Raw genomic sequence first — 144,179 nt, 5'->3', positions numbered from 1 at the left:
TAATCATGCTCCCAGGATCATGGCAAGCAAGATGAACGAGTATTAAAAGTTATAGGCAGAAAAATAAATAAAATTTTAAAAAGTTATAGGCAGAGAATGCTAACATAAAGGACTATGGGGACTCTCGCTCAGTTATCTATTGCTTACACGTAACCATAAAGACTTTCTCCCATGTAATAAAAGAAGAAACATGCCTAAGAACCCTTAGGAGTGCTGACGATTTGGGGAGACAAGTCTGTGAACCTCAGAACTAGTAAACAGAGGCAAAAACAAACTTCTCACCAAATGTTACATTAAATTGTACAATAGCAAAGATAAAAACAGAATATTTAAATTAAAAGTTTTCAAGGAATGAGAGTGATTTCCAGGAAGGTCTTGCACTTTTCTCTTCCTTACCCACCCTCAAATACCACATATACTAGACACTCATAGTTCTGAGATCCCTCTTCTCAGTGCATTTGTAATTGGCCCACAAAAGCAGTTATTTTTCTACACATGCCCAGCTCCTGAAACACTGTTACACATAGTCACACATTTCATCTCTCAAAGCTGTGAGAAGACAGTATATCTCTCCCTTAAGATTATTATTGGGATGAATGCTTGCTCTCTGACTAGTTGGAAACAAATAGCGCAAGGATTCCCAAGGTGAACTACAGAGGAGACAAAGTCTTTCCCCAGCCAAGTGCTTTCTGCACTATTTCAGGAGAATTCTGACTCACTGTCGCGGCTCTGAGTGATCTGATTCTCGCCAAGCTGTGGGGAACAGCTGCCCAAATTGCATGTAATTCTAACATCGGGTAAAAATAGATGCTGACATTCACAGAACTGTCTTCTTGTTTGGACTATAACTTGGCCAAATATTCCAAAACAAGACTGGATGGGCCCGTGATGCGTGCCTGTCATCCCAGTACTTGGGAAATAGAGGCAGGAGGGTCAGTTGCTCAAGGCCGTCCTCTTCCACCAAGTGGTTTCAAGGGCAGCCTATGCCACATGAGCTCTCCTGTCCAATTCATAACAAGTAGAACAACTGTGAAACTGATTTCTGCTTTTTTGTTTCTTAGTCACTTATGAAGGTAATGTTGGCATTATCAAATCATTGGGACAGCAAGAAGAAGAAGAAGAAGGATAATTTGCTATATGTGCTTGAGGTCATGATTTTAAAGTACCACAATTCTCAAGCATCCCTCATACTGTAGAAACTGAAGCTTAGAAGGGTTAATTTTATTTTATTTTCTCAGTGACTAACATTAGTCCAGCACATATATTTACATTTCCCCTAACAAGAAAAGCCAAAATCAAAGAAAATTATTCCAAACAATTTGTCACTGGTTTTGACATTTATAGCCATAAGCTACAGTATATAGGTGATTTGTTCATTACACTCTACATGACTGTTGAGAAGACCATCATGTGCATGCTCACATATATGATGCTCATGCTCGGTGGTCATACACTAAGTGTTACAACGTGATGGGCAACAAGGAAAATTGCTCCAACCCAAAATGTTTACATGGAAATGCACGAATGTCCTGGAAGTGATTCTCCAATGTTAATAATACATCTCAGTACTGTAGTATTATTACACATAATATAATAGTATAGATACAGTAATCTATATCACAGCATGAGATACCACTAATCTCACATACATTAGACTATACTTTGACCAAATTATAAACAATTCATTGTTAATATATTGAAAGACTCCATTATTGAAGACATCAAATACACATTGACTGCACAACATACAGAAAACAATTTTCAAACAACCCAGAAACTTCCTTCCTCCTGGATGGATCCTTTCATAGTGCTAGAAGGTACTGTGGAGGCTACTGGAGAGAAAATACACCAGTGATTTTATGCAGTGGTGGTCCAGGCATGTTGCAATATGGACATTCAAGGCAAAAATGAGCCTACTGGCGATAGTGGCAAGACTGTGGGAGTATGGTCTGGTGCTTTGTATTTATTAATGTTTGCCCCTCGAGATTCTTTTTTGTCTCTTATTTTTATTAATTTATTCACTTTAAATTTAAATTGTTATCCCCTTACTTGTCTCCTCCCATTCCTCCCTCCCCCCTCTTTCACCCTATTACCCTCCCCTACATCGTGACAGAACAGGCTCCTCCCCCACCATATGGTCACAGCCTATCAAGTCTCATCTTGATAGCCTGTCTATTCTTTCTCTGATTGCCACCAAGCCTCCTCACCACTGGGAAGTGGTCAAATATGGGGCACTAGAGGTCACGTCAGAGTCAGTCCCCGCTGTCCACACAACTGTGGATGATGTCCTGACCATTTGGCTAGATCTGAGTAGTGGTTCAATGTTTACTACATGTATTGTCCTTGGTTGGTGCAGTAGTTTGAGCAGACACACTAGGTCCAGATCTGCCCATCATGGTCTTCTTGTAGGTTTCTAGGACCCTCTGGATCCTTCTGTTTCCCCGTTCTCCCACACTTCTCTCACCTAGAGTCCCAGGAGGAGGTCCCTGCATCTATCCCAATGTCCTGGTAAGTAGAGACTTTCATGGGACATTCCTTTTGGGCTAGGGCCCAATTATAATTGAGTATATACCCTGTGAGTCTTTCTGCTTCTGGGTTAAGTCACTCAGTATGGTCATTTCTAGTTCCATCCGTTTGTCCACAAATTTCAGGAGTTCTTTGTTTTTAATAGTAGTGTTCCATAGTGTAAGTGTACCATTGTTTCTTTATCCATTCTTCAACTGAGGGACATTTAGGTTGTTTCCATGTTCTGGCTATTATGAATAAGGCTGCTATGAACATGGGTGAGCATATGACCTTGTTGTGTGGTGGAGCATCTTCTGGGTATATTCCAAGGAGTGGAATAGCTGGGTCTTGAGGTAGCCCTATTCCCAGTTTTCCAAGAAAGCGTGAGGTTGATTTCCAAAATAATTGTACAAGTTCACAGTCCCACCAGCAATGAAGGAGTGTTCCCCTTTCACCACAACCTCAGCAGCATGTGCTATCACTTGAGTTTTTTATCTTATCCATTCTGATGGGTATAAGATGGAATCTCAGAGTCGTTTTATTTACATTTATCTGATGACTAAGGACGTTGAGCATTTCTTTAAATGTTTCTCAGCCATTCGATATTCCTCTGTTGAGAATTCTCTGTTTAGTTTTGAGCCCCATTTCTTAATTGGGCTATTTGGTTTGGTGGTGTTTAATTTCTTGAGCTCTTTATATATTTTGAATATTAGACCTTTGTCAGATGTAAAGTTGGTGAAGATCTTTTCCCAGTCACTTTGTTCTGTTGTTCTTTTGACAGTGTCTTCTGCCTTACAGAATTTTCTTGGCCTCATGAGGTCCCATTTTTTAATTGTTGACCTTAGAGCCTAGGCTGCTGGAGTTCTGTTCAGGAAGTTGTCTCCTGTGCCAATGAGTCCCAAGCACTTCCCTACTTTTTCTTCTAACAGATGTAGTGTCTCTGGTTTCAGTTATGCCCCTCGAGATTCTTAACTGTGGACTGTCATATACCCCAAGTATTGCTGTTTAACCTGCTCTCTCTGTTTGACTAATAAAGAAAGCAGGTTCATGGACAGGGCTGGAGGGAGGCAGATGTGGCAATAGTTCACAGGCTTGGGCAGAGAATCAGATCTTGGGAAGGAAGAGCAGACAGGTACCAGAGGAGAAGGAAGAGGATCACCATGGATAGGAAGCAGCCACATGCGCTTAGAGGAGGAACTCTGAAGTTCCACGTGGAAAAATATGGCGGAGATGAACAACCTGAGCAAGTATTTGGGGATTATGGATGGGAGGTAGCCTAAAGAGAAATTATTAGAAGCAGAGGGCATGGGATGGAGGCTGGGAGCTAATGGAAGTTAGCGTAGGTGGTAATATCTGCCATGCCCCAGGTGATAAGGCTTATCTAAAATATACCCCGTGTCTATGTCTTTTTTGATTATGAAAGAGGGTTAAATAATACCACTATAATAATTATAAGCCTAATAATAAATGTTTGTTAGGCCATATCATTAAACCAACAACAACAAAACTGTTATGGGAGTATCAAATTCTGATTGAATTCAAGGTCTGCTTCACAGGAGAGAATTTTGTATCTGGCGTTATAATACTGACCAAAAGCCCACAGCTGGCAGGTTATAGGTCCTAGGGTTGAATTTGCTCTTGTTACTTTGTTAAATAGTCATGCTGTCAAAATTGTCTTCTAAGTATTTATGATTCTTCCAATAAACCTGGGCTGTTTTGAAACACATGTAGAGGACTTTTTATTGTACTAATTCAGTCAGGATCAAATTTTTGGATGAAGAAGTAATATAGACCTTTTTATCCACACATATGCACGCACACACATACGTGTGTGGATGCATATATGTATATATATATCTGCATCTGTATGTATGTATGTATGTATGTATGTATGTGTATATGTATACATTTCTATTAGTATAGCATATATGTTATAATTCTACTGTGACATCAATCAAGTAGTTGATTGGCCTCATTACACCCTTGAACATGAATAGTTCACATTGAATAGTTGAAGGGTAGCCCTTGCACCACCTGTTTGGGGACAGTACTAACTTCTGGCACCTTCAGTGAGGTCATTGGGATTTGAAAGTTAGGCTGACATTCGTCATCTCAAGGAGATAATGGCAGTATGTGAATTTAAATGAATCTTAGAAAAATAAGCTCCTAGATGTCAGAGCTTTCCTTTGTACTTACTACTCTACTAAGAGCAGGAACTAAGCATCATCCTACTCTCCTCTTTTAAGTTATTCTTTACATTGCAAATACTGAAATTGGTTACTCAAAAATTTGATGCCTTCCTCTCTGCTCTGTATTTAAAATCTGGGTACTTACTTCAAGTAACAAATTTACTTTAGCGTATTGCCATGTCTTGAAAATTTTCATATTAATTTGTACATATATATTTATGGATTTCGAAATCTAGATTCCCTGAACGTGTACCATGAACAATTATTTATAAGATGCATTTTTAAAATGATACTAGATAGGATTTTAGCTAATGGTGTTTTTGCTGAAGTTATCTTTTTTTATTTATGAGAATATTTCCTCTTTCATTTTTGTTTTTTATTATATTTCTTTTTACATATACTTTTAATTTATTACACATAAATAAAATAAATGACATATAGCAGGAATAACCACAAACAATCAGGAATTATATAAATGTTACATAGATAGTGATATGGCTATCTGTATTTGGCAACCTTGAAGTAAATATCTTTCCTATCTTGGTGAATCTAAAATTCTGAATGAAAATAAATATTTATCATATCTCATCTCTATTAACTTAAAACAAAAAGACCAGAGAGTTTAGTATTACAATTGAGTTTAGTTGTTTAGCAGTTAAAGATGAATTTAGAATAGATAGAAGATTTTCTCTTTCAAATGGTCCCATTTAGCACTCCCAGTCTCCTTCAATTTCATGTCTCTCTTTTAAAAATAATTATTATTGCATGTACATATGAATATGTATATACTTATATATTCCTATGTAAACTTGTTCAGTCCATATAATATTTCTTGTATGTGATTTTCAAGTCTGCCAAATTGGCACTGATAAACTAATTAGTGATCCCTTCCCTGGGAAGGACCACCTTTCCTCACTTGCCTGTAGTTCCTTGTGTAAGTAAGGTTGAGGCCTTGTGTGCTCTCCCCTGTCCGCTTTGGCATGCCCATCTCTGTTATCATACTGGCGAGACTTAATGTTTGCTGTGTCATATTTTAAATAGACTGTTTCTCCTCAAGTGCTGCGATTCTGTCCTTCATACTCTCCGAGGCTGAGGCAGAGGCTCCTTTCGTGGGGAGGCCCTCTAGCTCCCTCTCTTTTTCTGTTATACTGTAAATATCTTAACCCACAGGTTTCTGTGTCTTTTCAGATGCTGTCCTTGCTTTGATTCCAACTATACTGTTGTCATCACCTTATCAGTTTCTTTTGATGTAGCTTTCTAACCATTTAGAAAGATTCCTCAGTACATGTCATGCTCTCATAGTCCAGGGTTCACATGTGCATTCCTTGGGGCAAAGCCTTTAGTCATCCCAGCAGAGCCATAGGCATTTTGTTCATGTAGAACAGGTAAAGTGACATAGAGCATATTAATAACTAATTCTCTCTCTCTCTCTCTCTCTCTCTCTCTCTCTCTCTCTCTCTCTCTCTGTCTCTCTCTCTCTCTCTCTCTCTCAAAAATACCTATTCATGGTTACCAATCATCTGTAACACCAGTTTCAGAGCATCCAATGCTCTCTTCACAGGCACACAAGGCACACAGATGTACATCCTGTCAAAACACATAAAATAAGTCACAAAATAAATATTTCATTTATAAAAAATTAATACACATAAAATATAAATGAGTAAATGAATCTTCAAAAAAATCTATTGAATTCTTAAATGATTCTTTAGTCCAGATTGGATCCACAGTAGCCACATCCGACCAAGACTCAGGTAGACAATTACTCTTCCTTCCTCTCCTCCTACCCAATCTTTCCAGTCTCATCAACATCCATAGAGTGGCTTGCTCTTATTAGGCAGTACTCCCTTACTACCTCCAGTCTTTCTGGATCCAGCCCTCCCAACACTTCCCACCCTTTTTGTCAGTCACAGAATCCTAGAAACACTATCTAGGATAGGACTTAGGCAGGCAAATCACACTCTACTTTCTGGTCTCAATTACTACCTCTCCATTCTCACCCTCAGGCCAGTAACAACCTACTTACAGGAGTCCCTCCACCCACCTCAACTCCATTTGCTGGTCACTCCAACTCCTGTTTCAAACCCAGAGGCCTCCTAGCATATTCATTCCTGGATCTCCAGATAATTACTTGCTTTATTGCAACCTACTTACAAGATTTCCTCTTTACACACAACTCCAACTCCCTGTGGACTCCATTTCTAGGCATGAACAGAACCCCTTAGGGCTGTTCTGAATCCCCTCTTAGTCTTTCTTCCTAGCCCACCTCTATCTTTACCACCCACAGACCTGCACAAGCACTCCTTACCAGGCAACACACAGATACCACACTTTTCTAAGATTCAGAGCATGCAAGAAAAAGCGAGGTACAAGACACCCATCCAACAATACAATACAAGACCAGATATTGACACCCAGAATCATTTCAATCATGCAAACGCCAGATGCATGCATACCAGTGCAAAAACAGAAACATTAACCATCAAGAACAGTGTGGCTTGCCAGTTACCTCATACTTTCCCTCAGTATCTGCTAATATTTGAGGGCAGTACAATGACTTTTTTGACTTAACATGAATGTGACACTGATATATTAAAAACTGTGACCCTTTAAGGGGATCAAGGTTTAAGAAAGAACAGATAATAGGCTAACAGCAAAGAGACATAGCTTCAATTAACACCTCTCAGACTTTCACATTCCTAAGTACATTAAGAAGTTCAAGGGCAGACTGACACAGAGGGAAGAGAGGAAAGCAAAAGATTAAAAGCTAAAATTTAATGGAGCCCTAATACTTTGCTGTCCCATAATCTTCTATTAGGATAATTTATAAAAATGCAAAGGATTACAAAATCATGTTTAGTTAGTAAAGTTATACATATATTTTGGGAGGTTTGGTTTCTTGAGATGAGACCTTACTATGCCAGCCTTGAGAAGCCTGGAACTCAATATGTAAACCAGATTGGCCCCAATGCCATAGATTTCCTTCTGCCTCTGCCTCACGACTGCTGGGGCTAAAGGAATGTGCTAACTATACTCACCAGTAAAATATATTTTAAACTATGATATATACATATCTATATATTTATTTACTAAGCATTACTATTTAAAGATATAGAGACTGCTAAATGACTGCTATACGTTTTATAGCAGTAGTAAGTATAAAATAATATTAGGACATCTGCAACATCTATAGCACAGAAGAATCTATGACTTCATGGTAGACAAAGATGGAGGTTCTACTGTTTTTTGTTATGAAGGCTTTTAAGCTGGTATTTATGTTAAAATATGTGATGGTTTTAAACTAAAATGTCAGGAAAATACAGATATGATTTGTCTTTATGTTATGGCTTGAATCTAAATACCTGCCCTGCCTTTAGCTATGTTCTAATGGCTTACAAGTTCCTAGCCTTTTTGGTTACTCACTGAACTAGGAGACCTTTGACCTCAAATAGAAATCACATGAAACCAATTCGTCAATGATTTCATGATTTAATTGGCTATTGGGAGGTAATAAAACATTGGGAGTTGGAACCTACTTGAAAATATTGGGTCCTAAGAGCATGACCTTGAGACATTCTGGCACATTCTTTCTCTGTTTTCATTTTGGATATATAAGTCGAGAAGCCTCTTTTCTGCCAAGCATGTTCCTGAAATTCTACTCTGTCTCACTTCATGGCCAAAGCAATAGTGGCATTTTTGTTTTGTAAGTTAGAGCCTCTAAAATAGAAAGGCAAAATAATCATTCCTGCCTTAAAACATCCATCCTCCATGGGTATTTTGTCATAGTGACACAAAGGTGATCAGCATTTTATAATGCCACATCCTCAGAATTCTATGTATTGTCACTCAGGAAGGTAAAAAAATAAACTTAAGGGAATTGGTAGTGTTATTAATGAGATTTGTTCTATAGAATATTGAGAACAGATAGAGTGATTCAGTTTCAGAAAGTTTAATATTGGCAAAATAATCTAGGCTACAAATTATAACAATAGTAATATTGACTTCTTATAAAATAAACAACAGGAATATGACATGCCAAGAGTTTCTATTTTGATGTATATTAAAAACCTAAACCTGTCATTTATTTTCCCCATGACAATGATGTTATTACATTGTACCAATAATTGAGATTCTAGATAACTTAATAGCTTGTAAATAAATTGGGAGAGTCGTAGAAAGTAGGGTTTACTAACAGAACTAAATATGCCAAAGAGTTAAATGTCATGACTGTTGGTGATTTGGAGCTACAATGTATTCAAATGTTAGTTGGTTGCCCTCCAAGATCCTTACTGTCCTACAAGCATTTGCTCACATATCCAAAAAATCTTGTGTGAACCTTACCTTGCACATTATCCCGGATTGGATAATAAAGTTGCCTACAGCCTAGATAGGACAGAAGAGAGGGAGTCAGAGAGAGGTTCATGGGTTTGTACGGTTGCAGAAGAATCATGAGGGGAGAGGAAGGAGGAAGAAAACACCAGGTCACCATGTGTTAGTGTAACCAGGAGCACATGGCCAAGAGCAGCTTCCTCTGAGGACTGGCCTGATGGAGCAGAAGTAACCCAAGCTGAACATGTGCAAGTATTTATGGAGATTTTGGATGAGAAGCAGACGAGATAGCTTAGAGGGTTGAGATCTGCCCAGCCCTGGTGTTGTAAGGCTTATTATAAATCTAGGAAGTTTTTGTGGCTTTATTTATGAAATAGCAGGTTAAGGAATAACTGCCACTGTATTAATAACCAACATTAATTAACATTAATAGAATAATTACTCCTTTTAAAAACAGGTCTTAATTATATGACTCAATATTAAATACTTGAAGGCAATTAAAATCCAAGTGTCAAATGCAGGTATACTGTATACAGGCACAACACTCTCCTAAATGTAGCTTCTGGGGACTAGGGTGGTGCTTGCCTTTGAGGCTGCAGACACTGCTTGGCACCCATCAGGACTACAATGCTCAGGAAAGCCTAGCTCTTCCTTGGCTGTTAAGAGAGACACAGGTTAAAGTTCTCCTAAGAGAAGCTTGGTTCCAAAGAAAAAAACTTACCCTAAATATTGTATACATGGGAAGTACTGCAAGCCAGCTGGTAGAAGGCATGACCCCCTAGGCCAACACTTCCCAAAGCTATGGCTGCTCTAGGAAGCTAGCAAGCATGGCTCATGCTGAAACCCACTGGGGTCTGCGGGTAGCATAACCCAGTCTGGGACCAATGAATCCACAGCCTGGTGCCTGGTGAGAGGCTTCATCTCACCCAAGCAAGGACATTTGGACCCAAGATTGTCTGCAGACAGGAGCCCCCAGATAGCAGCAGTCCATGTCTCTTCAGCAAAAGGGACTGGGGGAATCCCATCAAAAAATAAAGTTTGAATATCATGCTGTTCCAGCTAATGGCCAATCCCTGAAGACAGGAGGTTCTCAGGAGGCACAAGCTCAGCCTGGCACAGAAGTACACATTGGCCAGTACAGGCAGTGAAATACATTCCAGCCTAAGATAGGTCCCAAAACACAAAAGCTACATTTCCTATGTTTAAAAAGTGGAACTGCCCATTCATTGTGGAAGAAGGGTGGGACAAGTATAGTCACAGCATGGAATGTAGAAACCAAGACCCAAACCTCTAAGCAAGTATAATTTGCTTAAAGTTGTGCTTGAGCACTAAAGGAACAGATAGGTTCCTTGTGAGTTCTAGACCAACCTAATCTGCAGAACAAATCCAGGACAGCAATGGTTACACATGGAAACCCTGTCTCAATAAAATTAATAGATGTTTATCTCTAAGAAGAGAGTATTTAGACTCCATGCAGTCTTGTTTTAATTTATCAAAGTGAAAACGGTAATATGTTCAATGATAATATTATTCATCCTCTTCTAGAGAAGCCAAAATGTAACAACCCTAGATAAAAACTGAACTGCTGAATTAGATCATCATATAAAGGTCCTAATTCCAAAATGGATGACAGAAAACATGTTGCACTGGAGAGGAGAAGATGCTCTTTTCTCAATAGAAAACAAAAAGCTATGTATTCCATCCAAATTCTTAGAAATCAGATTTGACTCCTGAATATTTTAATTCCACTGAAATGTTAATATTGACCTCAATGATTACATTTACAACCCCTAATGATTCTGTATAAGTGATAATAATAATAGAACCCATTGACAAATTTCCAAATCTTAAGAAGGATGAATGATGTTTGAGTGCATCTGTCAAGGGGTTGGGACCCTCAGTCCCACATGAGGCAATATAACTTTGTAAAAAGTTGTAGTAACTTTTTAAGAGCCGGGGCATGGTGGATATTATATGTCTAACCCTTCCTCTTCATTATAGCGTCTTGTGTTCCTATAGTATCTCTCTCACACTTCTGCCATGTTGGATTCTATTATGATATAGAGAAACCTTCATCAGAGCTGGCTCAATGTTGTGTGGAATATCATCTTCTAAAATTTTCATACCTCATTTTAATTTAAGTAATTTGCCTTAAGCATTTTATTATATTAATGGGAAATTGATCACTAAAGAACACTGGTACCAAGAGTGAGGGAAGTACAATAATTAAATTAAAAATGTGGGAGAGGTTTTTGCAACAAACTGATGGGTAGACTTAGGGGTGTTGAAAAGGTAAGCTGGGAAAAATAAATCTTTATATGTACATGGAAAAATAGAATTGATTTTGGTGAGTACTCATAAGTTACACTAGGAAATTAGTCTCTGGTATAACTGAGGATATTACTTGGTATCCTGATAGAGATCAGTCACCCTTGTTATGCTTTGGGAAATATCTTACTGTTCTATGTCTGTACTCTCAGCCTATGGATACTAAACTTCAAAGCTGTGACCTAGGGTGTTCTGTAGAAGATATCTTTAAACAGCAAATCATGGGGCTTTGGCCTTCGTATCACTGCGCAGTTATATTTTGAATGACAGTAAGATTCAAAAGTCAGAGGAAACCACAGAAAATATGCAGTCTGGGCAGGGAAAGACAAATCTTGTAAGTCTGTGGAAGAGGCAGCACTGGCTAATGTGTTGAACATGCATGAAAGGGACCCATCTGAAAGACAGGGAGACAAAGACAAAGGTCTTTAGAGGAATCTCATAAAATGTTGTGGCTGTCCTTATAGACCTAAGGACCAGAAGTTCAGATATATTTTGCGCAACCCTGAGTTTCCTGCACAGGTTTGTCAAACAGGGCTGTCTGGGGATGCTGAAAGCCACTATGTAACAGTCATGGCTTAATTGGGTCTAGACACTCCTTGTTCTGTGGACAGACTCTGGTGTCCTTTTAGCACTTGTTTTACCATGTATACAATTTCAGAGCTGCAGAATCATGCTGGTTCTAGTGAGATCTAGAAGGAAGGCACGGAAAATAAGGCAGACATTTTCTGTAGTCAGAACCTTCCAGTGTTGGGGTATACTTTTTTGTGTACTGGGTGAATGTTGTATTTGTGTATTCAGTTGTTGATGATTAAACAAACAGAGACCTGATTAATTCCCAGCAAACCATATGATGGCTAGCAGTCATCTATAATATGATCTGGTGCCTGCTCCTGGCTATCAGGCAGGATGCTGTATACATAATAAATAAATAAATAAATTTAAAGAAAAAATTATATCACTCCATGTGTCCGTATTGTCAACACTGACTGCTCCCTCTACCATTTTTTAGAATGTCTTTTCTTGTGTCTTCACTGTAGTTGTGAGAAAGAAAGATAGCTTTGATAACTAGTTCTTCTGCCTATATTTGATTGGCCACAGCCTTTAGCTCCTCTGTCCCTGAGGTATGTTTCTTGCACCTTCTGCTTTCTTCTTGTACTCATGGCTTTTCTACATATTGCTTCCCCTATAATTATGTATCTCCGAGCTCACAGGTATTGAAGATTGGTTCCCAGCTGTTGGCACTATTTGGGGGTGCATGGAAACTCTAGGGGTGAACACTGTGGGAGAGAAAAGTCAATAGTTCATGTACTCTTGGACTCCTTTCCTCCTTTCTATTGTTGCTTTCTACTGTTTGCCTTGAGATTGGCAAATCTGTTCTACCATAATCTCTTCTCCATGTCAGATATTTCATGATTGTCTGCCTCACCAAAGGCTGAAAACCGATAAGGCCAAGCAATCTTAGACCCAACGCTTTAAAATCAAGAAACAAAGTAATTTTATTTTATTTTAAATTATTTATCTCAATGATTTTGTCACAGCAACAAATGCTGACTGATACTTTTACTTGATAAATAAATGTACTTAATGCTTGAACTCTGCTGCTCCTTCATGTCATCACTCTCTTCTCCCTGCTCATCTGAAAGCTGCCTACACTCACCAACCTTAGAATCACATCACTGTCTCAAATGCTAGCTTCCTTGCCTAGCATTTCTGAAACTCCTCTTACAAATGACCCCTTGGCCTGAAGATCTCCAAGGTCATTGTTAAATTTTCAATTCTTTCCATCCTTAGACTCCAAGACTTCAAGGAGACTTGATATTATGGTTTGTATTACTCTGTAAGGACACTTTTTCCTACCTTCATTTAATCTCTCTCTCTCTCTCTCTCTCTCTCTCTCTCTCTCTCTCTCTCTCTCTCTCTCTCTCTCTCTCTCTCTCTCTCTCTCTCTCCTCTCCTCAGCTTTTGTATCTATTTCCTGTATCTTTAGCAATCCTGTCTACCTGGCCCCTCAACCCTCGCTCTACTACAATTCCCCATGTTGCACATATCTATATGCCCAGCAGATTTCTTAGCACTGTTAACTGGCCCCTCCTCCGCAAGAAGAAAATTACCAGGACCCAAGAAAATCTCAAATTGTCCTTTGGAGCTTCCTCCTTCTTTGAACCTTTTTGTGTCTTTCAATGGCACCCTCTCCTCTCTTTCGCTCAAGAGCAAAGCTTTATCAAGTATGGCTTCTGGACTAGGGGTCATGTTCCAATTGCAGGTAAGGTTGGTCACTGGTTGCCATTTTTTAAGTTTTCCTTCCATTCTAGTGTTTATCCTCACTCACGGCTTGCTTGGCTGTGAGCCTCTGTGGTCAAATTCACTGCAAACAGCCGTTTGGTACTGCAATCTGACCAGCTCTCTCTGCAAGAGCATTCCATCACCTATTGGAACATATACCAGCTCTACTGAAGTCCTTCACAACGTGCCTTTACTTTTCAAGTCATCTTCTGATCCGAACATACAAAGGGACATTAGAAGTCCAGTTGTGCACAGCCACAAACAGGCCCTGTCATCTCTCTCTTTTCTGATATTATTAATGCTTCATCTGTTCTCAGGAATCTTTGCTTTCTTTTCTCCTCCCCTGACATCATGTCAAGATTGTACTTATCCTGGAAGACCACCTGTTCAAATTTCACCTCCTTCAGATGTCTCTTTTCTAATCCTCTCAACCATCTTCAAACCTTTTTATGATGGCAATTAGTGTATTCTGGCTTGTATTTCAGATACAATGCTCCAACTATACACTTCATAATCTTCTTGAGTGATGCCTTTTCTATTTGCACCTGGGGACTTCAACAAAGAACCTTGAACACAGAAGTTATTCAGTAAATGTTTGATGAACTTACCCAGCCTTTATAATATTTACTGAAGTTGTGACTCTATGTGGACCTTAATTTTAGAAAACGTTAACAAAACTGTGATGTTTTATCTTTGGTATTACTGGGAACATTTTCAGTATATTTCAAATCATTTTAAGAATTCAAAGATTAAATATAATCAATAAAATAAATTTATGAATGCTACCAAATATATGGATACATGCATAGTAGTAACAGTATATGATATAAAAAGTTTAGATGTGAGAAAATAATCTTACTTTACAGAAAAAAACTGAACCTTTTCTTTCTCAGAGTTTTTGGGTATTACTAAAGGAGAGTTAGATATAAAAATAAGAAATTCAGAGATGCTATTCATGCTTCTATTTTTTATAGACCTTTTATTAGCTTAGAAAGCCAATGTCAGGAAAGACTGGGCTGGGATTTTAAAATTTTATCACTACTTTTAAATGTATTCCCTAACTGAACTTTCAAAAAGTTTCTTGTGGCTAGAATCAAAATTCTATGTTTCATTCAAAAGTTCTGAAAGATCTAGGATGTTGAAATTTTATAAGAGCACGAAAATGAATAACGGATGGGAAACAGCATAGTTAATAGTTATAATTTATTGAAGAGTGTTTTTAATAACTTATTTGCAATGTAGAGATTCTGTATGTGTAGCTGAGCTTGATTGACAGATGAGTCCTGTAGACATTGCTAAAAATGCTCATACTCCATTTGCAGTCATGACACTGTCTGAAAATCTAAGCAAAAATCTGAATGACACTGAAGAATCTGTTATAGAATTGGTTGTTGAAAATCTATTAGATCAGCTCACTCATCTGAGAACTTACATCTGTGTAAACGTAAAGCCCAGAGTTCTACAATTAGACCGAACACAGTAAAATATATTTGGCAACTTTGTCTATCAGCCTGTGGACACAAACCAATCTATTTTCTTCCGGCTTTTTTTTTTTTTTTGAGAAAACAGCCACATTTCAAAGATATTCTGGTTTTCTCACATTACAGAATCTCAGAAAGCTTCAGTTACATTTAGTGTCTGATTTCCCATCCTTGTTAGCATGCATTACCCAAAGATTTCTAGTGTAGCTTCATTCACTTTAAGAAAGATTTTATTTACATTCAGAATTTTAGATGCACCAAGATAGGAAAAATGTTTTCTTCAAAGCTGTCAAGTACAAGTAGCCAAAACACTAAGAAAGTAACATTTATATAATTCCTGATTGTGTCATGGTTCTTCTTGTTATAGGTAACTTATTGTATATATGTGTAATAATATAAATGTATATGTATAAAGTGTTTTAAAAATAATATAAATGTATATGTAAAAATGTTTAAAAATAAATAAACTTGGCTCACAAATGCAAAAAACAAAAGAAAGATTTTTAACTGTGTCACATTACTTTCACTTTTGAGAATATTTCAAAAAAAATACTAGAATTTTTTCAAGGTTCATTCTGTTCTTTCATATTTTGATATATTCGTGTATTCACTGCACATACTTTCTTAGAAACTTCATTCTCATTTTGAAAAGTGAGACCATAATGTATTTTGTATTTTGTGCTCTTTCCTTCTGGAATCACAAGGTCCAAAATAATTCCAAAGGTTCTCAAATGTGTTTACAGATGCATTATTGAATGGTAATAGTATTTATTGTCTTTTCCCCAAAAAATAAGATTCTTAAATTCTCCAATGTTTGTTTTTTTTTTAATTGACCTTGAAAATCAAAGTAAACATGTTAAGTAATTGCTGAGTCCCTCTCCTCTTCCACACAGACTGTTTAGTTATTCAGGCTTCCAGAACTGTATAAAATGCACTGTATAGAGAGCTGAAGAACAGAACATTCTATGAGTAATGATCCAAAAATAATTTCTTTCTTGGAGAGAGAATGGAAGAGCTCATTGTAAATGGCCTGATTTTTTTAAAGAGTCAGTAGAGAACTTGATCTGACTCTCGGTTTCAAAGCATGCCCTGAAGCACAAACACAAAGGCAGCGTAGACAGAAGAAGAGGAGCTGTCTCACCTGGCCTGAGGGAAGCTGCAAAGAGTGAAATTCTAGTTCAGGTCGCATGGAGGCTATGGTGACTGTAGAAAGCTATTTTCTATACCTTTAAGAGTCACAAAAGTTATAAAGATCTCCATAATTCCCTTATTACCCAAGGTTTGGACACTTTTTTACTTCATTTTAATTAAAATCGTGTGTGCATTATGGGTAAGATGGGACAAATATAAGAAAAAGTTTCCTTTGTTTTTCTAATCTTATCAACTCTAAATGTGATTTCCGTGCCTACACTGTATAGATTCTTAACACACACACACACACACACACACACACACACACACACACACACACACACAATTCACTTCCTGGTACTTTCCATGAAAACCACAGGACAAAGTATGAGAGAAGTCAGCAATAGTATTTGAGATTCCTGAACAAACAGGAAGGGTGCGCCTGGCTCAAGCAATCACATTCTCTAAGTCTCACTCCAGGGCAGACAGCAGGTATGAGGCAGGGGACTTCATAACATATTTTCCAGCACAGGTTGGACATATGAGCCTGTATTAAGGCCACGAAACTGACATTAAAGAAAGAGTGTTGTGGGCACTCATCCTTGCTGATCCTCTTAGTGCAGCAAACTTGTATTTCAACACAATCTCCATTAGCCAGGACTCTTCACATTTGATCTTTGTGCATCTTACCTGGTGATGATGATGATACGCTCTCTGTCTGAAAGGAAAATAAACACCCCTGTCAATGTCTCTATGAAGGGATTAAGAAGGTAATTACATGGAAGGATGGGGCAAGAAGATGGATTCTGTCATCTCATTCTGTGGGTGAGAAGTACAAAGGCTAAGTCAGGCATTCAAAGTTGAGCAAGGGCCCTTCACAGAACTGACATTCCTTGAAGAACCAATTATTTACTTGAGTAAGCCTAAAAGAAAAAGTGTAATCTCACACAACACTTCGAAAAGAAATACACAACAGGAAATGTTCCGGAAATATTCTGAAAACTTGAATATGACAGTTAGTATAACAGAAATCATTAAGTTTTCAGATTTTATACTACTTCTACAACACGAGGGGCTCCACTTCCAGTCATAATTTTCCCAGTTATATACCTGCCATCAGCCATTAGTAGTCATGATATATTATTCACAGTATAAACTCTGATTTCCATGAGCAGTAAAGGCACCTGTTCTCTCTATCTAGTCACATACGTACATACATGCATGCACACATGCACACACACGCGTGCGCACGCACACACACACACACACACACACACACACACACACACACACGAGAGAGAGAGAGAGAGAGAGAGAGAGAGAGAGAGAGAGAGAGAGAATACTTATTTTTAGAAGAATAGCAGATGTATTATTTACAAAACAATCAACATCTGAAACATCTGCTTCCATGGTGATCATTTATAAAAGAAGTTACGGCTTAATGAATTTAGACAGTTTGAGAACCAAAGGAAGCCATTTTTTTTTTTACTTTTAGTCAACAACACTCTAACTGAATTGTTTCCCTATAAATCACCCCGTAAAATAACAAGGGAAAGATTGCTATTCAGTAACGTGCAATAGAATATGCCTTAGAGGAGTTAAGATGAACACTTCTGAAGCTGTGGGCTGCTCTGTAGATGGTCCACTCTAGGGCAATTTTCATGTACACACAGTTACACTGCCTATTGAGACTTGAAGACATTGGCGCAGCCTCAGTTTATCATCTTAAAACACAAGTTATTCTTGGTTTAAGTGAAAGGACAGAGAAGTGAGTAGGGCCATGAGAAAAGACACAGGTCTGTGCTCATTAGAAAGGAAAGACCACTATTACCAATGGCATATGACACTGGGACGCAAAACGTAATGAAGGATGTAGGGCAATACAACAGTGAAAATGCTGTACAAAAATTAAATGGTGTTTGGGAGTGAGATTGTGTCAGTACTCAGAGAAATGAGTCGGAAGATGAGCAGATGGTAGAGTTGAAGAGTCAGAAGCGGAGCTTGGCTTATTTCAAGAGTGCCATTGTGGCAGGAGAAAGATAAGTAAAAAGGAGAGAGGACCATAGTTGAAAACTAATTCAACTGGGAGTAAGTAACAGAAAACAATGCAGAGGGGATTAAGCCTTAAATGAGTAAACATGGTGAGTCACAGTTAAGTGGAATTTGATCGCACCAAAATTTCCTGAGCTGAACTGAAGTGAAGGCTAAGATAGTACTTGCTCATAGACAAAAATAATGGTAAAATTACAGATGTTAGGATTTGCTCCAGTGGGGGGAATTTCCCTCTTTTAGTACATGTATATTTCATTGCTTAACATAAACCACACACCTCAAGATCTAGGAATTCAAAAGCCAATGCAGCAGTTTGGGTGCTTTAGGCAGTGGGTGCATGAACAACACAGTGGAGTGTTCATGAAAGGATTTACCAAGTGGTGCAGGGCATAGTGTTAATGGGGAAGGGGAGGTATAGCTCTACAGAGAAGGGGAAACATACAATCCCTGGAAGAAGTGACTTGTGTTCTAAAGGGGAAGGAGCTGGAACCTGCCTAGAGTATGGTAAAGTGGTCTGTGAGTCCCTAGACATTCCCACTCTAACCCTCAATATACTATAGGATTATTTTTTAACACAGTAAGCGTTCTTGGGCTCCCATCATGGGAGCTATGATAAGGAAATTCAAAATGATCTTTAAGAAAAAGGTTTTCCATTGACCATGAGAAAACTGAGAGGGGACTCAACTCCAACAGAACAATCCCTGCTGCTTGAAAGCTGTTGGAGAAGAACAAGAAGAGAAGTGTAGATTCAAAACTGGTAAATTCACTTTGAGAAGGCACCAGAAGGGGACAAGTGTGAACAAGACTGAGAATGGAAATGCAGGTAGCATCCCATGCCCTCAAACCCACAAGCCACAAGGAGGGACCCCAATCCAAGCTCCCACAAGACAGGTGTCATTCACAGCAATCCGAGAGTGATAAACCGCTGCTCTATCTCCATCTACAGTTAGTCAGTCACTAAATGGTGAGGTATTGGTGCACATACCTTGAGGAGTTATGTCTTAACAAAATGGTTTATTTCCTAAAACAACAAAAAATTGAAATTTTGATAATGACTCATTTTGAAATAATCTAAACAGCCCTAACATGCCAGTCTAGTCTAGCATGTCAGACTAGTCAAGATGGGTTTGCATGCCTGCATCCTCGTAAGTAGAGGTCAGGAATTAGAATTTTCAGGCAATTTAGCTTATACACACTGTTGTACTCTTAAAATACATTTGAATAATTTAATTTTAGTTGAAGCTGATTATAAATAAATTTACATCAAATGAAATCTGATGCACATGGAACTCTTACAAGTGTGAATAAATGTGTTTTATGAAAACTTGTAAAGTGATTATCCAGTAAATTATCCTGTTTCAACTTAAAGAGAAGCTGTTGTGTAAAGAGAGTTCACATATGTAAGGGAGTCTGCTCAGGTGGTACAGTGCCCACTGAAGAAGCATGAGAAATTGGGTTCAAGCATCTACACCTGTGAAAAAGGCAGTGGCAACTGAGTATAACATCCAACTCATGGAAAGTCAAACTCGGAGGATACCTGGGCCTCCCAGGCCAGCCAGTCCAAAAGCATCAGTGAGTTCCAGGTTCAAGGCAAAAAATAAGGTTCATAGTGGTTGAAAAAGACATGGGATATTAACTTCTGGTGTCCACACATATGCATGTACAACCATGTGCAAATACACAAATGAACTCATATATGCATATGTACACAGGAATTAGTATTTATTAATTTTCATAGAAATTAAATTTAACATATTATATTTTAGACATACTAGTCTTAAAATTGTATTGTTTAAAATATAATAAATATAAACTTTATATTAAATGGGCTTACAAGGATTTTTCTCAAAACTAACAAGTGGCTTTAAAATATCTTCTATCGGGGAGGGGAAGAGGATGAAAGAGGGAGGGAGGGGAAATGGGAAGATACAAGTGATGGGATAACAAATGAGATGTTATCTGAGTAAATTACTTAAATAAAAATTTAAAAATATACCTTCTATCAGTGTTGGTGAGAATGTAAACTGATGTTGCCATTATGAAAATCAGTATGGAGATTCCTCAAACAGCTAAAAAGAGAACTTACATATGATCTGGCTACACCATTCCAGAGTGGATTTCCAAAGATTTCCATATCCTACTACAGAAATACTTAGTCATCCATCAGCAATGGATTGTCCCTACCATTTAATGAGCATGTGCTTGCTGGAGAGTAAGTGTTCAATAAATGTTCATTTAATTGATGGATCGGCAATTTGACTCACTGTTCCATTCAGTCCTATGGCAGTATCATGGCTGAGGGAGGTGAGGGAGGCAGGTACATGTGCATCTGGAAAAACATAGTTCCAGCAGCAGGAATCCCATGGACTTGATATTAGCACATCTATATCATGTCTGAGGAGCAAATAAAACTAGAGTTTATAGGTGAGGGAAACAGAGGAACCAGAGTAAAAGGTGAGATCAAGGAGGTTTTGAAAGACGGGGCTGTGGAAGATGACATAGAAGTTGTGGTAGGAGCTTTGTCTTTAGTTTGAATACATAGACAATTTTGAACAAAAGGTTGAAGTAATGCTACCTAAGCTGGAAAAGATTTCTATCCATATATTCAAGTGACAAAAGTTTCAATCTTTTAGGTAAAGGCTCTGGCTACTTAGGACAGAGAGATTAATGCAAGGCTCTGCATCTACTTCCAAATGCAAAATGGGAGATAGAGGAGGAAGGAGTCAGAGACAGACAGACAAACAGAGAGAGACACACACACACAGAAAGTTGATGAATTAGATGTGAACTATAGTAGAAAGAGTGCAGCCAAAAGTGACCTCAAGGGTTTATGGACTGAGAAAATGGAAGGATGAATTTGCATGATTATAGAAGGAGCTGGTTTATAAAAGCATTTTAAGATTTAGAGATGCTCATGAAATATATTAAGCACACAAACGAGAACTTCAAAGAGTGATCCAATGAGGTCATCCACCACTCTTCTCTTTTCCCCCAGACTTCAACTCATATGTCCCAACACAATACTCTCACCACACTCTTGATAAAAGTGGAAATCACTCAGTAAAAGCCTCCATTTGATTCCACATTATAAGCAATATTTACATAGATACATTCAAAATAAATTATCACCATCTCTTCGCTGTAAGGAAAGGATTTTCCCGTCACAATCTGGTTGCCTGAGTTTGTGAGTCAAACACTTTTCTGAGAGCCAAAATACCAAATGAAACCATCTTTACTAACTGGCAGCACAGATCAATGCCTAACATAGATATGAAGATTTATGCTGTTTCAGTGAGTGCCAGAAGAGGGGCTTGGCACACTTTCCATGTCAACGAGGATTACTGGCTCGTCCTTTAGTATTTATCCTTGATTTGCTTTGTAGAAGCCAGTGCAGGAAAAGTTCTCAATGTCACTGATCTATGGTGACAGTGTTGTAGACTGCCTCGTAATCCAGATGTTGAGGCCCAGACTTCTGTCTGAATCATACAACCTTATACTAGACTCAGAGTATTTGCAGAAGTTGGCCTGATGCCCATACTTTGGTGACAGCTAGTTTAAATGTAATACCCTTGTTTTAATTGGAGACTGATTAAGGGTTGCAAATGCCTGTATTCCTATAGTAACATACTTCTCTGACTTGTCTGTGTTTTTGGTCTTGCTATTCAGAGCTCTGCAAGACAGCCAGTGGTCAGCCTGAATTGTAACCTGTTCGAATCTAAGTCTTTGATTTTTGCCACTAGAAGGCTTTAAATACAAAGCAGATCATCACCTCACTAAAGTTCACTTAAGCTTGCCTTGTTTGTCCCCTGCTTGCAGGAGAAACTCCAACCTCCGTTCCATTGTACACAATTCCCTTTATTGTCTGACAACTAGTCCTATTGCTATCAGAGGATAGCCAGGCTCAGGGGATGGATTTTCTTAGTATGCTCTAAACTCTTGTGAGCCAGAATAAAGAATTGCTCAGAGGTGTATGGAAAGCACAGCAGGGACAGTTTGTTAGGAGATAGTCTGCTTCCAGAGAAAAGAAAGCTGGCTGGAGGAGGGGAAAAAAGAGTAGTAGCTCAAGCATCCCCATGTACAAAATGTGGGTGCATTTATGTCATGCAGTGTGGGCTCTGGGGTTAATTTGCTTAAATGAACTTTTTTATACATACAGTCTTACATGTAGTAAGACAAGTTCATGTATCCTGTGACTCATTAGCATCTATAATCTCCAGCCAGGCCTCTGTCCTTTAGTATTATATAATTGCCAAGTATTTCAGTGACTACTCCTTATTCCAGAGTTCAGGTTTGGTTTTGATAGCCCATGCCTCTGACACCTGTTAGTCACACCACTGATTTAGGAAGAAGCATCTATTCGCCATATTAGATGTATTGTAACAACTTCCGACTTTGAACTCTATAAAGTCCAAATTCAGTTCCTATATCTTATGATGTAAAGTAGTGTAGAAATATGTGGTCAGCAGACATCAAGTATATGACTTTGCATAGCAAGTTAGACGTAGATAATGGCATGGCGTAGAGTTTATAAGCAAGAGCTAAAGATGTAGGGTCTTGGTTTTGAACTTGGAAACCAAGTAACATTTTTGCATAGATTAGTGAAAGGAAGCTGAAAGGCACAGAGAGGGATGATGGAGAATCAGGAAGTTATTGTTCCCAGATGATCCAATTTCAAGTTTGCCTTACTGAGTTAGTGAACTAGTAGACAGCTGTATGTAGGCTTACATTTTTCAAAACCTACTTTAGTTAGGGTTCGTAAACACTTCAACCTCACTTCTATCCCACCAACCAGAGGAAGGGAAGAAAGAACGTCTCTATAAATATCAAAGTGGTTCTGCTTTTATTCTTTGAAATTTGTTGAAATGTTGATTGAATATACATTAGAAATAAGCAGTAAATTGCAATTTCACTAGGATTTTTATTTTCAACATTGTATTTGAAACAACTTAGTTGTTTATGCTTCTATATCTTTAAAAATTAATTATACTACAACATTCTATTAAAACTATGCAGATTAAATATTAATCATGTTTTTTATTGTTTTTAACAACCAAGACACACTCGAACAAGCAAGAGTATAAAATATACATTAGTATTAAATTATGTGACTAAACTGTGAGAAGTAATTTTGGGTCATCATTCCTTTAATTTACATCTATTTACAACCAACAAGAATGCTTTGGCTGTGCCATTCTTTGTAAGTGTATAACTCAATCTTCAGAGTAATGCCAATCCTGTAGAATGCCTAATGTGTTTATATAGCAACCAAAAAATTTTCAAATGGCCTTAAGTATTACAGTAATACATAGTTGATTGTTCAGCATTAAGAAGTTATTGCAGGTCACTTAGAATGAGTCAAAACATACTGCATGTGAAATGTGAATCCAAGTAGAGGGATTTCCACTTGTCTAGAAAAGAAACTGGAATCAAAAGTGGATTAAGGATTTTCATGTATTGCCCTCAAGTCTTTTTAAAATTCCATTAAACAACTAACAACACAACACAAGAGCCTAAATATGAACAGAACAAGAATGACACCAGCTAACATGCCAAGTGCACAGGAAGAAGCTCATAAAGCCCCAAGCCTACACAAAGAACTACAGGCAATTGAGTAAAGTTGTGAATGAGAGACGTGGTCCTCCCCAAGGAAGAGCACAGGATTGACTGCCTAGTGTGCTAAATGGCCAACCCTGAAACCATATAAACATGTAATAATACATGGACTTGACATGTTATACCAACGAACACGTGTATATGCAAATATATGTGGGCAATAACAATTGATGGACTAAAAAGATCGCAGAGTTGAGTCAGAGCAAGGAGGCATACATATATGGAATGACTTGGAGGGAGGAAAGGAACAAATGATATTAAAGTACAATCTCAAATTAAAAACTAAAGGGGGCAAGACAACAACCACAGAGATATACCATCTTAACAAATGGCTAAGAGCATGTAGTATTTAGTCCCTTAATAGATTTTATTTACAGTTTGTGTATGTCAGAAACAGATGAACACATTATTTTTTTTTACAATGTCAAAACTTACTGAATGACAATATGTTCTCAGAATAAAATGATTTGAATGTCAGCATACTGCCAGCTAGTCCCTCTTTCCATGATAGCCCTGGCTAATGCAAGAATAGGCAATAGACTCTCTCTCTCTCTCTCTCTCTCTCTCTCTCTCTCTCTCTCTCTCTTTCTTTAACTTATTTTCTTCATTAATTTATTTGTTCATTGTACTTTTATTCTAATTTAATTGATAAAATTAACTCTCAAATTACATATTACAGATCTTTATTAACTCTCCTCCACCCTGTGTGTGTGTGTGTACATGTGTGTGTATGTATGCATGTATGTGTGTGTGTGTACTATATAATGGCTACAAAGAAGTAAAAAGTGAAGAGGCTTCAGAGACAGGCAAGTGGATAGAAATACAAATGGAATCTCCTGGGAGAAAGATAAAAAACTCTGAAGCTGCTGTTGTGAGTCAGGCTGCTGCTGGTCACAACTTGGAGCAGAGCAGCAGACTTCAGTCTTTAGAAGTGAAACATTGAGGCCACTTGAGTGACTAACCAGACCGCTGGATGGCAAGTCTGTCTGGGTGAGCAGGGAGATGGGCAGACAGGAACTCAAGCAGATTATGTCAATAATGGGTACTCAGTCAAGCTGAAGTCTATGGGGCAGATTCAATTTGTCTATATATAAATCCCTGTCACACACACCCAATGGTTAAGTTACAAGTCAGAGGGTTCATAAGAAACTGTCACAGTGTCCACTGTGGGTTCCAGGTGAGAAAATTGTATTGGTTCACGATCTGGTGAATGTTATACATTCCTGTACCTAGTTTTCTCTGTATGATTTTATTACATCTCTTTGTTCCTATTGTCTCAATTCATACAGATAAATTATAAGGGTGCATTCTTCCTGTTTCCAGGAATAAATCGAACATCAGTTTGTGCTGTGTGGGTGGTGCCAGATGGATGGTGCTAATAATGTGTCTACTGAAGCAGGCAAAGGAGTCAAAAAGTCAAGATGTTAAAAGCTGCTTGTAAAAATGAAGTGTTCAGAGCAAGGCATCTTGGTTTTATGTCCTATAGAGTACTTAGGCCTAGGTACAACCTTATCTTAGCACAAAGCCAGGAACAGAGGAAGAAGTCTAACTTCCTCCCCAGTGGCTATCTTACAATTATAGAAAGCTACAACTTAGTGTATGGAACATATCTAAATTAAGTTATGAGAGAGGCTAAGGTTGGCGTTGTGTAGCAGTTTCCTCTGAGATTTGAAACATTCCATCCTTCTGGAGTGTCCTTTAAGCAGGGAGGTAAATAACTCAAAATAGTTACAGGAAGTCCCTGAAACTGACCAAGTTCACTTAGGTCCATCCTTCTGAGAGTAAAACTCCAAAGAAGACTCTCAGACAGCCCAAGCTGCAAAGAATCTCAGAATAAAAGAAACCTACGAAGAAGGCTCTGAGACCAGACCAACTGCCAGCAAGGAGCAGAAACCTGCTGTGCTGCTGGGAAGTTACAGACCAACTGAGGCACCTGGAGAGGACACACTCGTGCCTGTTGAGATGCCTAAAGGCTGTGCAATGTGGTCCAGATTCCAAGGTTTGTGAACTGGGGAAGGCTTTGATGAGGGAGCTATCTTTGAGTCGTCTATGCTCCTGTAAGTAACCACAATAAGGTTCATCAAGTTGAACTTCAGTGGCATCCATATTTTGATCTGTTTGAGGTCTGTACATGGGGTAAGTAGATGTCTCCCTGGGAAAAGTTTTGTTGCACAACAGTTGGTTTTGGGGGAGAGGAAGAGATAAGTGTGCTTGAGAAAAAGAACTGCTGAGTTCATTGACCCACACCTAAGTGATTTTTTCACACCAAAGCAGATAGTACAGGAGAATCGAAAGGAGAATTTCAGCTCACCAGTCAAGTTTAAGAGTTTCTAAAGGAAATAGTGGGTATTGGGCCACAAGGAATCAGGCTTTGTTAGCATATAATCTTTGTCACCTGACAAAGGTAAGAGAGAGGGGCAAGTGCAACTTGGGCTATGTGATCTAGGTTGCTTCTTTTCTGGTAGGAGAATGGTGCTTCAGCAGTGTGTTAACCAGACAATGTGATCATGCTTAAGATGTTCCTGGCCCGGCATGGTACTGTGAGGGGTGGAGTATTGCCCCATGTTTTCTGACACCTTCTTTGTGTAGAATCTGAAAGGAGAATGCTTTAACACTTATAGCCTTTTGTTTATGTTAAAGCAGAACAGGGAAATGAAATGGGAGATAGCACATGAAGAGGTTAATGGGCAGTCTGATTTACATTCAGAATGTTAGATAGGACCAAGATAGGAAAGATGTTCTCTTCAAGGCTGCCAAATACAAATAGCCAAAAACACTAAGAATGTAACATTTATATAATTCCTGATTGTTCTATGGTTCTTCTTGCTGAGGACTTTTATCTTCTTGCTTAATTGAGTACAATTGGGTTAGGGGTTCTCCCAATCATGGTAAGTAGGCAAGTGGTGGTCTTTGGGTCAGATCACAGATCTATGATCTTTGGCCATAGACCACATATTGTAGAATCTTTAGACGTTTGAGTTTTTTCATTCTGGGAAAAATTAAGGTAAGTAGCAATGGGGAAGCAGAGGAATGGGTTTAGTTTTACAATGAAGCTTAGTTGTTTAGGGTTAAGATGTTTTTAGGTCTAAATAGATACTTTAAGTTGATAATGATGAGATATGGTAGATATTGATTTACATTCAGAATTTTAGACACATCAAGATAGGAAAGATGTTTTCTTCATGGTTGCCAATACAAATAGCCAAAACACTATGAATGTAACATTTATATAATTCCTGATTGTTTCGTGGTTCTTCTTGCTGTAGGTAGATTATTGTATGTAGGTGTAATAATATAAATGTATATGTAATAAAAAAGAAAAATGCTTAAGGATACTACAGGCACCAACAGAGAAGGTAGTGTTTGTAGAATTCAAATATTTTATTGCTTTAGCTTCCTGAATGACATTTTGGATTCTTAATCTATTGTAATGTACATATATTAGAAAGGGTTATATGCAAAGGCATTGGAGTAAAGAAATTTTTAAAAACAGAATTGTTATAGGAAACTTCAAGGTTAATCTTAAGTTTAATGTTAAGTTTATCAGAGTTTCTCCCCCCCCCCCCCCCGGGAAAATAGACTGGCAAAGAATAGAAGACAAAATATTTTCCATTTGTGGCAGGGTCCCCTTTATTCTGTATACTGAAAAGAAATACTGTAGTTGTAACAAAGGTTACATACATGAACAACAGTCAGCTAGGGAGAAGGATCTCTCCATTTGTGATAGACTGAGTGAACCACATATTTAGTCAGTGTTTCATCCTTTTTTCTGGACCAATAGCTATTAACCAGGAGAGGGCAGAAGATTAGCTTTGCATGTTCTCTGGAAGCAGGGGCTCCTTGAAGCCCACCCTAAGCTGGTGTCATATGTATATATCTCCAGTCTTGAGTGGGTATTCTGAGCCAGCAAGGGCAAGTGAGAGTTAAGGGAAATCGCTTCATAGGCTAGTCATAAGCCATCTTCTTTTTCGTAAACATTTGTCATAACTTAGGGAATAAAAGAGTTAAATAGAAGAACATTAGGGTACTGGTGACACTAAGAGGTAAATTACATTGAGTGGTAGCACACAAGAAAAATAATGATTACACCACAAAGAAAATGATCTCTTGAGCATAGATCTAGTATAAGTAGGAATATTCTATAAAGAGCATGGCCCAGAACATGGGGTCTCTGCAAGCATCCTAGTCAGTCACCACTTGGCTGTTTGATTGGGGTTTCTTCTGAAGAGGAATTTCAGATCTCTCACTGGCACACAGAGGTGCATTACCTGAGGCAAGATGCTGGACTTTTCTTACACAGGAACTCTCATCATACGGATATTAGACAACACACAGAGGTATGTAATAAGTTGGCTAGCTAATGGGTCAAGGTAGGTTTTGGTCAAGATAGACGAAGATAGACCTCACTGAGGTCCACTCCTTTGACAGATGCAGGATAGAAACCTTTTGCCTTTTCTTCTGTGGAGATCAGCTTGACATTAGGACTCTTGAGAAGTTAGAGCCCATGTGGCTATTAAGCTAATTTTACAAGTGAAGCAAAGCTTATCTTCTGATTGTTATGGTCCAATTAAATCCAATATAATTCAAACACCAGATCAATGCAGATGACAAAACTTCATTGCAATCAAGCTGCTATTGATCAATAAGGGCTGCAGAACAGACTCAGGAGCTGAACTGCAACCATGAGTCAGAATATCATAGAACATTTAAGCTTCCAAAACACAAACATTTGCCAAGTTATTGATACATTTTCCACCAATAAGGATAGGAGTTGGTCCCTGAACCTGGTAACATGAACTTGTTTGACCCTGCCAGCAAGATACAGAAGTTGTCCTTGAGATGGATGGATTTAAGGTAAATGGATTCCAGCAACTGTCTCCTTACAAGCTGTCCCTGAGATGGCTGGACTCAGACAACTGCTTCATTACAATAGAAGCTGTTCAGCTATCGAGAAGTCCCCAGCTCCCCTAGAGCCTGCAACATTGAATTTAGTTTCCACCTATGATTAAATGGAGTCTGAAAAGAAAATGGCAGTACTTAGAACAAGTTTTTTTTCTTATTTCCAACATGATGACCAAAGAGAAGAGCACAAACACCTCTACTTCCTATCTCACCAGAGTTTGGTGTGAGATCACACTTATATTGGCCAGCTATAGATATCAAGCCATTTCATCAGAAATGGCTGCAACTATATAGTCACTGAGAAGCAATTCCTATGTCCTACTCCTCTGAGCTACTGACAGTGTGACTTTTTGCTTCTATGAATCGGCCTATTTTAGATATGTCATCTAAATAGGGTCATGTTCTAAGGCCATACCACCCAGAATATATCTCACCTCTTTAAGTAGGATCATATGGAAAGGACAACCTTGCTTGACTCCATTCTAGGCCTGTCTTCCATTTAATACAGAGGCCTTCAGTTATTGGAAAAACCATAAAAGCCACCAGAACAATGGTACCATCCATTAGTCCATGTCAGAGAGATGTTCTTAGTCCCAAAATAGTTTACTGTTGTTTCCTATCCTGCTGACTCCACCCATTGATAACTCCCTGGTCCTTATCACATCCTTCTGACTTCAGCCTTGTTAAAAATAATGAGCCCATCTAGTACTGACCAATCTAGATAAAACTACCTACCTCCTTCCTACACATAACTCTCTACTTATAGTCTTTGTTTTTAAAAGACTGTAACAATCTTGCTCTGGGTCTCAGTTTCAACTCCCAACCTTGGAGCTGCATCTCTGGCCACCAGAACCTACTGCCTGTGCAATAAACTTTTTGTTCCATTATAGGGTGTCCTTGGTGTTTCTTTTGCATGACCCTAGACCCAATAATACAGTGTTCATTCTTCTGTTAATGTCTTATAGCTATTAGCATAATCATCTCAAGATTCATCTATGTTAGAGACTATCATAAAAGTTTTTTTTCTTTCCTTTTTCTCTTTTTTCTTTCTTTCTTTTTTTCTGAACAACCCAATGTAAACAGAAGCTATGACTTTTTAATCCATTCAATCTTTTATGCAGTTTTAGTTACTATCTCTTGGCTATTGTACCGAATCTTCAATGATCATGAACAAGCAGATGACATTAGAAAATCTGTTTTCAGCTGTTTGGGGTAAACAGAATTGAAAATGTGAGACCTATTGTGGTTCCACCTTTGATGTCCTCTGGAAGCTCTGAGTTGTTTTCCCAGTTTCTTTATCTCTTTACTTACAGCAGTGTGCACACTTGTCAAAATGACTTCTGGGTTTTGTTTAGCTAGCATCCATCCTGGTGGATATGAGGTAGTAGTATCTCACTGTGGGTTTTAAGGCTAAACAGAATTATTGGACACATTTTGGCCAGAGTAAAAGAAAGGAGCTTCTCTACTCTGGAGTCCACTTGAAATATCTTGATAATTGAGGGTCAAGAATTCTAGCACAACTAACAGCATTTGTCTGAGAGTTTCTAAAAATGAGACAATATTTCTTTTTATAGAAAACATTCAAATACTAATGGACCTTGCTTAATGCCTAAGCTTGTAAGACCTTCAAGTATGACCTTACTCCTTTTCCAGGTATTTTTAGAAGTCTCAAAAACGAAACTTAAGCTTGGTCCACAGTAAAGTATCTTCACTTCCCCCACATCCTCGTGATATAGGGCTTTACCTTACCAGCTGTAATCCTACCCAATCTTGGGAACAAGCCTATGATTTCATTTAGGGTTTCATAGCAACCCTTGGAAGATAATAGCTTGAAAACCCACAAATGCTATGTTTGACTGTTTTAAGACCATGATCCAAGACTTTCCTTTGAGAATTCCACACTTAGTTTTGAGTAAGCTTTGCTTTTTCCTCAAGCACTTTCATTTTTATTAATTCTAATGTTTAACATCTGAATTAGATATTCTTTCACTAACCTCCCACACACACACACACACTTCTTCACATTGGTTCACTTGGCAGCTCTCTCTTACATCAGGTTTTAACTGGATGGAGATCTCCAAAATATTACAGGAACTCTTCAGACGTTGAGTAGCAGAGTAGACTGGGTCTCTACAGCACCACCATAGAGAATTTGATTTTAATATCTCTAAAACTAGGTGAGGTTGTTTTTATAAAAGACACTTGCCATATTGTTTATCTTTCTTTGTAAAAAGAAAAACCCGCTTCATATCCTTTGCCTATTTTGTAGGGAAAGCAGAAGTTACTGTGTTTTAGATCTTCTTTATGAATTTTAAATGTTGTCACATTTATGTCACAGGTTCTCTATTTCCTGTCCTATGCTTCATCCTGGGAAACAGAGCATACTGTTATACTGTCTGTCTTTTAGGATTGACACCAGGAAGATTTACATTAGGGCTCACAAGCCCTCCATGGGAGAAGTAAGCCTAGCCTGCTCACCTTGCAACTGATGGTTCTTGCAAAAGGTACAAGATGGTCCTATCCAACACCTGCTCCAATGCCAGGAATCATTAACACTAGGTACTTGATATGAAACCTCCTTCCAACCCCCTAAAATCCCAGGAGAGTCAGAAGCACCATATTCTTGGAGATGTGAAGGCTCTTTCCTTTAGGCCCATCTGTCTGCCCTGCTCTACACAGCAAGTATCTGTTCCAGTGCCCCCTCCCCCACTTTCTGAGATGCTTTCTTAAGGAAGTTCCTTTTGAGACTGAAAGGCTTTTCTAGACCCTACTTACAAAGCTCTTTCGAAGGGTAACCTTGTATCAGAGTCATGGCTGGCTTGCAAATATTTGCTCCTATCCTATAGTTGATTACGTGTGTGTGTGTGTGTGTGTGTGTGTGTGTGTGTGTGTGTGTGTGTGTTACCTCTGTTTATTGTTTCCTTCTCTGCTCAGAGTTTCGTTGTTTGACTTAGTTCCCATTTCTCCAGCTTCACTTTTCCTTCCCATGCTTTGGGTGTCACTCACATGAAGTAAGATTTATTAGCCTGTAACTGTGTGGTTTTACTTCTAAAAGTTTTTAGTAGGACCTTTAGCATTTTCTTCAGAAAAGGTCATATTATCTATAAAGAATGATGAATTTATTATTTTCCCAATTTAGATATATTTTGTTACTTAGGTCAAGCAGCTCTAAAACCATGTAGAATAGGAATGGAAAGAAAATAGATCCAGGAAAAGCAGTCCTACTTGGACATGGTATCTGGTCATTTTAGCATGATGGAAAAATTTAGTGGAAGTATTTAGTAGAGAATGTTTACAAATATTCATTATGGATGTTGGTCTATACTTTTCCGGTAATTGGTTTTAATATCAAGGCAATAGCGGTCTCATAAGATGAGTGTTGGAGGAATCCTTTTCGGTTTTTGATATGATTTTGCTCTTTATTATTAGTATTGCTCTTTTGTAAACCATCTTGTCTCCTTTGACTGAGAAGTTCTCTGGTAATGGATCCAACAGCATATGTTAGTCTATTAAAATCCTCTGTTGCTTTATGAATCAGAGCTCGTCACATGTATATATTTCCTCTAAGCCATTAAAGTCTTTGTCATATAATTTATCCTAGGAGTCTCATACTATCTTTTAATTGTACAACATGAGTTATAATGTTTCTTTTTTTGGATTTCGATTACTTGTCTTCTTTCCTACATAGTTTAGGTGTTTTTGAATGCATTATCTGTACCAGAAAGCAACTCTGTTTCATTAATAATTTCTCTTAGTTCTTTATTTCATTTGTTTCTTTTCTGATTTCTTCTGTCTAATTGGAGCACTATTTGTTTTTATTATTCTGCTTCCTTGAGACTTAAAGTTGTGACATTTTTATAGAATTGTTCTTCTTGTAAATGTCCATCATAGTATCACTTTTGCTATACCCTATATGCTTTGCAATGCCCTATTTCGTTTTCATTTCTAAGACAATGCCCAATTCATCTTTCATTCATATTCTATGCAAGCATGTGTTACTTAATTTCCACCTTATTTTGGGTACTATTCCCTGTTCACTATATTGTAGTAAATGATATTTTTTTATCTGCTTTCAATCTTCCAGGGCTGGTTCTGTGATGTAAAAAATTGATAATTCTCTGTGCTTGCAGAGAAGGACCTGTTTTTGCTGCTGACTGATGCAATGTTCATTTGGTCTATAGTATTATAAATGTCCCCACTTGCATTGTTTGGTGGAAGTTCTGTTCATTGTTGAAATGAAGGCATTGCTGTGCAGCTACTTCTGCTAACTAAAGCATTTCTTCCTAGATACAGAATGGAGGGATGGTGCCGTGTTTAAGAGTTCATTTGTCTGTTGTATGATTTATAAGTACATTTTAAAATCAAAAGCGTATCTTCCCCCTCCACATATTTGGTGTTCCTGTTTTGGATTCTGTATTCTATAGCTTTTTTAGGTACTCTAGGTTTTTTGTTTGAGTGATGTATTCATTTGTTTTTTAAAGCAATTATTAGGAGGATTCACTTGCTATTGATATTTTGTTGGTGTCTTGTAGTTGCACTATAGCTATTTTGTCTCTCTTTTCTTCCCACAATCTTCTTCTGTGTTCACTGAATTTGGCACAATGGCATACTTCTGTTTCAATCTTAATAATTTTGTTTCTCTTTTCTTTCACACGTGTTCTCTCTCTCTCTCTCTCTCTCTCTCTCTCTCTCTCTCTCTCTCTCTCTCTCTCTGTGTGTGTGTGTGTGTGTGTGTGTGTGTTCTGTACATAGCATTTTCAGAAAACAACTTATTGTTCTGAAAACCTATTTTAAGTTGAGAATTACTTCAGTTGTTTACCAAAAACTCAACACTCTTGTGCTTTTAAGTCACACTTTCACAATGACTCATAAAATACCTTTAATATTGTATATCTATTAGCATACAGTATAAAACATTACAGAAGTAAGTATTTGTACTATTATATTTAATTTTTATCTATATTATCTACTTTCTGTACCAATACAAAAAGTAATTATGAGATAGCTCTAGTAGTGGAGCATCCTTGATTTGTCTGTATATCTTAACTGGAGATCTCTTCTTTCTTGTTCCTTTTTCCTCCTCCAACCTGAAAGCCTCCTATTACCATCCATCTAAGCTCAGCCACAGTGTCACAGTTTCTTTCTATCCTAGAGCATCTTTATCTTTTCATTTTTAATAAAAATATCTTTAAATCTTGATCATATACATGGGAAAGTTTCTTTAGTATTTTCTAGAAATACTCTGAATTTTTAGCGTCTACTAGTTTTACAAAACTTTTTTTTCCTATTGGTTGTAATTTCTTAAATGATAACAAAAAGCATAGTTGCATTTCATGATATATTTGGTATTTTCAATCAATTTATCATTTTACTGTTTTCATCCCAAACAAAATAATCATTTACTTATATATGATAGAATATTGTGTTATACAATAACACCTGCTTTCAATTTTAGCTCCTCTCTCTTTATACTGTGTCCAAGTGCTCACAGAAAGCTACTATACAAGTTCACAACAGGTGGCGCAGGTGTTAGAATAGAGCATCCAGTTTATATAAGAGAGTATATTACACTAAAAAATATATTTTCTGTTCATCTTAAATTCAAAATATCTTGATGTTATTTCCTTTGCTTTTATTATATAGTATCCTACCATTGTAAGCTACTGTTGTTACTTAACTCTGGTGGGAATTAGTATAAGCTGTAAAAATGACTAAGCCCTTTCTTCATAAGGATGTGAAATGTTCTCACCAGAAAAAAAAGAAAAGATTTATTACAAGGAAGAAACCACTGAAAATGTGCAGTGTGCCAGACACAGTTTCTAACTTTTAAGGGCAATTTAGCACATAATCCCTTCAACCATTTTGTCTTTAAGAGAGAAAACTTGAGGCTTAGTAAAGATAATTTACTAAAGCCACATCTCAAGGAAGCTAGAAAACAGACACTCTAAACAAGGCTGACATTTCCCAGAGCCTGTGAGCTTGCTCAAAGTACTGTTTTTGGTGAATAAAAGTTCAGTGTCATTGAAAACTACAGTCAAACTGTCACATGTCCAGGCATCCATCTGTCTGGTGACTTTCTTTCTTTTCTTTCTTTATCTATCTATCATCTATCTACCCATTCACCCATCCATTTATCCATGTGTATATGTTTCTGTCTATCCATCCATTTCCCAAGTATCAACACAAATGTGGCATATCTTATGCAATACAGCTTAATTTAAATGTCAGCAAGTAACATGTCTGTGCCATTACTGGTATACATTGAAAGTATACTAAGTAAGAACAGACCCTATTGTCTCTTCTATACAATAAAATGTACAGTGTTCTCAGAGAAAAATCAGCTGTAGCTGTGGACCACAGATCTAAACTATAAACATCTCTTTTAACAGAAGAACATATTATTTCTGAGCTTGGAACTTCTTAGGAGAAGTATAAATTTATATAATATTCAGAGGTGTCACAAACTGTGATGAAATGAGTTTGCGTGTGACTGTTCTTTAGTGTGAAACAATCCTTACTCTTCACCAAAAATAGTTTGTTTCATAATCTGTGGCAACTTAGATTTTAGGTACCAATATGAATAAACCAAAAACGAACATTCAAACTATTTTGATAGAACAAGTAATAATTATAAAAATAATGTATATTTTACTGCTCAAACAATATGAATAATTTTAATTTATGAAAAGCTTACCTCTAAAATATTGATTTTTTTGGACCAGATAAGATCCTGTATAGTACCATAAGTAAAAATGGTTATATATCTGACTTTACAAATTATTATTTCTTTGAGAATTAAAAGAGGTGTTTGTTGTTAATGATTGAACAACTGGCAAAGTTATGATTTTTCTCAGACAGGCCATATTTACCATCTAGTCACCTCTATCATAAGATTTCATGGGAGTCTTGTTAGTGTCTATGATTATCACTACACATTTTTCTTATGAGAAGGAAAATAGGAACTTCTGATAGAATCATTAGATGGCTTTTTGTCACCTTAATATCTGATATAATCAACTAAAAAGAGAGACAGTTTTGGACCAAGGATTTGGCTCAGATGGTACATGTTCTTACCACCCAACTGGAAAACCTGAGTTCAGTCCCTGGGCCTAAATGGTCTTAGGAGAGAACTGACTCACACAAGTTTTTCTCTGACTTCCACATGCACATGTATCTACCTCCTAACACATATGAGTGCAAATAATAACAATGATAATAATAATAAAACATTAAATATAATAGTTTTTCATTTGTGGTTTTATTATTTGGAATTAAACTGGAAACTGAAGTCTTTCTTGTTTACTAAGATTTTTATTTTCTTTTTCCAGAGCAAGAAATATTTATTTATTCCCTATAATTGAAAATAGATTTTTTTCTCATATGATATATTCTGACTACATTTTCCCATCCTTTTACTCCTACCAGCTATGCTCTACTTCCCTTTCCATCTGTGTCCACTCCTTTTCTATCTCTAATTAGAAAAGGACAGGCATCTAAGAGATAACAACAAAACAAAACAAAATATAATAAGATAAAACCAAAGCTATCACATGAAAGTTGGAAAGGGCAAAGCAAAAGATAGAAAATAGCCCAAGAGAAGGCACAAGAGTCACAGAACCATACTCAGGAGTCCTGTAAAAATACTAAAGGGAAAGCTATAATATATATGCAGAGAACCTGGTACGGACCTGTGAAAGCCCTGTGCTTGCTGCTTCAGTCTCTGTGACTTCATATGAGCTCTGCTCAGTTGATTTAGGGGCCCTGTTCTCCTCATCACTTTCTTCCCTTCTAGCTCTTCTTTCTGCCTTTTCTCGTAAGGTGCTCCCTGAGCTCTGAAAGAAAGGGATTTGATGGAGACATACCACTTATAGCTGTGTGTTCAAACTTCTCTCTCTCTCTCTCTCTCTCTCTCTCTCTCTCTCTCTCTCTCTCTCTCTCTCTCTCTCTCTCTCTCTCTCTCTCCCCCTCTGCCCCCCAGTGATGTCTGGCTGTGGTTCTCTATATTTGTTCCAATCTGCTGCAGGAGGAAGCTTCTCTGATAGTGGCCGAAGCAGCTGCTGATCTATGAGTAAAGCAAAACACCAATGATTACATTTATCATTACCTTTTTGAAAGATCAGTATAATTGGGTATAATCATTTTTCTCTGGACTATCTTGTCTCTAGTTCTTGGTAACCCAAGCAATGCCGAGTACGGGTTTTATCTCATAGAGAGGGCAATAAGTCAAAGCAGAGTTTGGTTACTCTCACAAGCTTTGTTCCACAATTACCCTAGCAGAACTTTCAGGCAGGACAGCATTGTAGATCAAAGGGTTTGTGGCTCGGTTGGCGTTTAGATTTCTCTTCTGGTAGCCTACAGAGTACCTTTCCATACCAAAGACACAGACCAGAAGTGAAGGTTCTGTGTGGACACCAGCTCGACTTCTCCATGTTCCGGGGAGTTATATATGGTTTGTCTTCAGCAATGGCATCTCAGCTATCAGTTTGTAGAGGGCAACTTATTGTCTTTAGCAACAGCCTGGATTGTTTGGGGATTTTCACGGGATCCCTTCAGCTATCAAGTTCATTGGGTATAACCAATCCCAGTGCTAGAAGCTTCATTTGGTGCCAAGAGATGGTTAGTTGGGACTCTGTCTTCCCATTATTTGGAAACTTCATTAGGATTTCCTTCATATATTTGAGGGTTCCACTTTACTAGGTTTCTAATCACCTGTAGACATAGTTGTTTTTGCTGCTTTATTTCGGTTCTTATATCTATCACCCTTCTCCACCCCAATTCCTTCCAACACCCCAACACCAGGTAAGAGAGATATAATGTTAGTGGGGAGAGAGGGTGTTGAGATCTTTTTAGACTACGTCCTGCTGATTAGAGCATTGAGTTCCTTGGGGCAAGTCCAATTTTTGTCTCATCATGATATCCCCAATTTTTTCTTGTCTCTTTGTTCACAACCCATTGACAAAATACAACAACAATAACCAGGAGCAGCAGAGGGAAGCATCAACCATCTTTTTTTTTTTAAATTGGAGCACCCCCCCCCTCTCTGGAATCTGGCACTTATTCTTTCTAAAGAGTCCCCAGAATTAGACTATCTTCAGCTGGCCAAAATCTTGCCCCTGCCAGAGCATAAATGAGGCAAATCATCTGCTGCCATGGACAATCTAAAACTGCCCCCTTTCCCACACCTGAGATTAAAACAAAAACGTGTTTACACAACATATCTGGGCTACTAAGCACATAGGCCTTCTGACACTGTAGGAACTGCTGTGCATAGAACCACTTTCACCTTACCAGCACTGTGTAGTGAGGGTGTGCTTAACAGCATACATAGGTCTTTACTCAATTGGTCTCTTTGTGTATATCTCTAATTCTGACAAGACACAGAGAAGCTAAATAATACCACCAAAATTTGTGTTGACAGGCAAAATTTGTTCTTTTTTTTTTTTTTTTTGCCAATTCATTAAAAATACTGTATTTAAATTCTCATATCCAACTGCTTCTGTTTTGTTCATGGTATTTTTGTTCTATGTGCTAAGGATGGAACGCACAGACTCACTAATGCTAAGCACTTGCTCTGCCACAGAACTGCACACCCCAACCCCTGTTTCCCTTTTTACTGGACTTCATTACTTACTCACTTTAAACTTCAGCCTTTTCTGCTACTCCTTCCAGGTTTCACGCTGAGTGCTTCCTGCCTTTCTTTCCAATACCTCACTCAGCCCCTAATTAACCCTCTTTTATTTCTCTTCTCTAGGTTTCGGAATTATCTCGGAAGGCTACAAGCAGGGAGCTCCCTGAAGACTGGGGGGTTCGTGTTCTCTGTTTGCTGCTGAATCTACATGGCTGAACACTGTCTCCCCATTGAGTGCCCTGGGTACATCCTTGAGCACAGAAATGGAACTGACTGTAAGAGAGAAAGGAGAGATAGATAGGGGAGGGAGGAGGAGAGAAGAAGGAAGCAAAATCCCCGGATTATATAGTGAAGAGCCTCTGAGAGAAGGGAAGCCCCGCCCCTGGGCTAGGGATCAGGGAAGAGGGCAGGGTATGCCAACCATGCCCTGCAGCAGGTAGGGACTAACACTAATTTGTGAATAAAGTTAGAGGGGAGCACTTTGTGTCAGCTGAATGCTTTATAAAGTAGTGGAATAGTTAGGACACATGCATTACAATATTAAGAGTGATATAGATGAATGAAGCCAGGGCGTCACTCAGTGGTAGAGTATGGTGTTAAACAATTGGAAGCCTGGGTTTCACAGTCATTGCTATAAACAACCCCAAAAGATATAAAGTAGGGAGCTTATTTTTTTTTACTTAATGTTTTGACAGTGTCTCAATATGTTTGAGCCCTCAGCTGGCCTCAAACTCAAATCCTCTTGCTTTGCTTTTCCAAGAGCTGGGATCACAGCAATGAGCCAGCAACATTGGCGAGAAAATATGTTTTTAAAAACACACCTGTCAGCGTAAAACTGTCATATCCAAAATTTTTTTGCAATATGAAATGTAAGCTTTATTTTATTGAGCACTTTACTTTCAGAGCAACAACTTACAAAGGGTCAGTACCTAGTATTGTTTGCTTGGATGGCTCCTTAGGAACAGCACCTCTCTCTCTCTCTCTCTCTCTCTCTCTCTCTCTCTCTCTCTCTCTCTCTCTCTCTCAGCTCTAATTTCAGCCCTTCCTTTCTTTGCTGTACCATGTGGATTGTAGAGAGGCTCCACACCCATCACCAGCCTGCATTTCTCTTCCCCTTAGTCCTCAGAAGCCTTTAATTAGCAGCTTACTCTAATTATTACACTCCATCTACTTGCCCTGCTAATTCCCTGTGTCCCCACTCCTACATCTTTGTGCTAGGTCTTTTTCTTCTCAGACTATGATTAGATATCCTCAAATTATAAAAAAAAATGAGTTATTTCTATTATCCTTGCATGAAAGAGCAGTACAAGGTGATCACAAAGCCAAGTGATTCTCCACATGCAGAAAATTATAACGTAGGTTGCTTAAACCCCTAAAAAGGTTTTAGCAAGAAAAAGTACTGTTCTATCCCCAATGTTATATCCTATAATTCCTTCTTGGTCTCTGAATCTCAGACATATAAGTATTAATAAAAATTACACTGTTGAATGTTCTCTGTATAAAATATTTAAAACTGAAATAAAAATATTCTGTAAAAGTGTCCATGGACAACTTCTTCAAGAGCTTCCATTTTTCTTGGCTCAGTTAAAGATACCCATGAAGAATGTGTTTAAAGTTGGAGTCCCCACAATGTAGATTGCTTTATTGCTACATTGTTAAGTGATGGACAATATGGCATCAAAAAATCGCTGATATAGTGACCATATATTAAAGGTGCATAAACAAAAGGTGGATTTGTACATATGTCTGTATTCTTTTTCCACATCGAATGGAAAGTGGCATGCATAATTTCTTTAGCAGATTTAATATCTTCATTTAATATCAACAATATAGCAAAACTAAGTTTGCAAATGCTTGCTACATTTTTATTCATATTTAAGCAGCAGCTCCAAATACATGAAAACACTCATGGTGACAATCGCACCAGTTTTGATAGACTTAGCTGTCTAGCTTGGTCTGTCCGTTTTCTTCTCACTTTCATCACCAAAGCTGAAGTTCATCAGGTCTGAAATGACAGCTGTCCAGAGGGATTTGATCCAGATCAGCTTGACCAAATGTTCTTTGTCTACGTTATAAAAAAAGCAGAGCTTTTCACCAAAGGCGAGAAGTGCATTCCTTATTCTTTCTTTGATCTCCAAAATAGGAATTCTTGAGTGGAAAGGTGAGAAGACAGATCTTAAGACTTTTCTTAATGCTCTAATCTAAAAATAAGCAAACAAATTTTCTGTGAAAAATTGGAAATTCCTAGCAACAAAACTCCTAAGTAAGTGGACTATGATTTTTAAATCTTTTAATAGTAATAATAATGGTAATAAAAATGAAGATTATGATGATGATGATGTCTTCTCCTTGAAAAAGCTGTACATGTCTGAGTCCTAACTAAAGTATATTTATTTACTTCGAGTCTGAATGCTGTTTTTATCTTAGTAGCAAATACGCTGTGTGAAACTATCTGGTATACCACTAAAACTGATGCTTTGTTTATTTTCTCTGCTATCTTTTTCTTCTGCTTGTTTCATTTATGATCAAACTGTTTTCTTCACCACATCCCTTTCCTTTCTTCTCTGTGGCATTCGGCTTTAAGAATTGAACTCATCCCTCAGTTGGTCTGTGTTTTGCCCTATAATCTGTTAACTCTTATTTTTTTAGTTAATGTTTATAAAAAATATTTATTTGAGCACATTAAAGTGTATTTCTGTGTGCTTTCTTCTTTAGGGACATATCAAATTAATATGAATTAAATTTTCAAATATGCTCTGCACTTCTCAGCTCAATGTTATACTTTTTTTCTAGAATTAGGAAAGTCATACTGCAACTTCTTAGGCCAAGGCAAGTTGATATCCATGGGAGACTTCCCATTCTCTGAGGAGAAAGGGAGGAGGAGTGGGAGAGGAGAGAAGAGAGGGAGTAGGAGGAAAGGAAGGAGGAGCAGTTCCAATTGGGATGTAGTTAATTAATTAATAATTAATGTGAACCAAAAGGTATAAAAATATAATAAAAACTACCGTGCCAAGCCCTATGCAAGATATCATATAGGTTCCCTAAAATAATGCTTTCAGGGTTTAGAATTCCAGCCTCAGTCCTCTTCAAGAGTCACTTTCCTCTTAACCTTGAATCCATTTTTTCAGCTCCTGAAAGAATTAGGACTTTGTATGTATGTGTTCCCCAGCACGAGTTTATCCTTACCATGCCCATGCAAGTATCGTGGTAGGCCATGTGGAGACAGATCCACCGGAAATTAAATTACAGGGGATTGTGGGTTCTGGGAATAGACTCTGGGTCCTTTGCAAGAGAAAGATGCTTTTTAACCTCAGAGCCATCTCTCCAGTCTCTCAAACATCCCACAAGAGGGCAGAGACACAATTTAACCGGTGAATTTCACTGCAGTTTGTGAGTTGCTTTAGACCCTAGAATGCGGGCAAAAGAATTTGAAAGTTCTCAGATGAGGCTTTGTGGATGGCACATGACATCTGAGCACAGCTGAGGACTCTGGTGGCCACCACAGGAGGAGGCATTTTTTTTTTAGCATGGCTCCTGCATTGAGACATGTGCAGCTTATGTGGAAATCTATGTTTTGCCTACCTAATGTTACAGACATATGCCAGTTAACCTATAAAACCAATAACATAAATACTTTTGTAGTAAGTCTTTGGGTCTGGGATATATAGTTATGCTGTTCCATTGTAGTAGTTAGTAAGTGAGTTCATATTGGATTTTATATTAGTTTGCCAGATTAAAAGAGCTTTTCCCTTCATCTCAGAGATTTCTGAGTCACAATCATAAAATTTATGGCTGATAAAGAGAGAATATGCATCAATAAAATTAAAAGGCTGCCAAACCAATTGCTGCTATGAGCCAGACTCAAAAATAGAGTCCAGGGAATAAAGATGAAAAAGGAGAGAGAGTATTTTATCTGCTGAGGGATGGCACTAGGCTCAAGCTGGGCCTGAAATAGTTGGCTAACAACCTTAAATATGCTCTTGTACTTTTGTGCCTCTCAGGTTCTTTGACAGAAAACAAGAGTAATGTTTATTTGTGATGGTTGTTATGGAGTGAATTAGTTACTCTTCCAATTGATGTGACAGGTCACCTGACGCAGAGAGTACTTGGAGGAGGGAAAGGTATACTTTGGACCACGGTTCAATGGTAAAGTCCATTCATTACAGTAGGGAAAGTATGGTGACAAAATTGGGGGCTACTACTTTGCATCAGCCTCAGAAAGCAGACAGTGAATAGAAACCGAGGCCAGGTTCCAGCTGCAAAACCACAGGGTCCACCTCAGAGTCTTATTTCTTCTAGCAAGGCTTTGCCTCCCAGGGAGCTCATGATCTTTTTACATAGCATCACCAGCAGGAGTTCAAACACATGAGGCCGTGTAGATGGACTGGCTGGGTGGTGTAACTCTTTTCTTGGAAAGGAAAGAGGAAGGGGGAGAAGGAGGAGAAGAAGAGAAAGGAAGAAAGAGGTGAGTGTGCAAGGAGATGGGTGTGAATAAGTAGGAGGGTGGAGAGGGTGGCCATGGGAGGGGCTAGGGGAAAAATATTAAATATGACCGATACATTGTAAAAATAAACAAAGAAGAAAACTCAGAGAGTGTGATGTCTGGGTTTGCGTGGTAACATTTGTGGTGTTGATGAGCCCGAAGCAAATTAAAAGTGGGTGATGTTGACAAAGTCTGGAATTTCGTTCAGAAGCACAGCCAGTGTCGCATGGTGGAATAGGGAGACAAGTGTACGCCTGGCCCACATCTCCACAGTCTGCTTGGGCAGAAGAAAGGTCGGGCTGCTGGATTCTCTTTCATGCATGCCAACAACAACAAAGTCACCATCCAGGGAGAGGACACCCCGATGGAGGATTTGGAGAATCCCAAAAGTACATCCCTGGAACAAATAATAGCTTCACTGGAATGAAGAAGAAGGAAGAAAGGGCAGACCCAATGGGAATAGGGCTTCCTCAAGACCCAGCTATTCCACTCCTTGGAATATACCCAGAAGATGCTCCAGCACACAGCAAGAAAATTTGCTCAACCATGTTCATAGCAGCCTTATTCATAATAGCCAGAACATGGAAACAGCCTAAGTGTCCCTCAATAGAAGAATGGATAAAGAAACTGTGGTACATATACACTATGGAATACTATTCAGCTATTAAAAACAAGGAATTCCCGAAATTTGTGGATAAATGGATTGAGCTAGAAATGATCATAATGAGTGAGTTAACCCAGAAGCAGAAAGACTCAAATGGTATATACTCACTTATATCTGCATACTAGCCCAAGGGGCATGTCCCACGAAAGCCTTCACTTACCAGGAAACTGAGACAGAGGGGAGGACATTCTAGTGGGACTCTAGATGAGACAAGCATGGGAGAATGGCAAAGTAGAAGGATCCAGAGGGTCCTAGAAGCCTACTAGTAGAACATTATGATAGGCAGATTTGGGCACAGGGGTCCCGCTCAAACTAAGGCACCAGCCAAGGACAATACAGGCAGTAAACCTTAAACCCCTACCCAGATCTAGACAATGGACAGAGCACTCTCCACAGGAGAGTGGAGAGTGGGATATGACTTTCTCACATACTCTGGTGCCTCACTTTTGGCCATGTCCACTGGAGGGGGAGACCTGGTGGCACTCAGAGGAAGGACAGCAGGTTTCCAAGAAGAGACTTGATACCCTATGAACATATACAGGGGGAGGTAATCCCCCTCAGTAACAGTCATAGGGGAGGGGAATAAGGGGGAAATGGGAGGGAGGGAAGAATTGGAGGATGCAAGGGATGGGATAACCATTGAGATGTAACAAGAATAAATTAATAAGGAGGAAAAAAAAAGAAGGTTACTAATGAGGAATTCTTCTGCTTTGTTTATTATAAACAAATGTCTCATGGCTTTTGATGTGTACCACAATTCAGTTCATGTACCAAAATTCAGGTCATGAGTGGCTAAGGATGTTTTTGTTGGACAGCCCTAGTTTGAGTAAATTACACATGGAGTAAGGTGGGTATGATCATATTTTAAATGACAATTCCAGTTGTATAAATATTACCATTGCCCCCCCCTCTCTTAAGACAGGATTTGGATTTAGTAATGCTCTACTTTCCACAAAGATGGGGGATAGGGTCACCTCAGAGGCTATTGAGTGGATTTATACTTAGATTTATAAAGCTAGGCGTGTTGATATGTTTAAACAGTGGGGAAATTCTGCCACTGACTCAGAACCAAGCCTGTGTTTCACATTGTATTCACTGGTTTGTTGCAGGCAATAGTTAAATGTGAGGAAGCAACCATCTATTCCTCAGGATGGGAATTTATACTTAGAATTCCCTATGTCAAGGGATGCTGCCTTTACTACTGAAAGGCATTTAGTGTGGTTTACGTATAGTATCAAATAAAGCGTATTTAACAAAACAAACAAAAACACATTAAGAGAACTGGAGAGAATTATATGACTATCTCAAGACATGCAGTAAAAGCATTTGACAAAACATAATTCATGGTACTTTTGTCACCGTCAGAATAAAGACACTTTCTTCATCTTTTAAAAAATATTTTACTTTAATTTTAATAATTTATTCAGATTACAACTAAATTGTTATCCTATCACTTGTATCTTCCCATTCCTCCCTCCTCTTGCTTTCACCCTATTCCCCTCCCCTAGGTCTATGACCAAGAGGGACCTCCTCTCCTACTATATGGTCATAGGCTGTCAAGTCTCATCTTGGCATACTGCTTATTCTTTCTTTGAGTGTCACCAGACCTCCCCACCAAAGGGAGGTGGTCAAATATGGAGCACCGGAGTTCATGTCAAAGTTACTCCCCACTCTCCACATAACTGTGGAGAATGTCCTGTCCATTGGGTAGATCAGAGTAGGGGTTAGATGTTTACTATTGTATTGTCCTTGGTTAGTGCAATAGTTTGAGCAGAACCCCTCTGGGCCACGATCCACCCATCACAATGTTCTTCTTGTAGGTTTCTAGGACCCTCTGGGTTCTTCTGTTTCCCCACTGCCTATATTTCTCTTCATCTTTTAAATGGTAGTAAAAGAGATCTGTATATGACAATACTTTCAGTTGAAATTATTTATGTTTTCTGCCTAAAACTAGAAAACAGCAAGAGTATTTGTTCTTGCAATACATAAAATATATGATGAGATAGAAAACTGAAAGGAGGCATATTTAAAGAACCAAACTTTACTGAACAGTTTTGTTAAGTACATCATGGTACATCTTTTCATATCACTAAAGAGTCAAAATGTAAAGAAAAACATTATAAAATGTTAGTGAGGCTAAGAAACAACTATTTCCATTTGACGCAAAACCCATTGTTGAAAGGGCAGAAAAGTTACGTCTAAAAACCTCTCATACAGCCAGGAACGATGGAGATACCTGCTTCTGAGCCTGAGACAATGGGAACATAGGGGTACGTAGTCTCTAATAATAAAAACAAAAGAGTCTCAAAATCACACACATGAGTTTCTAGCATGCTTACTCATGACAATCCAAAGTAGAAACACCCAGATGTCCGTTAATAGGTACAAAATTTCACCAATATTATATTGGGCAAAATAAAAGTGACCCAAAATAGGCTATTTATAGCAGTAGTTTAAGGGGGAGGATAACACCTGGAAAAGTACAAAACACACACCAAAAAATAAATAAATAAAAACAAATAAACAAACAAAGAAGGAAGCAGAAATAAGCAAAGGAGTCACCAGTGTATGGTGCAAATATGACCTAGGACCAAGTTCCTACCAGCCAAATGAGAATTGTGTAGCAAATATTGGTAATAGTGCAACAGGCCTTTGAGTACAAATGCCTCAGCCCTCTAACACCAGTGGTATATTAACTGCTAAGAAAACAGACTAGGAAGAACATTCCCTTAAGGTGCTTAGTCATTTACTAGGGATTTCCAAAAATAGGGTGGCTTTAGCCCAAAGGCTGAGATAGGCCACGAAGAGCTCTCAACTGGTAGTTGGCAGCTAACTACATTCCTGTGGTCAGCAGAGACCTTTCTGGAAGGGGTATTTAAGCAGTACATCTTCATGATTTTCATGAAATCACATAAATTTCAAAACCACCTTATGGTATGAGATGTTATGATGGTGATTATCTTTGGAAAAGAGAAAAATGCTAGTGGTTAAGAAGAGCTGAGAGAGCAGCATCTATGGTGTCAGTAATATTCCAGATCTTAGGTCAAGTACAGAAAAGTAGGGTGTTTGTTTTAGGATAGTCCATCAGACCATGCAAGTAATTCGTATATTTATGTATATGGTGACTTATCTAAAAGAAGGATTTCAGAAATTTCAATAGTGAGAATACAAACCTCATTAAAAAATGAGCTAATGGTGTAATAACCTAGAATACTAGATAAGTGATAAATGATGGATAGATATATACATACATACATATATAAATACATAGATAATGAAGTTTGACAGACAAAACATTGCTTACAGTATTACAAGTAAAGATAAGTTTACCTATGATCATAATATCATGATACTTATTAATAAAATGTAAGATTAAAAGGCTAATTAACTAGGTCTGATGTTTACTAAAATGAGTCCTTTAATCATTTCAAAATAAAGATATAATACATATATTAACTGCAAGATACATATTATCAGAACCTTCCACGAGTGCTATAACCTTGATAATTCTGAACTCTGTGTGTTTTTGACTCCCTTGTACCCATATGTGTGATGAAGTTTAAATTATAAATTAGTCTCAATAAGAAGTAAATAATGTTACCAGTGAAGATTCTAATAATATACATGTACAATTATATCTCTATATAGGTACATGTATGGAGAGATAATTTTACTATTCTGACCTTCTTAATGGTATGATATGATATGATTCAGTAACTATGTGATAAGATGTGAAGTGTTATTCCAGTTTGTAGGTATGGAAAGTTTATTGGTATATAGTCTTCACCATCATGGAAATAAAGCTTTAACTCAGAAAGATATAATGCTAAAATTATCATAAAACAGGAATTTTATATTAGGAATAAGAGGATGCAGAAGCTGAGAAAACAAAGATACTGTGTGATTTAATAGCAAAAAAATGACAGAGATGTTTCCTTGCATGCATGAGTTCACAAGGAGAGACAAAGAGAGGACTCTTTAGGAAAGGGGAAAATATAATAAGGGGCAGGGAGGACTGACAGAAGTCCTGTCATCTTAGAATTGTTGAAGATGGTGTGTGCCTTTCCCTAAATCCTAATCATGTTTTGATTCTTTACTAAGATATGGGATACTTTTGCCAACAATCTTAAAAAGTAGAATGTTTGTAGAGGAATATTAGTTCAGAATATGCCTGTTCTTGCAAGAGATCAAATCTAAAGATCTTCTAGCTCTATGTGATCCAGCTGACAAGACAGCACATCGAAAGATCTAGGTCTGTGTGATCCAGCTAGAATACAAACATGTCTTTAAGCCAGGAGATAGAGGCAAACAGATCTGAGTTCAAGGCCAGCACAGTATAGAGCAAATATCAGGTAAAGAAAAGCTTAGGTTCAGGCATGGTGGTACATACCTTTAATTTCAAATGAAGGTAAAGTTAGTTTTTAGAAGGAAGCATTCATGTTTGAAAGTGATGTCTAATTGAGTGGCAGAAAAGGTGACGAATCAGAGAATAGTTGACAGAATAGGATATGCCCAACTCTAAGGAGAAGAGAGAGGAAAGCGAAGCTACTTAAGAGGCAGTTTACAGAGAGGAAGCAGTTTTACCAGGACAGGAACAGAGAGATAGGTTGCAGAGAGAAAACTCAGGTGAAGACAGTATGAGTCAGCACCAAAATAGAAAAAATGTTTTCTTCAAGGCTGCCAAATATGAAAAGCCAAAACACTAAGATTATAACATTTATATGATTCCTGATTGTGTCATTATTCTTCTTGCTGTAGATAGTGTATTGTATATATGTGTAATAATATAAATGTATATGTAAAAAATTTAAAAATTAATAAAAAAAGATAAGAGGGCTGACCTAGCAAGCACTTGTGCCCAAAAATGTATAAAGAAAATTCCATCCACAAAATGTATTGTTTTCTGTATCCCACCATATTCAATATTCAATTTTATAATAAATTACCTTTTACACTTGAAAAAAAAAAAAGAATTGTTGAAGATTGTAAGTCAGCATCATTTCCCACAGGGAGTTAAGAGTGATGAGGAAAGGAGAGTATGTCTGAGGCTCTCAAGCTGCAGATCTATTGTAAAGCTCTGAAGTAGATGAGGGTCATTTATCCAGTACAACATAATTATTTAACACAGGAAGCAATCCTGACATGAAAGCAATGCATAATGGTGTGAAAACTGTGGAAAAAGACAGGAACTGAAGAACAACAACTCTCAAAAAGAAGTAGATGTAAAATATGATCCAATAAGTCTATTACTGTTACATATTTATAGAAAGTGAAATTGTATGGTTAAAGAGACACCTACACTTCCATGCTTATTACATATGCAGCATATAAAAGAAATCAATTTGGCATCTTAATCTGGTGAATGGAAAAATGAGAATGTGGTATGGACACAAAATCAAATTAATTTGACATAAAAAAAATTGAAGTTGTAATTTGTGACAACATGAAAGGAGGTCATCATGTTAAAAGAAATGAGCTATGTACAGAAAAACAACTAGCCCAAATTCTCACTCATCTAGAGAATTAAAATAATTGATTCAATAGAAGTTAAGAGAAAATGGTGCTTCCTGGAGGCTACGGCACAAGGCTAGTGTGCTGCGGAATAAGAGGGAGGTTATGGATAACAATTATGTGTAATATATGTCAAATTGTAAATGAAAGGATTTTAAAGTCTTAATACAAGCAAACATTACGTATTTTTCAGGAAATAATGTCTGATTGAAATATTAATATTCATATGTATTGGATTACTGTATGTCATCCAAAAATTTTTTACAATATTTTTTGTTGTAGTAAAAATAAATCTTAATAAAACCCAAAAGAATAAACCAAATATGGAAAAGTGCTTCTTCAATGATGATGAAGAGTTAAAAAGTAGATAAAGGACATATGAGTAGCCCATTGAACTAACTCAAAATACAAAAGAGAAGGGAGATTGCGGAAGACAGCAGTGAGCAGCACTGTGCCCTGTACAGAAGCCACCAGGTGAGTCATGAGAAAGAAACTGGGCTCAGTAGGTGGTGGTCTCACCTTGTTGGGTCTGTAGGTGATGGTCTCACCTTGTTGGGTCTATAGGTGGTGGTCTCACTTTGTTGGGTCTGTAGGTAGTGGTCTCACCTTGTTGGGTCTGTAGGTGGTGGTCTCACCTTGTTGGGTCTGTAGGTGGTGGTCTCACCTTGTTGGGTCTGTAGGTAGTGGTCTCACCTTGTTGGGTCTATAGGTGGTGGTCTCACTTTGTTGGGTCTGTAGGTAGTGGTCTCACCTTGTTGGGTCTGTAGGTGGTGGTCTCACCTTGTTGGGTCTGTAGGTGGTGGTCTCACCTTGTTGGGTCTGTAGGTGGTGGTCTCACCTTGTTGGGTCTGTAGGTGGTGGTCTCACCTTGTTGGGTCTGTAGGTGGTGGTCTCACTTTGTTGGGTCTGTAGGTAGTGGTCTCACCTTGTTGGGTCTGTAGGTGGTGGTCTCACCTTGTTGGATCTGTAGGTGGTGGTCTAACCTTGTTGGGTCTGTAGGTGGTGGTCTCACCTTGTTGGGTCTGTAGGTGGTGGTCTCACCTTGTTGGGTCTGTAGGTGGTGGTCTCACTTTGTTGGGTCTGTAGGTAGTAGTCTCACCTTGTTGGGTCTGTAGGTGGTGGTCTCACCTTGTTGGGTCTGTAGGTGGTGGTCTCACCTTGTTGGGTCTGTAGGTGGTGGTCTCACCTTGTTGGGTCTGTAGGTGGTGGTCTCACTTTGTTGGGTCTGTAGGTGGTGGTCTCATCTTGTTGGGTCTGTAGGTGGTGGTCTCACCTTGTTGGATCTGTAGGTGGTGGTCTCATCTTGTTGGGTCTTATACCATGCCCTACTATAAAGAATTTGGCCTCTATATCTTGTCATGTTCTTACAGTTTTATTGCTCTGGAACTTCCATAAAAGCAGGCCATCTCCCAGCAGCTCTGGGCTCTTTTCTGAAGGAAGTTTTCTGAAAATAATGGCCCCTCTCCAGCTCCCATCAGCTTTCCTACCCTTTTCTGCAGCCTAGATCATTTACATATAATTTGACAATTCTCATGTTTAGTAATTAATACAGTGATATATTAGTCTCAACAGCTATGTTTGAAACTATGATGTGGTGGAAAAAAGAACGTAAATATGTTAACTTTGAAATCTTCAAGGGCAAATGATGCTGGAATTATTATTCGAACTCATTCTCAAAACAAATGAAGAAATAAAAATCTCTTTCACTATGACCTCTTTAATCCTAGCAAGAATGGAATGAGAGGACAACTTGAGGAAATTGTTTTAAAGTGTTCAGCTATAACCTTCTGAGCTTCAAATTGAATTGAATCCTTTGTAGACAGCCTTGGATTTTTCAAAGGATCTACCAAGAGCATGAGTTTGGAGAATTTGCAACTAAATAGTTCATGACTAATTCCAAAACAATCAAGTTGTTCTCCAAAGAAAATCAAGGAAGGTGAGCTGGGCTGAGCACTTTCAAGTGTGATGAAGCTCATTATAGCTTCTTTAGAAGGCCAGCCTGGTGTATGTAGTGTTGCTGATTTGGCATAGAGTGGCAGAGAAGTGGTCAGTACAGATATGGGCAAATGAAGTTCATTGCTTAAGCTTGTTTCTGTAAGACTCATGAGTGCCAGAGAGAGTCCATTTCTACTCTAGTTCATAACTCACTGTGATTTCAAAATCTGTGTATATTTTGTGGTTAAGATTATCTAGAAAGTTCAAGCCAAATAAGGCTAATAAAAATGAAATACTCTCTATCAGGAGAAAGGCACTTGAGCATATCTGAATAATCAGGGACTTTAAATTGTGCACTGAGTTGTAGCAGCATTTGACATCCTGAGTAATATAAATGTCAGTATTTATTTTTCATTAATGATTCTTATCTGTGGATAGTTAGGAGAGGAATCTTTGTGTATGTTAGTTTTATAATATAGCCTAAAAAGCAAATCAACCTAAAAGGAGGAAAGTTTTATATTGGTTCACAGTTTCAAAGGATTCAGTCTGTAGATAGTCAAAGCCTTGCTTTGGGACTTGTGGCAAGGCGGCACACTGTGGAGGTTAACACATGAAAGACAAAACTAGTCAACTCATGGTAGCAAGAAGTTACTGAGAGACAAAGAGGTCTAGAGTCCCAACAGTTTCTCCTTGGGCACATTGTAATGATCACCCTTCCTTTCTCAAGGTGTTGAGTAACAACTGTTCCCGGGGAACTGCTACACACACATCTACTCACTCCAGATAAGAAACCCATTATAGACCAAGGTATGGATGCTACCAAAGTCCAGTATGGTGAACCAATGAGTATTATTGAGGTTCCTTACAGGAATATGGGTGAGAGGTTACTAAATGACTCAAAGGCAGTGCATTACTAAAGCCCACCCCACCATGGGTGACTTTTCACAAATTTGGGAACTATATAGACTCTAGGAAGCTCAACAGGTGCCTTTCCAGGTGCCTCAGTTGCTCTTCTAGGCAACTTGCCTGCTTTCTTCTTCAAAGAAGTTGGTCTAGTCTCAGAGTCTTCCTTGCAGCTTTGCCTGTCAGAGTCTTCTTTGTAGCTATGCTCTCTTCCATCTGCAAGAGACTCTCAGTTTATATTACTTATTCTGGCAGGTGGAGAGTGGCAGTGAGGAGGGGGGACAACTGATGACTCTGGTCAGTTTCAGGGACTTCCTGGAGCTCTTATGAGTTGTTTTTCTTGCTGCTTACTTGGATGGTTGCTTCAATCTTGGATGAAACTGTTAGGTGATACATGGCTTTGATGATAAAAGGTTCCACAATCTCTCAATAGTGCTAGAGTCTGATGACAGGGCCTTTAAAGCACAGATTTTTGGGGGTACTTACTGTAATGATAGTACTAGCTTACATGAAATTCTGCACCAGAAATTATACACCTAAGTATAACAACAATCACAGACAACACCTAAGTTTGTCTCATCTTGTATGTTTCTTGTTTTTTGAACTTGCCCTTAGCCAGCTATGGCTGCTCATGTCTGTAGTCTCAACTCTTAAGGCAGCCTATGCTACATGAGACAAATTATGTCTCAAAACAAAACAAAATACAATATGAGAGAAATCTTTCCAAGTTCTCTAGAGTCTTAACTCCTATGGCAGCCTATGCTACATGAGACAAATTCTATCTCAAAAAACAAAACAAAATACAATATGAGAGAAATCTTTCCAAGTTCTCTAGAGTTTGAAGGTGACAAATCTGAAGGAGAGATAAGCCTTAGGAATGTTGAACAAAATAACCAATAGACTGGAAGTCACATGATGGCTGGTGGTTTTCCAACATTCTTTAGTCCACTCTGTCTTTATATAGATGTTCTTTCCAAGTTCTAGCTAGATCAATAGCTTTTTAATTCTGTGTTCACCGGGTTCACCTTGGATGCTTGTTTAAAATTCAACATTTTGTACAATGTCCAAAGGTTTAATTTTTGTAATTCTGCTAAAAAATAAAGGGTTTTTCATATAGTATATTCTGAACATGGTTCCCCCTCCTTTGTGTCCTCCCAGATCCTCCACACCTTCCACCCAACCAACTTCCAGCCTTTTTTCTATCTCTCTATAGAAACAAGCAGGCCAGTAGGAAAACAAGCAAACCATAATAAAACAAGGAACATAGACTGCGTTGGTGGTGGGGGGCCAGGAGCAAGAGAAACACACACACACACACACACACACACACACACACACACACACACACACACACCACAAGTGCCATGAAGCACAAAATTGGAAACTATGTCAGATAAGTAAGAAACAAGGTTTTTTTTTAAGTGCTCAAGTAAAGCATGAGACAAACTATTTTCAAAAATACCACTGTGTCCATGTTCTATTAGTCATCTACTGCTGGACACTGGGCCTCCCTAAGTGTGCTTTATGTATCAGATGAAAAACTCCACTGGAGAAAACTAATGTTTTTTTTCTGTTGCAATGGTTGTCAATTAGAGTTAGATTCTTGAGGATGAAGGCTCATCTTCATTTTCCCTGTCAGTTATTGAGACCCCTTTTGGCTGGACTTTTTTTAGTGTCTGTTCAGGCTGTTCACAGTCTCTGTGAGATCATACCTGTGTTAGTCCCCTTGTATCTGGAAGGCACAGTTTTCTTGGTGGCTTCCATATCCACTGTTTGTTAAAATTATTTGTCTCTTCTTTCATGTAGTTCCCTAAGGGGAAGGTTGTGATGAAGATGTCTTTTTAAAATGTATCATAATTTATTTAGAATACATCCTGATTGCTATCCCCTCACTTGTATCTTTGCATTTCTACCCTCCCTCCCTCTTCTGCCCTATTCTCCTCCCTTAAACCTCTGACACAAGGGGACATCCTTTCCAACTATGTGACCACAATTTATCAGGTCTCATTCAGATAGCCTGCTTCCCCTTCCTCTGTGTGTCCCTGGGCCTCTCGACAAAGGGAAGTCATCAAATTGGGGGTGCCAGAATTCATGTCAGAAATACTTGCCACTGTCCCCACAACTGTAGAGAATGAGCTGTCCATTGGCTATATCTGAATAGAGGTCTAGGTTTACTGCATAGATTGTCCTTAATTGGTGCATCAGTTTGTGGAGGCCACACTGGTCCAGATCCACTGGCCTTTATGGTCCTCTGTGGCACTCCTAAACTTTCTGGATCCTTCCATTCCCCCATTCTCCCATACCACTCTCACCTGGAATCCAGCATTGAGTCCCAGCATCTGTCCCAATCCCCCGCTGGGTGGAGTCTCTTAGAGGACATCTATATTGGGCTAGTATCCATTTATAAGTGAGTATATACCATGTGTGTCTTTCTGCATCTGGGCTAAATTTGTACAACCAGTTTGGAAATCAATCTGGTGCTTTCTCAGAAAATTGGGAATAGTGATACCTCAAAACCCAGCTATACCATTCCTAGGCATATACCCGAAAGATGCTCCACCATATAACGAGGACATTTGCTCAACTATGTTCATAGCACCTTTATTCATAATAGCCAGAATTTGGAAACAACCTACAAGTCCCTCAAATGAAAAATTGATAAAGAAACTGTGGTACATTTACACAATGGAACACTACTCACTATTAAAAACAAGAAAAGCGTGAAATTTGCAGACAAATGGACGGAACTAGAAGTGAAGAAGATATCTCATCTAGAAATGTCTATGCAAAGGTCTCTCGCTCTGCAAGTTGCTCAGCTATGGATCATTGTGTCCGTTTCCATCTCCTCCAGGACAAAGATCCTCTGATGCTGGATGAATGAGGTATTGATCTATGGGTATAGCAGAATGCCATTAGGAGTATTCTATTGCTATGTTACTTTAACAGGAAAACAGTATTTACTTTTCTCCTAGGTCCATGTCCTATCCAGTATCAGGTTTTTGACAACCTGAGCCATATAAGCATGGGTTCCATCTCATGGAATGGGATTTACATAAAATTAGATAGTGGTTGGATAGCCACTATAATAATAATTTATTATTATAAATCAATATGATAAAATGGATTGTATGTAAGTGCTGAAAATATTTTCCTGACAAGGGTGAAGGATAGAAATGTTTGTTCATTCTGCTGCTTAGTTTATTAATCAGTGGCCTTAGCCACACGTCCCCTAGACCCTCAGTGCTTCCCATGTGCCTTTACAATCTTCCTGTAACATTTATCAATTGGTAGTGTTTCCTCTGCTGGTTAAAAAAGAAAAAAAAGTTCTACTGGACTATTTCAACCCTGACACTGGCTAGATTTCTCTCTCTCTCTCCTTTCAGATTCCTTCTCTGTTCTAAACAATGAGGTAACCAGGAAGAATGAGAGATGTTGTTATCAATGATGCCAGGGACTGAATTAATGATAAGGGTAAACTCTGAGGTTAAGTCAGTAATTTTCTTCATGCCTAGGGCTTTGGGGATTGATATTTTACATAATTAATTTTGTCTGTGACTGAATCATAGAATGCAAATTTTAAACAAGCAAAATCCACACTAAATTCCTAATAAAACAAATGAAAGGGCAACTGAAAACATTATAGACTGCTGGTATTTTATTTTACCAAGTGGTATATCAACCCTCTGGCTTTGATTCAGCCTTTTAAAAAATGCCACATAAGGAGCCATAGGCTTCAGGCCAAGCCAGACAGTTTGAAGAAAGGCTATGTCAACAAGGCTATGCTTCTTCCTCCTGACTAAGCAGCTCAATAGAAAGCATGATGAATACCATGATGGGGAAAGAGCATTGTCTTAGTAATGGAATTTCTTCCATAACCAATGATACTGCTGAATAATTCCAGTGGAATGACTGTGGTAATGTACACTGGCTTACTATAAAGAGACAAAGAATGGCCAAGGCTACCACTGGCCTCTGTCATTCCTACTGAGTGATACAGGACAACATTACAAATAGGGCAAGAGACAGAGAAGGGAAAAATAAATTGTATGATGAAGAGACCTTAAAACACCTGCCATCTCTTTCTATGTCCTCTTACATATATACCTATTAATGTTTGTGGGTGCTGTGACTTACCAATACTCTTTAAATATAAGACATTCACTTTCTAGATTATTATTACTTATAACCTTAACAGCAGCTACCATCAAGTTGTGTGCATCCATATTGTGTGATTTAATATCTAAGTATTCAAGATAGGGAGAATATATATATGTACATATTAGATTAAGAAGAATGTTTTTTATAATCACATAAATGTTCAATCATGGACGTATTGAACTTTTTAATGGTCTTTTTTTAAATATAAGTTGCTTATTACAGATATTTTTATAAAAATGTGTTTCTCAGTTTCTCTCTTTACCTGCCCTTCACATAATTATTGATTCAGACTCCATTACATTATTTTAACAAGTGTCATAGCATAAGAAATGAGCAGCTTTTACACTATTCTTAACCCTCTAAGCTAATGTGATTTCCTCCCAGCATACATCCCAGAGATACTTGCACTTTATAGTTTTCCTGCTCTGGCACTTCTCTCCTGATGTTTCCTGGACCTCTCTGGTGGCTGAATCCCCTGGCTGAATCTCCTACGTCCTCATATAACTCCTCCCCTGGCTGGCAGGAAGTCCAGCCCTATTTTCTCCCTTGCACGACGATTGGCTGTAATTTGCTTTTTTGACATATCAGGGGACAATTGGGAAGGAGAGTTTATACAACATTGAGACAGGAGACCCTCAGAACAAGGATTAAACCAGATATGGGGGAGGGTGCAGGAGGGGAGGGGAGGGAGCACGGAAATCAACATTTGAATTACACAATAAATTTATGCCTACAGCTGCTTTTAACATTGTTACCTTTCAGGAATAGGTCCTGAAAGATTCTTATGACAAATTGGTTTAGGCCAACAATATGTCCTCCTGTTCCTTTACATCCCTCTTCTTTCTCTTTCCTTTTCTCCTTGCCCTTTCTCCTCTTTTCTCCTTTCCCCTTCCCTTCCCTCTCTTTTTTCCCCTTTCGCTTCCCTATCCCACTTCCCACCCTGCCTCCTTTCAGTCTTTCATCTTACCTTTCCTGAGACAGAGTTCTGATCCAGCTCTGTGGTCTTGGCTGAGCTGGAACTCCCTATGGAAACCAACCTGCTTCAGATGTACAGTGATTTTCCTCCTGAGCCTGAGTGGAGGATCACAGCACACCCGGCCTCTTTCTTTGCTTCATTAGATTGCCCTTTGGAATGGAAACCGATATTTACTTTGAGAATGAGTACGCTGAACATCATAGCCTACAAAAAGTACTAGTGAAATTAACTGTTTTATGACTTGTGAATTATTTCTGTCTTCCACTAGTCCCACTCACGAAGAGATGTCAGAGGAAAACATGCTGTACAACCCACCGTGATCACCACCAGAAATAATAGGTGGCAGTACTAAAGTAAAAAAAAAAAAAGGATCATTTACTTATCACTCTGTCATTTCATTCCTTAATTTTCCATAATAAATTCTGAAAACTTGAGTGAGAGATTTGGATTGGCACAGGCATGGGCCCCACTTGATGGTGTACATGGTACTTCTCTCTCTCTCTCAGGACATAAGATGTTGAATATTATAGATACATTTTAATACTTCCAGTTTATACTCCTAAGATAGTAGAAGATATAAGATGAATTTAGTCCAGTGTAATTTTAACAGGAAAACACAGGAAAAAGGACAAAAGCAAAAAGAACAAACTTGTATTTAAGTGAGGATACCACAAAGGGAAGAGTGCCTTGGTTTGTGCTTGGAGTGATTAAAAAGGTCCTTGAAGAATATATACTTTCTGTTAATGGTCAGGTCTGTCTTCCAGTGGCTTATTTTCTAGAAGCTAAAGCAGGTGTGGTCTGTCACTGCCAAAGTCTTCCAGAAGTTCATACCTGCCCCAGGCTTCGGGTTTCAGGGCTCTTTAGTGAGACTAAAGCATGCAGTCCAATAACTCTCCTATCATGTGGACACAGAAAAGACTTGCTAACAGAGCCTTTTCTGAAAACAATGCCTCAAATTTAATTTGGAGAAACTAAATTTGCGAGTTGAAGGATACTGGTATGATTCTTTTTTCTTAAGAAAACTGTCTTCTTGACACAAATTTTTGAGAAAATAGGGGTTAAAGTTTACACATATGCACAAACTGAGTGCTTTTAAATTTTTCAAGTGTCAGTGCAGGCCAGGGATTAAATGTGGTGCTTTTTAAAACTCAGAGTTATTGTTGTTATAGTAAGGAGGAGAGAGGCAGGAGGTCAGAAGGGGAGTAAAATTTTGCTATTTGAAATGCAACATTTTGCCATGAACTCTAAAAGTAAATAAATAAATAAATAAATAAATAAATAAATAAAAGTAGGTCAAAGGGGGGAAAGCCTCAACGGCTCCATATTCCAAATCAGGAATCTCACCTCAGGTCAGATGCCGTTTTTTGAAAATGAGTGACTTTATGAAAGAACCCACATAATGGCCTTATTTTCTTTTTTAAAAATACACAGTATGCCACACGGGTACATTTGTGCTGTGCTTGGGCTGGCTGCGTGGCCAGTTCACCTGAAGGTGCTGTGTTCAGGATAGCAAAGAGGTAACTGGAGCAGATCATTTTGCTGACCCTGACTGCTATAAATGGCTACATGAAACGAGGGGAGGAAGATCAACACAGCTCAGGTTTTGAAGTGAAACTTTATCTCATTTCTGGCACCATGAATACTAACCCGATCTTTATCTATCTAAGAAAAAACATTCCTGTATGAGCAGCCGGCATAGCTTCTGACGATTTCCACATACCTCTCTGCAGCTATGAAAAGCCCCATTGTATGAAATCTTGGGATAAACAGGATATTTAAAGCCTGTTGGTGTGATCAGGTTCATCTGTAAATTGCACTTTTGTTTTAGAATCTCTGAAGAATAGTTTAACGCTCTTCACATTTATTTGATTTTTCCACCCTAAGGCAGACAGACAAAAAGCCATGAACCAAGGGGAAAGGAGAAAAGCATATTATTAGAATACACTTGTCTATTGTTGTAGATGAAGGAGTGTGAGCCGAGGGTCTACCATTCCGGTTTGCAACTCCTTCTTGCTATCAGTGAGGCAAGAATTGTTAGCTGTGTGTTTTACCAAAGACACCTAACATCACATGTGCTCTCACTGATCAAAAGACCTGCAAATTATTTTTCCTGTACTTATGCTATGCCTGAGGCTGGGGATTTCCAGTTTTGATAATCTTGAGTTCTACAAAAAATACACTAAGATCACACTTAACTGTAGAATAGAAATGAAGGAAGGAACGAAGGAAGGAAGGAAGGAAGGAATGAAGGAAGGAACGAAGGAAGGAATGAAGGAAGGAACGAAGGAAGGAATGAAGGAAGGAATGAAGGAAGGAATGAAGGAAGGAACGAAGGAAGGAATGAAGGAAGGAAGGGAGAAGGAAGGAAGGAGAGAGAGGGGTGGAGGGAGGAAGAGAGAATTAGGGATGGAGGGAGAACAAAAAGAAAGAAAAAAATCAAGAAAAAAAAAGGGAAGGAAGGCAAGAAGGAAAGAGACAAAGAAACAAACAAACAAGACATAGAAGAATAGAATAGAATATGCTTAGTGCCAGGGAGTGGAAGTTGATGGATGAATGAAGATTGAATGAGATACTGGAAAAGAATTCATGCCCTAGGCCCCAAGATGCGTAACTTCTTAGGCTCACTAAACAGCTCCACTTCAGATTGATAGTTACATATACACACAAATTTTCTGAGAATAAATCTTATGTGTTCTTATCACCTCTACAAAGGCAGGCTGTACAGGTGATGAATGTTCTAGTAGACTTTACTGTGGTGATAATTTCCACCATATAAAAGTATATCAAACACCTTTTATACCATAATAGATACAGTTTATGTCATCTTTACTTAATTTTTATTAATTTTTTTTAATTTTTTACATGTACATTTATATTATTATAAATATGTACAATAAACTACCAACAGCAAGAAGAACCATGAAAGAATCAGGAATTATATAAATGTTACATTGTTAGTGTTTTGGCTATTTGTATTTGGCAGCCTTGAAAAAAACATCTTTCTTACCTTGGTGCATCTAAAATTCTGAATGTAAATGTGTATCTATTATATCTCCATATTATCAACTTAAAACGTCTGTCTAGACCTAAAACATTTTAACCCCTAAACAACTAAGCTTAATTGTAAAACTAAGCTACCTGGTCTTCAACCCCATCAGAGGTTGAGAAGGAATAAAATTAATTACCTGAGTATACAGGTGGTGTAGGTTAGCAGCTTCCCAAGTGAGAAGATAACAGAGACTATTTGCTTCCTGAGCAGACACCCAAACTCTCTATAATGTTGGAGCATCATCTTCTGCCTTCAGGCCCACTATATCTGACAGACATATTTGTGAGGCAGGAATTATTGAGGGCTTGCTTGCCCTGTCTTGGCAGAGTTTGGCCATCGACTCTGTGTGCATCCAAGCTTGCCCTTTTTTAGGCAGAATTCTGTCTGTGGTAGGAACGAGGACTTTTTGTCCAGTGGCTATTTTGCCACATTTGAAGCCATCTATATAAGGAGGTTCTTTGATGCTCAGCATCCTCTTGGCTGTTGGCTGGGTGTTGTCAATAGTTAACCTGTCTCATTGTCAGTGAATCTTTAAAATAATAAAAAACATTTTAAATGCCATATTCTGCATGTATCTGAAGACCTTATCTATTTTACCTTATCTTTCTATAGAATCTTATCTACCTGTTACACCTAAGATGTATACTCTTGTGATGAAAATAGACTAGTAATTGATATGACCATGATTTGATCAACAATTAACTTGTATAACTTACTTATCCTATACAGCCTGTAATAGCACTTTCAAAGTATTGGAAGTAAACCATGTATTATAATTGAAGTATATGGGTACAATAATATATATATATATATATACTTATTGTGTATATGTGAAGAATAATCTTAAATTTTAATTTAAATGCCCCTTTGTGTCTATAAATACTTCTTATGTTAATCTGTCACAACTTAATATAAATATAGCATTAGTATTTTTGTAAATGTCCTTATATGATTAATTTTCTATCCTTTTACTTTCAACTAGAAGTATGTTATGAGCTTACATGTATATATGTGTAGATAGACTACAATTGATTTGTTTTGAAGTTGAACTTCATCCCAAAAAAATTAGTGACACATAGTGACACAGTTGGCTTTAACTTGATATTTTAAAATGACAAGTAAAGAATTCTGATCAAAGAGTAACAAAAGTATAATGAGCATGCCTAAGTGACTCGGGCATAGATCTTTAACAGGAATTTTTAAGGTAAAAGTAGGGGTTGAGATATTACAATCAAGGAAACACACAAACAGTGTTTGCTTGCTAGAACTAGACCAGGTATGACCATGGCAGTGACACTGTTTGTATGCATACTTATATGTATTATATCTATATAATGAGCAATATGTGGCTGGTTAGCAGCACTGTCCTGGTCTCACTGAATTGGAAAATCTGACGCCTCATTTACAGGAAAAGAGACTCTTCTATGAATTTATTTCCTGTTCTACTTGGAAGGAAGAGACAGGGTGTTAGGTGAAAGCAAATTCCAGTTTTTATGCATGATTATGCCTGTTGATAATTGAAACAGTATTTTGATATTTTGTTCCTGTAAACTACAATGTAAAAATACCCTCATTGATGGTACCATTGGCATCAGAAGACATCTGAGCAATGTAACTTGAACACCATGAAAGTTTTGATGGGTCTGTTCCTCATATACACTAATATCTAGATCCCTTCTTGAGAGGCCATGCATGGGACATGAATTACTTGCAGATCAAATACTCTAGTTACCAAAGCAGGCTGTCCAGAATGCAGCTCATCAAAGCTGCAGTGGAAACACAAATACGAAAACTTACAATGTCTCTGTTTCCTCCTATATAAAGCAAATAAAGATAACATTAGCTAGTTTTTTTTTTCGGGGGGGGATGAGTTTTAGTTATAAACCATATCACAAATTATTGAAAATGGGCCCAGAGCATACAGAATGAGTGAAGATAATTATTTGTTTTTATTATTGCCATTATCAACCCCTTAAGTACAGAAATCTCTTTGAGAGTTTCAGGGGCCTAGACACCAGCGACTCTATATTTTCAGTTATAGCTTACTGTTGACAATGCCCCAGCATCCAAAGACAGCATGTTTACCATGTCCCCATCACACTTACAAGGAGAACTCACAAGGCAGAAGTACAGCTTTGTAAATTCCACAATGCACTTACTACGAAAATCAGTTTAGACACACAGCTTGTTTCTTCCCCCAAGACATGATAGAAACAGAGCAAAGGATCTGAATTGGGAAATACCCCACATCGACATCAAAGAATGTCTTTTAGATCTCCTGTCCTGTAACAAGACCCATAGCTTCCCAAAGGGACTTTGAAATTTTCTGCTATTTATTCTTAGGCATGAATTTAAGCTAGCATTCAAGTAGTTTATATCAAGTTAGGCATGGTGGTGCATGCCTGCTCTCCCAAAGCATGGAGTCTTACACAGAGCTTTTGAGGATCTTACATTTGAGATCAGCTTGGACTAACTAGGTAGCAAGGCTCAAAATAAGTTCAAAAACCTATGTCTTTTGTTTATATTTATTGTGATATTGCATAGGACAGTGATTGATATTTGTATTGTGCTTTATATTTCAAAGGTTATTATATTTCAAAGACAATGCATTATTCTTCATTGCAGTCACCATTAGCTAGAAAGATCAGGGACGTTTACTTTTCTTCTGCCTTTTGATTAATGACCTATGCTTTCCCATGATACCTGTCCTTGTCCACATCCCCTCACAGACTCTGGTGACCACTCACACCGTATTCAAGATTTCAACTTTTGGAAGATATTTCCTATAAAAAAAAATCATGCAATATTTGCTTTTGTGTGCCTGGCTTGTCTTAACTCAGTATTCCCATGTTTCTGAAAATAGTGTGATTAGCCTCCCAGATCTTAAGGTTGGATAGTATTTTCTTCTGTACACAGATCACATTTCCCTTCTTTGTTCTGTCCATAAATACTTCGGTTCTTTCCATACCCAGGTTCTTGTGAACAATAATACAGCCAACATGAGTATGCACTTATCTCTTGAAGATACCTACTTCAACTCATATGGATATATTGCTAAAAGTCGGACTATTGATCATGTGGTTAATTCACTGGTCTCCACTGTGTTCATTTGCTTAGCCAGTAATACTGAGCACAGTCTTCTTTACTCTGTACCCTCATCATCACTTAATATTCACCCAGATACTTCAATAGCTTGGGTCAATATTTCACTGGGGTTTCAGCTGCAATTCTATGACTGGCAATAATAGGTTTTGTTCATGTAACTGTGGTTATCTTATTGTCCTTTTGTGAGGTGTGTTTAAGTATATTAGGTCTTTTGCCTATTTTTAGTTGTTATTTCTCTTGCTATTGAGTTGTTTGAGCTCCTTATGTATTTTTTTTTCGGTGTGACCTTCTTATATATATGATTTCAAAATATCTTCTCTAAAACTAAAAGTTTTACATACATACAACATTATGTCTTTGCTAATTTGTGTGTTTACTGATAAATATTTCTATCATTTCACTGGTAAATACCCATAGTCCTGCTCCATTGTTTAGGAAACTAAAAATTTTTATTCAGTCATTCGAAGCAGAAGCAGAATAATTAATGCTGTGAAGGCTTTTCATGTTGTAGAAATTGCATCTTGACAAAAATAAAATAGATTTTCAAAGATTTAATTTTCTCAGTTATCTCCATTATTTTATTCTTAGTTTTATCTTCACATAAATATTTTTCTAAGTTTTTCAAGTCTGGGAGGGGGTGGCGAAGTTTGTTACCTTTAAGTAATTCCAAATGGAATATTCCTTTTATGGCCTTTGCCATTCTCTTCCTTTTTCTTCATTTATCAAATTTTCTCTCCTCCATTAAATTCATGGTGGCAAGTACAGCAGGATATGGGATGAAAGGTTAATGGATGTATTTGTCAAAGTCATGGTCAAGAAACATCATGCAAAGATGAAGGTAAAATACAGTGGTATCACTCTTGCCTAGTTTGGTCTCCAGCCCTGCATGTTTTTGTTTTTGTGTTTATCACATATATTATACTGTATTTGTCTTCTGTGAGCACTTGAATAAGTATTTAAATTGTTTTGTAAACGAGAAAAATGAGCTCTAAAGAAACTAAAGTACATCACATCATGTTCCGTTGTCTCAAAATCTTAGGTTTCTAGCTATCCCATAGAGATGAGTCAAAAATTTTAATCCATGAAAATTCTTGACAAATGAAAAGTATTACATTTTCTTCAGGATGTAATTTTTTAAGTCCTGAAATATTGTCATGTGTTCCCTTAAAAAATAATGTTATAAATGACTCTTCTGTTCTAAGGTACATATGAGACATACCCATCCATTCATTAAAAAGAAAGAAAAAGGCTCCCAGAGTACCATGGGGGAAAAAGAGTTAGTGTGTTTGAGAGAGTCAGACATGATTTTAAGAAGTTCTTTCGTTATGTATTTATACTATGTGCATATATAAAGAAATGCATTTTATTCCTAAAGGGTTATCTGCTTATTCTATGCAATATACCAGGCCTCAGATTAGGCTGAGAGGTTCCCGTAATAACAAAAAGTAGGTTATGTCACTGTAGAGTGCTCTGTGCTATTCAGAATTATAAAAGACATTCACAACATAGGCCACCACTAAACATCACCTTTTACTATCTTCACTATCTTGAGTTGTAGACTACATGGGCTTCTAAAATACACAAGTTCTGTTCAAAGAAATAAAGGTCACAAAATAGTTTTTAATGTATTTTAGCACTACAACCTAGTTGTTCCACAAATATTTGTATATGCCGCCGTAACTCTTATAGTATGTTATTGACAGCCTACCCTGAGGTGTCTGTGGAGGTCCACAAAGAAAGCATGAGAAGAAGGTGGCTTCTGGAAGCATCTAGCAAATACTCATGATCCTCAAATAGGCACTGAAGAAGCCCAGGCTGCCAGAGGCCATGTGCTGAGCTCCAGTGTCCAGTTCTTTGTTGTACTTTCAGATAAGAAGCCTCTACTCTAGTTCTTATTGAATATTTTGGAATGCCGATGCAGAAATATAGCGAAGCTATGCTTAAATTACCAGATTAAAGGCAATATTAGATGATAAATGTTCTTTTTAACAAACTAGCTACATTTAATGTGTATTTTTATTCAGAGGAAGATGACTAATATATTTATATTATATATTTAATATATTATATATAAAATATATAATAAATTAACATATTTAATTACTACAGGAAAGGTCTTAGGGACAGAAATAAATATATTTTTTTCAGATAATGGCTTGTAAATATAACACACATATATACACTGGCCACATACGTAGAACTGTGTGACTTGGTAAGAAGGTTTCAATGTCCCTATGAAAAATGAAAAAAAAAATGACACCCATATTTTGTTTTATTTGTAGTGAACATTGCTAAGCATAGAGTAGGAACTAACCTCCTACAGCATAGTACAAATGTCCACTCTTCTCATAATGCTGGTGGCTAGCATTGGGTCAGATATATACCTCTTGTTCAATGCACAGGGCTCCCTCATTTCCACATTTGTCAACCAAACCCAATTGATTCTCTCTAACGATAGACCTTGTCCAACTGTCTGAACTCAATCTTTCTGTGAAAAATTCAAAATTGAGTAGAGTTCAGCTGAAAAATAGATTCCTATTTATTGGAGCTTAGTAATACCATCTATACAATCTAAGAGTGTGACTAGTGTTACCACTTTGTGGGTTGTTTGGTTCGTTGTTTGATTAGTTTTGTTGTTTTAAACGTTCAGCAATAGAAAGGGATCATAGAAGCTTCTTCTATAGTCAGTGAAGAAAAAGAAAAGGGAGAGGATATCTCAAAGACAATCAAGAGACAAGAGAGACTTGGCTCTGCTTCCATATACCCCCAACTAGCCCCCCCAAATATATATACATGAGAAAAGAAGAGATCAGACGTTAGTTGAAGTATTCTCTCGTTTTTCTGCTGAGTTTGCTAGTAAGCTTTGTTACAGAAACAGATAACAGACTCTCAACTTGAAAAGAAGAAAAGCCGGTTTTGATTTATGGCTTTGGAATTCTCAGTTGTCTGAGGCACAAGAGGCAAAGCCACACTGTCAGGAGTGTGTGTGGTAGAACAGGCACTCACTTCATGGCCAGGAAGAAAGAGATAAATAAGGATTGATGAAGGTCCTATAATCTTCCCTGAGTTGTTCTAGTAAGTGGAAGAACTCCCTCCAGGCCCCATATATTATAGGTTCCAGCATATTCTAGCAGCACTGCATGCTAGGGACTCTGGGGGCTTTGGGAGACGTTCCAGGTCTGAGGAACAGCATTGCCTTGCCTTACCTTGGTTAGTTTTGAAAATCGGCAGAGCAGGTTGTGCTTGATTGTTGATCAGGTATCAACCCTCCTTTTTCAATTTTCTTAATTAGTGGATAGATTGAGGGGGAGCTCCATCAAATGGAAGAAGTTCCCCCTTAGGGCAGTGAGAAGCATCCACAGGGCAGGGCTCTTGGTAGATTCTTATCTGAACTCTGTGGGTGTGTGAGCTTCAAGTTCAGGCCTTTTGGGAACAGATTGAAGCACATTCTCAGTATTTCTCTCCAGTGGGAACAGAAATACCCATGGAGAAAGATTCTCATAAGCTCTATGCCAAAACATCATCTGCCAAACTCCCACAGTGCTCTCTTCTGTGAGGATTTCTAATTTGCTTCAAAAATAAATCCAGAATTGACAGGGAAGAAAACCCCATTCAATTAACAACACTGGGGAAAACACACAATGATGAGCAAGAGACTGTAAGTTAGACGATAAAATCGCTGTACTTTTGATTTTTATAGGAATAACTACCTTCTGACTACAAGTTCCTCTTTTCTATTTTTTAAAGAAATTATTGAATGTAGGAATTTGTTCAATTGTCTGTGTAACAAATATTATATTTCTGTGCTATCCAAGACTCTACACACACATACACGCAGACCCATACACACACACACACACACACACACACACACACACACACACACACACACACACGGTGAACACCCAACGCCCCCATCTTACGCTATTAAACGTATCTGTGCATAAAGTCATGAGATGGTATATAGACTCCCCCACTCTCCAAACACCAACAACAAAACTAATGGCTACATTACTACTGTTGAGTAACTTTTTCCAAGGCCGACTTCAGACCATCTCAAAGATGGTCTTGAGTCTTCCACAGCAGATAAATACAGCCCTTTAACTACCCCTGAAGGATTAGCCGAGGTAGATAGCTTTCCTCTTTTCACCTGAAGACATCAAGCCCTCTCCTTGGGATGCAAGAACTCTGGTTCAGTTTCCTTCTATGTGGGTGGAACTTCTGATCGGCTGTCATTTGGATGTGATAAGGCCCGTAGATGTTGGTGCACATACCTGGATGGTTAGGTGCTTCTTAGCACTGTTGCGCTATTGTTCCTTCTATGAGTGCAAAGCCCACATCTGTAATACGTCGGAAAGGGTTCTGGACCACTTTCATAATTTCTGTGAAGAAATGCACTTCCTCTCTCCCTTGACCATGAATACCTGTAGATATAACGGTTTTTAAAACAAATAAAGCTAAAGGAAAGCAAACTCTTTTAGAAATGGCCTGGGTCAGGATGCTTCCTGTTTTTTTATTGCGACATCAAAGCCAAACCAGATAAAGTGGCTTAAGGTATAACTTTGGCCTTCGGTGGAATTCCAAACAGCTGTCTGAGTCGCATGTGTTCTAAGATAGATCATAGGAACGTTGCATGCTCTATGGTCCATCTATATCCTCTGTTCAGAGTGGTAAGGGATTTTTTTTTTTTTTGTCCACTGCTCTCACACACTGAGGATTCTAGTGGCTCTGAGCAGTTCATTCATCTTCTCAAAAAAAAAAAAAATCACACAAGACTTGTTAACTCTGCTGCCCAATTTAAACTGTTTATGTTTCTTTTCCAGGATACTCCAGCCAGTGGAAAGACCGCAAGCAGAGCCTGGCAGCAGGAACACTGCAAGTGCCTGGATGTCACGTGTTCCATCTTCTTTAGATATCCCTGACTCATGCATCCTGTCTGGGCTGATGTTGGTTTTCTGATTGCAGAGTGTCTGGAATATCCTCAAATGTGCAAGCCACCTTCCAAGGGTCAATACTTGTGTAGAAACGCAATTGTGCTTCCCCAGGCCTTTCTATCATTTTCTGATTTCACTTAGGAGTCTGAATAAACCCAGTTTTCAGCAGAAAATGAAGTCTTTACTTAAAGACTCTCAGCTTTAGTACTACAAAGAGACTATAACTAGAGAATTTCTAAACCTGACTGATGGACAAGTTTTTTTTTTTTACATCAGATAAGTTATAGTAAAGTTTTAAACAGAAAACTTTTATTCCTAAAGAGAATGGAAATTTTGTTTGAGTCGTTAGAATTATTTTTAATGAATGATTCAAACTGAAAATGAATATCACACGTGAAGCAAAGTGTATATGGAGCTTCACTTAATATTTATAATTTTAACAAATTTTGAAATATTTTTGTTCAACTGTAATAGTAAGTAGTCTAAGAATCAACCTGGGGAAGTAAGGTGAGTAATCAGTTCAATTAAGAACATTTGGCACAATGGGACATGGGTGAAATTGTTTTTTTTTTTCCTTCAATGTTCACAATAGAATGTCTGATTAAATAAAAAATAAAAGGAATAGAGCAGGATGGTAGGAAATGTTAACAGTAAATATATATCCAAATGACTAGGTTTTCTTTTCATGCCACTTTATGTAACTACTGATTCCTACAACTCATTTTGTTTGAACTTTCAGTCAAAATTCCTGGGAGAATTACACACAGAATTCTCATCAGCAATAACTTTGACTGAACAAATGGTAATAAAATTACAAATTATAGAGGAAAGTAGCTCCTATTCTATTCTTACATTCTAGGAAACATCTTAAAGATAACTGAGTACACACACAGTCTCTCCAATGCCACAATCAGGATAGTTGACAGCCAATGTTATGCTATTACGTTACTACCACTTTCGAGCCAGCTTTTCCCTTGATGAGTTCTTCCTAATTCCAGCATGTTTAAACTGAGTCCAAGAAAAAAGAGCACGTATATTTTTCTCAGAGATCATTTCTGGTTGGAATGTAAATCCCAGATGGAGTTGAAAGGGTGTAGAGGAAGAGTGGGATGTGTTGCTGACTGACCGAAGGTTTATCTTTTAAGGCAGCATTGGTCTGCAATGACAAATTATTTCTTGCATTCTCGTAGAGAGTTTATCTTTTCACTGCTCAATCCCTAAGCCTGAACTGCTTGCCCTTAGATGTAATTGGTTCTATTGCTCCTTTATGAGTCATTGCAGAGTCAGCTAAGTCCACCTTGGAAAATCCCACTGCAAAGAGAACACCTGATAATGTGCTATCTCGGTGAATTACGATTCTTCTGCCCTGCATTCCTATCCATATTTGGTCTCTGTAGTCATGGAAGAGCCATTTTTCTTGTTATAAGACCATAGTAAAAATCTTTCATGTAATACAATTATTCTATGATTTAATCATTCCTTTCTTAGAAAAATGTCTGCTAAGAAGATGATATATTTGTAGTACTATTTTGGAAAATTTAAGGGCTGTGAGAGATGATTAGCAGGCTTTCTTCTGGCTCATTGTAAGAGAGAGCAGGGAAAACAATGAGAAAAACCAAAAGTACTTGATCAAAGAATTTGACTTACAAGTGGAAAATCTATAGGGTTCAAACACTTGGTGATTCTTGAAAGGCCTTACGTACCCTGTAAAGGACAAAGAAAAGAAAACAAGGTAGAAAGAGATCTTGGATTTGGTACGTGATACAAGGCTGGAAAATCCTGCCAAGAGATCTTAAGCTCTTTTCACCAGCAGCTGGCCTTTAAATGCTGATGCCTGTTTTAACCCCGGTACCTGGCGGAATCTACCCAAGCATCAAGAGCTGAAGTCTAAGTCTAAGACGGTGGAGAAACACAAGAAAGTTTTTTTTGTTCTCTGCATGCTTTTTCATGTCACAGTTTGAGTAGAAATGTCCTATAACACATTTTTCTTTTCTTTGTTTGTTTCGAGGAATATGCTGTCTTTTTAAAAATGTCGGGTCTGAGTTGGCTTAGAGACTGAGAGTACCGCTGGTGGTTTTCTTTTATCTGTTTTCACAGGAACTTCTTCTCAAGTGGAAACTCTTTAGGTTTCAGACAGGAACATATGGAGAATGACCACTTCTATTACAGAATAAAGAAGTCAAGGGTCTGCATGGTGAGAGCCTCACTTTAGCCCAGAAAGGTATAGAATAAATAATAAATGCAGCCAGCCTTGAGAAGGTGGCAAGATACCAGGGACATAGCATTCCTACTTACACTGGTATAGCCCACAGAGAGGCCAGTGGGAAGCTATCTTTCCGCATACTGTTTAGTTCAATAAGAATTGCATTCATTTCAGTTTACTCAGCATCTATGATGTATAACTTGTATAGATTAGATCACTTTTATATCAATATCTCCTTTCCAGGGAATAACCTGAAACTTTGTATGCCCAGGTTTCTTTGTTGCTCAAGACCTGTTGCATACAGAACAGGCTTACCAAGGTGATATAGACTGACTCAAGATCAAAGGGAAACTGATCTTCAAACAAGTGTTTCTAGAGATGCCACCTCCTTAAAGGCCATGGGGACATAGTTCTGGAATTTAGTTGGGATTCTTTTTTTATTATTAATTTATTCTTATTACATCTCAATGGTTATCCCATCCCTTGTATTCTTCCTTTCCTCCCTCCCTCTCTCCCATTTTCCCCTTACTCCCCTCCCCTATGACTGTATATGATAGCAAGAGTGCTTTAACAGGAGAGCATTCTATATTATAGTTGATCTTTGAATCTGTCTGTGTATCTTTGAACTTGAATTCTGGATATCTTGACAACAGCCGCTAATGAAACATTTTTTTTTTCCTGTTCGGAATGAAGTCTGTTGGAAAGTAAGCACGCTAGGTAGTGCGTTACACACCATGGGACATTTTACTCCCTCCTAACTTGGCCTTGCTTTGCTTGATTTGGTAGCTAAGCATTCTTAATTCTCTTCTGGGGACAAAGGACAAAAACTTCACTTTCCTTCCTTCCTTAGGAGAACTGACGGTGTCTCCATGAGATCTGAACAAAGCAAGCTCACACCGAGTCCTTCTCTAATGACTATCACAAGCCAAGACAAAATGATTCATAATTGCTGACATAAACACCATAAAGTGATTGTCAATATAAACATTTAGGAAATATATCTCTTGTTAAGATGATTCTAAATGACCCCCAGCAATCCTCAAGATGCAGGAGTCCTCCCCTTGGTGTGGTTGTAGCAGACCTATTGACATGTTTCTGGGAATCTGAGCACATCCTGGTGATTACCATTCATATCTAAGATCAGTTATAAAGCTCAGTGACCATCAACCATCATCTTCGCTCTTCATCTTTCCTTGGATGCTCTGATGAAGTGCCCACCATGTGTTGAACTGCTCCATGAATATCGTCACTTAGCAGCTAGTGGAGGAAGGTCCTGGTTACTGACCAAGATGCCCTAGACACTTTCAGTTGAACATCTCACTAGGAGGAGGTACATCACATCAGTAATCATGTGAACAGCCTTGGATGACTTATTTCCCTGGGCATCCTGAGATGAGCATAATTTTTATCCTCATTTCCACCTTAAAATCTAAGCTCCTCTTTTATTAGGGATCACAAAGAAAAGAAGTATCTAGTTTACCTGTTGCATCATGAGGTGCCCTCTGGTTACAACTAGCTCTGCTCTCTTGAAGATCCTCCTGTAAGAGCTGTGCCTGGGCATCACATTGTCAAAGCAGAAGGGTTCATCCTTCTGAGTGACTGCAAACATATGTAACACCTGGCTCTGAGCCCAGGCCTTCCAGGATGTCTTCCCTCCACGCCTCCATTATAAGAAGATTCCTTTCCTCTGGTGTCCCACATCAACACAACCACACATGACAGTGGCGTGTGCCACCCTGTAATTTTGTGTAATGTCTAGAACCTGGTGATGACTCAAAACAAATATGTTGAACTACATCCTTTCCTTCTCTGACATTCAATAGATCTATTGGTATTAGACGTTAACCTCCAGGACTTTCCGACAAATCTAGGGAAAGATGACTGCTTCCAGCAAGTTGTCATGTATTGTTCACATTTTAAGTGTATCCTACTCTGTGTTTATTCTGTTACTTTGAATTCCATATATGGACTTGCATTATAACCACTAACTACTTTGTGGTTCCACCATGGGCCTGTTAGATGCTGCTTATACCATGTCCTCCTTTGTCAGAACTAGGCTGGTTCACATTACCCACCTTATTTCCTTGCTGCTGTCTAAATGAACTCTGTCACTTCAACATCTATTCAGACTTTTTCAGTCATATACAGCACAGGGAAAAGAGGAAAGTTTTACTTTCCACGATTTCACACACACTCATTTTAACTACAAACATCTTTCTGTTAAACCTTGCTTGTTTGTTGCTATTATAAACATCATAACCAAAAATGACTTCAGGAGGAGAAGGTTTATTTGGCTTGCAAGTTACCATCTAGCACCGAGGGAAGCAAAGCCAGGAACTCAAGGCAGGAACTAGAAGTCAGGAACTGAAGTAGAGAATATGGAGATATTTAGCTTACTGGCTTGCCTCCAGGCCCATGTTCAACTACCTTTCTTATACTTTCCAGAGAAGAACAGCCTTGATTAATCCTGCTAACAGTGGGCTGGGCTCTCCCACATTAATTATCAGTAAAGAAATTGTGCCCCAATGCCAATCCAATTTCTCAATTGAGAAGCCTTCTCTTCAGGTTTGTTTCAAGTTGACAGATGGAACTAACCATTCTTAACCCATCCTTAACAAATGACAGAAGTACCTCATACTATCAAACTTCAAAACTGGAATTTTGGGATGGTGCAGAAGCTGAGTGCTCTTGTCTGTGGGCCAGCTGAAAAAACAATAATAAGGACATGGTGCTAATGGATATCTTTCAATCCTCTAACTTATTTTTGTGTTCCTTTAATGGAAATACTTGACAGAAACAACAGAAGAGGGGTTATTTGATTTAACAAATTTATTCAGATTACATCCTGATTGTTATCCCTTCACTTGTATCTACACATTCCCACTCCCTCCCTCTTTTGCCTTATTCCCCTCCCCTAGACCTAGGACAGAACGGGAACTCCTCCCCCGCCATATGATCACATCCTATCCAGTCTCATCTGGATAGACTGCTTCCCTTTCCTCTGAGTGCCACCAGGCCTCCCCACCAAGGGGAGGTGGTCAAATAGGGGACACTAGAATTCATGTCAGAAGTAGTCCCCTCTCTCGCCACAACCATGGAGAATGAGCTGTCCATTGGGTAGACTTGAATGGGGGGGTCTAAGTTTACTGCATGCATTGTCCTTGGTTGGTACAGCAGTTTGTGTAGGCCCCACTGGGTCCAGATCCACCAGCCTTGATAGTCTTCTTGTGGGGTTCATGGATCCTTTGGGTCCTTCTTTCTCCCCATTTTCCATACCACTCTCATCTGGAGTCCAATAGTCCAGAATCCCCATTAATTGAAGACACTCAGAAGACATCCATGTTGGGCTAATATCCATTTGTAAGTGAGTATAGGCCATGTGTGTCTTTCTGGGTCTGCATTATCTCACTGAGAACGATCATTTCTAGTTCCATCCATTTGCCTGCAAACTTCAAGATTACCTTGTTTTTAATAAGTGAGTCACATTCCATAGTGTAAATATACCACAGTTTCTTTAACTTTTCTTTGACTGAAGGACATCTAGGTTATTTCCAGATTCTGGCTATTACAAATAAGGCTGCTATGAACATAGTTGAGCAAATGTCCTTGTTGAATAGTGGAGCATCTTTTGGGTATATGCCAAGGAGTGAAATACTTGGGTCTTGAGGTAGCCCTATTCCCAATTTTCTGAGAAAGCACCAGATTGATTTCCACAGTGGTTGTACAAGTTTGCATTCCCACAGGCAATGAAGGAATGTTCCCCTTTCTCCACATCTTAGCCAGCATGTGCTGTCACTTGAGTTTTTGATCTTAGCCATTCTGATTGGTATAAGATGTAATGCCAGAGGTTTTTTTTTTTTTATTTGTATTTCTCTGATGACTAAGGATGTTGAAGATTTCTTTAAGTGTTTCTCAGGCACTCAATATTTCTCCATTGAGAATTCTCTGTTTAGCTCTGAACCTCATTTTTAATTGGGTTATTTGGTTTGGTGCTGTTGAATTTCTCGAGTTCTTTATATATTTTGGATATTAGCCCTTTGTCACATGTAGAGTTGGTAGAGATCTTTTCCTAGTCTGTAGGCTGTTGGTTTTTCTATTGATTGTGTCCTTTGCCTTACAGAAGCTTTTCAGTTTCACAAGGTCCCATTTATTAATTATTGACCTTAGAGCCTGGGCTGTTGGTGTTCTGTTAATGAAGCTTTCTCCTATGCCAATGAGTTCAAAGTTCTTCCCCAATTTTTCTTCTAACAGCTTTAGTGTCTCTGGTTTTATGTTGATGTCTTTAATTCACTTGGACCTGAACTTTGTGCATGGTGATAAATATGGATCTACTTGCATTTTTCTACATATAGACACCCAATTAGACCAGTACTATTTATTGAAGATGGTATCCTTTTTCCATTGAATAGATTTGGCTTCTTTGTCAAAAATCAAGTGTCCATATGTGTGTGGATTTATTTCTGGGTCTTCGACTAGAATCCATTGGTCAACCAGCTTATTGCTATGCCAGTACCATGCTGTTTTAATTACTCCTGCTCTATAATATAGCTTGAGATCAGACATGGAGATTTCTCCAGAGGATCTTTCCTTGTAGAGAATTGTTTCTAGTTATTTTGGGTTATTTGTTTTTCCATATAAAGTAGAGAATTGATCTTTCAAGGTCTTTAAAATTTTTGTAGGTATTTGATAGGGATTGCATTGAATCTGTAAATTGTTTTCAGTATGATGGCCATTTTTACTATGTTAATTCTCCTGATCTGTGAAGAAAGGAGATTTTTCATCTTCTGATAACATCTTCAATTTCTTTCTTCAGAGACTTGAAGTTTTTTTCATACAGTCTTTCACTTGGGTTGTTTGATTTTTCAATCTTCATTGTTTCCACTCCATAGTCCTTGCTTACAATGTCTGTGTATTCACAGTGAAACCAAATGCCGTGACAAGTAGATTTCTGGGAGAAGTAGAAGGCTGTTCACATCATAGTAGAACAGGAAGTAATGGGGAACAAGTGCAACAATAAAACCAGTTTTGGGGGATCTATTGTCTGTTGGGCCTCACCTCCTAAACTTTCTACCCCTTCCTTCAATGTTTGCATGAGCTGAGGACCAAACAGTGGCCATGTGAGTGCTGGGCTACATTATGTTCAGAGCAAAGCTTTATTTCTCATTAAGATAAATAGAATGGCCAGTGGTGGTGGCTCATGGCTGTAATCCCAGCACATAAGAGGCAGAGGCAGGATGTTATTTGTTAGTTTGAGGCCACTTGGTCTACAACACGAGTCCAGGACAACCTAGGCTACACAGAGAAACCCAGTGTCAAGAAAAAAAGAAAAAGATAAAGAGACCAAAAGAACAGAAGAAAAAGATTCACATTACTATTTATGTACTGTTTCTATAAGCCAATACTGTAATGTTTATCTATATTTATAATGTGGAGAATATCATGTTCCTGTTATGACAAGAGGGAAAGTTATGAGTGTTGGCAGCTAAATAGAGACTAAGCTTTGGTTGCTTGATGCCAGAGACCCTGCTCCTAACCACCACTACTAGGTGCTTTCCAAGGAAAAACAAGGTGCTAATGCTTTGAGCACCTCCCATGCGAAGTTTCAGGTACAGTTAAAGGGGTAGAACAACAAGAACGGTCAAAAGATTTGATTACAGAGATTTAGTAGTTGTAGCAAATCATCTCAGTTGAAGAAAAGTGAAATGTAGAGCTGAGTAGGTGAACCAAGTACAATCCATACATACAATATTGTCATTAACTGAGAGGCACTGTGAAACAGGATTTAGGAGTTTTCATATCTGTGGTACTTAAGGTGCTATGCTAAGCATTATAGTTGGGACCTACTATGTTCAGAAATTCTATGACCTAGAAGTTTATAGGGAAGTTAAACTTTTTATCACACATATTTATAAACGTCAATTTCAATGATTAGAGAAGCATGCTTTCATAAATGACTCACATGCCAAGGACATCCTAAAAATGTAAAATTTGAAGTAAATTGATTCTAGGTGCAGGAAATTGCCCAGTAAAAGTACTGAGGGGCAAAGTCTGCAATAAAATTTCAATGTTGTATCGAACTGAAGCACCCAGGCTCTGAAGGACAGTGAAAGGTCCACCTTCAGTGGGAAGACTCATGTCTCACTCTTATTTGTATAAGGTCACCACATAGTGGGGCCATACAAATTAGTTTTCCATGTGCACACTTCTTTCTTCAGCAGAGCACTGTAGTTAATCTCCACTTGCTGGTGGCTGTAACTTCAGGAATTTTCCTTTTATCATGGTGAAAAAGCAAAGTATATTCAGTAGATAGATACGTGAGAATTCAAACATTGATGTTTTCCCCAGGATAGCATTAAAAGTGCCTTATATGATCCTGGGCAGTTGCAGATATCTGGAGCTCCCTGTCAACCATTAGCTCCAGGGAAAACAGGTGATACCAAAGATGCTCTGTAGATTGGTGTCTTTTCTCCTTCTGGTAGTTCAGCTGGAACCCCATTAGAAATTGGGGAGAATCTATGTATAAAAAGACTCAGAGCCTCCCTTTTCAGACTTTTGACTTCTGGAAAGTTTCCAGAAACTAGATTGTTCTAAATACTTGGAACAACCATTCACTTATGCATATAGTCTTGGCACAGTACTGCAGCACACAAGGGAGGCCAGTTACTTAGACATGATTAATTTTTCTCAAGTTTTAAGCTCCGTATTATGTAGGAAGCAGAAGTTATAGACACAGCTTCTCAGATGATCCTCAGATCATCCTAAAATGTTTGTCTGGCTATGGATGTAAAAACCCTGCTGGAATAAATCTAAAACATCTTCAATCCTATGAAAGTTATTTATTAACATGCCAAAGAACCTTCAAGTGGTTGTGATCTCATTGTTTAAGTAATATGAACTAACATAGACAGTCACACACAGGGCATACCGACTCAGATCATTAAAGAATAAATCATTTACAATTATCAGACACTACTTTATTCTATAAACACCCAGAAGAAAGTATTGTATAGGTAAATATAAGATGGGAAAAAGCTTTCCATAGATTTTTTAAAAATTAGATTAATACAGTTCAGGATACAAAATTTGATCTGGCCTGTGTCCTAAATGCCAAAAACAAACAGATACAAACTCCTGAAGACTGATGTTATTCAACAGAATCACATGCTCATGAACTAGAAGAAAATAAACAATAGATATAATAATGTAGTTAATGATGAGAATCGATGCACCATCTCCATTGAGACAATCAAAGAATAACTTATTTCCCCCGTGTAAATGCTCTCTCATGCCAATGTCAGCTGTCTTTTGAGTCTACTATTCATAACTCATAGTCAAAGCCGTCTTTTAGGATCTTAAAGTGTTCACATATTTAGCAGGTAAAACGCTAACTCTATATGCCTTGTGTTTGTAGGTAAGTCCTATGAAAGTTTAGCAATTTCCCAGGATAGCCTTAGCAGCACTTTCTGTCATCCCAGGCAGTTGAAGTCCCAGTCAGCCACTAGCTCCAGGAAACAGCTGGTTATAAGATGTGAGAACTGTTGGTGGTGAGCCCTCATGACTGGAAATAGAGCTCTCTCTATACAAGAGACAGTCCAGGGAGTTTGGCCATCTTGTCCACTGTGAGAAGACAGGTATTTACAGGCCAGCAAGTAATCCCTGACCAGATACCAGGTACGGCAAAGCCTTGACCTGGGACTTCCTGGCATCTTAAACTTTTATTTGTTGTTCAACCCACTCATAGCCTCATCAATGGACTATAACATTGTTTAATCTGGGGTAGATAGTCCCCACCAGATACAATTGCTGACATTTTTCTCTCTCTGAAAGGATTATAAAACTAAGCTGTTCTGTTTGCATATTTTAGAAGAGATATTTGACCACCTCACTTAATATAATCCCCCAATAAACATTTAAAGATGATGCAGTAAAGGATAACTTCACTCTCATGCGTTTACCAACAATTAAAAGGGCATAATTAAATAGGAGAACAGACACAAAGAGACTGTCCAATTTAGGTCAAGTACGGTTTATTATTAGAAATAATATTTTTTAAAGCAATAAAAGTACTTTGCCTGAGTCAAATAAATAGATCCTCATATTAAGATCATTTTCTCTGTCTGTGTGTGTGTGTGTGTGTGTGTTTGAAAATGACTCCTGGTCTATGTGTTCCTATTCAACATCTGATTAAGAGAGAGAATTAATTTAAGATTGCCACAACAAATCAAACTCTGCAGAAGGAGCCTGGAAACTTAAGCACTGTTGTATTCATTTGAGACCTCGTACTAGAGTCAGCCTAGGGGCTGAAACAGACTAAACTGAAATGCGGAGTCCTCTGTGCCCAGACATACTTGGCTCCTATTACCCAGAGCAACCGCTGTGGACTTCACCACAAAAGAAGACAGAGTGCGCCAGCATGCGCGGCGAGGGACAACCTGCTCGCATTCCTGCTGGATTAAGCAATATGTTTTTTCATCAGACCAGATGAAAAATTTTGATAACATCAAACCTCAAACCCAAAATCTTTCAGCAGCCAAGTGTTCAGCTCAAAATCTTCCCCAATTATTGCCAACACAGCAGCTGCCAGGAGCTGTAGTGAGACCGAACCTACATTTTCCCATTATCCTACTACAAAGGAGAGGGCAAGGAGGCTCTTTCTCTACTACAATTATCTGATTTGGCTCAGATCTGGAGGAAGGTGGAGGGGGGGGAGCTTTTGGGTCACTCTGGAAGAATGGAAACGTCCCTGAACAATACTGAGACTTGTGAGTGTTTCTCACCTTTGAGGTTAAGAGAAATTCACCTTGGAAGAAGAGGACAAGGCTTTTGAAAATGACTCCTGGACTGTGTATTTGTATTCAACATCTGATTAGTTGGTTGAAGAGGAGAGTAAGTGCGGATATGAGCATGTGTCACCGCATAAATATATAAAATTCTTAAATCATGAAAAAAAACCTGTCTTGAAAAACCCATTTTGTACATAAAACAGTAGTTACTTATATAATCTATATTAGTGTCTTCCATCTTCCCAATTTTCCAGGATTGACTATTCTGGTCTATCCATTTATTAAAGAGATATAGAGTGATTATCAAACTTCCTAATTTTCTGACTCTTTTATATAGTTCCTCATGTTTTGGTGAGCCCCAACCATGAAATTATTTCATTAGTACTTCATAATTGTAGTTATTCTACTGTTGTGAATCGTAATGTAAATATTTTATATGCAGGGTATCTGATATGCAACATCTGTGTAAAGGTTGTTTCACTAACAAAAGGGTCATGACCCATAGGTTGAGAATCTCTGATTTAGCAGAAATAGTAATTAAAAGATAGAGGAACACTGTAGAGTCAGTCTCTAGCTCAAGTATTTACTTACTGCTCAGAATCTGGACTAATAGTATGTGAGGCATACTAAAGATCTTACATGGGTAATATAGTCCCTCTCTGAGACATTCCTTCGAAGTCTGAAAATTCTAAAGCCCTGCAGAGAAATGTCCCCAAGATACAGGTCATGATTACTAATTTTTATAAAGAAATATAGTAATAAAGATGCATGCCCCACTCAGTCATCAGCCATACTCTGAGAAAACTCCATGTTTGGATAACACATTGCCCAATGGAACTCATTGTGAAGTACAGTGTAATAAAGTGAATGACAAACTGTAAATATTTTTAAGAACTGGTATGCAAAACTATTCTCAATTTAGAATTTCCTGAAAAAGTTTAGTCCTGAAATTTTAAAGCAAGATTCCGTGAAGATTTACTGATGAACATAAAGGCCAATCGCCCATTCCTATCTCTCGAATTTGGGGTCTCTTCCTTCTGAGACTGGGTCAGGGATCAGCAAACCATTTCTCACTTTTTAAAGGAGTTATTTAATTTTAGTTGTGTGTGTGTGTGTGTGTGTGTGTGTGTGTCTGTGTGTCTGTGTGTGTGTGTGTCTGTGTGTCTGTGTGTGTCTGTGTGTGTGTATCACAGGTGCGGTTGGTGCCACGTAGGTCTGATCCCCCAGAACTAGAGTTACATACAATGTGAGCCACCCTGTGTAAGCTGGGAGCTAACAGGGTACTCTGTAACAGCAGTAAGTAAGTGATCTTCACCATTGATTCATCTCTCTAGCTCATGATTTGTTATAAGACAATAGTGTAACTATTTTAAGCTAAGAGACAAAATTGAAAAAGTTATAATGTGCATCTTTTTATAACCATTTAAATTTATGTCACTTAAAAAAATCTTAGCTCATGAACTATAGAAAGCAAAAAAGAAAGAAGGAAAGAAAGAAAGAGAAAAAGTATAGGTCACTAGCCATAGTTGGAGGCCAAGAATATAATTCAATGACCTCTAGTCTAGATTAGCCTAGGCAGTTTGAACACATTAGCTTGTTTTAGCATCGGTCTTCACTATGTGTATATTGAATCAACAAACGATGCAAACAGAATATTTTGTAGCCAGTAGCATAAGCATGTATGTAAGTCAAGTCAGTCTCATCCTAGTATCTACAGAACATACTCTGACCCATCAAACTCCTGTTCTTTTACATATAAATCAGCAAAGAGAGACAACTCTTGTCCTCCTAGTATTTATTTTACAAACACTTCTACTTGACCACTATGGCCCTGGTACTGGTTGTTGATCTAAACACAACAGGATACAACAGAATCCATGGTGATTATCCTAGACTACTTTTAGCCAAGCGAGGCAGAAATGGCCTCATAAGGAAGGAGGAATGGCGGCTTCCTGTGGAAAGTCACATTAAGCACATTAGCAGCAAATTGGTAAGCTTTTGCTGTTTCTGGAAGTCTTACAAATTGCCCCTGCAGATCAAGGCTGTAAATTCTCTGGAGACACCTCTTCCCAAGAGATAGCTTTATTGTCATCCTGCACTAATGCTTCCCACACATCCTCTGAGGCATGAAGAGGACTGCTAGAGCTTCCACAACAGGGCCTGGGATTTGGCTGTGCTTAGCCCGTCGCTAAAAGAGGCTTCTCTACTTTTCATGACACACGCTTGTAAATCTTAGGTTTATATAAGCATGTATGATCCTTGACTTACAGCAATGTTACGTGCAGGCACATTCATTACAAAGTGAGAATACCACAGTTGAGACAGAATTTCATGCATCATCTCTTTAGATGGAAAACCATCACTTACCAATACAGGATCCGTTACTTATTGTGTATCCTTCATTTGATCTTAACCAAAAGCTCGTGTGTTAGTTACCTGTCTCATTGCTCTGACAAAATTCCTAGCAACAGTAACTTAAAGCTCGTAGTTTGAGTGTACACTCCATCAATGGAAGGCATGAGGCAGCTGGGTACACTGCTTCTTCCACCTGGAAAGAGAGAGATAAATACTGAAGATCAGCCCACCTTCTCCATTGTGCTGAGTCAGTGATGCTAGGCCAGGAAATGGTCCTGCCCACATGTAGGGTGGGTCTTCCCACCTCAGTTAACCCAGTCTGGAACTCCCTCACATGCTTGGCCAGAGAGATCTGCATTATAGCGATGGAGTTTCATGAGCTTGAAAGTTTCCCGCAGTGTGTAAATGAAGGCTTTAGTCAAAATTGGTGAGTGAAGGGGAAGAATGGAAATCATTCAGAAGCAAACTGTGAAGGGACAGAGGAGAGGGATGAAAGGAAGGGAAGATGGAAACTGAGGTATGCAAGTAACTTATAAAACATGGATGAGGGAAGCAATGTCCACACCCTCCTATGATCTTTCCCTAAGCAGTTACATTTGTGCCAGACATATCAACTGTGTATTTAAAGACTATCTTAAAGGTCATTGCCTAAGAAAAAGACAAATGCATGCTTTTCCAGCTCCTTTAAAGACAGTGTTTAAATATACATCATTCAAAGTATTGATTTCCTATAGGGAGCACACTATCCTTGATGATCCAATATTCCAGGAGTTGAGAGAAGACAGGAAAGGGTATTATCTTATTACATATCACAAAGAGTCTCATTCCTCTGGGAGACAAACTCGAGCATTTCTAAATATAAGATACTAACATGTGAAAACAAAATCTTCAAAGTCACTAATTTCCTCAAAAAAAATTTTTTTTAATCTCTTCTAATTTCAGTCACACTGGGTGTCTGGAATGTAATGAGGAGAAGATAACACAGTAGTACTATTACGTGTGGGGTTTACAAACTAGTTGGAACACAGCCTAGTAGTTGATAGTTCTTTACATAAATGTATTAGATTTCTACTGTCAGCACCCACACCCCCAATGAAAAGTGTCTCTCCCTGTAGGGGAAAAAGAGTTACTTCACGTTTTTCAAATGCAAAGCCAGGGAAAGTCAGTCTATTGTTCTTGGTGATATGGTGTTCTGAGAAACTTTTCTGTGAGCCTATTTGGGATGAGATAGGGCCTGACTGGCATATATGACATAAAGAAAGAAAAGTAGAGTAGAGCAATACTGATTGGAAACAGAAAATATTAATTTAACAGCAAAGACCCGGGGTATAAGATGGTTCTTATATTTTCCTCAGAAATCTTATCCAATACCTGTGTTTTTCTTCTATATAATTGAAAATTAAAATTTAACAAAATGATTAAATTGCATGATTTTATTTAAAGTCCAACTGTCCTTGAAATGTTCACCAACTTGACAACAAAGATTTATGTTCTATCTCTCACTTGCCAAAAGAAAACTGGAGTTGAAGAGTTTAAATGGCTTGTCCAATATCCCAGCAAGCGGAGCCTTCATCCTTCAATGGCTGCGACCCAGGATTGGGCTATGTGTGCCCTTTTGCTTCACATGAGACTTTGGGTAATGACAGTAGATAGTTCTGTGCAAATCAAAAATGCCAAACTCAGGCTTCCCTTGGTGTGATTCTGACCTGGAATTAATTTATGCCCTTGGATATGTGGAATAAAGCCAGAGACCCTCAGCCAGTGTGTCCTCATCGCTGCGTCAGCCGCTCCTGAGACGGAAAGAATGCTCCCTGGTATCTGTGAGAGAAAAAAAAAAAAAGCCGTGAGGTTGCCTGGACGAAAGGCTCACACAATCCATTGCTGCAGATGTGGACACCCCACGTCACTGCTCACTCTAGGATGAAAGTCAAAATTCGTCCAGAATTCAGCAAGAAATAAAACAGTTGGCTTCACATTTTATACTCGCCGTGGCTGCCCTCCAGATGTCTGGTCTTAGGGATGGAAATAACTTTCTGTAATTCTCCTGTGGTTCCCTGTTTATAGGGAGCTACTGTTCCAGAGAACAATGAAACTCAGAGCTATTCCCTCAGCCTTTCTTACTTAGCCCCCGCCCCTGTATCTTTATGCACAGGTTCAGTTGTATGGGCCTGGGATTGTGTATTCCAACAACTGAACTTGTCTATATGATAATCGTATAATTCATTTGAAAGCAACACTTTTCTTCATTCTATTCTGGCTTTGTTAAAAAATCTTCATATTTTATACTAAGATGTGCTCTAGCAACAAATGTAAGAATTATCAAAAGTCCCTTTTCTTCAAGATGTGAACAATACTTCCTTTTTTCCATTTATTTTCTCTCTTCGTTCCTCTCTTTGCTACAAGTGTGTCGAATAACAAAATTTCAGATTATTTGCTTTCTATTATAGGATCTTTAAAAACAACTTTATAGTAGTAAATGTGCATTTAAAATGTCTTCAGATGGCAATCCTAACACCTTAACAATAGCTTAAGAAAACAATTTAGATCAACAAATATGTTTAGCCAGCATAAATAAATCCATTGAGCTGAAAAAGGCTCTTAGCAAAAGGAAAGTATGTCTTAGTTTTTCAAAAGGAACCTAAAAATGACCATCACAAGAGATTTCTTCCAGAATAAAAATGTACATTTAAGAAATTTAAATTTGTAAAAAGTAGGCAATAGGTTAATAATGCATATTTGATTAAAACATTTAAATTGGATTTACTTAAAAACAATGTTGAAGGCAATAAAGTGAAAAAATGTTTTATTCCACAAGACACAGGATTAAATTTTCTCTGAAAACTCCCACATAAAATAATATATGTAATATAATATTCCATTCATGGGACATAAAAAATTGCAGTCTGTAAAAGTTAGCCACCACAAAGTGCTACCCTACACATCTGAAAGTCAAATACCAGTGCCTGCCTCTTACTTATTTATGAATACCTTGAACCAGATGCAGAAATCTCAGTCTTCCAGTGGCTGCCTGAGGTCACTGGAAACCATTACTGAGCTATTTCAGTTTGTCAGAGATCTAAGAGCAGGTTCCTTTAAGTGATCACTAAAAAAAGAGAGGAGAGAAGGAAGAGAAAGGTACAGGAAGGAAAGGCAGGAAAAGGGAAGAGAAAACAAAGAGGAATATGGTGGCTCTGACACAGTCTTCTGGCATCAACCAGCACCATGGACACACGAAATTACTAAATATTTTGTCTTATTGTAATCTTGTACAAATACTTGTACTTCTTCTACTTCTAGAAAAGGAAGGGCCTTCAGATGAAAACTGTTGTTCCCACTTTTTGTAAACTACAGCAAAATACCTGAGGCCATGAGGTTTACTTAGTCTGCTAGATTCTGAAATTCAGTCCATGACATGCGCCATATATCAAAACAGCCATGTACACTCAACAGTATTTTTCTCCTTAATGGATACCATAGTGAAAGCCATTATTGTTTTTTGATAGGTAAAAAGAAGTTGAAAAAATGGAGAATATTGAGATGAATAAAACATTCAATAAACATAAAATTCTTAATACTCTTCTCAAAGTATTTAATTTCTTAATTTGTTACTTAACTTATTTTTCAGAAAGCAACCTTACAAGGAGAATAATTATCTCTACATCAATTTTTTCAAAGACATTGAAAGACCAATTCTCAACTTCATATGGAAAAATCAAAAAACCCAGAATAGCTAAAACAATCCTGTACAATAAAAGATCCTCTGAAGAAATCTCCATACCTGATATCAAGCTGCACTGTAGAGCAACAGTAATTAAAAAGCATGGTACTGGCATAGTACTAGTTTGGTTGATCAATAGAATCAAATCGAAGACCCAGAAACAAATCTACACACACATGGACACTTGATTTTTGACAAAGAAGCCAAATCTATTCAATGGAAAAAGGATACCATCTTCAACAAATGGTGCTGGTCTAACTGTATATCTACATGTAGAAAAATGAAAGGAGACTCATATTTGTCACCATGTACAAAGCTCAAGTCCAAGTGGATTAAAGACCTCAACATAAACCAGAGACACTAAATCTGTTTGAAGAAAAAGTGGGGAAGGGCTTTGAACTCATTGAAACGGGAGACAACTTCCTGAACAGAACTCCAACAGCCCAGGCCTTAAGGTCAACAATTAATAAATGGGACCTTATGAGGCTGAGAAGCTTCTGTAAGGCAGGAGACACTGTTAAGAGAACACAGTGACAACCTACAGACTGGGAAAAGATCTCCACCAACCTACATCTGACAAAGGACTAATATTCAAAACATATAAAGAACTCAAGAAACTAAACAACACCAAACCAAATAACCCAATCAAAAAATGGGGCTCAGAACTAAACAGAAAATTCTCAACAGAGGAATATCGAATGGCTGAGAAACACTTAAAGAAATCTTCAACATCCTTAGTCATCAGAGAAATGCAAATCAAAATGACTCTGAGATTCCATCTTACATCCATCAGAATGGCTATGATCAAAAACTCAAGTGACAGCACATGCTGGCCAGGATGTGGAGAAAGGGGAACACTCCTCATTGCTGGTGGGAATGCAAACTTGTACAACCACTTTGGAAATCTATCTGGTGCTTTCTCAGAAAACTGGGAATAGGTATTTCACACCTTGGAATATACCCAAAAGGTGCTTCACTACACAACAAGGACATATGCTCAAATATATTCATAGCAGTCTTATTCATAACAGACAGAACCTGGAAACAACCTGGTGCCCTTCTGTTGAAGAATGGATAAAGAAACTGTGGTACATTATGCTATGGAATAGTACTTAGCTATTAAAAAAAAAAGGAAATCCTGAAATTTCAGGCAAATGGAGGGAACTATAAATGATCATATTGAATGAATTAACCCAGACCCAGAAAGACTCACATGGTATATACTCACTTATAATTGGACACTAGCCCAAAAGGGATGTCTCATGAAGGTCTCCACTTACTAGGAGATTGGGATAGATGCAGAGACTTTCTACTGGGAGTCTAAGTGAGAGAAGTATGGGAGAATAAGGAAACAGAAGGATCCAGAGTGCCCTAGAAACCTACAAGAAGAACATCATGATGGGCATATCTCGACTCAGGGAGATCTGTTCAAACTACTGCACCAAGCAAGTACAATACATAATGTAAACATTGAACCCCTCGTCAGATCTAGCCAATGGACAGAGCATTCTCCACAGTTGTATGGAGAGTGGGGACTGACTCTGACATGAAATCTGTAGCCCCGTATTTGACGACTTCCCCTTGGTGGGGGGGGGGGCCTGGTGGCACTCAGGGGAAGGATAAACAGGCTACCAGGATGAGACTTGATAGGCTGTGACCATATTGTAGGGAGGAAGTCCCCTTCTGTCATAGACCTAGGAGAGGGAAATAAGGTGAAAGAAGGAGGGAGGGAGCAATCAGAGAATACAAGTGATGGGATAACAATTGAGACATAATCTGAATAAATTAATTAAATAAAAATTTAAAAAAGAGTGGTGACAACCAAATCCAAGTCATTTCTCAAAGGCCATAGAAAAATGATGATACTCATGGGAAGTAAAACCTGGGACAATGTCAAGGTGACTTCTGTTCTCTTGCCTTTAGAAGGGCAGGAACTGAGTAAGGCCTTGTGGGAACCACAACATTCAGCCTCTGAGTCTTTCTTATGATCATAGGATAATCTCTTTAAGGGTACCTATTCAGCCCTGCATTTAAAATTGTGCACAGTATAGCTGTCTATATATTTCATTGGTAGCTTAGTAGCCTGGTTAGCTTTGAATGTCAACTTGAGACAGTATAAATTCAGATGAGAAAGTAGTCCCATATTGAGTGACTGCCCAGATGAGATTAACCTGTAGGTGTGTGTGTGTGTGTGTGTGTGTGTGTGTGTGTGTGTGTGTGTGTGTAGTTAGGGGTTGCCTTGATTGGTAAATTGTGCCTAAGTGTCCTATTCACTATAGGAACACTTTTTTTCTGGACTAGATAAGAAAGTGAGGTAAGCTACACCCTGTTGGTGGCAAGTCAGCCAGCAAGCAGGGTTCCTACTCCATGGTATCTGTCTCAAGTTCCTGCTTGACTTCCTGCCCTGACTTCCCTCCAGGATGCACTGTGACCTGTAAGCTGAGACAAACACTTTATTCCTGAGTTTCTTTTGTTCAGAATGTTTTGCTGAAGCAACAGATATCAAACCAGAGCAATCAGATATGCAGATAACTGGGTGGACAAATACTCAAAGATACTCACTTGTCTCTTGCCCAGAGTATACTAAGGTCTGGATCCAACGTGTCAACCTGATTTGCATATCACCATTCTCTGGGATGGCTTGTGCCCAAACAGAACCTTAATCTTTTATGTCATTTCCCCTTCTATTTCAGAGGTTGCCTACAACATGTCAAGCTTTCATTGGGATTGATCAATATTTACCATGATTGAGGCTTGACAGAATGGTGCTTTGGCTTGGCCTCTTCCCTTGGTCTTCTGCATCCTCTCTCCTTTCCTATTCTTAAGAGAACTCTTCCTAATAGAGAATTTGTGCACAAAACCACATCTCAGGAGTGACTTTGGGGGTACCAATCCAGAGATATTGCCCCTCATCTATGTAGACCAGGAGGCCACTTTTAAAATGTGAAATAATTCTAGCCAGGGAAGCAGGTAGGCAAACTTCAGAGCTTCACCTTCACCTCTCCTTCCTGTTGTCCAAATCCAGTGATCGAGTCTTATTCCCAGCTCTATAGAGGGCCATGTGCTGTAAGAGCCCAGACAATGGCTATGACCAAGGATGTAGGAACAGTAGCTGCAAATATTAACTCTCTTCTTCCTCATAAATCCAAATTGTCTAGCCTCAGACCAAGATATGAGCAGACCTCCTCCTGGGGTCTCTCTTCCTTCCTGGCTAACATCTCAGGTGGATCACATAGATATTTCTTTCCAACCTTCCTGCTACTCTTTTATCACTTTATGCCAGTTTCCAAATCCAATAGGCATTCTCTGGGATTCCAACAGCCAAACCTGCTGGGGAAGCAAGTAGGCCAGTGAAGCAGGTAGGAGAGCTTCAGGTCATCACTCTCCCTCCCTTCCTGCATATCCAATGCCCCAGTGTCATCCCTAGGTCTGTAGCAGAACACCTTGGATAGCCTCTCCCCACTCTCTGCCCCAATTCCAAAAGAAAGTATGCAGATCCTGGTGGAGCAATATGCCCTTCTCTCACCTATGGAACTCCTCTATGCCGTCCTCCAATGCCATCCCATCCCATTCATAAGTGTCAGCTCCCAAAGCATGGAAACACACTTTGCTCAGGACTCTCCATGGCCACACCTAGTAGGATCACATAACAATGTCCTACCAGGCAAGACTCAGGCATCACACCCTCCTAAGACCAATAAATACCAACAGAAACTAATGAACAAAACACCCACCCAACAAATACAATAACAGATATCAATATCTGAAATTACAATTTTCCCAACTGTAGATTCCTACGTATCAGCATAAAAATGAAAATCAATATCAGCATGACTATGTGTTCTCTACTAGAGCCCCAAAATCATACCACAGTAGACACTAAGAACTGGAACATAGCTGAAATGCAAGAAGACTTAACACAGTCTTAATGAATATAATACAGGTCCCTCAACAGAAAATGAATAAACCCCTTAATGAAATCTATGAAAATACAAACAGTGGAAGGAAAGGAATAAAATGGTTCAAGATCTGAAAGTGAAAACAGAATTATAAAGGAAAACATGAATGGAAAAAATCTGGAAATGTAAAAATTACAAATTCCAACAGAAATTTCAAAAGCAAGAGTCACCAGCAGAATATAAGAGATAAAAGAGAAACTTCCAGGCACTGAAGACATAATAGAAGAAATGTATACCTTGGCCAATCAAATGGCAAATCTAATAAAAATCCAGGCACAAAACATTAAGGAAAGCTGAAATATAAAAGTATGAAAAGACCAAATCTAAGAAACCCAGGTCAAAGACACAAGAAGTATTTTCAATAAATTCATAAAAAAATTTTCTTAACCCCCAAAGAAGGAAATGCCTATCAAGGTAAAAGAAGCATACAGAACACCAACTAGGCTGGACCCCTCAGCACATAATAATCAAAATACTAAATGTACAGCACAAAGATCGAAAATTAAAAAGCTGCAAGAGGAAAAGACAAAATAACATATAAAGACAAAAACATTAGAATAATGATTAACTTCTATATAGAGACTCTAAAGACTAGAAGCGGGCTAGATAGATGTTCTACAGACTCTAAGGGTAAGGGGTGTTGGCCCACTGACTATTTTACCCAGTAAAACTTTCAATCCCAATAAATGGGGTAGGGTGGGGTGGTGGAATTCCATGATTAGGCCAAATTTAAGCAATATCTATATAAAAATCCAGCCCCACAAAAGGCATTAGAAAGAAAGCTTCAATCTAAAGGGGCTAACCACACCCAAGAAAACATAAGGAATAAATAATCCCAGAGCTTAAAATAAAAGAGGGGATAGGGGAGGAACTCACACCAAAACAAGATAACAAGATTCAACACACACTGCTCACCGATAACTCAGTATGGATGGTCTCTGTTCCCACTTAAAAAAAAAAATAGAGTAAGAGAATGGATGCAAAAACAGGACTCACCCTTCTACTGCATTTAAAAGATACACCTTAATATCAAGGAATAGACAGCAACTCTTAGTAAAAGGTTGGAAAAAAAGACATTCCAAGCAAATGGACCTAAGAAAAAAGCTGATGCAGTCATTTTAGTATCTGGCAAAATAGACATCAACCTAAGACTAATACAAGGCATAGGGAAGGACATTTCAAATGCCTCAAAGGAAAAAAATCCAGCAAGAGCACATTGAAATTCTTCACATCTGTGCACTAAACACAAAGGCACCAACATCTATAAAACAAACTGCACTGCAGTGTTAATCATATATTAGGTTTCACATAGAGGTAGTGGAAGGCTTAATCACCCCATTTTCACCAATAGACAGGTCATCCAGGCAAAATAAATAGAGAAACACTGGAACTGTACAGAAGTCAAATGGACATAATAGATGTTTAGAGAAGATTTCACCCAAACACAAAGGATCCATCAACAACTCATGGATCTGTTTCCAAACTGACACACAAAGCAAGTCTCATCAGATTCAAGAACATTGCAATGATAGCCTGAATCGTATCTGACAACCACAGGTTAAATCTAGATATCAACAACTGTAGAAACAGCAGTGAGCTTAGGAACTCGTGGAAACCGAGCAAACCTTTACTGAATGAAAAATAGGTCATCTCGGTAGCCTGCTCATTCTTTCCTTGAGACCTAGGGGAGGTGAATAGGGTGAAAGCGGCAGGGAAGGAGGAACAGGAGGATACAAGTGACAGGATAACAACTGAGTTGTAATCTGAATAAATTAATAAAATTAAAATTTTTTTAAAAGAAAAATAGGTCAAGTCATAAATTAAGAAAGAAAGGGAAGACATTTTAGAATTGAATGAAAATGGAAGCATAACATACTCAAACTTATGAGACATGAGAAGACTACTATAAGAAGCATGTTTGTAGAACTAAGTGACTGAATAAACAAATAAAACAACAACAATAAACTAGGGAGTGATTAACTAAACAACTCCCACCTAAAATGTCTAAAGAAGAAGGAGGAGGAGGAGGAGGAGAAGGAGGAGGAGGAGAAATCACACTGAGAAGGTTTAGATGGCTAGAAATATTAAAATTCAGGGCTGAAATTGATAACAGAAAAAAAGGACAAATAATCAAAGAAAAAGAGAATTCATTTATAAAATCAATAATATTGATAGACCCTTATACAAATTAACTAAATGACAGAAAGAGAATATCCAAATTAACAAAATGAAAAATGAAAAGAAGACATACAACAGTCACTGAGGAAATCTAGAGAATAATAAGGACATGCTTTAAAAAAAAAAACCTGTACTCCACCAAATTGGAAAGTCTAAAAGAAATGGGTAATTTTCTGGAGAAGTGAAACTTACCAAAGTTAACACAAGACAAGTATTTTAAACAGATCTACAATATTCCTATTGAAATAGAAGTAGTCATTAAAAGACTCCCAATCCATTCCCACTCCCAAAGAAATGCCTATGGCTAGGTGGTTTTAGTGCAGAATTCTGAAAGACTTTCAAAGAAGAGCTAATATTAATAATCCTCAAGTTATGCCACACAAAATAGAAACAGAAGGATCAATGCCCAATTTGTTTTGTGAGATCTTTGTTGTCCTGATCCCCCAAAGAAAGAGAATCATGAACATAGATGCAAAAATTCTCAATAAATTGGCCTTTGACAAAATTACCTCCAGGGTACTGTGACCTTACACTTCAAAGTTTTTTGTTTCTGAACTTCTGTCAAATAATTTTTCAGAAGTAATAACAAAAATTCCATAATGTTTTATCTATAATATAAAACTAAAATACCAGGAATTTATTCCTCACAAGTCTGTTTATTGCTATTTCACCATCCCTCATACGAAGGTATTTCTTTATGATGTCAATTTAAAATGATGTATCTTATAAAAATAATTATGTAACCGTTGTGCAGCAAAACCAAGTATATTTAAAGAAAGATTGAGTCATCTCAGAATTTTTAAATACTTTATCTTAATTTCCAATGGAGACTTTGAATTAATTGTGTATTTTCAACAATTAGGTTTTCTTAACTCACTGTAATTTTTTACTGTGGATGAAGGGAATTCTTTGGAGGTCAAGCTGTCCAACTGGCTGTATAGATAACATTTCCTGGCAAACAAAAAATGTTGATTGAATTAAGACTACCATTGTCATCAGAAGTCTACATGTATTCTGTCTGTACAAATAAATAAATAGATAAGTAAATGAATGTAAATGAAGACACTAGTTATTTCTTATTGTTCTAATAATGATCTCTGGAATATATTTAGTTCATTCAACACAGAGTTTTTCTATGTGGCCTTGGTTGTCCTGGAACTCACTCTGTTCAAGGATCGCCCCGAACTCAGAGATCTGTCTGTCTCTGCTTTCTGAATTCTGGGATTAAAGGGTACAGCACCTGGCTCACCAAACATTAGAAATAATGTTAAAGAAACTTAAAAGCTATTGCATCATACTGTCTATAAAATTTCTGTTGTGGTCTAATCAGTTTGACCAAAATCTAACTTATAAGTCACAGGTGTACATGTTTCTTTTAACGTGTTTTCTTGTAATATGAAACACTCAGATTTATCACATTATTCAAAAGCACTATTTCTGTGGATAGGCCATAGACCTATGTGAAAACTAAACACTATTTTACTGTTAAAGGGACTTAGCAATAATAAGACTCCAAACAAAATTCTGCTATAGCCATAAGTCAATGTCTTGCTCAGGTATCATCGGTGAACTTCCTCCTGGAGAAGATGGACACTAATACAGAAATGCACAACTGCACAACGCGCTGAGAGCAAGAGGACTTGGAGTAAAATCCTAAATGCATTGTCTTTGTCAAAGTGCAGAAGCATGTAGAAGAGAAAGTGGAAAATCGTAAGAGCTAGAAGGGATGGATGACACCAAGGAACTGTGACAGACAGGACGCACAGATGAACTCACAAAGACTGGCTGCAAGTGCTGGGGCCTGCACAGGGTTGAGCCATACAGGGTCTTAGCAGAGAGAGAGAGAGAGAGAGAGAGAGAGAGAGAGAGAGAGAGAGAGAGAGAGAGAGAGAGAGAGAAGTAGACATGAGCTTCCATCCCTAACCAAGAAGCTAACATCAATTGACACTGCTTACAAAGGAAAAACTGGTTTTCTTCAATGGAGTCTCACTGGGTATATAAACTATCCAAAAGGGCAGGCCTCATGCCCAGAAATAGAAGGCCCACCCCAAAATAACCCAATGGCATTTTGAGAGTTTTTTTCTCAAATGCTTTTGTTTGAACATTATTATTATTATTATTATTATTATTATTATTATTATTAATAGTAGTAGTAGTAGTAGTAGTAGTATGGTGGTGGTAAATCACTTTATGTCAGGATGCAAGCCCCTCCCCTCTCTCTTCACAGTCCTGATCTCAACATACCCCTTCCCATCCCCCCTTCTTCTCCTAGAGAAGGGGGCTACTAAGGGGTACCAACCCACCCTGGCACCTCAAGTAAAGCAAAATTAAATGCATCCTTTCCCACTGAGGACAGGGAACACAGCCCAGCTAGGGGAAAGGGATCCAAAGGCAGGAAACAGAGTCAAAGACAGCCCCTACTCTCATTGTTAGGGGACCCACATGGTGAACATGTTGCACGCCTGTTACATATGAGTGTGTAGGGGGCCTAGGTCACAGCCCAAGTGTTTCAACATTTATTTCCTGACCGGTTTTTGCTTATATATTACAGTTTCCAATTTTGTGTTCCTACGAATTTTGTGTATGTGCAGTGTGCATGTGTGTGTGTGTGTGTACTTGCACACACATATGTGTCATGCTTTTTCTGTTTCCTTTTATTTTTCTTTTCAAAAGTCTGGTCCAATATCTTCTTCTGCCTGATTGAGAGAGGGAGAGAGAGAGAGAGAGAGAGAGAGAGAGAGAGAGAGAGAGAGAGAGAGAGAGAGAGAGAAAGTATAGAATGTATGAGAAAAAAATATTTCCCAATAAAACATCTAGACTGTAAAAACACAAAAAGAAAGTGAAGTTGATCAAGCATACCAAGATTGTACGAGTTAAATCAATTCACATGAGAGTTTAGAATGTTAAGTTGGGAAAGAGGAAGGAAGAAAGGGAAGGAAGCAGAATCAGGGGAGGAAAGGACATAGAGAGAGGTTTATAAATAATATTATAGCTGTGTTAGACTATTATGTACAACATAAACATAATGTTAAAGCCTATGTTAAGCTATTATAGAAAAGAACTATAAACTCAATATAAAGGATGAAGTAGACTGCTTTTATTGTAGGCTACATGATGAAGAATTTGCTGCTTTGCTGGTTTTCCTGAAGCCGTGTTTTAGATTAAGGTAAACAAGATCAGTAGCTTCTCTCAAAGCCACCTGCACCTACGTGGCATTAAATCATACTATATGGTACATAGGAACACATGCACCTGCCAGGGCACAGGCGGCATTGGTTCACTGTTATTCTTGGCTGCTCTGCAGGTAAAATCTTCTGAAAGTCAGCAAGTTTCATTGGCAAGCTAATGGCAAATGATCAATGAGCCATCATGGTGGCGTTTACTGTTAGCTTCTACACAGATTTGCTTGAAACTTGTCATGTAAATCTCTTTCCTCTGCATTTATGTTTCAAAGAGCAAAGCAGGACACCAACTAGATGCACCTGCTCTGCTGCGGGTTTCTGATAAGGTCCTTTATTAGTCAAGGACTATTTCTCATTTCTCTCTATTACTTGATCAAAGAAATTACAAATCAAAGGAAGCATTTGGAAGATAGAGGAAGACAGGCCAATATCACCCATGAAAAGCAGGCTAGCACCACCTGCAAGTGTGTCATACCCAAACAGAAGACAGACAAAACCAGACAATGCAAACATCACTCTTGAAGGTTTTCCCCCATACCCTAATTCCTTACCGTATTTGGCAGTCTTCCCACACCTGGAATATTACCATTCTCAGACACACATAGAAAATAAAAGCAAAGTTTTACTTGCCCCTGAAGAAATTATTGGTCTCAACATTTTAGGTAGTATAATTGGAACTTACTTAATGAAAGCCAAAAAATTTTCCAACTTACAGTAGTCTGTACTAAAGAAATGAAAACTTCAGAAGCGACTCCCGTCCTTCCAGACAGTTTTCACTGATAAAAATCAAAAAGGACAACCTCCAAGTTTGTAAAAATTGGCTGCAACTCCGCAACTGGCAACTGCTGGCAGCTTTTCCTTCCATCCTTTGCATCTCAGGTCTGGGTTTTGTGTAGTAAAGCCTTTGAAGTCCATGGGAGTTCTCCTGCAGGCAAGCGGGTGTCTGGTAACTCAGATCTCGGCTTTCTGCTTTGCTCCCACATTTTTTAAGTGGAGGAGTGCTGGATGAATTCATACGTGTGCTTTAGCGTGTTCTTTTCCTCGCAGTATCCCAGACACATTGGTTTTAATAGTACAGTTCAGACAGAACATTAACCTGTATGTTTTTTCAGATACAACAACAAATCAGCTACAATTAAAACGTGTGTTTTGCACATTCACTTTAAGTATGCAGCCTAGAAAGTAAAATGGGAAAGTGTGTGTGTGTGTGAGTGCATGTGAGTGTGCCTGTGTGTGTGTGTGTGTGTGTGTGTAAAATGTCATGTACTTTATAAATGGTTCTTACCTTTCTTTCTCCACCTTACCTCTGCTTTCCTCTCATATCCTTTTTTCTTGCCCTTTCTTTTTCCTCCTCACTCCCTCTCTCTTTCCTCCCTCCTAGATACAATACTTTAAAAAGTTAAGTCATTTGGCCTCAAGTTTTCCACATTAGTGTCTAGTCTGAAATGGAATTTCTTCTGAAGGCTTAAGCAAAATCTGTCTAGCTATTTGTGAGTTATGTGAAAATGGAATAAATATGTTTCTCCAGTTATAAAAAAAAATACTGTTAAGATTTTTCTTCTTGCTCTTATAAATCAAATAGGGCTGAAGCAATAAACTTCAGACCTGGAAAGATTAGAATCCCACTGGGGAATGAAAATGTAGCCAAACTCAACGAAACTCTCCTAAATAATTTTTTATTTATTAATCTATAGAATTTTGGAGAAAAGGGGGTTAAGCATATCTAGTAATGCAGGATTTACAGGATTGCCTACCTGTCCTGAATGCATTTTTCTCCTTTCTCTCTCCTGATAGCTCTGCAATGTAATGGTATTATGAATTTTACACTCAACAATAACTAAATGATGAATAATGAATAACTAAATAAAATTTTAATAACTGACTAAATTAAAATACTTTTATATTAAACACAAATCATATTTTATTGGTTTGGGGGGCATTTCATGTAACTTTTTGTCATATTTACCCTCTTCCTGAACTCTTCAAATCTACCCTCCCTTTTATATCCAATCAACTTTGTGTTCTTTGTTTTTAAACACTTCATGACCAATTTTTTTTGCTTCCCAAATATTCTTGCCTGTGTGATTTTCCTCTCTAGAGCACTCACCTTACTGCAGATACACTCTTAGAGAAGACTAAGAGTCTTTCTCTTTCTCAGCACCTAACAGCTTACCTGCTATGGGTGAGGCTGTGTGCCCAGCTCCCTGGGATTTGGCGTGAGTTTGCACAGGATTTACACGTGCCCCCCCCCTAACTGTTGTAAACTCTTATGGGAAGGTATCACACCATGTCCAGAAGACAGTGCAGGCATCTACCTCTTTACCTCTTATACTCTCTCTGCCTCACGTTCCCCAGTGATCCCTGCATTTTGGGCGGACTAAGCACAGCTGTCTGTGTTCCATCTAAGGCTGAGCATCCTGCAGACTCTTAGGCTCTCCACCTTGTCCAGATATGGGTCTCAGTGTTAATCACCTCACCATGGACTGCAAAGAGAAGCTTCTCTAATGAAGCTTGGGACATGCATTGATTAATGAGCATTAAAAATAAGTCATTAGGACTCTCTTTAATTGACTGGGCACTAAACTCAGGTGCATTGCAAAAACAGCAAGCACTCTTAACCACTGAGCCATGTCGCCAGCTCTCTCCCATATTTGATATCATTGATAAACTAGTGTTTTCCATATTTTCTTTATTAAAATCCCATTCCTATGACTCCTGAGCAATTCTTACCAAATAGTAGTAAGTTTCCCCTAGGGCCTATGACAAATAGTTTTAGTTATGAGGCTACTCTTTAATAGCATAACCATCTCTCCAGCCCAGGCCTCTGACTTGTCTAGCCATAGGTTCTTATCCTAATAATGGTGCTACATATTGGTTTCATCATGTAGAATAGGACTTTAATTCATTGATAGTATTGTCTGGTTACTCACATAGTGTCAGTGACACTATTGTATCAATGGGCAGGTCTAGCCTGGTCATTCATTGTTGTTTTTCACAGGGTTCATAGCTGGGCTTGATTGATGGTTATTTTTTGCCCCCAAGACCTTGCACAGCATGGGAATATCTTGTACTGTTTAGGGATCTATGGGACTTCCAACAATTCCAAAAGATGTTATCCATTTCTAGCACTGGGCTTTTTATTAGTTAGCTTCGGGTGTCTACAAAGTAGCTATTTTTAGATGTGTGTATATTTTAGGAAGCTAGATTAGCAGAATTCCACATCTTTTTCTAAAGTCTTTAGTGTTATTTATCACTGCTTGTATTCTCTCCTCCCCGTTCCACCACCTCAGTTCATCTTTTTCTGTTCTGTTTTTCTCTTTGTGATGTAGATGTTGAAAAACTGTACATACATATACATAAACACACACATATATATACATATATACATATACATACACCCACATATGAGCTGTCAACATGGCTCAATTATGAGTGCTTGCTGTCCTTGTAGAGGACCTGAGTTTACTTCCCAGTAAGAGCTCACAATAGCCTGTAACTCCATCTCCATGTGATCCAAAGCTCTGTAGTCTGGCCCCCAGGGGACCTGCACACACATTTCATACATACATACATACATACATACATACATACATACATACATACATACATTCACACACACAGGGAGAGACATATATACATACATATATGAATTTAAAAGTAATATTCATTGTGTAAACAGCATTTTTATTTAAAAAATAGCTAGGACTAAAGCTTGGTTTGCAGATAAAGTGTATTTTTCCCTAATTTATTATAGAGTCGACTTCCCCCTACTCACAATTTTGTTCTACAGGCTCTCAGCTAACTGCACTCAACCAATGACATTGTTTTGCCTCTAGGGTGAATACAGCCAAAAAATGTATTTTGAGAAAAAATCAGATAACACAACACACACATACACATACACACAGAGACAGACAGACAGACAGACAGACAGACAGAGACAGAGACAGAAACAGAGAGAAACAGACAGAGAAAAAGCACATGTACCTACCATCACAGCATATAGCTATTGTTCCGCTTTCTCCTGAGTCTTTGCCAAATCTGTTACTGAATCTAAGTTACAATTTAAACCTTAGTGCTTGGGTATGAGGTATAGAAAGAGACATGCTGCATTCAGAGCCTTACGCTAAGCATAGTTCCAGGTCTCCACAGGAAATCTTGAAGTGTAACTTGATCTCATGGGGCTGGGGTTGGGGGGTGGGGGAAGGCTTAGGGGGTGGAGGGAGGGTGTGGGGTAGTGGGGCGATTGTTCATGATGCTTTTGTCCTGTGTTCCTTTCATGAACAGACTGATTCAGCCTTGTTCCCCATGATGTCTATGGACTACTCTAACACTTGCACTATGGGCCATAAACACCTACTTCATGACTCTATGAGACCCAAGAGAAGTCACTTGGCTGTGGCTCACCAGTGGAAGCTTTGTCGCCCGGTACTGTCTTCTACCAGAGCTGTGAGAAGACAATGTCTACATTTTCTATTGTACCTACTTATGGCTCAGCATTATGAGACCAAATTTGAATCTCTCATCACTCTCCTTCATTACTGTGGAACTTTTTAACTACAAAGCAACAGGTGCACTTGTGTGCGTGCACACACACACACACACACACACACACACACACACACACACACTCACACACACACATCTTTTGCATTATTTTTTAGCTAGTCTTCCAGTTAAATATATATCTGTAAAATTTTACTTCCGGGAACTCTGTATTAGATTGGCTACCCATGAATCAACTCTGCTATCTGAATAGACTGGGAGGTTTTTATTTTCATCTTGGCTTATTGGATTTAATGGAAACTCACCACCTGTTGAGGGTTTCATCTCTCTTGTTCCCATGCCTTCTGCACACTAAGCTTCCCTTTAACTCTCTGCACACACTTTCACTTAGCAGTTTTCAGTTCTGACAACCACTTAGGCATGTAGGTAGATTTGAGCTCTGTATGGTAGCCTGGACTTTAGTTTTTACTCTCTGACCTACGCTGTAAACAAGCAGCAACCAGGACTCCCTCCCACAGCCTGCTCCTCTTTGTTATATCAGCGTGATTTTCTAACTTTTCTCCTCATTGCTATTTTTTAACTTCAGTGTCTCTACAGTAAGCCGTTTTAGAGATTTTTTTTAAAAATATTTTTAATTTATTATAATTTATTCAGATTACATTCTGATTGTTATCCTCTCGCTTTTATCTTCCCATTTGTGGGGACTACCTCTGACATGAATTCTGGTGCTCCCAATTAGAGATTATTTTTATCCTTTTGTTAGATTAAAAAGAAGAATAGAAAACATCACTCCTATGGATTGTAACAGTTTATAAGACATTCCCACACTGGCTTATATATCTTTGTACTGTCTGAGTTCCATCCACATAATTGTGTATGAAATAAAACTTGATTTAACATGACATTCAGTGACTGACTTCCTTTAATTTCTGTAGTGTTTAATTCAAACTTTTCTCAAGAAAAAAAAAACTATTTCTTACACATATTATTTTTATCTCCGTGATCTGTGCCTGCCAACCTTAAAGCTCACCCCTAGCAAACTTAATCAAGAACTACACCCTAAACCGCATGTAGGGTGTCTTAATCAGTATTCTATTGCTGTGAAGAGACACCGACACCGTGACCGCGGCAGTTAAAAGAAAGCATTTAACTGGATCTGGTTTACACGTTTAGTGCATTATTGACATGGCAGGAATCATAGCAGCCCAGGCTGGAGAGGTAGCTGCGAGTTCTACATCAGAATCAGCAGGAAGAAAGAGACATTGTTCCTGTCTTGATTGTTTGAAACGCCAAAGCCCACCCCCTAGTGCCACACTTCCTCCCATAAGGCCACACCTCCTCCAACAGGGCCACTCCTCCTAATCTCTGTCAAGGAGTGCCACTTCCTAATGACCAAGCATTCAAATCTATGAGCCTATGTGGGACATTCCTAGTCAAACCACCACAGACAGTCTTTACCAGATTATGAATTTGGTACAGCTGAAAGCCCTACCTCAGAGTATGCAAATTATTTACCCTATGCGCTCTAATACTGTGCCCTTTGGTGGTCTTTTCCCTTAATCAGGTGCTCCACAGATCCAAGATGAGACATACGGAATACAAGTTCAGTTTGCTCTTGGGTACCAGGTTATTGCTCCTGTACCCCAAGGGAACCATCCTTTCGCCAGCAGCCTTTGTACTGGACGAGTTCCCACAGACTCAAGACGAACACGGTTGTGCAAGTTCTGGTTTATACGTAAACACGTTTTTGTTTTAATGCCAGGTGTGGGATATGGGGGCTGCTCCAGTTTGTCCACAGCTGACTGTTGCTTCCTGAAAAGGGCACGTGATGTTTGTCAGCCGTGAAGTACCTCCTGCGGAGGCATGGTCTTTGTCAGTGGGAGTAAAAGCCAAACCCAAAGAGAGACTGGGTTCTCCAGGAAAGAAGGCTGCTGTTGTTTACCCCTGCTTCTCCAGGTTGCTGTTGATGAAGAGTGACGAGAAGAAGAAGTCAGAGATGTCCCGAACCGAAGATTGGCTTTGCCCCAAGGAACCTTAAAACCCAAAGCAGCAGGAAGCAGCTAAGGAAAACTATGTCCTCTCTCCCCACTAATCTTCTTTCTCTGCTATCTGGTGTTGGGGTGTTAGAAGGGACTGGGCTGGAGTAGGAAGAAAGAGATTTAAGGAACCCAAAGTAAAAAGTGTTTAAAAGCACACCACCACCACCACCACCACCACCACCACCACCACCACCACCACCACCACCACCCACACACACACACACACACACACACACACACACACACACATCTTTTTCACGGGTCTCAGCTAAATTGTAAGAAATTCAACTCCAAGTGAATTGGATGTTTCATGCAGAAATGACTCAAGCTGCAATAATGGAATCAAGGCTGCATTTTTCCATGAGGCGATCAACTGGGCTTTTCTCTTCACACTTTCTCCTAAGCAACATGTACTAGTTTTATGAGCAAGTTTACATATTTATTTTTCTGCTTGCTCACCCATTTCAGCAGACCTCACTTGTAAGAATATGACTTATTCCCACATTAAATAAAAGAATGTTTTCTTTCACCATGTGTACTTACTGAGAGTAAATTTTCCATTTCATATTGAGGATGACAGTGGATAGCCCATGATTTCCAGGCTGACTTGACATTCTGGTTCCTAAACAGAGGACATGCTGTCATCACTCATGGGAGAAACCAATAGCCAAGATGAAATTGCTTGGGTTGCTTAATAGAGACAGCCAGGGAAAGAAACTCACAGCCAGGGACAGAGACTACAATTTCTTAAAGCATCAAAAAAGAAGTGCTTTGCCTACACATTTAATATGAAATGCAGAGGAAGGGTAGTTTTTAAAATTGTGCAGAAGGGAAAAATATGTGCAGTGACTAAACTACACTTTCCACTTAAGATAACTAAAACGTGTTTCCCAAAGGCTTTTCTCTATCAACTTTGAAATTCACTTATTCCAAAAAACAAAACAAAACAAAACATAATAAAATCAGCACAATAAGCCAGAGTCACCTTCCTCTTGCTACCAAGGCAAAATATCCTAACATATGGTCATATGAGAGCTATCTTGTAACACTTACACATCCCGTGACAAATCTAAACAACAGTGGGTGAACTTAGTCTGAATTATCTCAGCAAGACTATAGCAGGAAGATAAGATTATCATTAGCCACCCATATCTTCTGCCTCTTTACAGCCCTGTTACCTGCATTGCTTTTTTATCTTCCAAATCACTATGTCTCTGCCCACTCAGAATATGTACCTTGCTCTTTCCACCACCTGAATGCATCCATCAGCTGGCCGCCCCTTTCACTTGACTAAAGCTTCGCTGTCATGATCATCCCAGGTAGAGATCTAGTTCGTAAGTGACCACCTACAGAGAAACCTACTAGGTACTCAGTCCCATTCTAGGCACAGCTCAGGGATTCACATTTCACAAAGGGTGATTTGCAAGAATTAAACATAAAAGTTATTGTAACTACTAAGGGCAGCAGTAGTTGAGAGTGAGAAGCAGTATTGACATAGCACAGGTAGCACTTTGATACTATGGTCCACCTATAAGCTTTAAGCTTGGCCTTCAAGAAAACATCTGAAGAGCAAAAAAGCTGGTGCATCACATTTATATGGAGGAAGCACACCCTAGTGCAGAAAGGGTACCAATCATGAAAAACCCTAAGAAGGTCCATGTATGACATGACATGTCTGCCTTAGCCAGATATGAGGGCAGCCAGAGTAAAGGGACAGGAACGGAAATGCAAAGAGAGCCTCAGAGAGAGAACAGTACCCAGTGACGACCTTGGAGGATGTAATAGTGTATGACTGCTCTCTGCAGGAAAGGAAGGTGGCAGAGGGCTGGAAGTGAGTGTCATAAACAGACTCTAGGCTCTGCAAGTGTGTTACAGTTGACACACAGAGGCTAGATTGTAAGGGTAGGCTTAGAAGTCAGGACAGTAGTTAGGATACTCCACAGTCAACCTTGTAATAGAGGACAGCTCCTTGGAGCAGGGCAGGGGCAGTGGAAGTGATGCCACTGCAGTAGCCTAAATACCTTAATGTTACTTAAAGAGTGAGTGCTGCTGAGCCCAATGACCTGAGTATCATCTCCAGAACACACTTAGTTAAAGGGGAGAGCTAACTCCATGAAGTGGCCCTGTAATCTTTGCGCGTGTGCCATGACACACACACACACACACACACACACACACACACACACACACACACACTGTGAAACATAAAATAAACTACAGGATAATATATGTTGAGTTGGCTGGAGGATTAGATGTGAGTTGTCAGCCTAAATGTGACACTCTCACACTAGGCTTAGATCTCCTGGCGTTGTTGCCTAAGAGCCTGATACCTGTTAATGTTTCAGTGCTCACCTTTGTGTACTTTATCTTTCCTTATAACCTCAGCTTCCAATGCTGTGCTATTCATCCACCAGATTCCTAGAAACTACTCTGTGACATCACTGTGTGACTGACAACTGGAGAAGGTACCTTTCTTCACCCATAATGTCCCCTTAACTTGTAAAGTTTGGCTAAACCCTATTCATCTATCAAGCGCCATTCAATGGTCACCTCTTCTTGAGACTTTTCCAATTCCTCATCGCAAGACTGAATGAATTGCTAACACCCTGAGTGTTTGCCTTGTGATATTACATTCATTACCATACAGTTTTCTCCTGCAGTATCATGAAAATAATGTTGGTTAGCACTGACATGTGAGTGTCACTTATTTCACCTTTGCAGTTATCATGCCCTGTGGGACTTTGTCTTAGTTCATACGTGATGTAGCTGAGTGGAACAGCATAGGTTCCTCGTGCCTGGTAGTGGGGTGTTTGCTAGTCTTTGGTTCATGTGGTGGGCAATGTCATCCCAAGTAGCTTAATGTCACTTAATATTACATATATATTAAGTGTATTGAGTATATATATATATATATATATACTAAAAATGTATAATTTTTAGTAAATATAAAGTAATGTAACTTTTTGGGATTTGATCAAATAACTATGGAATTATTTGTCCCTCATCTCTTCTCAGTCTCAGAACCCTCCCAATGTTTTGGTTTCCTATTTCCTATCGCCTTGACCCAGATGCCCCTTTCTCAAGGCTCTCCACCTGCAATCCTCCATGCTTTCCTGTTTTCTGTGGTTATCCCTTCTTGTGTACTGAGAAACCGGAATTATGAACCACAGATGAGTGAGTGAGTACATGCCATGCTTGTCTTTTGGGGTCCGTGTTGCCTCATTCAAAATAAGTTTTTCTGGGTCCATCAATTCAACTGCAAATTTTGTGATTCCACTTTTGGGGGGGGTGAATAACATAGCATTGCATACAGGCACCACATTTTCATTATCTGTGTCTCTGTGGAAAGTAATTTAAGTTGTTTCCATTTCCTGAATATTGTGGACAAGGTATCAACGAATTCAACAGAAAGGATGTCATACCTAGTACTGATAAGTACTCCAGGCTCCAGGCTGCCCTGGGCTAGTGAGGTCATGGGCATTAGACAAAAAGATGAGACCTGATAGGCTCTGGTCATATGGTAAGGGAGGGGGTCCCCTTCTGTCAGAGGTCTAGGGGAGAGGAACAGGGCAGAAGAGGGAAGGAGGGTGCAAACAGGAAGATAAAGGCGAGGGGATATATTTGGGATGTAATCTGAATAAATTATAATAAGTGAAAATTTACAAATTAAAAAAAAAAGTAAAAATTAGCCTTTCTCAGGGATGAGCCCTTTTGTGGTGGGTCCCTGCAGGCTTTCTGGATGGCAGGGGCATGGTCCACAAAGATACAAGAATGAAACTCAGTTCATTCTGACTTAGATACTGATGCTGGGACAAACTTTGAGTGTCTGACAACAGTTCATTTACTGTAGCCGTATTCAAACAACACAATTTTGGGGAAATTTTCTGATAACAATTAACTCAGTCCCATGAGTACAACAAACCTTAAGGCATCTTTACATTATTTTTTTTTACAAAGTATATATGGCTTCTTCTGCAAGATGGGTTATATTGACTCAGAAACAATGCTCAAGGTAAGGATCTAGGGAGAATGAGGTAAACATAATGCCTGTGGGAGTGAGGATTAGCTGGGACCTAAGGTAACGTGCAAGTCCCTTAGGCTGTTGGAAAGTTCAAGTGGCATGACTCATAAGGAAAAGATTTATACCCCAGAAATAACGGTCAAAGTTTTAGGCTGGGAAAGTCTGACTAAACAAACATGATCTGGGAGATATGAGTGGAGCCCGGCTCGTCAGAGAAAAAAAGGGCTACCAGGTTGCGAACTACATCAATTCCCAGAATTCCATAAGGAGGACAGGTCCCAAATCACTCTCCTTTGAAGGTACCAGCTTAAGTTTTCTGGCTTTTCCAGTGCTTATTTGTATGCAAAGGAATTTTTTTTTTGTCTTCTACACATTTGTTATTTGTTGTCAAGTGCAGGATGGTCAGCCTTGAAACCACGTACACACAAAAAAACAAAAATGGGCTCAGAATGTTGTGCTCATATATTCATATACACACAAATTAATAATAATAATAATAATAATAATAATAATAATAATAATAATAATAATAATACAAAAGGCTATCAACTTATGTGGCAGGACATAGGAGGGACGTGAGGAAGGATCCTGCAATGGCTGGAGAAGGAAAGCAAGAAGAGGAAAGTGTTATATTTCTATTTCAATTATAAACATTATAATAAAGAAAATGATGATAACAGATATGCTTTTTCTCAACCAATGGTGATTAATAGCTAATGTTTTATCCTATTATGGTATATAAATTTTAAACAAACACTCAGGCCTCGGGGCATACTATTTTAATACAAATGACTTTTAATATCTATATCAAGTTATATGTTGCATACTGATTTTATAATATATGTTTATTTATGTTAAGTGTATCTGTTTACATAATCACAGATATGCACAGTAAAATACCATGAATCAGAACAGCTTTCATTTCACTTTAGTGATAGCAGTTCTGAATTTGACATACTTATCCATTTGATTTACTTGTCAGAGACAAAATCGAACCTTAAGGAGCCAAATGATGCCTGGTCTCTCTATCTTGTGAAAGGGGCTGCATTCTATATCTTTTTACGAAGGGGGTAGGCACAGATATTATTTTAGTTCAAGCAAATGTTCAGCAAGCGCACTAACTTAGACCCTCAAACCCTAAAAATAAAATGCCACAGACATTATGTCACCCATAAGTTCCACAAAGATAACGAAGTATTTTCTATCAATATGTTTTTTTTTAATGCTTGAATCCACTAAGTCATTCCCTGAAAATGCTTCTCCAAAAAAAAAAAAATAAATTTATTGTAACATATATTGCCAGGTTTGTGACCCCCCCTTCTCTGTCTCCAGATTTGCAAAACCCAGCAAATTCTTGTTTACTTTCATGAAATGGAATCATTCAAATATTCCCCCAGTCAATAATTGATAAAGCCAACTGTGAAGGTATTGGTTTATGAGGCCACTGTCATATAGATATATCTTCTCAAGTAATATTTAGGTCTTCCAGCTCCTGGAGTTGTGTATGATGTTCTCTGTGGTGACACAAATTATACACTAGAGGCAGAAAGAGGAGCTGATTTTCTAAATATAATGAACTATTAGGTTGATTCAGTATATGTACAATTTAGTGAAGATAATTTATGTCAACCACCATATAGACATTATGTCCTTCTAATTTTTTTTATAATATGTCATTTTCCTTGTCTGTAAATCATCATATTTGTAAATCCTGGCGTTCCACTGAGACAATATAGTCACTTTTATTCCATTGACTTTCCATTTCCTGGGCTGCCATATAGTCTTCAGTGTAAATGTCTTTACTCACCATTATTAAATATCTGGCAAGCACCATCCCTAAGACTTACATAGTTAAAAGCAGACCTAAAGCTAATTACTGCCAAGAATGGAATCAGCAAATAGTAAAGTAGATACAGACCATAAAATATAAGAATAATGAAGTCGGGCCATAGCCAGATTAATTGCAATGGATTCACAAGTATGAGTGTTTTTCCAAAACAGAGTTTCAAGTTCTGGAAAATGTTTGGAAGGAATATACCTCATAAATTAAGATAGTTTTTCCCCAACATTCATTCTCTGCACAGGCATAGATTGCCCTGAAAGTTCTGTTTCTGCTCTCTATTCTTTTCCCCTAGCCACAACACACACAGTCTCATGTTGGTGGGATTACTGATGGAATTTCTCTGCTTATTATTTTTAATTCATTAGCTTGCAGTTGCATTGCCCTCAACACCAGCCTTTGGCCAAAGAAACCCTTGAATACTCTACAGTTAGTTTTAGGCTGAACTGCAGGTATGCATTATTAATTCAGTGTGCCATCACTTCAATGAGGATGCCTGCTATCGATTTCTTGTCTATTGATATGGAATCAAACGCTGCATTTCATTTTTGTATACAATATACCATTGAGATATTGGATGCAAGAACCATTAAACTCAGTGAAATATCCATTACTCAGGTGCATCATGTATGTCTTCTGAAAGGGCTACTTGGGAGCCAGTCATAAAAACGTATTCTTTTTTTAAAGATACTTTTTTTTTTTGTCTCTGTATATCCTTGGCTTTTTACTGTATGGAGCAGGAAAGGCTTTATCTGTAGCAACATTCCCTGTGAGAAGACAGAGCTCAGGTATATTCTGAAAAATGAAATACACACTATGACGAGGTACCCCTTTTGGGTTAGTTCCACATGACTTCTCCTTATGAGGAAGGAAATCTAGGGCCATTACTCTAGAGCCCAGTGAAGAAGTGACTGAACCATGAGTCGGGGGACCAGCTGTGCTCTGATACAAAACACAGTGTGTTTATATTTCAAATTATTATATTTCAACAGTGTGCCTCAACATAGAACAGTGACTTTTAAGTACTACTGATGGCAAGGGAAATCTATTAAAAGCAGACTGCCAGTATCAGCTTCTAGACACAGTGGCTAGAGATGACAACAGGCTTGTTTTTTAACATGTAGCTCATATTTTCTGAGGCAAGTGTCTTTGGTTTATGACAGTCTAGAAACTGCATTATGGCTGTGTATTTAATAATAATAATAATAATAATAATAATAATAATAATAATTTATTATTATTATTATTATTATTATACATCTTATCTATGCTGCATATCTGTGTGTTGTTACTAGTTTCTCATTATTCCTATGAATCAATGGTGATTATCACAAGTCTCTATAGTGCTTTCTTTCTTTATTATTATTTTTAATTATTTAAAACTATTTTTAAATTTAAATATATTTTAATCATATTCTTCCCCTCCCCAGAATCCTTCCACATTATCTTCCTACCAACACAACTATAATTTCTTATTCAAAAAGCAAACAAAAAAAAAAAACAAAAAGCAAACAAAACTCTAATATAAAAACAAAACCCTCTCTCCCCCGAAAAAAATTAGGCTCACACCCCAAAAGAAAAACAATTTATAATCAAATAAAAGCACCCAAAAATTTTGATATTCAATTATGTGTTGATCAATTACTTCTGAATGTGAGGCCTGTCCAAGAACCATTGATATATTAAATGTCACTCTATTGGAGAAAACTGATTTTCCATCTCCCAGCAGATATAAGTGACAGGTCAATTGTTAACCTTTATCCTAGTGGCTTTTAATGTAATTAAAAGCATGAATGGTTAGTTTTCAAATATATATATAAGTATCTAATGTTGCTATTCAATGTACATTTGCATATTCTTCTGCAATTACATTTAGTTGTCTACATATAGTGTCAAATTATGCACTACTGTCGCTGTGGTCACTTCTGAGCATTCTTCTGAGAAGAATATGAAACAATAATATTAATATGAAACAAGAAAAAAATTCCACCAAGTTCACAGCATCATCTAAGCCAATATCTAAATTAATTATAACACACACACACACACACACACACACACACACACACACAAACACAACCCAGAAGTAGAAGATAAAACATCAGTACTATAAACTAGAAATATTAGATCTACATGAATATTCCCTCATTGCTAAAACTTATTTAAAATTTTTATTCTAAAATATTTCAGCTACATTGCCAATTATTGCCCTTTTTCATAATAAGCACAAGGCATCTTTTTCTTTTCTTTTTTTTTCTTTTTTCTTTTTTCTTTCTTTCTTTTTTTTTTTTTTTTTTTTTTTGTATAGGAGAGAATTTTGTCTTAGATATTAGCTATGTTGTTAAGCGATATTTTAAATCCCCGATTATTTGAAAAGAGTTATTCATCATCCTTAATAACACTGTGGTCTGTCCAAAAATACTTTTGTGAAGAACAAACAGTAAAAGATCCCGATGAATTAAATGTAAGAGTCTGGATGAGCAAGAAGCAATGTGTTAACTGCCAGCTCTCTAGAGGAGAAGCAGCCTGAAGGCATGAGCCGCAGACTGTAACAGTCGTGACCCAGAAATGGCAGCAGAATCATCTCGTAGGGATCGGTACAGCCAAGGAGCTTATGTTATTTGAATCTGTCGTCTTCAGCCATTTGCCTAGTTTTCACACAGTCTAACCGGTCGGTCGCCAGTGATTGGCTGAAGCACAAACAGCTGCTGGGGATTTGCCAAACCCCAGAAACTAAATTAGGTTCTACTAATTTAGGTTTCATTTTGTTTGTACTCAGAGTTAAGTTGCTATAGTTCCAAAGTCTGTTTCATTAGGAACTCAAAGTGCAGAAACTGTCACTGGACAACAGCCTCTTTTAGTTACTACACTTTGCCTGGCATCATTTTAAATGTGTATGATTTGTTTTCTAAAATTACCAAGGAATTCTCATCTAAAGCCTATAATGCAAATATCTTAGAGGTAATCGTTTTACAGTTAGTCAGCATTTCTTTTCACGCTGACAACACACACACACACACACACAAACACACAATTACTATCCACTAAGTTGGAATGTCAAATAAAAAGCAGAGCAGACATCAGAAATGAAAGACTAAGTTATTGAAGCTAATCAGGATCAGCATCTAAATCCTGCCCATGCTAAAGATGACTCAGAATCTTCCTAAAGTCCTTTGAATGACACTGTGAGCTTGTCAGTTAATGACCTTGATACTGAATAAGCTAGTCATTAACTGATTTTTTGTCCCTCAGTGTTCAATGTGAAGACTCATGACATTTAGAGCCAATTACGTTTGCTAGGTAAATAAACACTTACACTAAGCATTATTTCCTACAGATTTTGTTCGCCCTAAGGGCCAACCCTTTCCCATAACTAGGTAGATGTGGTTACAAGAAGCCTTCCTCAGATCCCAAGCAAAGCTGACTCTTTAATCCTTGGCTTGAGTTTTATACCTTGTCAGTATTACTATGAAGCTACAATAGGAAATTCCATTGTGAGACTAACAGTGGCTAACAGGAAAGTTCTAGGTCATCAACACAAGAAGACTCAGCTGTACATTATGGAAAAGGAGCATGGCTACTCTACCAACTCTGGCCTTGGCCCCAGTGGAGCCCTATGCTTAGAGGTGTTGCTCCTAGCCAAGACCAAATCACTGACAACATTTAGGCCATGTGCTCACTAAGCAGAATTGTCAATACTCTATGTTCTGAAAACTAGTGAACAAAAGCCCACAGTACAATTCAATTGCCACAGAATTCCAGTAATCTACAGAGAAAATTGTCAGTCATTGGAAAAATATCTCCTTATGATTTGGAAGTCCTTGAAGTTCAATTATAATAATAAAAGCATGGCCATGAATTTGAAAAAAAAAGGGGGGGGGGAATAGATGGAAGGGCTTGGAAGGAGGAATGGGAAAGCGGAAATGGTGTATCTATTCTATAATCCTCCAAACAGTTAAAATACATATTGAAAATCAAGCATTTGGAAAAATGAAATAGTACATAAGGAAATACTTTTGGAAGTTAAGCACACTTGAGTTCAACTCTTGATTCTGCCTCCCCATGGTCATTTGGTATTGATCTAATCTCCTTGAGCCTCCTGGGGTGATTTGTACATTGGATTGAGAAGATGAACTAAATGAAGTCATTAATATCTTCTTAGCTCTTGTGGTTTGAGTCATGCTGCTCATCGAAGCCCATATGTTGAAAGCTTTGACACCACCTTATGGCTTCCTCCTCATGCCTCCCCCCACCCCATCCCCGCGATATGCTGTCTCCTTGCCATTCCTAACATATAGTTTATGGAATAGAACCTCTGAAGCCAGAAGCCAAAGCCAATGGCTTTGTTTCTGGATTATCTCAGGCTTTTCTTTATGACATGGTGACTAACACACTAGGGGTGGGGAAGGTAGCCTGAGCCTGACACCCAGGATTGGCTTAATGAAGATTAACATGTTTTAATTTCAACAATACTACTTGAGCACCCACTGTGAGCTGGACACACTCTTGCAGGTGATATACATTTGTGAACCCAATAGCCAATGAGCCCAGACCTTTCTGGAGGTGGAAAATTGCAAACTGAGCATGCCGAATGAATTCTGTGTCACCGGTAAGTTTTCCAAGGCGGCAAGTGGAAAGAAACAGGAAACAGCTAGGGAGAGTGGGTGGTGAATCTGGTTGCAGGTTGAAGTAGAGTTGTCAGGGCGAGCTGATAAAGTAAGCTCTGTTGAAATCCCAAGAGGGGAAAATGGTATTTCAATTCCGGTTTTTCTCTTGTAAACAGCATTCATGGAGATTAAAACAAATTCCTTTTCTGTTGTTAGTCAGTCAAATTTATTTTTCAAACTCGGGGAGCTCATCACCTGTCATCCTCCCTGTCATCCTCCTGACTTCACAGCTGAAAAGCCAGTCGTCACCAAAGGATCCTAGAATCACATCTTGCAATATGTATAAGTCACTGCTGTCTCTGAGAGCCCCGCTCTAATTTCTCACACACACATGCTGCACGTAAACTGCTTCCAAGCAAGCCTGGTGAAGTTCTGAAATGCTCACCTGAAAGACAAAGCCACTGGCTTCCTAGAACAAAAGCCCTTCTCAATCCCAAAGAAAAGCACATGGGGGATTTTTTTTTCAAGGACTTCACTGCAAGCAAATGACTTTCTGAAGGTTTGGTCTGAGGTGTTTGGGGTATCGTAGATTCCTTAGCCCTTTAAACGTTTTAATTGACTCAAAACCCCACTCAGAACCAAGCAACCAACCTGAAAAAGATCTAACTGAAAACTTCTATAATCCCCTTGCTTTTATTTTGGGTGGGACCAGGGATCCCTAAAATAACACAGCTTGACTTAGCAGGTTGGATTCTGAAATCAAGTAAGTCAAAAAAAGACTCTAATGGGAAATTCTTTTGAGGATGAATATCAATTTCAGTTGAACACAGAGAAACCTGGAGAGCTACATAATTACCTTTTTAGAAGCAAAGAAAAGCATGCATCCACCTATGCTATTTTTTTCTTTTGTTTAATCACTCACTCCTATTCTACCAAACCCAGAAAGCAGCCCTGATTCTGGGCAGTAAAATTTAAACACTGGGAACATTAACATCTCTCATCAAAGCAAATGTTTTAGAAACTCGATCCTACTACTAAACTACAAAAACAACCCTGTAGCAATTACTTCACTTTTCAGTTGTTTGTATTTAAGTGCCTATGGACAGGTTTTTGATTTATATTTTATTTGCAGTGTAAATACAGGTCATCTATGCAAAATTATAACGACTGAAAAACATCTGACCATCCCAATATATTCTAGATTTCCATCAGGGATGCCTTCTCAAAACAGAATGGCTTACCCAGTGATGCTAAATTGAAGGTTGTTTGCACTTGCCTAAGTTGTCAAAGTCTGTATCTTCACAAGGCATCCTTAGTGCGGATGCCGACTTTGCAAACTATCTACCAGACACGATTTGTCTACCAGACACCACAGTGGTTTTTACTGCTCCTTGACCTTTGTTCTGCTTTTATCCTCATTTTATCCTTAACCTACTTACAAAGCATAATCTAGATGAAGCTTGCACACTTTCATCTTTACATGTACACACACCCACATGCACATAGCACATATATACAAGCCCACATATATACACACTCAAATACATACATATTCAAGCACACATGCACAAATAGGTATGAACACTCACACACACAAGTGAAAACACATACATAGGGCTACACCTATACCTGCATGTTTATACTTACTTCACACGTACTCCCAAGCATACTCACACACACATAGGTACATACACGTGTGCACACACATACACCTTACTATCCGGACTGATAACAGTGGAGAAAGCAATAACATATAAAATGAAAGTTAACGGAGGGCATGTTTTAAGTTCCAACATGTGTACTAGCAAAAATGTTTGCATAAACCTTAGGGGAAGGAAAATAACAATTGTGGAGATGGTAGGTTTGAAAAAATGAAGCTCAGTGCCCCACACACTTCCAGACATTTTTTATGGCTATGGTGTGTATTTACATATGTGTAAATTGATCAACATTTCTTTTCTTATTTTTAGGCCTTTTAAAATGACTTACTTTGATATTTTAAAATTTGTTCACTTACAACCTGATTGTAGCCCTCTCTCTCATTGCTTCCTGATCCCACCTTCCTTCCCTCATGCCCCTCCCTCCTTTCCCCTAGTCCTCAGAAAGGAGGAGCCCTCCTCCCCTAACATCTGATCTGAGCCTATCAGATATCATCTCGGCTGCCTGTATCCTCTTTCTCTGTGGCCTGGCAAGGCTCCTCCACCAGAGGGAAGTGATCAATATGTGTGGGCCAGAGTCCATGTCAGAAGTAGTCCCTACTCCCAATATTATGGGACTCACAAAGAGACTGTGCTGACTATCTACTACATCTGAGCAGAGGGTCTAGGTCCTCACCATGCATGGTCCTTGGTTGGTGCATCAGTCTCTGTACTGTAGTGTGGTTGTCCTGTATTATGTGGCTAATATCTACTTGTAAGTGAGTATAAACCATGTGTGTCTTTCTGGGTCTGGGTTACTTCACTCAGGATGATCATTTCTAGTTCCATCCATTTGTCTGTAAATTTCAAGATTTTCTTGTTTTTAATGGCTGAGTAGTATTCTATTGTGTAAATGTACGTAGTTTCTTTATCCATTCTTTGGTTGAGGGACATCTAGGTTGTTTCCAGATTCTGGCTCTTACAAATAAAGCTGCTATGTACATAGTTGAGCATATGTCCTTGTTGTATGGTGGAGCATATTTCAGGTATATGCCCAGGAGTCTTGAGGTAGAACTATTTCTTTCTTTTCCCCTCTGCTTGTGCAACATTTTGGCATTGTTTTGATTTCTTTTGATATCTACAAACACCAACTTAAGAATCATTATTTCTAAACCTTGCATAGAGAATAAAGTCGTTGGTAACACAGTAAATTACTAGAAATTAGCCTTTCAATTTAGATTCCACAAACTCTACACTGCTTAGAACTGAACTCTGGGGTTTATTCATAGATTATATTTCCCTTTGAAATGCATATTTCTGAGGTACTCTCTGGTTTATCATATGAATGAATCTTTTCATGCACAATAGATTATTTAGAAAAATAAGATAAATGGCTGGAACGCTCAGCACAGAGTAGCAATACACCTGCCTCTGTCTCTTCATTTGACATGTATGTAGGTCCAGACCATTGTGTACGTACAGTAGCCAAGCCATTAGGGTGGAGGCAACAGTTGTGAAAGATTATAGCATCTTGCCAATACAGTCAGAGATGCTATTTCCTCAAAATCAGATAAAAACCAGGAATCCTGGCACATGCACGGAATCCCTTAAGTAAGGGGGGCTAGGACAGGAGGATTAATTCCCATGAATTAACGAGCAGTTTGAGGTATACAGTGAGATCATGTCTAAAAGTTTAAGGTGAGAGAAAAATATATAAGCAATTTTCCCTAAAATAATGATCTTTAGGGGGCTTTATTATAAAACTCACAGATTGGAAGCCAACATAACTCTATTTTAAATTACAAATCCCTAGACTATAGATAAATTCTCATGAAATTATATGGAATAAAACTGTAATAGTTCTTGTATTTTCTCATTATAGGCTTTGCAAACCCTAATACGGCTCGCTTCTCACAGTACTGAGTCTATTAATTAAGCATGACTTTTTTCCAGCTCATAATATCCTACCCTATATCTTGATAAACTCTCACTTTTGCTTCCTTGAAGTCAGCTACTGAGTTTAGATGCCCAAATACTAAATATGGCATGCTTTTTACTTCTTTGCTGACATAATCCAATCTAACACATGCTTTCACAATAATTATCTATTTTACAATCGTCTTCAGAAAACAAGCGAAAACTGATGTGAAACACCATTAATTCCTCTTCCCTTTGCTGAATCAAAATGTAAACACTTCTTCTATTTTTTGGTAAGAGATGATACATTTGAATATATGAAAGTAGATTCCATTTCTTCTCCCAACCACAAATATTTTTACTGAAAATTTAGATGTGATTTTTCCTTCTGAATGAATTGTCTATGAACTTAAAAAAAAAAAAAAAAAAAAAAAGAACAAAGAGGAAAGCACACCAGGGCTCAGACAATCCCAGACATGGAATAAAAAAGACAGCATCACTTTGACACTAGAACCTTTTGTACTTTTCATTTTACATCTCTGTTTAATGAAAGGTAGCTCATTGAAAGGAAATGATGGAGATTATAAAGATAGAATATGAGTAATCTCTACACCATTATCCATATTGCCTCTGACACCAACATGTGACAGATGTAACCACACACTTACTGTCATCAGCATGGACTACTGTGCCATAAATTTGTGTTTTACATGACCACTATGCTAAAGAGGAAAGGTCACAACCAACTAAAATTAACATTTGGACAAAATGGATACCACCCTGAACAAATAAGTCTCCCCAGCTCCACAATTGGCAGAGTATTTACAGAGAGAAAGAGATTGCTTCACTGGAAAACGATGTTGTAATTGGTTCAGCTTGTCATTCATCTTACCTGTGCTTGGTCTGATCGGTGGGTACCCTATGATTGGATGAAACTTGATAGGTTGAGACCTGGTTGTTGATGACGAAGTCATAACCTTTTCTGAAGTTAAGTTGCAGTTAGCTCCATATACAGGCTAAATTTAAGTTAGTTTAATCAAGTGTCATGTGTGCTGTGCTGATGTGAATTTTGCTTCACTTTGTAAGAGTTTCGCACATTATTTCATGAAGGAAAACTATGAATCATGTGGCATTATGTGAATGGTTTTTAATCATGGATTCAATTTTTTTAGTGCATGACACAGGAGTGAGATTTTTTTTTGTTTTGTTTTCTGTCTGTTTCTGAAGGGTGCATTTCCCAAGATGAGTTCATGTGAAATTCGTGTCATTTACTTACCTTTTTTCAGCCGATGATCTATAGTGATGTCACAACTCTGTTGCTTTTGTTGGTAATTAATTTGCTCTCTGCAATTTTTCTTATCTCCACCATGCTTGTCATTATTTATCTCTTCAACAGAACTTTTGTCTGTTGGGTTGGGTAGTTGTTTGATTTTATTAGTTGTACTATTATTTTTAATTGGTCCAGTTGCTGTAATCTCCTTCCTCATAGGAATTTTGCTTTAATTTGTTATGGTTTTGTTGAACCCGAAGAATAAATTTTAGGTCACCAGTTTCATCACTGTCTGTATTAGCGCATGCATTGGATGCTGTCGTTTTCCTCAATGTCTTTCTGCAGTTGTATTTACAGGTTCTGTGGCTACCCTAACTGCTGCCTTAGCTTCCTTTTTGACCTATCTTTAATTTAGAAGAGTGCAGTTTCATTCCTGTGAAACACAAGGAATATCCCTCAGGATTTTTTCCCCTGACTCCTTAATTCCTGCTAGTGTGACTGGATAGTCTCCTTTGATGCTTTTCACACAGTGGTGCTATTTCATCTTATGTTTTACAAAAGAGTATAATTCGCCTAAAACCCATTGACAGTGGAATCTCTGGAAGTCACTCTTGTTTCCTCTCCTTTTGAGATTAGAGGCACTTAGCTATTCCATAACTCACTGTGTTATTGAGGATGTTTGTGTCTCATGCTAAAACCAAAGGCATGCTTCCCTTCCCACCCCTCCCTTCCTCTCCCCTCTTTTTCCCTCCTTCTCTTCTCCTCTCCTTCTCTTCCCCTTTCCTTCTGCTTCTCACTCTCTCTGTCTTTCTTCTGTTCTGGAATCCTTGTTTCCCACAGCCTTCTTTACCAACTTATTTTTAGTATTTTCCCTATTCTATGTTCTCTTACTATATTCTTTTTTAATGTGTATAAATTTAAGTTGCTATTCTTATTATAGTCATGTGGGCTGAAATGCAACGATTTCAGTGAGTAGTAGTCATATTAATATTGGTTTCAACAAATAATATTGATGTATGCTGAAACCAGTGAGAGAAAAGTTGATGAAACGCATAATGTCCTTCCAGCTCTTCCTATAGTTCTCTCTGTCTCTGTCTGTCTCTGTATCTCTGTCTCTGACTCTCTGTTGCTCTGTGTCTGTCTCTGTCTCTGTGTCTCTGTCTGTGTGTATCTCTCTCCATGTGGATATATTGTGTATTTGTGCATTATGATTGAAGGTTACCAATATTTATGTTGAAGAACAAGTCTAACCAAATTGGCAAAATGTTAATATGTTAAATAATAGATCAGTTAAGATAAGCAAATTTTCTGCTTTCTGATTAGAAGATAATACAGTTACTTCTCTGTTATCCCTTCCCAAGTATACAATCTGAACCTCACTGGAAAAAAAAAAAAAACAAGTTATCAAAAAAAAAAAGCTGACATTGGTAAGAATTGAAGCAGTACCCATGACTCTAAGGTTGGTAAAGGCAGAGATATGCAGTGATCTGTGGAGTTAAGTGTAGAAGAAAGGAAGAGCAGGTTCAGTACCCTGGTTCCAGCTCCAATTTGGGCACTCAGAGGAAGGATAGCAGGCTACCAAGAAGAGACTTGATACCCTATGAGCATATACAGGGTGAGGAAGTCCCCCTCAGTCACAGTCGTAGGGGAGGGGAGTAGAGGGAAAGCGGGAAGGAGGGAGGAAGGGGAGAATACAAGGGATGGGATAACTATTGAGATGTAATAGGAATGAATTAATTAAAAAAGAAAAAGAAAAAAAACTCAATCTTAAAAAAAAAAAGAATGGAAGAACTATTGATTTTCCGAGAAAAAAAGAACTTATCAATAGTATATTGTTTTTAGAGTCTATCAGTGATATTCTCCTTCTACTCCTAAAGTTGAAAACAATAAACTGTGGGAGTAATAATCATGCAAGTTAAATCTCTATGCGCAGAACATTTTAAATAAATTTCATAGGGTGCAGTATGTAAACCTTTGAAAAATCTAGAATCTCAATTATAACTTTTGTTGACATTCACAGCATCCTTCAAAAAGGATGTTCATGATCCACAAAGAAAAAAGAAAAAAACGAAACAAAAAACAAAGCACCAGGCTACCTATGGATTAACGTTTTTTATCTTAAGTGTGTTACATGGTGATACCTTGTTTGTTTGACTTTTGGTCTTTCCAAATGGATGTTGCAAGCTTTTTTTATTTTGTTTTGTTTTTAGTGGAATTGCTATGGTGGTTCTCAAATGAAAACAGAACGAAGAGTCTGAGATTCACAGCAGCAGTCATAAGCAGCAGCACGCGACTCTCCTTAGGAGAATGTGTTGGCTATTAAGGTCTCCAGACGCACAGACAGCACAGAAGGATTCCTAAGTCAGAGGAAAAGTGAAGCTGCATTCCTCTCACTCCACATCCCCATGCCACTGCAGAAAGGCCAGCAAGCAAATGCACATTTTTCTTACCCCACTTCCATAAGCTCTTTTGTTTGCCAGAAATTTATGTTAATTGCTGGGGAAGGAGACTACCAATGAACACAAGGGAAACAATTCATGGTATGATTTAAATACCAAATCCCGCAGTAGCCACTTTCCTTGGGATCATATACCACCAAGATACATTACTGTAAATACTAGCAATTGTGAGTCCAGGTTTTCTCAGAGGGGTTATACAGAAGGAAAACAATCAATAAAAAGAGGCTTACAGTTAACTAGGGAAATTCAATTCTAAAAATGTTCCAGTGTTAAAATGGAACTCTTGGAAGCTTCCTGAGGCAGAAACAGAAACGGCTTATTCGCCATTTTAAAGGAGTGATTTCTGTGTTCATCAAAATTTGCTTTCCCTTACAGACAGTCTCTTTGGTTTCCAGTGTACACTTGTACCAGCAAGCTCGCTCACCGCAGACAAATGGTCTTTGTTCCTCAGTCATTAGTCATCTCACTTTTATATCTAACTTCTACAAAAGAATTCTTATTAGTAACCTGATAATTTAATGACTGTAAGAAGGCTATTAGGTCAGTTGCATGGAGGAATAGATACAAAGAAATGATCATAAAGTAGAACACTTCAAACTGTTTGGCTTTTCAGCAAGTTGTGAGTACAGAGGTAGGTGCTGCACCTAGAAAAAGTTAGTGACATAATACTAACCAGAAGTGGAACAGTCTTGGACTTTCTGGACTAATGATCCTTCAGATAAAATATAATGCTTTAGATTCCATATTAGCTGAGACCCAAATCAAAATTGTACTGACTGATGTGCATAGTGGTTCAAGAACTCAAAAGAGCAAAGTCAAGCAGAGCTGGTACTGATGTTGAGACACACTCCGCCAATTATTGTCGATACGTTTGCATCAGGATGGTAAATCTTGTTCTTGGAATAAATTAGGAAAAAAATAAGTTCTTTCCTCTTACTCAAAACTCTGTTCTCACCTCCTGTTGTTGGGACCCAGTGCAGTGAGCTGGTGAGAAAACCAGATTGCAGAAAGACATCCGGACATCACAATACTTAATATAGTCTCTGTGTTATAGAGGAACAGGTTTGGGGCTTCAAGAAATTCTCAGTAACTTTTACTATTAGGTAACAAGCTCTCAGCTTTCTACATGACCTGGCAGTAAAATCCTAAACAATGTCTCTGTTTAAAAAGTGCCAAGGGAATGTGGCTGTGGGCATGCAAGCTAGCGTCTGGAGTAAACTGTATGAATCTAGAGATCAAGGCCGTTCAGTCATGGAACTGTGACCCACACAAATCACAGCTCCAGAGCCAAAAGTGATTAAAGAGGAATTTCATCCTGTGACCTCTTGAGTGACATTAAAGTCTCGGCAAATAAAAAGTCTTTAGAAACATCCATTAAAGTGGCCTTTGTTTCCATCTCAGTTTCCGTACAGGTTTCTTTCTCATCTAGGCTCCTTCCCAACCCAAAGAGGAAAAATATTCTGCCATTTCTAGTGCATAAAGAAAAGTCCCACTCTTGTAGGATTTGTTCATTTATTCATCTTAATTAGCTATTAGTGAGCACCTTATAATTGTCATCCTTCATGATCAATAGAATACAGTTCTTAAATTATTTTTCCTAATTTTTTATCATTATTATTTAATTGTGTGTGTGTCTGTGTGTGTGTGTGCATGTGTGTGTTGTTATGCAGGTGGAAACCAGAGGATAATTTGCAAGTCTGTTCTCTTCTCCATATGGGTGATCAAACATAAATCATTGGGTTAAGAAGCAAGTGATTTTACCCAGAGCCATCTTGCTGGACCACTGTGTTTTGTTTCTGTCTATAACTATGATTTCTGTTATACAACCTTCTATCTCAAACCCACCATAACATGGGGTTCAGCCCTGTGTTTGATTTACAGTGTTGAGGCTTTGCACATGGAAACACAAGCAGAGGCTTGTCCAACCGCTTTTGTTCTCCTCCTCCTTCCACTTTTTATAATTATTATAACTTACTCACATTACATCCCAATTGTTATCCCCTTGCTCCTATCTTCCTGGTCCCACCCTCCCTCCCTCCCTCTTTTGCCCTATGCCCCTCTCCTAGACCTCTGATAAAGGGAACCCATCTCCCTCACTGTCTGACTGCAGCCTATCAGGGCTCATCTGGACAGCTTGCATGCCCTTCCTCTGTGTGGCTGCATGGACACCCTGCCAAAGAAAAATGATCACATTTTGGGCACCAGAGTTTATGTCAGAGGCAGTCCCACTCTCCCCCACTCCTTACATGGAGAATGAGCTGTCCATTGGCTATATCTGAACAAAGGCATTAGGTTATCTGCATGCATTGCCCGTGGTTGGTGCAATAGTTTGTACAGCCCCCCTGGGTCCAAATCTGTCCGTCTTGATGGTCTCCTTGTGAAGTTCCTTCCATCTCTATGTTCTTCCATACCACTCTCAGCCCTCCAACAGAGTTCCAGCAGCAAGTGCCAGCGTCCGTCTAGATCAACGGTGTTAATAGCAGCTTTGTTCATAATAGCCAGAATCTGGAAACAACCTAGATGTCCCTCAACCGAAGAGTGGACAAAGAAACTGTGGTACAATTTACACAATGGAATACTACACAGCTATCAAAAACAAGGAAATCTTGACATTTGCAGGCAAATAGATGGAACTAGAAATGATCATCCCAAGTGAGGTAACCCAGACCCAGAAAGACATGCATAGTATATATTCACTCATAAGTGGATATCAGCCCACCATAAATGCCCTTTGCTTATTTTGGGAGTGTGTAAGACTGTGTTCTAGGTAATGGGAACATTTAGTCTGGGAACTGGTATTGTTCCAGCTGGCGCCTAGTCGGCCTCATAGACCGCTAAGAAGGTCAGAGGAATAACCACTGAGGCTTGCCTAAATCTCTAAGCACATGGTAGTGAACTAAATAAATTGCTACACTAAGTTCCTCATATTGGAGCTGATATTGTATGAGGCATTTTTCATGGAAGAAGACATCTAATCCACTGTTTAATTGGCGCATCACAGGGTGATCTATGAGTAATCTCTTTTGTATCTTAAGCAAAAAGGAAATGCTATGAAGACCTACCCAGTAGAAAACTTCCCTGCTGTATTTCAGTTACATTAGAGCAAACACACAAAGACTAAGCATGAACTCCAGCATATGAATTCCAGTCCTGATAGACTATTCCGAGTAATTACATTGTGTGAGTGTGAGTATTCTGTATTTTGTGGGGTTATATGGAAAATAGAGGGGTCAGTGTAGGGTGTCTTCTTTAGTATTTCTCCGCCTTATTTTTTTTTTTTTTGAGACAAGGTATCTTGCTGAAGTTGTGGCTAATCAATTGCCAGAGAGCTCCCAAACCTGTCTCTTTCCGTGTCCCAAGCACTGGGTTCTCAAATGAACATTCTCATATCCAACGTGGGTGCTGAGGGTCGTTGAATTCAGGTCCTCTGGCTTGATAAACAGGCACTTTACTGACTGAGCCATCATCTAACCCTGAAAATAATTTCATTATTAAGAACATAAAATATAGTATTCAGGTTTTACATTATAATTTCCTAAAACAACTGTTAAAATCTTATGAATAACTATGATGGAAATTTTTATTCTAACTAAAGCTTACTTTTCAGAATTCATGTTTTACTCTGAAAACATTGTCTCACTTATTTACGATCTCACCCATGTTTATCTGGTCCCCTCAAAAAAAAACTCTTAAAATTTACTTTTCGAAACCAACGATGGATAGATATGAAACACCAAATTTTGTGGGGGCTATTGTACTGTTTTCACCTAGGCCCTCTGACTTCAAGAAGAACTTTGGAAAATAAAAGTTAGTCATTCTGAAAAAAATAAATCATTGAATATCTCTGATTCCAGACTTGTGAGTTAAGAAATTTCATCAGGTAATTCTCAAATTAAATATTAAATTATTTAAAATAAATACAAGGAGTGGGGAAGTATAGAGTTGTACTCACTGACCTAGAGAGCCTAGCTTCCAAGCTGAATCTACAAGCAAAGAAATTACTCAGACCACAGCAGATCATTTCAGAATTAGGTGACTCCAAGGAGCTTTGCTCTTCTACCTCTTTGCCTGTCACTCATTTTTCTTCACCTACCAGACACGGCCACAATGCTCATAATGAAATAAACATGTATCCAGTGTCCATACGTGCAGACAAGAGAAATTTCCTCAAAGTGATGAAGACAGAAGACCTAATGGCTTGAACTGAAGATGAAAATGCTGGCACACTTACAGGAAGGCAAATCAGTGTAGCGGAATATTGAGTCTAGAAGTGGATCCAAGAACATATGGAAAAGTAGACAGGGTAACAGTTTCACTTCAAATCAAAGATAAAAGCATTCAGTAGAACTGAAGCAGCTACATCATTTCCTGGAACTAACATCAGTTAACCTACACTTCAAAACTGTTCTCAAGCATCTAGTATTTTTAATGAAAGAACATGAAATAGTAAAGGAAGAAAACAGGTGAGAATTTCAACATAGCATCTCATGGGGTTTTCTTGGAATTTGATGGATGAATTGAAGTAAGGTTAATAACTTACATTAGAAAAGTACATGTCAAAAGGAGACAGGCAATCATAGGAGGTAGTTTGGGAACTTGGCATTCTGCTTGGTCTTAGTCAAGGGTACCCCTTTGTTCTAATAATGCTTTGGGCAGCCTGGCTCCTTTACCTGCAGGTGTTATGCCATATTCCCATCTCTGAACAACGCACCTATCAACCCTGGCTATCCAGCTAAATCAGGCTGCATGATAATTCTCTTCTACTTAAAGACTATCAAACTTGGATCATTTCCATTCATACACATTTCCAACACATCGAGGAGCAATCCAGCCTGAACTAGTTCATGTTGTATGTACAATGAGATAAAATTGTGTCCTCAACTGAACTTCTAAGGAGAATTTTGTATTTACCATTGTATATCTATGCAAATTTGGATATGTGTATGATTAAAGTTAGATGCATTATGAGAAAAAAACATAGGCAGTATGAAAGTGGTTATATGATCTTATCTGTCAGCCAAAAAATATAAAAGCACCCTCACTATAGCCCCAGTGACCAAAGCCAACTTTTCTCGGATCGTTTAAAATGAGGAAGTAACAAATACTCATTCGGGCCCTTGAACATTCTAAGCATATCTACTGCTTTACTTTTAATAAAGTTTCTTTGCCTCATTTACAAATCCATGTGGGATATTATTTTAATTCTTTGAGTAACAGGCCACAAACATGGAAACACCCTATCTGGACCCCGACTAGGAACAAAAAGATAAATAACAGAATGAAAGTGATTACTGACATCCATCACTGAAAAAAAGATAAATTATTCTAATATGCACTGAGCCCCACAAAATCAAAAGGCAAAAGGTAATGTGTAATATGTTTTCATCTGTGTTAAAAAATAATGCAAGATTTTTTTTCTAAATAAGTGGAATAACCTTGCAGCTTCCTCGGGAAGAGGAAGCAAATAGTCAGGGTCCGTTCATGCAATATCTTCAGGAATGTAGTATCGATTCCTAGTCAAATAAGAATAACATTAAAAGTTTTAATTAAAAATCCCAGATAGCCTCATATTTTAATTCAAATTCTTGATGCTTGCTCTACAGAAACAAATGCTCAAACTTTTCACCTAAGGCTGACTTCTCACTCAGTGAAGTCTGATATGTATTGAACAGCTGGCTGCACCAAGCAGCTAACTCAACATGCAGCCTTCAGAGTAACCACAGTGGTGGCCAATAGCTCATTGGCTAAACAAGCCAAGTGGTTCCCATGAGCATAAAAGGTGCTGAAGTGAACACACCAACACACTGTGTATTGTGAAATTTTGTTTCACATTATTGAAAAACAGAAAGCCCTGTTCTTAACCTTCAAATAGAGACTTGTGGATGAGATTCTAGAATACACATATTCTATGTGTAGAAGTCACTTAGATCCAAAATAAACAATTGGCCCATCCAATTTTGGATATGCTTTGAAATTTTAGTGCTTTTTGTTTTCAGCTATGTCAGGCACAATTAAGCAATCACAGTCATTAGAAGGTATATGGACTCATGTTATTCATTTTCTCAGCCTCTTTCAGCAAGGAATTTACATGGACCATCCAGAAAGCTAAGATGAAGTGTGCTCTACCTCCACAAATTGCAGAATCAGACGAGAAAGCCAGTGTAACACCCAGCTGCCTATTTTTATTCTGGAAAGAATAGTTTGTACTCATTGTTTTGTCTTTCAGTTTCCATTCATGAATCCATTTTGCCAAAGTGTTCCCCTCTATTCTCCAGTAAATGGTTCTTGAAATGTTGGGTCTTAAAATGTTGAAAGCAAATGTTTCATGATGGCTTCTTTCTTATTTTTTAGATACTTTGGATGAAATTATAGACATGATTTAACAGCATGACTCCTATTCTCCTCTTCCTATGTAGGTATTTACTTACCAGAATGATTCTTGTATCCAGGCCTAAGGAATGCCAGCTGTCCAGAAAAGACTCAGCAGACAAGATGGAGATGTTGGGTAATTGGAAGCTGGATGGAGGGATTACTCACCAGAAGAGATGAAGAAAAGAATCGCAGAAGAAATTGCCCTACAATTAATTAGTCTGCTGAGTCACCGCCAAAAAAGCATATCCCACCATGCCATCCTGGTGAGCTGTGACAGCAGCTGCGGATTAAACATTCCATCTCTTTAAATTCATTCTAATTTTGTACTTTTAGGGAAAATATGGCATGGGGACAAAGTTGGCTGTAACTAAGAAAAATGTTTATTAATGAGCAAACCCTATTGGTTTAGTGTCAGATGATACTAAAAAGCATATTTGGCCACTTTCATATAGTATTGTTATTATTTATTGTTATCATTATTTCTATAATTGCTTTTATTGCAACACACAACACCATGCAATTTAATATTATGCTAAAATATTAATATGTCCCTTATGGACTTAACTGTAAATGTATATTTGAGGAGACTTGAGTTCTTCCTTAAAATTTGTATGGCCTGGTGTACCTTCCCCTCAGCTTCTTAAATTTAAGCTCTTTAGAATTTTCCAGTGAGCATGTGGCTTTAGCTAACTTTGCATCCCATGAGGTTTCTACAGTCGTGAGTCAATCTGATGCTGGACGTACAGAGCAACCAGCAGATGTCACACTGCAACTTCGCAGTTGACAAACCAGCTGTGTCTCCTTGTTATCCCTCACTTTTTCCTTTCATCAAACACATTCTTCAAAACACTTGGTTCTGACAAGACATGAAACCCCTCTGGGAAGCATTCTTGTTGTAAACTAGAAAACCAAATTGACCATGCAGTCACATGGAAGGTATTTTTCCCACTATAGAGCTAGCAAGTGACAGTTTCCTATCACACAACTTTATTGTCTTTGTTACTTTTCTATTGCTGTGATAAAACATTATGTTTAAGGCAACCTATAGAAGAAATGAGAGTCTATTTAGAGATCATTGTTTCATAGGGTTATGGTCTATGCTGCTCACATTTTGAGCTACAAGCAGGAGGAAGAGATAACACTGAGAATGGAAACCTCAAAGATTGTTCCCAGTAGCACACCTCCTCCAACAAGAACACACTTCCTAATCCTTCCCAAAGAGGTCCACTAACTGGGGATTAAGTATTCAAACACCTGAGCCTACGGCAGGGCATTCTCATTCAATCTATGCCTTGTGTAACTCCATGTGCTCCTCCCCCTCCTCGCCCAGTTCTGGGGATTGATATTGGCGCATTTTACATGCTAAGAAAACATTCCATTACTGAGTTACACCCATAACCCACAAATCATAATAGAATATGATTCCTAGAGAAAAACAAATAAACAAACAGAATTGTGTGGTAGGATGTCTTATAACTAGAAAATAAATGAAAGTGTCCCTGACTCTTTTCTACTCTTCCTAAGTGAGCAACACAGCTGTTTAGGACGGGAGTGTGGGGGATCATCATTGTGAGCTGAGTGAATATGGAAATTATCCTTGTGTTTTGCCTGCTTTTTGCACCCAGTAAGAGTGACTACATGTAAGTAAATGACGGCTCTTTATTGTCATCTTATGGTGTTTTCATAGCAATGCATTTGCAATTTGAGAATTTGCTTACATGATTCTCAGGGTTCAGATAATAAGAAACTAGGAGCTAGTATGACAATTGTACAAATACATAGAGGAAAAGAAAAGAAAAATCAAGGTTCAATTTTTTTTTTCTGAGACAGATGTTGTGATAGGGAGCCCGTCTCAAAACTAATATCTTTCTACTTCTGAATCCTAAGGGCTTTCATTGTGGTCATGGGCCACCATGACTAAAAGTCTATTCCATTTATACAACCCAACACGTTGTCTAAGGGTCCAGAAAACAACAGTGGTGTAACAACACAAAAGCATCTTATATCAAACTCGTATACCCAATCAAGTATAAATAATAATAATATAAATAATATATATTTGTATATATTATTTATTTGTTTATATATAATTATATATTTAATATATAACTATATAATATATAAATATAAATAATAATCAAGTATAAATTATAAATAATAATGTGCCACAGCTCTCACATTAAAACCAAACTTTAAAAGTATCAAATACTATTTTTAAAATTGGCAGTGTTAATTCCCCAGTCTTTTTTTACGCAAACCTGAATCAGAGAAAGCATGAATTCATCTCTCATCTCAATGGTGACATCCTTCAAAGTTGGTTAAAGTCTTCTTTAGCCAACTCTTCTATCTTTACCTACTGCAATGCTCTTCTAAACATGCATGACTAACCTAATTAAATGACACAGTCGCTTCCTCACATGCTTCTTTAGAGTTTCCTCATGTGTCTGCCCTGTTCACTAACACCATGCCATTGGCCCAGCAAAGTGCATGCAAACTAAATCATCATGATGATGATAATGACAGCAGCAGCCACCATAAATGAGAACTTAAGATGTGCTGTCCTTGTGTGTAATTCCTCTTACTCGTCCTGACAACCACAGAGGCAAGTTGTGGGACAAATGAGATACTGAACTCTGTGGAGAAGTAACAACAGAATCTGTCCAGATTCACATTCTTTGTATACGCGGATGACCTTAGCTTACGAACAACTTTTACCAAAGTATTTTTCTCTTGCATTTTTCAGATGTATAAACTGCCCTTATCCAGATGTCAGCATAGTTCTTAACCTTGTTTTTACAGAAACTAGTTATCAATAAGAAGTGCAGAATGACTCACATTTACTTTCTGTCAGTTCACTGAAATCCCCATTTTTGTCTTCGTACAAATCCAGGCCAACGTGGAAAGACATTTTCACTGCTCAGATCAGGGCTCCTGAAACAAGATTTGTTTTTTCATCAACACCAGCTAAAGGCAGCCTGAATTTTTTGTTGCTGTACACAACAGGTAGAGCGATCAGAGTATGATTCCAAAAGGTTCTTAGGATCTAATCTAATATGGAATGACACTAGGATGTTTTCTGATTTTTTTTCCATATTTTATAGTTTTCACGAATCAAGCTATCTGACTCTGAGTCAAGTCAAGACAGCATCTGCTTTGCTAGGTTCTCATGGTCTTCACTATTGTTACAGTCACCCTGGAAAAATCTATATCGAACTGTTCTTACAGAGCACACAACTCCCCGGTGAGGGTCCTGGGTTCAGTGCTCAGAATCAAAAGAGAAGAAAAGAATTCTCTTAATATATTCGTAAATTACTAGTATTCTGTTCAAATCTATGCCCTTGAGGCAGAGTGGAGCACTTATCTGAAGGGTGTGTGCTGCTGGTGAGAGGCAATGGTTGCTTTAGAGAGCAGCATGTGTTTATCGGCCTCTGTGCCCCAATCATGACACACTATTCACATATGAACGAAGTGAAAGACACAAGATGGTGCTCTAGCCTATGCGTTTGGCAGGATTATCATCCTCTCAGTGAAAGACAAACCTATGGCATTAGCATAGCAATCAACAATGCTTTTCAGCAGTGATGAAATCCCTGCTTGCGAGCAAAATGAAGAACTCTGAAATTCTTGCCTTCTTCACCACTTTGGCTAAATTTCAACATTACATTTTCAAGTGATACTGGTGGTTATAGTAATGGCTAATGATGTTAGTGCACTGTCAACTGATTGGATGAAACACATACAGATGCCATGGAGCTGACATTTCCTGATGGCCAGTGCTAGATATCCCAAGCCCATTCATTGCAAGTGCAATATTAGCTCATGGATTTCAATGGACCAGAAGAGAGAATGGTCAATAGTATTGTTTCAAATACTTATATTATGATGTCATCATAAAGAAAATATATCCTATATCTTAATTCATATTCAAATGATATTAAATTATTCTTTCAAGTGAGTAAGTCAACTGAGGAATAAGATTCAGTGTTCTTCATGGGCTTTAACTAAAACCAACTGATTAGATTGAAAGCAAAAATATGTGAAAATTTAGTTGCATTATATTAATCCAGCAATAAAATTATTATTATTATTATTAGTATTAGTAGTAGTAGTAGTAGTAGTAGTAGTAGTAGTATCACCTATGCTCTGATTAAAGCCACAGACTTAGTTACTGAGCTGTAATTAAAAAAGACAAAGTCCTTTACCGTAAGTTGAAACTGCCCACAATCAAGAGCATTTGGATTTTGGTAAGCACACATCTAGTTTGTGTAAAGAATGAGACAAATTTTCATTTTCCATGTTCCCCAAGTCTTTTGTGTATCTGTCTTTAACCAAAGCTTCTGACAATGCACTTTGGATTCGACACATGATCTTTTTTTCTCTTCCACTCTATTTTCTCTAATTTTAATTAATTTTGAGATTTAAAAAAAAATCAAGTTATTTTGGAACTCCATATGTAACCCAGGATAGCTAGAACCTATTGGTCCTCCTGCTGTAGCCTTCCAAGACCTGGGACCACACATAGAATGTTATTAGCTTACTTAATCTAATATAGTTAGAATTCCATTTGAGCAGTACACACATCTAGGGATAAGAAATATGTTTTAATGTATAAATTGTGTTTTATTAAATTCTCAACTATATTATTAAGAGATATACTACCCAAATTTTTATTTTATATGTTTTAGAATTAAAGTATTTTAATATTTAAGTAGTATATTTGATGAAAGCTATAAAGTTTTATCTTAGTGAAAATTCAATACATTAAAGGTCTTTTGTGAGATGTCAACAACCACAGGAAAATTTAAAATACCACATTTAGGCCACACATATATATGCTTATATTTTTTCATTGCATAGGCACATGGCAAGGTGATCAATAGAAAATACTCCAACAAATATATTTTATATTCTTAACTAAATTTATTTTGTTTTATACATGAAACATAGAAATAATATATATATAATATTATATTTGCACATGCACATATTAAGTTGGTGGTAGTGCATACCACAGTGCTGCTGTAGAATGCATTTTAAATGACAATCTAAGAATTTTAACTACAATGACATCTGAACAATTTTATGATATACAAGGATTTTTCAAGGTTGCAATATTAACATTTGTGATGAGCCTTTCAAAGAGTCAAGTGCATGAAGCAATGCCTAGTTTTATGAGATTCTTTCAGGGGCAAGTGAATGGCATTTGCAGTCAAGTCCTCCTGTCTCAAGTGGACAGGAAAAGACACTCCACTGACACGGGGCTGAAGGTAAAACCTGGCATGGATTAACGCGCCCCAGGAGGGAGTGCTGAGGTAAAACCTCTCATGGGTCTCTGCACACCAGGAGGTAGTGCAAGCTCCCCAGGTTAGGGAGGATGTCTGGTGGCTCACACAAGATTTATGATTTTGAATGATTAATCAGCAGTGACCATGATTTGTTTTCACGGACTTTCTCTTTGAAATGTACCTTGATCTTGATATATTACTTTGGGTTGATCTACACAGGGGGAAAAAAAGTGGCACCAAATGCTGCAACTGCTTTGAGGGCAGTTTTATGTGATCATTAGATTTCAAAGCCATGCTCTTGGGGTAATCTTCCACCTGGAGATCTGAGCATGATTGTTTAGGAGAACTCCTTTTCTCCTGCTCAAGATTCCTCCTACTCACCTCCTATTCCCTCATTAACCATTTGAAAACAGTGATGTTTTTCAGCATGGCGTCCATGCACTTAAAGTAATTCAAAACGGAAGCTTTGTGGGTGGGGGGTGCAACCGCTAGGCATAGCAAGGCACATCTAAGTGTTTCAGACTTGGGCTTTCTCTAGAAGTCACATCAAATACTCAATGTGTTTTCCTTTGCACCACTTCTAGAGCACAGTAAGAAACATAATGTTTTCCTCTGAAAAGCTTTGACATTTATTGCTTTGCACAAATTGAGTGTTTCAGGTACCAACAACCACTGCAGATATGGTAGGGAGAAAATCTATTGCTTTTTTAAATTGCCTTAGGAAAAGCTGGAGAAATTTTTCACAGTCAAATTCTGTACAGAATTGTGTGTGTGTGGGTATGAGCATTCATGTGAGTGTGCATGGACATGTGCGTGCGCGCGCGCGCGTGTGTGTGTGTGTGTATGTGTGTGTGTTAGTGCCAGCTGCTCATAGATTGAAGGAATCTCTATGGCATCAGCAGACAGGAATTATATTTCATTCAGCCCTTTGCCATGGTAAAGGAGTCAACAAGATCCAGATGTTTGTTCTGGGTGTTAAAGAGTGTCTGCTTTGTAATCGTTGTCTGAGCCCAAAGCTCTTGCTTTATAGTGCTTGAAAAATTGATTTCACCCAGCCTTCAGTCAGAGCTATAGAACGCCAAATATTTTCCCATTAATCCTTAAAGAAAGGAACTTCTGATGTGCTCAGTAGCCTCAGAATTCCTGGCTTCATGGGAAATTGTAGAGTTTACAAGGAAATCCATTTTGGAAATGAAAATGAAACCGCACGCTGATGTTTTCATAATGTGTCAAACCAGTCTTATAGGTTGAAAATATTGTTAAAGTCATGAAAGATGCAAGCTTTCTACTGAGTAGATTATTATACATATGCTGGTGCAATTTTTCTCAAATAAGTGATGTTTGTAGAGTGTGAGTGCATGCGTGTGCATGTATGTGTGTGTGTGTGTGTGTGTGTGTGTGTGTGTGTGTGTGTGAATGAAAACATGACTATGAAAGATTAGGACAGCTGCCCCAAAGAGTAAAACTCTCTAATGAAAAGCTATGAGGTGAAAAGACAGTCTGATTCTTTGCCATCAAAAGAAAGCAGTGAATGAAAACACTACTATAAAGAAAGCATTCAAATTCCTCTCTCCACTATTTCCACCTCTGAAATCCCAAACTTATTCTTTATTGATGTAAAGATAGTTGCCTGTTTATTCTTGATGGTTATACAAACTTGTTTCTAATGAGATGGTAGTTTGAAAATTCTTGAAGCTTATTAAAAACTGTGGTGTAGATAAATCACTTAAGAAAAATATGACAAAATTTCCTGAAGGGGATTGGAATAACAGCTATGAGACTTCTGAGCTGAGTAGATTGCCATCCTTGAGCAATAAACTTTCCTCTAAGGTTTTGAGAGAGGGGAAAAAAGCGAACATACTTAGTGGCTTTACTTCTTTGGTCTTAGAATTAGAAAGTATTGCCATCAATACTAGTGTCACAATTTTCCTCAGAAAGTAACTTTACATGTGTGTGTGTATGTGTGTGTTTATGTGTGTGTATGTGCATGTGAGTGTGACATGTACATGGTGTATGTGCACATTCAAGTGCATACTTACGTGTACTGCAAAAGTGCATGTGTGTGTTTACTGTAGTGCATGTGTGCATACATGCAGCAAACATCTTGTAGCGGTGTGGCAAATGCATTTTTGGGACTATAATTCAGTTCTAGTTATTAATAAGTTGCATTATTGATAGCAAATACAACTAACATGCCAGTGTGGCATGGTGTTGAGCAAGGAGTTTGATGTGTTTTTAAAAATTGGTAACCCTTTTTTACAGTATTTCACTATGTACTCCAAGCAAGTCTAGTGTAGGCCAGGCTCGCTTGAACTCAGATCACCTGCCCCTCTCTCCTGATTACTTGGACCAAGGGCATGAGCCTTAATGCCTTTGTCTCATTTTAATGAGAAATAGGAAAAAAAAAAGATTTTGATCTTCAACATACAGTTCAGTCTCAACATTTTCTACAAACTTATTCATTTAATTTTACTATTTTTGTACACATTATGGAAAATTCAGGGAAAAAGAAGATAATTTAGTTCTATTGTTCTTAGTCATGATTCTAACCTTTACAGAAGCAAGACTGATGAGTTTTGGTGGATGTACTGTCCACTATACATGTTAAAGAAAATAATTAGAAAAACCTTTACACATCTTAGAGAACCTTATCTTGGCCCTGTCCTGTTCCCTGGGGATTTCCAAAACTCCTGCCATGGCAACGTAATGGAGGAAGGATTCATTGGGGCTCACATTTTTAGAGTTGGGTGTGCAATTGTTTGGATCCAGGTCTCTGAGCAGAGCATCGTGTGGATGAGAGCATGTGACTGCAGTGGTACCAACTCTTCTACGTCATGGGATATGCATGGAAAGTCACATCTTGAAACAGTGGGAGAGCTGCATAGAGAGGGGGGAACTCAACAGATCACTTGTCGAGGCTGCTCTTCACTTGGTACAAGAGACAGGACAGTTCTGGAGACCAGATGCCACTAAAAAGCTATTTCTAGTGACCTATCTCACCCAGCCAGGTCCTACCTTATACAGCTTCCAGACCTTCTTAAAACAGCCCCGCTGGCTGGGCACCCAGCACTGAGAACATGTGCTTGCATGAAACATTGCATGAATGTTTCCAAGAATGAAACCATGAGGAGGTCTCTGTAGAATGGGATGGAGATGCAGTCCTCTTTGGGGATCACGTTGAGAGGTATCTGTCAGAGGAATTTGAATTCCAAATGATAAACCTTTGGACAACTGGTACAAGTTGTCCAACTGGTTCACTATCTTGTTTTAGAATATCTCTTGAACTTAGCAATAAAACAGTGTCATGTGCACTCAAATCCATGAAGTTTTTGTATGCTGTTATTTGTAAAATAAAATGCAAAAGAAATATTTATTTTTTCCATCACACTTAAGTGAGAAGAGGCAGAAACTAATTGTCCTATTTTTTTTAACTAAATTAATCTGTCTGTGTATAAGATCCATTCTTTTCGGCAGATGCAGTGACAGTGTCGCCGACTGTCCCAACATGTTGGTGACTGATACTACGGAGGGGGCCCTGTGCAGCCTGGTCTGCAGGAATGACATCCTAGGCAGTGCCCCAGTGACCTTCTCCTCCTTCATATCTTCTTGTCATCTGGCAGCCAGCACAGCTGTGTAATAATGGCCTTGACTACATAATCCTTCAGAGGAAATGAAGGTTTCCTGAGGTTGAAAGAGAAAAAGAAAGAAGAAAGACAGAAAGACAGAAAACCTAACACCGCAGTCCGGCACATTCACACTTTAAAAGAGAAGAAAATCTTCAGTTATAGTCCCCAGAATCTGAATCTTTATCATTTAAAGAGGTGTAGAGGTCATCGCTCCTGTATATACACACACACACACACACACACACACACACACACACACACACACACACACACACACACACCCCTGGCAGAAATGAAGAGTAATATAGAGTCACTGCAGGGGATTCACACTCATTTACACCACTGGAGATATGTGGGAGGCTTATCTGGAAGCAGAGGACCACTCCTCCTGTTGAGAGGCTAGCAAAGCAGAGTGTACATGGTGAGGACTAAAGCAGATCCCTTCCAGGAAGATGAGCTGGGAGGAGTGTGCCCTGCCCAGGAACTGTCCCCAGCCAAGCAGCTCAGCAGCATGTCCTGACAACGCAGTGGGGAAGTGTGGCAAACAAGGTGTCTGAAACACTCAGGTACTTGCTGCCCTTTTGAAATCTCTAGAGATTTATTTGAAGACTAAAAAGGAACCAGCGGTGTTCTTTAGATGCTGATGTGGGCAACACTGTGCTGGCAGGAGATGGCCTGGGGCTGAGCAGCCTTTCCCCTTAGAAAGGTGCAATAGAGAGGCTGGTATTGCTCTCCCCTCTCAAGTCTCAACAGCTCTCTTAGGAGAGCAGAAGGCTAGCAGAGCTCCGACATTCCAATATTTGAGATAATTTGGTTTGCACACTGTAGTGTGGTATGTTTTTGTTTTATTCTGCAGTGCTAAGAGTTAAAAAAAAAAGCCTACAATTTACTAAGCAAGAATCCTACACCAGCCCATAGTGACTTTTTAAATTAAAAAAAATTTTTTCTACAGACAGAAAAAAAAGGTAAGTGAAAGAATTCTGACTTGTTCAGACACTAGATAAGCTTTCACTTCCACTAAAGGTTACTACTTTCCAGGTCAGTGTTGTTGATAAGATGGTCCTGCAAAATAAAGACTACAGTTTGTGGTGGGTAATGTTCATTGTTGATTTGCTGAGATTCACAATCACCATGGCAACTCGCCTCTTTGTGTGCTAATGAGTCTCCAGGAAAGTTTAACTGAAAAGGGAAAACCCACTCTGTTTCTAAGCAACACTCTCCCTTGGGTCTGCATCCCAGACTGAATAAAAGGGGGACAGGGATGTGAGCCAGCATTCATTTCTAGGTCCTTCCTGAATGCAGACACGATGTGAACAGATGACCTACAACCCTACTGTCGTGATTTCCCCGGCGTGATGGACGAGTCCTTCATGCTGGGAGTGAAAGCAAGCCTTCCCTTCCCTAAGTTGCTTTCCTAAGATGTTTGGTCTTGGCAAATGAGAAAAGTCACTGCACTCAGCCTAAAAATGCTTTCCTTACACACAGACAAGTTGCCGCAGGCTGGCGACTCTGAACATCAGGACACCGTATCAAAGGAGTAGCGCTCTCCTCACTTCTGCATCCATCCACCCAAAAAAGAAAAGCCAAACCCTACATTCATTTTCTGCAAACACACAGAAAACATAAAATAATACCCAGAGACCAGCCACTGAATATTACAGTAGGGAACATGCGCCTTTGATTCACAAAACACTAGTTGGTGAAGGCAAAAGGCATAAACAGAGTAATGAAAAGGGCAAAAGCCTGCAGTTTATCCTTATTTCCACCGCTGTGCAAAGACTTGTACTATGTACCAGAATCATGTAAACTAGTGAAATGAACAAAATGAAAAAACCCCAAGGATGAAACAATTCCTCTGGATTTTCTTATTGTGGTATTATTTGTATAGACAAGGTCCTGGCATGTGTATCTCACAGCCAGTAGGTCACATGCACCATACTACTGCTATGAATGTGTGGCCTAACACAAAATTATAAATAGATTTAAACCACAAGGGTGTTTGTGAATTTCTTGAAAGGCTTGTCAGTGGAGCCAGGGACATTCCTGATCCTCTCTTTTTCATAGCATTTCTTCCCCTGTTTGTGAATTAGCATATGCTTTGGTAAGAGCATAATCTTTGGGACCCTCTGGTCCAGCGATCTCTACTCTGAACTGAAAGCCCATTTGAATGATGTGAAACATCTCTGGCAGCGTTTTCCTTCCCATTCAAACATGAGGATACCATTCTGTACTTACTTTAACGGGACTTAACAGAACCAGAAGCTCCAATCTCCAAATGTAAACATCTCTTAAAGCGCCCTTTCCCAGATACCTCAGGCTCCACACTGCCTACCTGCAATCTAATGCTTTCCACCTGAGCTCACTGACTCTCACATAGTCCCTTAAACTAGAAGTCGGATCTGTAAAGTGTTATCACTGCTGTTTCATCATCCCTAAACGTATTCAATAAAGGAGGCAGCTCAAGCATCAAACCAGTACTGCTGGCCACCTCAAAAATCATAAAAAGCATCTCCATCATTTTGCTGCTAAGCAATTCAAACTATGCTATTAGTTAATTCTTCAAAGACTTTCCGAGGGTATCCTTTCCTCTTCACAGTTGAGTTATTCCAAAACAGTTTTTGTTTGAATTGTGATTAGTGTGCAACAAATTTCTTCCTACAAAATGATTTGTTTTCCCTGTTGCTTTTGCTTATGACGACTGTGGCTTGTACCTAACTTTGGTTCCACTGAAGGTTTGCGGATCGAAGAAAACACTGACTTGAAAGGACTGCCGTCTGTGTTTCCGTTGCAGCTTAAATCATCAGGACTGATATCCTAAACCATAGACACCTCCACACATCTCCCATTTTGTTGTGGAGCAGCTCTTCTTTAAGCTGAGATCGTGTTTGGACCTGGAATTTGTCCCTATGAGCTGCTTTCCGCACAGTAAGCCCATAGGTGTTTCGTGGGTACCACGGTCAAGAGTCCTTGCTCAGCAAGAAGCCTTGCAAGCAGAGTGAAAGCCAACTTCTTAACAAACAGCTCACATCCTCTCAGTCTCTCAGGCCATAGAAGGAGCCAGGTGAGGCCGGGCAGATACTGACTCTTGTTTTTTAGGAAGTGTTAGGTAAATATGAGTTACAAGTACATGATGAGAAATGGTGTGCGTTGCACACATTCAGGACTTGTCATATCCTGTGCAAAGGTATTCGGGTCCCCATGAAAGACAGCTTTGTCCCATTCACATGCTCGTCAAATTCTGATGCAAAAGATATTTTGATTGAAATTCATTTTAATTCATCATTGTCACATCTGCTCATCACTCCCCTGTCCCCCAACACAAAGAAATTTCCACATGCCCAGCCTCTCTCCTTTCTAGAATGCCTTAAAATAAATGGAATGAGAATTGAAAATTTAAACTAAATTCTCTTACCACAAGCCACTACCAATTGGAGCTTTGTATTCCCGTCATGTATACATTTATTTTGAGTTCATCTGATTTCCCATAAAGTTGATGCAAAAATCACCAGCTACAAATTTTCATTCTTAGAAAAATAAATCATATTTAAAATAGTAAAAGTCACAGTACATTAACGTATGTCACTGGTATAAATTTCTGGAACTATCTTAAAGTATTTAAATGCATTTGAAGTATTTAAAGTTAAAGTAAGAATTTTTTTATTATCTTACAATAGTACACATATGTAGGTATGCAGTTTTATACAATTTACATTTTCTGTGAAATTTGAGTAAGGTGTGTGTTTGGCTTTGATCTTTTACCCGGGTAAGGCTTTTTAATTCTTTGTTTATATGTACGAGAATAATGTATGGAAAAAAAGAAAGCAATAAATTTAGTGCAACCTAAGCAAGAAACTAAACTGTTTTAAGGTGGCTCATTTCACTCATCTCATTCATTCAGTGTTGTTTTATCTTTTTTTTTCAAGCAAGCTTGCCTTTAAAATATATTAGACAATGGCATTTATAAGGTGAGTCGGAAATAAACTACTATACAGCAAATACTCCCTTTTAGCATCACTACCTATGAGCTGTCTCTTGCAACTCTTTGGAACACAAAACTATGGCCAGACAGTTCAAAAATTTATACTTAAAGTGATTGTAGGGGAAGTGTGTGTGTGTGTGTGTGTGTGTGTGTGTGTGTGTGTGACCAATGGTTCTTTACTTGGAAAAAAGTATAGGCATTGCTATACTTTGCCCATATTGTAAGGACGTAGCCTCTAGCCCACATGCTGTAGGAAGTAGCTGTAACTTTAAGAGGTGGGACCTAGAGAGAAGAGGTGAGGTCATCAAGGAACATGCTCTGGAAGGAGGATTTAGGGGCCTGGCCCCATCCCCTCTCCTTCTTTCTTCCAGCTGCCCTCCATAAGGTGAGACATTTTCCCTTGTGCATTTTGCTACCATGATACTTTACGTCACATAGATCCAAAAGCAGTGAGACCAACCAGCTATGGCTTAAAAGCCCTGAAGCCACAAGTAAAAATAAACAAAACAAAATGCCCCTTTCCTCTTTGTAATTTAATATATGCCAAATATTTATTATTCTCATGAAATCTGAAATATGTAGTTTGTTAAAATGAGAAAATCAAAGAAAATATTTTACATAATTATATTTTACATATACACTTTATGGAGAATAATTTTCCTTTCCTTAGGTAAGGAAACTGTATTGTAAATCTGACTCTTCGTTTACGAAGACTTGCTCTCTACTTACTCAGAGGCATTAGTTATGGCACTGGGTGTTATGGCTAGTAAAAACAAAAATGAAATAAGATCTACCTAGGAGGACTTTGCACGGCATTGCTGTCAGCTCAGACGCCACGGTGCTGAGTGTAATCAGACACCTGCCCAGGGTTGTTGGCCTCTACTTTGTACAATAGTTTCTCTGAACTTGACCGCGACACCAGTTAAAAAGTAAACGATGTTCAACAATACACACATATGCAACTCCTGCAAGGTTGGATTCACCTATACTTCCTTCTACAAAGATGTACACATTGGTCCAGTCACAGCAAATCATGTGTTTCTGCAGTCTTCAAAGTTTAAATGTCACCTCACCACTCAATTGTAAGATGAATTTGGAAGTAAATGATAGTAATTGATAATAACAGTAGCCGTTTGTTGCTTGCTAACCCTGTGTTGGTACAATACAACTTCCTCACTATATGCTTTATCATCTCAATCCAGTGTTATGTGATGGATCCAGTTGTAGCTCAGATTTAAGACTGATATCTACACTGAAAAAACATAGCTGGGGACCCTCACATGCACAGCATCTCTATGAGCAGCAGGACTCTTATAAGATGTGAATGTAACAGTCCTTGTAGTGAGGATAGGCTTCCTTCCCTGTGTTAGGAATAGTCAACTATTTTTTTTGAAGAATAATATTATTTTTATTTTATTAGCTTATAAGGACTTCAAGCCCAATGCCACAAAACAGCAGTAATATACTATACTCAGCTCTGCAGGCCAGAACATCTATGTTAATATGTTGGGAGGTGATGAAGGTTGGTCTGCTCTGCCCAAATGAGCAGACTCTCATAAACCAAATTGTTTGTCCCTTGCCTAAGAGCTTATTCCTGTTTGACCAAATACAAGGCCATCACACCTGGGTGTGGCAAATGGAATATGCATGGCTAAGGTTTGAGGGTTTGGGGCGAAGGAGATTGGGAGAGAAGAGCGGGAGGAAGGAAGCCCTGTGCCATGGGTTAGGTGAGGGAGGAGACGCACACGGCCAGTGTGGATGGAAGATTCATCCCAGTGGAAGAGCATTAGCAAGTATCTAGGATTAGGGATGGGAAGCAGCTCGGTAGAAATTATTAGAAACAGGTGGCATGGGATTGGGGCAGGGTATGGGATACCTACCCCAATATGGGAGGTAGTTTAGGGGATTCACATCTGCCCTGCTCCAGGTTAACGAAGGCTATTTTAAAATATAACAGATGTCTGTGTTTTATTGATTGCTAGCAGGTTAGAAAAGACCGTCGTCGTCGTCGTAATAATAATTATAGGGCTAATAATAAACACTGAACTCTAATGCTAATTAACTACAGCAGGGAGGATTGAATCCTCCAGTAAATCTGCTCCAGATACTTTTCCTGGTGTCTGGTGTTTTGCAGCACTCATCAGTGTTCTCCAGTGTAGATCCTGACCCTCCATGCCATCCTTCCCTATACATGTTTGTAACCAGATTCCTCTGTGTATGAAGATCCATGTGTCATGTAGTAGTGGCCTCTTGTACACTAGTGCATCAGCATCCCCACTAACTGTGTCTGCAATTACCCAGCCTGAGGCATAGAAGAGTGCTGTTCAATGAATGGATCTGGGGAATGCATCCAACCTGTAGCACATCGAAGATAAAAAAAAAAAAAAAAAAAAAACAAAAAACAAAAAACAAAAAACAAACAAACAAAAAAAAGATAAGCAACAACACATCTTATGTACAGAGGGACAAATTTTAGCCACCAAACTAGAGATGAAGACTTTCAGCTCAGCCTCATGGGTCACAGGTTGCGCATCCAAATACATAAAGTTGACAAGCAATGAGAACACACCTGTGGAGCTCAAAATTAGAAGTGCAGACTGTGTGAGTGGTGTGGGCGACGGCCAAAGAATAGAATCATTCTGGTCTCAGAAGGAGCTGTACTCTGAGCTAGCAAACTGATGTCATGAAGAAATTCTTTTAATCGGACTTTTACCCATCACACACACACACACACACACACACACACACACACACACACACACACACACACATCTACTAGCTCTCTGTACTTTCCTATATATGTATCCACTTGTCCAGAAATCCTCAGAGTCTGGCCCATGGCTCTACATTTGCACATCCCCTGATGGCATGTGATCAACAACGAACAAACCGAGCTGTACTTGGGCTGTGGTCCACTGTAACCGAAATTAATCCAGATTATTTGTTCCCTGAACATGCTGGTTAGCCAACCTCATAGCTTTAATATCATCTCTTGAATATTCACTTTTTAAGTTATCTTGTTCATCCTTTTTTTAAAATCTTATGCTTGAGTCCTCCCTTTCCAACCTATAGCAACTTACTCTATCACACAGTATATTTGGAATGGACTCCTTATTTTCACACTGCTCAGCATTTCCTGTTTCCATGACAGATGCTATCAGCTCCCCCCACCCCCACATATCACCGGACTGCAAAATTATGGGAGTTCTTTCACTCCTTTTTTGTAGCTTCTATGTCAAACAACTTGATAAATTTTCCCCAGGGTCCCTTTAATGGGTCAGAAAGTTAAATAATGCTCCTACAGGTAACCTTTGATGTGACTGATTGTCACATAAATATATCCTACCCCTCTAGAGCAGCCAGCAGTCCAGTGAGGAAATTAATATGCCAACTAATCTTCACAGGATGCTTTGGCCCCAACTGCTTTCAGCAGCAGTTGGCAGTCAGGTGGAGCACGGAAGCCAATGACATATTCTGTAGTGCACAAGAAGTTATGATTTAATAGCTTCAAGGGCAGGTAGAAGACAAACTAGATCTTATGGCTACAATCCAAAAAGTTCACGGAGATGAGAGCTAGATATAGCTTTGAAGTAGAAGGATCATTTTTTTTTCTCTTGAAAATCCCAGTGGAAAACTTAGGGCTGAAGATGGGTTAGTGACACCCTGGATTCAATCCTCAGCACAGAATAGAGCAGTAAGAAAAAAAAATTGAATTCACATCAAGATGTGAAAGAATTAAAATGAAAAACCTGAGGGTAAAGCATTTCTAGAGAAGGTTGCAATCCTAGCAGATGTGTAACTGCTGACACGCTTTCACATTCTGTGAACGTCAGCTTCAGTAAATTAATACAGACTGAAATTACTTTGAATTTCCACTTCACCCCAGTCAGAATGACTATGAAAACAAAAGGCAGCAAATACTGTAAGCATCAATCCCATGTTGATTGAGACTGTAAACTGGTGCAGCCACTATGATACTCAGGGTAGATGTTTCTCATAAGTTAAAAATAGAAACACCATGTCACTCAGCTATATAACTCCCAAGAATATATCCTAAAGTCTCTATATCTTACTAGAGGGATCACTGAACATCCTTGTACATTGCTGTTCTAGTCACAATAACTAGGAAATGGAACTATTCTTGGTATCTACCACTAAATGACAGGATAATGAAAGTGTGCTATATATGCACAGTGGAATTCTATTAAACACTAAAGATTAAGGAAACTTACAGGAAACTGAGTAGAATTAGAAACTATTTTATTCATTGAGTAACCCAGAAACACAAATGCTTTATGTATTTTTTTCTTTAATGTATGAATTTTAACATTGAAATTAGATTTATGTGTTTACATTAGAATACGTAGTTTTAGAGACAAGAAAATAAGAAAGGAGACATGAGAGGTAGAGGAGTGTTTTTAGGAGTGGGGAGAGAAAAATATATATGCTAGAAAAGTAGGGGTGGAGACATTTTTATGGGAAAGTGGGCAGAGGACTAGAGGAATGAAGTTTGCGTTAGAGTCAACCAACCCAAAGATATATGGAAATACCAAATGGAAAACTATTACTGAATAAACGAAAATTATGATTCAAAATAAAAAAGTTTGAAAAGATGTATCCTATACCTGTTAATACTACTCCCAGAATGCAGAGGGTTTTTTTTATCTTTCCTTTTTGGATATTATAATTTGATCACAACATTTCGCCTCTCCCTTTTTCCATGAAACCCTTTCATCCTCCTTCAAGTCTTGGCCTTTATTTTTTTTTTTCACTAATGGTTCTTGTGAGCATACAATAAACACTTTCTAGATGCACTCTGTTCAGTCTATATAATGCTACCTGTGTGGATGCTTTTCGTGCCTGAAGTTTGACTGGATGACTAAGCGGTGCGGTCTTCCCTGCGGAAGGCCACCTCTCCCACTCCCAGCTTGTCTCGGTTGTCTATAGTTCTGTGAGAAGGGTTGAGGACTTTATGGGCTTTTTCTCATTCAGTTTGGCATGGTCACAGCGTCATCCTTGTTCAGCTCGTATTCGGGCTGTCATGTCCGCGACATTTTATAGGTACTTCTATAGGAAAGATTAAGCTTTGTCTCAGGTGGAAGCAGTCTTGACGGGCTTTATCCTTGGGGCACACCATGAATACCTTGTGAGAGACTGTTTGGAGCCTTCCTGGGCTTGGAATTCAGGAAGCCTACCTAGGAACCCCACCGTGGCTATTGTTTTCCTAATTGACCCTCGAAGGGAGAAGGGACCGCCCTTTGCATATGACTGGGAAGGTGGGGGAGAGAAAAACAAGAGGTAGAGAGGAAGAAGAAGAAGGCGCGGGGAGAGAGGAAAGGACCGGACCAGCTCGTGGGACTGAGACACCTAAGGACCCGTCCTGCCGAACGGATTCCAGGAGGTTTTAATCTTCTGTCCCTTTAACCTTTTTTTCCTTCTTGTATATGCTAGTTGGGTTGTATAATAAAGTTTAATTGTTAATAAACTGAGCCAACATACTTCTGATATCAACATCCCTAGGAGCACAATCTCACAGCGAAGTCCCTGATCCTGTCTCTTAAGATCCCTTTGTTCCCTCTTCGGCATTGCTCCATGAGCCTTAGTGTGGCCGTCTTCTGTGTTCCACAACTCTCCATTTTCATTAGTTGTCGTTTTCCCTAATGGACTTTGTTGAAAAGAGACGTTTCTTTTGTGAGGAGTGAAGACTACATTTATCTGTGTGTATAAAGACAAATGTTTATGGACTGATGTTAGGGAGCGTGCTGGTTTAGTAAATGGTGGTTGTATGTTATTCTCCAATAACCATGAATATCCAGGAATGGGATAATTCCCTATAAACTGATGGCCAGAGAACCACCAGCAGCTCCCAGAACAATATGAAATATTGCCACTGCTTTTGGTTTCTCTATGGGAACTAGGTGATAAGATCCTAATGCTGAAGATTCCACACAGTTTGGATAAAGAACAAAGAGCACTCAAGCTGGAACTGAGCCAGAAGCATCCTCCTTGCTGCCTCCAATTTGTGGTTTCGAAGATGCTGTGAAAACACTGGGGAAGAAAAGACAATAGTGTTCTTTCCTGGCA

This window comes from Acomys minous, assembly GCF_964271855.1.
Source record: "Acomys minous genome assembly, chromosome: 19".
Lineage (NCBI taxonomy): Eukaryota > Metazoa > Chordata > Mammalia > Rodentia > Muridae > Acomys > Acomys minous.
Note: the sequence above shows the minus strand (reverse complement) of the source record.